This window comes from Mugil cephalus, chromosome 16 (genome assembly GCF_022458985.1).
Source record: "Mugil cephalus isolate CIBA_MC_2020 chromosome 16, CIBA_Mcephalus_1.1, whole genome shotgun sequence".
NCBI classification, from domain to species: domain Eukaryota; kingdom Metazoa; phylum Chordata; class Actinopteri; order Mugiliformes; family Mugilidae; genus Mugil; species Mugil cephalus.
The window spans coordinates 2,727,733-2,857,836 of NC_061785.1; the positions used below are offsets into that span (position 1 = coordinate 2,727,733).

The window sequence follows — 130,104 nt, forward strand, 5'->3', positions numbered from 1 at the left end:
TCTCATGACATGATTGAGACAATATGTTTTTTTTCCTGATAGACTCGTTTATCTCCTCAAAACATGACGCGCATTAATAAGAATAAAAAGAGACAGAGGTGAGCTGTCGTCAAACATTACTGCAAACGTCAGCAGGACTCTCCTCTCTAATTACTGAGCATTTTACGATGTATAAAACAGCGCCCCCTCCAAAGAGTGGCGAAATATGGTATTGCATCGCAAGGAGGCGAAGCAGGAAGAAGAAGAAGAAGAGGAAGAAGAAGAAGAAGAAGAAGAAGAAGAAGCTCACCTGTGATTGGCCTGGACTGTACCAAGGGAAGCCACACCCACTCTTTGGCCTCAGCCAATCAAAACATTGTGTCATAATCGTCATTAAGCCACTGAATGAACTAACGCCGGATATTTAAACAAGTTTGTGTTGATATTTTGTTAGTAAAATTAGCAAGTGCAGCGATGGAGGGTGGAAATTTGGAGGATTTAGTAAAAATAAATAAATAAAACAACCTCTACATGAATTCCTCTGGATCACATGACCAATTTAAGACGACGAAGCAGCAAAACTCTGCTTCAACTTTTCTAGAAAGTGCTAACATAGCAGCTAAACTAGACTATTATCAGTAACTTATGCCACACTTTTTCCTGAATATTGGCGTCAGGTTGGTGCAGAAATGTTGGGAGAAATGGTGAAAAGCAAAACGCTAGCAAGTGGAGATCGCTAGCTAGCTTCAAATGCTCAAAAACAAACAAACAAAACCATGACAGCCGCTTTGCTATTGGTGGAAAAATGAATCCCATCAACCAAGGAAAAGGGAGGAAAAGGGAAAAGTTATATAACTTTGTTGTTTGCTAAATTTGTTCATCAGCTTTGGAAATTTACACTTTAGATTTGCATTTTAAGTTATGAAAATCTAACTTTTTCCTACTCGGATTTTCTGATTTTAGTCTGGTTTTAGCTCTAGTGTGTTAATACAGTTTGTCAAAATGAAAAAATAATTGTAAAATGACAAAATGACACAGGTGAGGTTGTGCTGAAAATAGTGAAACCAAACAAGGCAAACGATGGAAACAGTTTTTAACATGAAATATAAATATCTGACGGAAGGTGGAGAATAAGTGGTTTTATTAGAGGTTATTTTTCTGACCAGTGGCTGAAGTTATATGAATAGTGACATACGAGCTGCATAGATCAGAGTTTTTGTCTCATTAGGTTTCCTTAAAATAAAATATGGTTGGTCATGAAACAACGAAGAGCATGTGATAGTAAGAGATGCACGATACATGGGAGATGACTAATGGATACGGAGGATGGGTGGAGTCGAAGCATATCTGGAAAAGCTTAACGTCCTCGTCAAGTTACAAGCAGCAGAAAAAACTGCCAGTGTTTTTGTGTAGTTACGCTACAGGTGCACGTGTCTAAAGACTGAGCAATAAATAGAAGAACTGCAGCATCACATCGATCGGCCTGTGATTTATTTTTATTTTCTGTAAAGCTTGTGAAGACCGAGGGCAGCGGGGGACATGAGGGTAGAGGAGGAGGAGGAGGAGGAAGCCAGATTTCTACGGGTGGATGAATAATGCATGAACGCAAAGAGAGAGCGAGAGATCGACGATGAGAATCCATTCCACCGTCTCTAATGTGGGGGAAAAGATAGATAAATCTCATTTTCAGCTCGTCCCCCGGCGATTCGTTAAAGACAATCATCTTATTCAACTCAGAAACCGCTAATTGAAATGAGATGGAGATGAGAGAAATCACTTCACAACACAAACACAGATTGGACGGATTATTATAATGTTCAGGAGGAGCCTGTAAATAGACAATAGAGAGTGTGTGTGTTTGTTTTGGGTTTAGTGACATAATTAATGTGAAATTTAACTTTTTGGGAGCTGATATTAAAGAACAGCTTTTACAGCAGAGGGTCTGTTTATGATACTTCTGTGTGAACTGATAAAACATTTTGTATGTTACAATACTTTTTTTTTTTCGGAGGAAAGTTTTTTTTGGAATTCACTGGAAATTTTGTGAGGAAACAAAACTGAATTTAATTTGTCACATGTGCAAAATATATCCAAACAGATGTTTGTGGTGCACACAGATGTTTTTATTTCTATCTTTACGAGGGTGTTCATAAACATGATGCATTCCCCTAACTCTGACTCTGACTCTAACTCAAACTGTAATCTAACCTTTAACCTCTAACCGCACCCTTCACCCTAAACCAGGGGCGTCAAACTAACTTTAGAAACAAACTGGTTCGGATCAGTAACATAATAGAATAATAACCTATAAATAACTCAAGATGTTTCCTTTTGTTTCAGTGCAGAAAAACAGGTTTATATTTAATTTAGAAAACATTTCATGAATATTTAGAAATAACGTTTAATTTCGCCTCGTCGCTGCCTCCTGCTGTTTGGTTCTGGGACTCAGTGTCGTGTTATAAGGATTAGAATTACAAAAACCTTTATAGATTTGAATCATAGATTTAATAGATGTTTTTTACAGATATCTGCCAAAGAAAAGAGAATTAAATGTATCACTGCATTAGAAGAAACAACTGGAATCCAGGCTCAGAAACCTGGTGTTGTGATTCACATGACGTCAAACCTTAAGTTATTTAAGTTCTGTTCTGGACGTTCAGATAAGTTTGTGGATGTTGTTGTTTTGTCGTAGTTACAGCCCGACAGTAACTATTTCAGTTCCAACAATAAATAAAAATAAAAGAATAAAGAGAATATTTGTGATCACTCCTCATCATCCTTTTAACGCTACAGTATTTTATGACTAATGTTACTTCTCAGTAAAGCTCTTAGCGTTAGCATCTTTTATTTAGCTACATTTATCAGAACTGAAAGGACTAAAACTAACTTAAACTAACTGAAACTGAGGCTAATCCACTTTTTCAAATCCACACTAGTTTGTATGGATCATTGTTGAGTCCGATCGTCCTTAATTTAATCTGATAATCAACATTTTTCCTGGTTTCTCTGTATTTACTGATGCATTTCACCATGTTTTTAACCCTCAGGGGAGAAGTGACGTCACTACATACCTTCTATTTACAGTTCTACAGTTTGCAACAGTATAAGAATAATAAAGACTGTACTATATAAACTGTTTAAAAGATAAATAATGAAATAAAATAGAATATTGTCATATATACAAAACATATTCAATTGCACAGAGTTGTACAGTAGCAATAGTGGGTGGTCAGTGTGTCCCCTAGAAGAAAAAATAGAAATACCAGTTACTTTCATTAAATCTTGTCTCAACGTTATTTTTATTTGTAAATTCATCCCATGGGCCAGATTTGACCTCTGGTGGGTGAGTTCACTTAAAACCAAGTCAAAGCCACAAATGGCCTCGTAAAGAAGTGAGGACCGGCCGACGTGTCTGAGAGGGGTCCTCAGAAAGACGGATGCACAGGAAGAGACACACACACACACACACGGTTTTTCTGCAGGACCGGCCGCCTGGAACAGAATCCTTTTCTCGGAACTTGAGATGGGACAGTGAACGTATCCTGGACCACCCATCCTCACCCTGTTTACTGGGGACAGATGGTGTGTGTGTCTGTGTGTGTGTGTGTGTGTGTGTTGGTAGAAGTCCCTCCACATCAACGTATCCACAGCTTATATACACCGATCAGGCATAACATTATGACCACCTTCCTCATATTGTGTAGCTCTGTCTTGTGGTGACTCAGAGAGTGGACATGGGCCTTTATTATTAATAATAATAATAATAATAATATAAAATGAAATAAGTCTTAGTGCAGCTAGTGGTGGCTAGTTAGCCTAGCATTAGCACCAGACTCAAGTTCCGGGTTTGACTCTACCTGGTAACTGCGAGTTTTCTAACTCCCCCGTGAGGTTAGAGGCTGACACGAAAAAAAGTTCACGACAAACTGCAAAAACAACCAGCTACTACTTACAACTAGTATTGGTGGGCGGATCGATCCAAATATCGACAATATCGATACCAACGCGGGTATTAGTATTGTTCAATACCAATGAACAATAATGAGACTGATACTTAACACAGTTTTTCGCAAAACAAAACTGATATTTCAAAAATTTTAATAAAGTTCAATTTGTCTTTGTACGTTTTTCCACTGAAACTGTAACTCTCATAAAGTCTTGCGATATCTTGTAATTCTCTTAAATTTTCATTAAATTAACTGGTCACATGACCATCAGTGCAAAAAAACTGCAGTTCATCGAGTGGCCACTAGAGGCTCCAAAAGGGACCAAATCCCCATAGACGCCCATGTTAAAAAGCACAAATTTACAGCTTTATTAAACATGTTTACAGCCTGATACAAGAAACGGGTTTGGTCTCAATAGTTTATTTCACTGTTCATGAAAACTGAATGAGGATGAAGTTTTTCGAACTCATTTTTTTTTATACAGTCAATGGTCATCTCCAGTGACGTTGGAAATACAATTAAAAAAAGTGTTTCTGTTGCACTTTTGCGCTAAACTTTTCTATCGACACGTCTGAAAAAAACACCTCCTGATGTTTTAGCTTCAGATATTTGAGAGGTTTTTAATGAGACATTTCGGTTTTGTGCATTTCTAGGTTAGATTGGAAACACAGCCACTGCGATGTTGTGCAGTCTAGGTCTAGGTGGGTGGTACAAGTCTGAGTAACATACCACACAAAGTCAAGATCCAAGCGTTTCCCATTTCACCACTGAATTGTTACAAGATGGTTTAACTGTTATTTACTTCTCCCGCCGGTGGTTTTAATGTTGTGGCTGATCGGTGTACGTGTTAAACCTGGGATGACCACCACCTGTCACCCCTACACCTCCTGCTGCTGGAGGAGGAGGAGGAGGAGGAGGACAAACTGGATCCTCTGCCTCCTTCTAATGTGCTGTAATAGCTGCAGAGGCATCATGTGACGAGACGAGGAAGCCCTTGAATTACTCTGAGAGCACTCACGCCGATAACTGGCATGAGAGCGATATCATGTTTTGTTTGGAGAAAAACCTTTCCCGTCTCGGTTACGTGGAGTCTAAAATTTGAAACAAGCTCGACAAACAAACCCCCCCCTCCACCCCTCCACCCTCCTCCCTCCATCATTACGAGCCGTAAAACGCTGGAGCTGTTGAGCCGCTGCAGATATTCTTAATTTCATTTCGTCCCCTCTGCTCGGATGGAAGGATCAAACTTGCGTAAACCTCGGAGAGGCCGGATGGAAACAAATCCAGCGTCTTCCCGTGGGACTTCCTCATCTGCATCGATCTGATCTGTCCGTCCATCCCGTCCGTCCTCCCTCCGTCTGTCCCCCTGTCCTCATTCTGCGTCCTCCCCTCCGTCTCCTGACGCTGAAAACTCAAACCCTTTGACGCTTCAGCGTTTCCTCCACCGCGTGTTTCTCTTAGAGCAGATGTGATTTAGTTACAGGAGGGAAGGCACCGGTAGTGTTGCCGGCGCATTTTGTTTGCGTGGTTCTATTTGTAGCACAGTGTCCAGCGTGTGATTAGATTTGTGTGAAACATGTTTCCTCTGAACCGGCTTCATCTGTGTCTGTGCTGATGCATCGATCAGTTTTCGGCCTCGGGGGCCGAGAACCGTCGATACAGTGATGATGATGATGATGATGATGATGATGCACTCAGAGACACAGCGGCTGAATTCAGACACTGAGGTTCTCACAGCGTTTATATGCGCATGTATACATATCAGCCACAACATTATGACCAGGACGAGTGAATGACATTTAAATCATTTTGTGACAATTTAAGGTCCTGCTGGGAAACGTTTGGACCTGGAATTCATTCAATTAGACATGTAGCCCCCACATAGACCAGACCAGCCCCCCCCCGCCCCAAACCTTGGTGGTTTACAGCAGCCTGACACACAACAACACTGCCCTGTCTGTGTGTGTTTAGCCTCTTTCTGTCCCGACACTGACCCAGTTCTGATCTGACAGTCGATTTTTGACGCCTTGGCTTCACTTGAACTCTAAAATCTATTGGCCTTTATTAGCAGGCTGAGGGTTCAAATGGCTCATTGGATAAAAGAGGTTATGCAGTCGTTGAAACTAGATAAAAAAATTTAGATATATCACTGGAGTAACTAACACAGGAAACTTTGTTAGACTTTATGGAGAAGTCAGACGCTCGGTAGCTTGTTTACAGTAGTTTATAATCTAGGTCTATAGCTCTACTTCACTCTTTCCTTCTTTTTAAACTTTATTTTATTTGTTCATTTATGTATTTATTTTTACATTTTCATTTTTAATAATTATTTTTATGTATATATATTTGTTTTATCTAATTTCTTTTCTTTTTTTTGAAGGGTCTGTGTTATTTTTAATTTATGTTTTAATTTTGGTTTAATAATTACACATATATATATATTGAGTTTTTAATTTAATTTAATTTATTTTTTTTTAACTTTGGGTTAAATAATTATTTTTATGCATATAAATATTTTTTATTTAATGTGTTTTCTTTTTTTTGAAGGGTCTGTGTAATCGATGGGTGGTCATAATGTTATGGCTGATCGGTATATTTCCTTCAGTCTTCGTCCTCAGATCTGCTGAGTGATTCATGTGTTTTCTCCTCCAGCCTCCGTCTATCATCCGTCTGCCAGAACAAACTCTGAGCGATGAAGATTGGCAGCACATTCTCTGTCTCGGTTCAGGTGAAACCAGAGTCACCTGGTTACGATCAGATAGTGTCTGCGATGTGTTTAGTTTGGGCCTGAAACAGTGAAACAAGACAAGGAGGAGTTTTTTTCATTCTTCTGCTGCAAAACTGGAATCTAATTAAGATGAAGTGACTTCTATTAAAGGAAAATACGCTGGTTTTAAACACCAGAGTTTGAGATATCTGTTCTTTCTTTGAGGCTACATTTGTTCACGTTGATGAAATCTTGGCAGTTTTTACTCTGGCAGATCGTTTTGTTTATTCTAAGTGAAATGAACCTCGTTTTCAGACGTTTTTCTTATTTTTTCTCAGTGTTTTGAAACAGTTTTCAGAGCTTTTAAAGATGAAATAATAAGTTTGACCTGGCAAAGTCAGGTCTCCTGACACGAATCCACTAGAATCCACTGGAACACCCGTGGATTATTCTGAAGTGGGGGGGGGGGACGAAGCCTCGCACATGCTCAGTGAGACGTCTTTCACTTTGAGGCCTTCGTCCTCACATCTCTCTCTATATAAACATGTAACTCATGTCTTGATTAAGAAGTTAGAATTAAGGTGTTAAATATAAACTCTGTTCATATTTAGAAGAATAAACGGTGCAACTTTTTTAGTTTCAGGATCAGTTTTTAGTTCAGGCATTAACGTGGTTTCAAGGTTCTGCAGTTAAAGATCTAAACTGTTTTATTTGTGATTAAAAACTCTCTATTTTCTGGGGCGTCAACCTCATTTTAGTTCAGGAGCCACATCTGAACAACAAACTTCAACATTATGACAGAATGATAAGTGCATTTTCAGCTCATTGGCGCCATCTGCTGTTCAGTTGTGGAGAAAAAGAGTGGAGAGATTCAGAATATTTACTTTTATTAAAACAAACAAACAAACAATAAATGCAGTTAATGTCTTTAGATTAGTTTTAATTAACTAACAATTAGTTAAAAACTAACTAACGATCGTCTTTGAACAGGAAGTCGTTTTCGGTAGAAATTATGTCCTCGTGTGTGGAAACTGGGATTATTTCACTCAGTATCATAATAAAGTCACCGAAATATAAAACTGTTAATTCTCATGTCTGAACGTTGCTGTGCAAATGTAGAATTGCAAATAATTTAGTCCCAACGTTTCTCATCCGAGTTCTTGCTAATTAGTGAAGTTACAGCTCGTTACTATTGATTGATTTTGTTTCATATTAAACTAGAAAAGTTAATGCTCATAAATAAATAAGTTTCAACTCTTAAATTTGATGAGTTTTTGAACCTTACGTGATCATGTGCAGAATGAATCCACTGAAATGATGCTGTGACGTTTTTCTCCAGCTAGTTTCTAGTTATGAGAATAAAAGTTTAACAGAATCAGAAGCTGAAACAATAAAACTTAACGTTTCCTCAGACATTTATTTTAAATGAAGCTTTAATGACCCTCACAGTGTCACTTTATTCTTTATGTTTCATCTGTGCTTCACGTTATTTATTAACATACTCAATCTGCTGTTTTATATTTTTTACATTTTGCTTTTTATTTTATTTACCACAATTCATTTCACTGCTCTGTTACTGGCGACACTAATGCCATTACACACAATACGCTGCGTTTGTCCACTCACTTTGTGATGCTGTTCTCTTGCTCTTATTGGGGATAAATAAAGTTTTTTCTGATTCTGATTGTAAAGAGTCAAACTGGTCCCTGCAGCATCTGAGACAACACTGCCCCCTGTTGGTCTGCAGATCCCTCATCCCAGATCAACCAGTGACATTTAAATATTAATCTCTTCATGGACTGGAGTCAATGAAGAGATTTAAAACTTCCTGAGGAGCCTCCAGCTGCAGAGGTTCTCAGACGACGCTGCAGTAGTGACCCCCCCACGTCTGAAATCTTAATTTCATCCTCGGTTCTATGGTTTTTGCTGCCGTCCCACACGAGATGAAAGCAGATGAAAGTAAAACTTGTTTCCATTAATTCAAGCTCGTAGTATAGTAAAGGAAACAATGCGTTTAATGTTTCAAAGGGCCTCGAAACTCAACACAAAAAAATGAGTCCAAAAAACATAAAAGAAAATTAATCAGGAAAGAAAAACACAGGAAAACGACTTGCTCAGAAAAATAAAAAAATAGCAAAAAAAAAAAAACATAACAATAAAATTACTCTGATAAAAAAAACTACAAACCATAATATATATATATATATATATATATATATATATATATTATTTAGAAAAAACAGATAATTAGCCTGAAAAATAAACTAAAAATAAATTACTTTTTGTGTGTGTGTGTGTGTGTGTTCTAGGTTCTAGGTTCTTTCCAGTTCCACCAGCGTTAATTATAAAACTGCTCCAATCAGTGACATGAATCTGAGACCGTGAACGGACCAGTTTTATCCTGAGAGCTGGAGGCGTGTTTTATATTTTTATCTGAAATAAATCACACATTTTATTCTAAATTCCTCTAAAACTTTCATTTTAATAAGTAAAATGTGTCTTTCATGTACAATTTTCAGTGTTATTTTTGTTTTTTTAACTAGAACCGTAAAAACTAGTTCTGTTTAGATGTTTTTCTTCATGTTGTTTCTCTTATAGGATCCACTGTGACGTATTTAATAAATATGTTGTGGCTGGGTGGGTGGGTGGGTGGGTGTGGTGCAGGGTTTCAGGGAGGGGGGCATCTCCAGGAGGACAAGCGCCCGTTGTCTGAGGCAGATGTTGACGTGTGATAGGATCCTCAGGCCCCTGAACGTCTTTATCTCCTTCCTGTCCGAGGGAGGACGGTTGGGCCCTTGACCTGTTTTTAAAAATAAAAATAAAACAGTCACCGCCCCGTTCAGATGAACACACTGACCGCTAATCAGAGGGGTTTGGATAAGAGCCCCCCAGGACAGACAGCTGTCTCAGTGTGGGAAAAAAGCCTCTGGACAGGTAAGACTGGATTTATTAATACCTACATCTAAACTAATGTTATTTCCTGTAATGTTATTATTTCCTCTGTTCCTTTAAGTCCTTAGTGCAACTGAAAAATTCTGCTTTTTAAATTAATGATGGGTCCGAGTCTCATAAATTATTAGACTTAAACTTATTACTTGGTCACAGCTCAGTTTAACATAAAAAAATATATAAAAAAATAAAAAACACTCAATAAAATAAAAATAGGTGAAGACAGTTAAATAATAATAATAATAATAATAATAATAAAAGATAAGAAAAATAGGTGAACATGGTTTAAAAAATAATAAAATAAAAAAATCGGTGAAGATATTTAAAAAAATAATAAAATAAAATAAAAATAGATGAAAATAGCTAAAAATTAAAAATTATTTCTTAAATAAAATAATAAAATTCAAGAATAAAATAAACATTAAATATCAGTAAACATTTAATAAAATAAAATAAAACAGTTAACTTGTTGTACAGCTGGAGAAATGTATGTTCACTTTCTACACATGTGATGCAGACATGTGTTAATTATACTTCTTCTTCTGAACATTTAACTCCAGATATTCACACTACAGTTTCCGGACAGATAACGTACATAATGTTTAACACTAGACACATACTAAATATTTACATGTGTTCAGCTGAAGATGAATATGAGACATTGTTGCAGATTAAATCAGCTGCAGTTACAGTGAATTAGTTTCACACAAATGCATCGTCTACTTATAAAATACTGTATAATAGCAGTGAGCGGGTAAATGAAACGTTTCAAATCCATATTTATTAAAACGAGTTGGAAATATTTGCAGGAGACATATTTACAGAAACAACTCGAACTCACCGACACCAGCTACTTGTTTTCGCTGTAATATGAAGTGACTCACGACTAATTCACAAACAGTCTCTGAGGTTACACTGAAACGATTAGAGGAGATTCTCCTATAATTCATTATCATCAGACGTACGAACACACGCGTGTGATCAGATCTGAGTGCGACGGCTGGAAAAAGCCGTCGTCACCTGTTGACTGTTCTCAGGGGTGAATGAGTCGCTGCTACGTGTTACAGCTAATTAGCTTTTCTGCTGATCAACAGGAGACGCAGTGAAGGTTCAGGATACGATGACCTCTGACCTTTCGCTCAGGACGGTGAGTTCAGAAAACACACAAACACACACAGACACAAACAAGGATACAACCAGGCTGAGGATACAGGACGCACAATATTTCCTCTAATGTGTCAACTCACAACCAGCTTCAGATTCAGATCAGTGAAACTGAAAAATGTGTCATTTGAGGGTGAGTTTACGGCAAAAGAAGAAGGATTAGTCCTGAATTTATTTATTTTTATTATTTTTATACTTTAGCTGTATTCATCTTCCATTTAGTCTTTTGCGTTGTTAAAAACAGTGTCAGTGTCAGTCGACTAGTTCCCCTCAGTTCTTCTCTAACACAAAGAGAAACAGTCTGAATCTGAACCGATGACCATGAAAGAGCAGGATGACGTTTTCTTGTCCTCATCTATATCAGATTATTACACAACAACAACAACACAAAAATCATATGTTACTTTCTAAAGTTAATCAAGATCATTTCTGTGTAAACGCGTCTGTTTTAAAAACGATCCGGCTCAATATAAATATTCATCAGATTAAGACGTTGTTTGTTTTTAAAATTTGTGATGTTATCGCACATTTTTATTCCTCTAAGAGTTACAACATATTTCCTTATATATTTATTGGAGTCTGGACTCTACATGTGCAATGTGTTCACATGCTCACTTGTACTTGTACATGTTTTTTTTATATATTTGTGTGTATTCTTATTCTTATCGCCTACGTTGCTCTTTCTCCTGAACACTGTGAGTACGAGCTGCTGTAATGAAAAGTAATGATCCTTTGGGATAAATAAAGTAATTCTGGTTCTGATTCTGATCATTCTGTCTGCAAAAAAACAAAACAAAAAACAAAACAATACAAAAAACTAGTCAGATAAGTGAATGAGTTACAGGAGAATAAATCAGAGCGTCAGTCAATAACTGAGTCACAATGAATAAAGTTTGAGGGGATGAAAACGTCTCTGATCTTTTGGATCTTATACTGAGACACAGACTAACAGAAGGTGGTTGCACATTTTATTTTGTCTTTTATTTTTCTTTTACATTCTGATCATCAGACGCCACTGGTGTAGATTTATACAGATTTATTTATTTCAGAGCAGATGCTCGTCTCTGCAGGATTCGAGGACTCCAGCGATGCTCATCTACCTGTTGAACTACGCTGGTCCTCTCAGATTTAACGAGCATAAATCTGTGTGAAAACCAAACTTAAATCCTCTGAGGGAAGCTCAGTTCATCGCTGCATCCTGAGCTGGAGACGAGCGTTTCACTCCCTCATGAAAGAAAGAACCTTCTGCTACACGGTTTTAAGAATTAAAAGAATCTGCAGAGACACGAGCCGGCGCAGAAATCAAAGGACTGGCGGAAACCTTTAATGCATGCATGCTATTTACACATAAATACTGTATGTCCCACATACCTGCCTAAGGTATGCTCAAGGGCGTGCGCGCCAGAAACAGAAACAGCAGATTCATTCACTCACTCGTTCATTTTCTGTAACCGCTCGTCCTCTCCGGAGGGTGGGTTACCTACGGGGGGACACCCCAGAGACGGGTCTCCGGTTTGACTCAGGGCTTCAGCGGGACATTAAAAACAAGCCAAACAGACACGTCCCACGCTTTCTACCGGCGTGGGACTCGTGGGACTCAGCTCAGGATGTGTAGGGGACCTGGAGGAGGTTTACATGTTTCCTGCATTAAGGTGGACTGACCTTTAGAGTTAGAGACTCAAAACAGGCCCCAGCTCCTCATGTGTATGTATGGATGTATGGATGGATGGGGGCTTTACTGTACATGACGCCTGATGTCTGAGACAACCACTCAATATATAAAACAGAAATCTAAATGAAAGTCTGGAATCATCCTTCAATGAACAAAAGTTTTCATCTGTTTCGAGAAGTTAAATGACCCTGAAGTATCCGTTTACGTCCCCGTCAGAGGTTGAGTCTCTGTGACTTCCAGACACCTGTCCTGTTTTAGAAATGAAATGCCTTGCTTTCTTTTGTCACGTCTCAGGCCTCGATTTGAGGCGCTGGACCGATGCGAGCCGTCCAGACAAAGTTGCACTCCCCGCGCCTCCTCCGGTGAGTTTGAAGGTGAGCGGGCGGCGTAATCCGAGCCTCTGTTGTGCGCAAAACACTCGACGTGATAAGATGCAGGTCGCATAATGACACAGTGCGACGGGGTTTTCTCGCATACCGGAGCCGCTGTGTTCACTGCAAATATTTTGGGTGAGACCAGAACATGTTTGACACGAGAGAAACGAGCGTGCGCGTCGCTCACCTACCTGTGTGTGGGTGCGCGCGCGCCGCGGCCCCGCCCACCGGCAGGTGCCGCGCACCCACACACGCACACACATAACGCAGAGGCAGATTTAAAGAGGCGCTGTTTATAAAGTCACGCTCTTCTGCCATCCTGGGGTCACTTGTCACTGCTGTCGGCTCGGCGAGCGCCTGCAGGAGGTAAGCGTCACCGTTTCTGCTACAGGTGTGAACGGTATTTGTGCCATAATAGAATTAAAGCTGTAACTTTGTGGCATGAATAATATGGGAACGGAGCTCTTCTAGGAAACTGCACACTTGCTGTTATTGTCTGGGAGCGTGCGCCGCAGTGGGACAGGCGTTTAGGAGCCTGCTGCAGGACTTTCTGGTTTGGTTTAATAATACCCAGGATGCATTTTTTTGTGTGATGTGGGACCCCAGAGGAGGAGGTTTGAACTGACAGTAGGAGATGCTTCAGGAGTACGTGGAGGAGACACATTTATTCTGCAGGTGTATGTGAGTGTGCGGCTTGAGTTTTTATTTTCCATAAAAAAAAAAAAAAATAAATAACTAAAAAAAAAAAATGCGTGCAGAAGAAGTTAAAATGCACCTTTTTAATTGTACGTTTCTGGAGTAAATTAAATTCTCCTTTGAAAAATGTGATGAAAAATATGAGGTCAGCTCCTCCTGAAACCATTTAATCAGCAGATATTTCCACTATTTCTCTACAGTTCATAGAGCAAACATTGTTCGTTTATATATTTATCTGTGACAGGTCTGTATATTTAGACTAAAAGGTTTAAAACATTGTTGCAGATCAGTTCCCAGCAAATTACAGTTATTAAATTAAAATAAAACAATCTCACCACGTGGACAAATGACAACTTTCCACCTTTTTATAATCAGAATATTATCTCATCTTATATTTCTGTGCATGCATATACGTGTTTGAGGAATAATAATAATAATAATAAATATATAGTTTTATTTTAATGCAACTTGAGATAATTCATGGAACCTGCTAATATATGTGTGCAAACACGTGCACCTGCAGTCATTTATTCTCCTGTGCATTCAAAACGTACAAATGTGCACTTTAACCTGTGCACATATTTATGCACAAATGTAAAATATGCAACATTGCATTAAATGTGCACATATCTGCTGCAGCCTGACGCTAATTCCACCAGTGACAGCAGAAAAGTTAAAGTCTCACCAAACCCGGGGCTGTATTCTGTATTTTGTCATCAAACAGGAGCAGAGTCCCCACAAAATGAACACGTCCAGAGATTTATGTCCCCCCACATGAGTAAAACATGTAAACACACACAGACTGGAGACGGCGTCTCGTCGGACTAATCTGAATCTTCCACCCCTCTGTCTCAGCTGTGTTTTGGAAATAAATCATCGTGTTGTGACAGAAAACTTGAGCGACAGAGTCAATTCCAATCTGAGATCAAACGGTTACTGTGGAGATGCTCTACCCACTGGAACCACCGCGCACCATTTACTGCCCCCCCCCCCCACCCCCCCCTAAGGCCACATTCTTAGGAAATGCAACATCATTTTATTGTAAATGAGTCCCTGAAACCACACGTAGACCGAGACAAGGACATTAAAGACTGGATGGTCTGAAATGTCTTTAATGTAAATAAAAGTTTGGCCGCGGCTTCTTCAGTGTGAGGCTTTTATCCCGAGTATTTTACGTCTCTTAAAGATTTTTAAAGTGTTTTTACATGTTTTTATCTCGTCCTGTCTTGACTGGTGTAATGTCCTCTATCCTGGGATCTGGTGCAGGACGCTGCAGCTCGTCTTTTAACTCTGTTTAACTTTTTAACCATTTGCATATATTTCACTGAACGACCTCGATTTGATCTTTTATCTAATTTGAATTCATTTTGCTCTTTTTATTGTGTTTTATTTCACAGTTCTTTTTATTGTTTTATTTTCTAAAACTGCAAATTTGTGCATAAAACAAAACCACACGTATGAACCTGAGAACAGAGAAGAACAAAAGCAAACAAAAAACACATAAAAAGAAAAATTTTACTAATTAATTCCTCCAAGAAGAACTGACTCTGACCTCAAACGCTGAGATTGTTCCATTAATAGAAGAATTCACCACTTGACATAAATAAATAAATAAATCTTATAATCTGAATGAATATTATTAACCACACAGAGGCAGCACGTAGAGGGGTTTGTCAGAACAAAGTGTGGTGAGTTTGCTTTCAGCATCCTGTAGAGAATCTAATTTTTACAAGTTTCAGGTTTTATCGACCGTTTTAATCCAGTATTTTTATTTTATTTGATCTCTTCCTCTTCTCTGTCTGTGTGTTTATATATTTCATACATCATTACATTCCTTTATCAGTCTCTTTAAAAACACATTTGTTGTTATTAATTGTGAAATAAATTGACATTAGTTTAAATGTTTAGAGCAAGCCGTGCAGAAACCTACGCATTTATTGAAATCTTTATTATTATTTGTTTTAATCGTGTTCGTTGTGTGTGTTTCAGCTGCCTGGAACATTAACACCAACGCTAACCCCACTGCAGAGTGTCAGGTAAGACACACACACACACACACGCACACACACAACTCGTCCTCATTCCACGCACACGTCAAGTATTGACAGTCCAAACATGTCCGGGATGAGCCATCCTGTCCACACCGGAAACCCAGCGGAGACACTGGACCCATCTGATCGCTGTTTACCGTGTAGACACAAAGTTTCAGCTGGACATCTCCCTCCCACATGAGGGCGACAGGGCGACGAGTCATGATCCATGTCCACTTCAGAAGATTCTTTAAAGGAAACCAGCTCAAGGTGTTTCAGTGATCCACACTTTCCATCCAGAGAAGTCACTTTTTATTTACTGTTTATTGTGTCACGGACCTGACCAAGAATGTCAGCGTGTGTACGGCAACACAATGACGGGACTGGACGGCAACACAATGACGGGACTGACTCCTGAGTGTCTGCACAGTCTGGATCTGCACATTCTCAATATGTTCTCAACTCAATGAGCATTAAAATAGTAACGACAGAATGAGAACTTGTAAAACAGACAGACAAACTACAAACTACAGACTATAAACTACAGACAGACTCTCCCTTAAACCGTTAATATCTTTCTACTTGTCCTGTGAAAACAAATCCACTTCGTCATTAACGACTGGAAACAGAATTCACAGGCAACAACTAAATGACACTTTAAATCTAGACATGAAGTTTTAAACTGAGGGACGTCCCCTCAGACTCAGAGGCAGGACAGTGACGTAGACCGGCCACTGGAACCACAGACCGGAGCTGGTGGGCGGTGCAGCTCTATCCATCCATCCATCCGTCCGTTTACAGCGCGCAGGCGTCCTCCGTCTCAGCCGGTGTCCTCCGTCTCTGTCCTCAGAGGAAGGTGGTGCTGAAGGAGCCGATGAAGGACCAGAAGCAGGAGGCCTACTGGCAGGAGACGGGCCGATGGGGGAGCTACGAGGAGAGCCTCGACCCCCAGGCCGGGGTGTGGGGAGCCTCACCGATCTCCTACCTCACCTTCAAGAGCCTCGTCCAGCTCAGACGCACCATGAACACAGGTCGGTCTCAAGGCTTATTTATTTGTTTGTTAAAAGATTTTCAGGTATAATTATAAAATAATCGTCTTTGTGGCCCGTTTCCTTCCACGTTTCCTCGGAGAAGGCGTGACCATCCTGGGCTCTGAGGAGCAGACTCTGGCCGGCGCGTTGGAGAAGATGGTCAGCGAGATGGTGAACAAGAAGGAGGTCCGGCCGGGAGACCGTGAGGAGGTGTTGAAGTCTCTGCTGCGGAGCCACAGGTCAGGGAACCTACGTTTATGCTATTACCCAAATAATCTGATGGAGAGGAGAAGATCTCAGACAACGTAGCCACTGTGTTATTATTATCCACCACGTCTCTGACCCACAAACCTCAGCTCCACCAGGCAACGGGTAGTTACCTGAGTCCTGGACAGGTCACCCCACATCACACACCTACATGTAATATGGACACATATACTAGAGCAATAATGTGGCTCATATAGTAAATATATTAGCTTAGCATAAACACAATCAATAAAAATCAATAATGATAAAAATGTTCTAGTTTGTAGTCTAACATTTTTTATTTATCATACTAACAGGGATAAGCTGAAATTCTCTTCAAATTTTTCCTTAAATACCAAACTATTCCTTAAAATAAGGTCCTGAACACATTTTTTTTTGCCTGCAGCCAATCACCTGACCCAGAGAGCCAAGCCCTGACCGACGGGACGGACCTTCAGAGGTTTTCAGTCAAGGAACGAGTGAGTTGTCCCTTAAACATTGATAACAATGACAGTGATGACAACATGACGGCGAAGGTTGCAGCTGTCGCCCTCCACAGAATTCTTCGCAGACCTTGTTCTGACCCATCACTTTAAAAATAAAAAATAAAAGTTTTATTTTTGGATTAGTTCAGAGGATCTTGTTCAGGTCGAGGGACTGGAAATCAGAACATCAAACATGATGCATTAGTAGCTGCAACACTCAGATGGAATTTCTTCTACTAATTAGTGAAAAAAATATTTGAAATAAAGATTATTAATTGCAGCCATAAACTACTGCTATATAAACAACCTGAACTTATTAACTATGCATGCACTTACAGCTTGTTGCTGCTGTTAGTGTTTCTGGTTATATGATAAACTTCATTTTGTTGCTCTGCACCTGTAACATGTATAAAGTTTAATCTAACTTTAATAAACAGAAACATGACATGTTAACATGTGTTCATTCTTTGCTCCATTAGAGAGATGAATCTGACCGTGTTGAGGCCTCCATGGTTTTAGTAGGTGAGTCCCTCTTTCAATGCGACATGTGGCGTATACGTATATGTAGGTGATTCCTGAAGACTCTGATCGTACCCAGGAGTCTTGGACTTTCTGGAGAGGCCCACGATCGCGTTCCTGCGTCTGAAGGAAGCGGCGGCCCTGGACCCGGCCGTGGAGGTCCCCGTTCGCTTCGTCTTTGTTCTGGTTGGCCCGAGCAAGACGGACATGGACTACCACGAGACTGGCCGGGCTATGGCAGCGCTGATGGCCGACAAAGTAAGCCGACTGTAAAGTCTTTGCCCTTTACTCTCTTACACGAGCCAAGATGTGCAGACGTCAATAAGCTTAAAAAAAGAAAGAGAGTCTCAAGTTTCAGTTTACAGTCAAACAATTAACATACCCTGGTACAACGATTCAAGGTGTTTATTATCAGGTGCATGGGTTATGCCATGCAATTAAATTCTTACCTTGTAACTTTCCTATAACCTGCAGATAAAAATTGGAAAAAAATGGATGTAAAAGTGTGTCTTTATATGTGCATCATGCGAAAATAAAGTGAAAGCAATACAACAATTTGAGTTTATAGTGAGTTAACTTATTTATCATTCCATTCTGTGCAGTAATGTAGTTCTCATTACTGCTCTTAAAAGGAGTACTCCTACTAGAGTCATGATATTCAACCTCTACCACTTCCACACTTTAAGTTGGTTGTACTTTTTTTTCCTGTCAAACTGTAACTAATTAATTACTTAAGCCTGGTGCAGCAACTGTAAATATTTCTGTACATTTAATATATTTATTCTTATATGTTCTGTTTTTATTATTCTACCTGCACAGTTAAGGTTCAGAAACATGGAGGCATGTGGTGAGGTGGGGTGAGGTGGGGGTGGGGGGCGAGTCTGGGAGGAGTCGCAGCATTGAAGGGAGGGGGTAGAGGACGGTGGAGGACGGTGGACGACGCCGTTGTCGAGCTCCTGCTGGAGCCTAGTGTCTGCTCCTTCCTTTCTCTTTTTAGGAGAGAGAGGATCCGACATCTGCTTCTTTATTTATGTATTTAATCAACCCCATAAACGTCGAGTGTAGCATGTTTGCTACATGAGGCTGAGTCTTCATACTTTATATTATCAAATATGATGCAGGAGTCTCAGTCAGTTACCGATAATTTAATTGAACAGAATTTTAGAATAATAAAAAGGAAATTTAAAATATAGACTGATTATTAGGTTTACTTCCTTGTTTACTTCCAGGTTTACTTCATTACTTCCTTGTTTTCTTGCCGGTTTACTTCCTTCTTTACTTCCTAACTTCCTCCTTTGCTTCCTTGTTTACTTCTGGTTTACTTCCTTGTTTACTTCCAGGTTTACCACTTTGTTTTCTTGCGGGTTTACTTCCCCCTTTACTTCAAGCTTTCTTCCTCCTTTTCTTCCTTCTTTATTTCCAGGTTTACGTCTTTACTTCCTTGTTTACTTCTTCCTTTACTTTCCTTACTTCCACGTGTACTTCCTTACTTCCGTGTTTACTTCTGGGTTTTCTTCCTTACTTATATAAGTACACAGTGCCTGAAAAGGTCAAGGCTGAAGTCTTAGCTTATTGTGCCTTCTTACTATAATACAGTTTTGTCAACTACTTTTCATAAGAAAGGAACAAAAATTGATGAAAACAACCAGAAACTTGCTCACAAAGGTTCCAAGACAGTTCATGAATACCACTTTGTTTATTATTATACACCTTTTACTGTTGTGCATCTTTGTTTTGTGTTTTTTTTTTAACATGTAAATCCTTCTTAGCTGATATTTACTTAAACTGACCTGAAACATCTTTTGGAAATTCATTAACTTAAAGAAATAGTGATGAGATTCTGAACTGATGCCCCCTCTGCCCCAGGTATTCAATCAGGCAGCGTTTCAAGCGAAGACTGCCCGGGAGCTGACGGACGCCGTGGCCGACTTCATGGACTGCAGCATCGTCATTCCTCCCACCGAGATCCAGAACGAATCGATGCTCAGCAACATCATGAGCTTCCAGAAGAAACTACTGCAGGACAGGATGCAGTCCTCTGACCCTGCCGACCGCCTGGACTCCAAACCTCGGAGGGGTGAGAATCACATGCAACAAAACAAATAAAAAAAAAAGCAATTTCAGTCAGACAAAAATACAATTATATAATCTCCATCTAGTCTCAATCTCCACCGGACCTCCTCCTGATGACCCCCTCTCACGCACCGGTCGACCTTTCGGTGGGATGATTCGAGACATAAAGAGACGCTACCAGTTCTACAAGAGCGACATCACCGACGCCCTCAACGCCCAGGTGGTCGCCGCCATCATCTTCATCTACTTTGCTGCTCTGTCTCCTGCCATCACTTTTGGAGGACTCCTAGGTCTGTGCGGCTGTGTCTGTTTTTTACATTTTGCACACATGAAAAAAACTCAACAGGTTCTCTGAATGTCTTTTAAATCTTTGCAGCTGATAAGGTGGAAAACATGATGGGCGTCCCAGAGCTCCTCATTTCCACCAGCATTCAGGGGATCATCTTCTGCTTCGTTGCTGCCCAGCCCGTCCTGGTCATCGGTTTCTCTGGACCTTTGTTGGTGTTCGAGGAGGCCTTCTTCGCTGTGAGTTAAAGAGAAACGTTTTTGTTTTCGTTTAGAGATCATCACATTCAACTCATCCCCACTTCCCTTCATCTAGTTCTGCAAGTCCCAAGACATTGAGTACATTGTAGGGAGAGTGTGGGTCGGAGTGTGGCTGGTCATCATTGTCGTGATCATTGTGGCCTGCGAGGGAAGCTTCTTGGTTCGCTTCATCTCACGCTTCACCCAGGAAATCTTCTCCATCCTCATTTCCCTCATCTTCATCTATGAAACCTTCGCCAAGCTGGGGAGGGTAAACCACCTCCGTCCATTTCCATTTGTTGAAATGAAATCTGATTCTTATCCGAGATACACGATGAGTCTTTATGTTCTCTTTAGACCTTCAAGACACATCCGCTTATTCTAAATTATGATCACCTAAATGCAACAGTGGAAAATCCCTGGAACCCACGAGTGATAGAGACCATCGACTATGACAACGCCACCGGCAACGCGACTGTTAACATCACCACTATTAAGCCGCCGTACCCCAACACAGCTCTGCTCTCCATGTGCCTCATGCTGGGCTGCTTCTTCATTGCTTTCTTTTTGCGTCAGTTTAAGAACGGGACATTTCTTCCCGGAAAGGTGAGTTTCGTGTTTCTCAGTCCATTTAACATCAATATACTCAGTTTAAATTCCTATTATTAATTGAACCGGGTTGTTTTTGTTATTATTTCTGTCTATATCTGTGCTCACTAGGTCAGACGCCTGCTTGGTGACTTCGGCGTACCTATTGCCATTTTCCTCATGGTTGTGGTGGACTACAACATCGAAGATACCTACACTCAGGTTGGCCTGTGACTCTGAGTTCACAGTTGGATTTTTTTAGTTGGACACTTTGTTCCTTATCACTTCCTTGAACGTGATTGGCCATTTTTGACTACTTTTGGGTTTACCTTTATATTTCATTTTAAAAGGTCTTCACCTTATTCCTTGATTGGTTTCTGGTCTAGGTGGGTGCTACATGTTTAAGCAACATCCATATGAATGAATGCCAGGTCCAAACGCTTCTTAGTCTGAAATCCTACATGCATTGTTGCACAATTTATCAAACGTTCTGAAGCACAATTAGATCTATTTCCACATTGTTTAAAGATACAAGAGCTTGCGTCAGCATAAGGTCGAATTGGTCTTGGTCCATTTACAAGTTCAGTAAATATCATTTTCTCAACAGAAACTGGTTGTACCCAAAGGTCTCATGGTGTCCAACCCGTCCAAAAGAGGCTGGCTCATCAACCCCTTCGGAGAGCACCAGCCTTTCCCAGTGTGGTTGATGTTTGCGTGCTGCGTCCCGGCCATGCTCGTCTTCATTCTCATCTTCCTGGAGTCTCAGATCACAACGTGAGTCACTTACCGCACTCTCATCCCAGGAAACATCACCTTCACTTCAACAGATAAAGCTGAATTTAATATCTTTGACCAGTTTGATTGTGAGCAAACCTGAGAGGAAGATGGTCAAGGGCTCCGGGTTCCACTTCGACTTGCTGGTTTTGGTCGGCATGGGAGGGCTCAGTGCGATATTTGGCGTGCCATGGCTCAGCGCTGCCACGGTGCGATCTGTCACCCACGCCAACGCACTCACCGTCATGAGCAAGGGCCCAAAACCGGTGATAGAGAAAGTGATCGAGCAGAGAATCAGTGGCATTGTGGTGGCCTTGCTTGTCGGTAGGTGCTAGATTTTGAATTTGCACGTAAAGCTGATTAATGCGGTTTTTCACCTGAATGTCTGTTTGTGCCGAAAGGTCTGTCTATTCTGATGGAGCCGATCCTGAAGATGATTCCCATGTCGGCTTTGTTCGGGATCTTCCTTTACATGGGAGTCACGTCGCTAAATGGAATCCAGCTGTGGGATCGTATTCTGCTTCTATTCATTCCCAAGAAATACCACCCTGATGAACCATATGCCACTAGAGTAAGAGTCGCATGTGATATCTTTAGAGCGTTTTCATCGTTTTCATGGCCGCCAGGTTGGAGGCACTTGGCATGCAAAGTGCACAGACTGAAGTTGATTGTGGGAAATGGTGAATTACTGCCATGTTTTTGGCTGTACCAATCAGGCAGACTGTGAAAAACATTTGGAATTTTATAGACGTAGAAGTTATCAGAGGAAAAGAGGCGTGCATGGAAAGTTTGGACAACATCCAAATTTGTTCGGCCCATTTTTTGTCAGATAATGAAATGTTGATGCAGTGGCTCTTAACTAATTTTCTAATGTAATGATAATAATGTAATTCATATCAAGCTACAGCATGTGGCATTACTTGCCCTTTGTTTGCCTTTCTTGTCCAACATGGCGACTTCTGGATTGATGACGCCTCCTGAAAACCATTTATTGTTTCACTTGATGCTAAGTTTTGACCATCAGCTCAAATGTGTTGGCGAGACCTAAAAGCCCAGAACTTGTATCAGCATTCAGACAATGTCAGGACCAACTTTAGCTTCAGTCATTAAGTCATTTCACACAAACATGCAAACTTTATGGTGGTGCAAGAGGAAGAACAGTTCTATTCAATTTGACTTATGCAGCATTAATAATAATTCAGATTGTCTCAAGACTATTTCAAGAACCCAGAGCCAGAAACCCCCTGAGAAAGCACTAAGTAAGTGATGGTTGTAAGAAAAACACCCTTTTAACAACAAGTAAAGTTGAGCAGGACCTTAAGAGAGGACACGCAGCTAATAACAAGCTAAACGATACTTGCACACGATGCATGAGTAGTAAGAGAGAAGAAATTAGAGGACGCTGCTCTTCTCTTAGCTGCCTTCAACTGGTGCAAAAAATAATAAAATAACTCGCACTAAGAAATGAGAGCGCACCATTGAACTTGACATTTAGCTGAGATGCTAACTGTTAGTGAGTGTGGCAGGGCTTTGACTAACAGGGCTAGGCTAACACAATAACAACACCAACATGCTAGCGACAGTTCTTCCTGTACAGCTGAGCTGGGATTTACATTATATAAATAGTGAGTTCTGTTTCAGCAATGCAAGAACATGCATATAAGGGCCTTTCTAATTTGTATATATCTGGAACGCAGGTGAGCACAGGACGAATGCACTTGTTCACAGCCATCCAGGTTGTGTGTCTGGCAGTTCTGTGGATCGTCAAGTCCAGTCCGGTGTCCCTCGCTCTGCCCTTCATCCTCATCCTCACCATTCCTCTACGGATGTTTATGACCGGACGTCTCTTCACCGAAATGGAGATGAAATGCGTAAGTGGCGCCAGTGAGCGTGGAAATACAATATGCATGATAACGTGTCTGCAGTAAGTAGTATTCACTGTTATTTTTCTTGTTCTGTGCTTGTTTTTTAGTTGGATGCTGATGATGCCAAGGTGACGTTTGAGGAGGAGCCTGGTCAGGACGTATACTGTGAATCTCAGATGCCGCTGTAGACGTCTCACATGACAGCTGCCGGCATTTTTAAGTTATTTATTTTATATGTGGCTCAGATTCGTGCCATTTTAAATTACCTATGAGCACAAACATGTTTAAGTGTTTTCGTTTTCATTAAAACCTCAAATGTGGATTATTTGAATACCATTAATATCTTAAATGCTCAAACATTCCTGAAGAATTTATAGTATTTAAATGTTTCTCAGGTAAGTCTGTTGCAGTGCTGAAGCAAAGAAATATTCCCAATTGTTGTTTTTGTTTTGTTTGTTTTTATTTTTTTTGTTTTTTTTTAGAAGAAAGAAAGACCCAAAAATGCAAGTGCTTTGCAAATCTTAAAGAAAAGGCACTAATATGTAAAATAAAATATATATGCAAGCTCTGAACATTGAGTGGAAAATAGTATCAATTAAAATCCTAAATTGAATAAATATGTGCAGCTGAAGTCACTGAGCCTCTTGCTGCAAGTAAAAGCCGACTCCGGATGAAGTAATATGTGATTTCTAAGGCACAGATGAAGGAAATGTGCAGGTTTTTTTTTTTTTTTTTAGCAAACGTGATCAAAGTGGTAACACTGGAGAGCCAATGGACAACGCCACTATGTAGCAATGCAAGGAGAGACAAAATGCTGTAGTCGACATTTTAGTGTGTGCTGTGTTACTGTCATCTTGTCATCTCTATGAATAATAAAACAAAACTACCTTCTAACACACTGAGTTTCCTGTCAAAAATGAATGAGGGATTCACTTCTCACTTCATATCTGTACGAATGGGCAGTTTGTAAAGGAGGGGTCAAATTAAATGACTGTTAATGCACCATATTTTCAATTTAAAATCACATTCTAATGCAGAAAGTTGGACAAAAGACTGGTTAGTCCATTGGGCTTAACGTTGTACAGGGTCAGTGAGTATTTATAGCTCTACAGGCGTTATATTCTCACTAAAGTGAACCATGTCTATTGCAGAAGTTCTCTGATTACTCTGTGATGTCAGGGTACATCAGAGATGGGCAGCAGGTGGAGCAGAGGCACCTGGTGGAGGAACCAGGCCCAGAAAGATCTTTGATTATTTATTAAATCATTTGAGATTAAGTAATTCGGTAATTCAGACTGTATTCTACTGGTAATAGTAAATGGTAAGTGTTCTTGTTTTTACAGTCGCCCCTATTGTCTCCCACAAGCACCAAATCAACATCAAAGTCAAGAAATCAACTAATATTGCAGATATGTTCGTACTTATTATAATGTATAATTAAAGAATACTTATTTTTACACTTACATATCCTAAATTAGAAGTGTAACACATAAAACTTTTCACAGACACACATGTTTAATACAGCCTCATATATATCACCAGTCTTCCATTTACACAGTTATTACTGTTGCTACTATTTATATTAATTTTACCGCATGAATAAAGTATTTTTCTATTCTATTCTATTCTATTCTATTCTATTCTATTCTATTCTATTCTATTCTATTCTATTCTATTCTATTCTACGTACATACTCCGTGTCAGCAGGGGGCGCCCGCTCCCTTATAACATAAAGGGGTTCTTAAAATAAACCACAGAAGAAGCTCATCGGCCGCCTTTTGATGACGCAAACACTTTTCTCGCTTCTGATTGGCTGCTCTCGCGCTAGAGTATTAGTTCAAGAGTCCAACCACACGTGTGTTTCTCGGTTGTTTTGCGTGTTTATTTATTTATTTTTTTTTAGTTTATTTTAGGTAAGGTTACCGGTAACCATGACAACTAGTACATTTATGGTTGGACGGCGTTTATTTAATTTTTTAGCGAAGTTCCAAAGGTCGGCTAACTAGCTAGCCGGCTAACTCTTCTGCGGCTGTTTCCTGAAATCTCCCACGTTACAGTAGATTGTTGTTGTTGTTGTTTTTACGTCCCGCTGCGGATCCAAAAACCTCCTGAGATATTCATCGGAGCGATGGGGACTGAAGAATCTGGTGGGTACACGACAATTAAGTCTCCAAAAGATAAACTTTCTGCTTTATTAATGTGAATGTTGTGAACTGAGCATGTGCTATTTGTTTTTACTCCAGTCTGGACCAAAGCGAACCTGCAGAAGCTTTTAGCTGCCATCAAAACCAACATCCCGGAGAATGAGAGGAAGAGCATTTACACCAAGTCTATGAAAACTATTGACTGGAAGAAGGTGTCTTTTCCTCCACACTCACCTGAAGCCTGCAGAGACAAGTGGATTACGATTCTACAGAAAGTGAGTAACACATACAGATAAATAACCAAATATTTATATATATGTGTGTGTGTGTGCGTAAAACAAAGTGTCCTCTAATTTCCAGATCTAATGTTTACATTTATACATCTGGTTAAATTCAAAATAGTGCAACTAATGTACAAAGTGGAGACCAATGTATTACCAGGAAATATAAAGGCAATGTTTATAGAAAGAGAGGGAGGATATAACCTAGAATAGAAAAATACTAATACAAACACACACAGACATCAACATAACACACCAACAAAATCACCAGAATCTACAGCGCAAGAACAAAATGTAGATATGTGTGGAGGTATATATATATATATATATATATATATGAGTTGTACTAGCATGTTAATATGAATTACTGTATGAAAACTATGTACAGTTGAACAGTTTACAAATCGGTATTAAAGCATTTAAAAGGTGGCGTTGGACAGTCTGATGGACTTCCTCCTGTCTCAAACTCCACCATCATCCCGATCCCCTAGAAGTCCCCCGTCTCAGGATTAAATGACTACAGACCAGTCGCCCTGCCGTCTGTGGTCATGAAGTCCTTTAAACGTCTGGTGTTAATCCCACCTGAAGGACATCACTGACCCCCTGCTAGACCTCCTGCAGTTTGCTTACGGGCCAAACAGATCCGTGGCTCTGCACTACATCCTGTACCACCTGGACTCTGCAGGGACCTACGCACGGGTTCTGTTTGTGGACTTCAGCTCCACGCTCCACGGGTGTGTTCTCTCCCCACTGCTCTTCTCCCTCTACGTTAATGACTGAACCTCTGGGGACCCGTCTGTGAAACTCGCCACCCTCATTGGACTCATCCAGGACGACGGGGACGAGTCTGCAGACAGAGGGGAAGTGGATCAGCTGGTTCTCTGGTGCAGTCAGAACCACCCGGAGCTAAACCCGCTCAAGACTGTGGAGATGAAAGTGGACTCTGCTCATAGTGTCGTGTTTTATTTTGTTGCACCATCGAGCAAAGTGACCGGAGTCAAATTCCTTGTATGTGTTCACATAATGATAAATTCATCCACTCACATATATATATATATATATATATATATAATCAAAAGTTCAGATCATGGTTGTTATGCTACTTTTTAATTATTTTTTCCTGTGGATTAATTTTTCAAACGAGTAAAGAAGCTAATTCTGTGAAAAGATTGTGTGATATCTTTGCTGGTTTTGTTTCGTCAGATGCGTAAGATTCGGACTCTGGATGAGCTCGTTGTTGAAGCTGAAGACACCATCTCAGACCCTAAGTTAAACAGTAAAGTAAGTTCACAGCAGTTTCTATGTAGCTCCTGTTTCTGGGCCCAGCTCCTCCTCTGTCCTCTAGGGGGCGCCAATGTCACGTTATTCACATTCAGAAAGCTTTATTTGCAGAAGGGAGCAGCATAACGTGCAGGTACAAGACAAATAGAACAAACCTAAAGTATAAACTGTAAATGTAAACATGAGTTCCAGGGATTATATGTTTATATATTATTACATTCACTGGAATTGAGACAGAAATCTGTTGTTCTTTCTCTGCAGATCCACCCAGAGTTACCGAAGAAGCCCTCCCCTCCTAACGCCCTTTACTATGAGGACAACTGGACTCGGCTTCACAACGAACACCCAGAGTTCAGCAACGCACAGCTGCTAAAGTTAGCAACCAGCAGGTTCAAGTCTCTCTCCAACAAACAACGGGTAAAAGTCTTCTCCCACGTCAGCGCCGCGTCTCGTCTTCATCAGAGAAGGTTTTTTAAATGTAGAATTGCTGATTTTTAGTTTTGTTTCTTTGTTTGATTGTTTTCCAGGAACGTTACATCAAGAAGTTCAAACTTGCTAATGAAGAATACAACAGAAGGCTGCTGGAGTTTGGGTACGAACACGTGACACGTGTGACTTGTGGTGTTCGTGTGATGTGAGTCGGATTAAACAAATTATTTCTCCTGCAGGAAACAATATGGAAAAAATCCCAGCGGTAAAACCAAGAAAGTCCTGAAGAGGAAGAGAAACTCTGGACGCGACGCGACGGTCGTTGAGCTCGTGAACATTAACGCAGAGATTTCAGTCTGTTCTTCTCACATGTTCATATTTATATTTATCTCCACTAATGTGTCTCATTCTGACGGTGCAGGGTGAAGACGAGGACGGTCTTCCTCCAAAGCCGCCTTTGTAAGTGAATGATTTGATACTAATCCTTTAATATTCAGAACTCACGACCTCATGTTAAACCAAGTTCGTACACAAGTATTTAGAAAGTATAGAATTTGATTTTACTGATTTTATACATTTGCAGTTCTGGAAAAGTTTGGAAAATGAAAACTAGCGTTTGGAAAAATATTCATGTTTTTCTAAAACAATAAATTATGAATATTTAAAAAAATGTGATCAAAAACATGCACTGAATTGATCTTCAGCTTATTTGTATGAGCTACGTCACCGAGCTTTAATCTTCTGGAAAATATTTGGTGACATAACAGCATATATATATTTAGATTAATGAAAACTAACAATTAATTCCATAATTTATTTACATGATGCACAACTATTTACTTAGATATTTTTTTTTACCAAGAATTCTGGAAATTAGGGTCTGGAAAAAGTATCGAATTTTAAACTTTCAAATGTGTAGGAACTAGAGATGCATCGATACCGTTTCTCTCTGCACGCACATTGTCCTTGATCAGCTGAAACAAGATGTCAGTTTTGTGGCAGAGCATATTTCTAGAGGCAACACTGTGAGAAAGGATTTAAACACATCAAACCTCGTAATCGACCTAAAACAGACGAATGAATAAAGTTCGAACCACCACCGGTGAGACTCAAGGTGCTTTTATCGTACCGAGTCATTTATTTCTTGTCCCTCTGTAATGTCACCACCCAAACACTAGTGGGCGCCTGCAGAAAAAAAAAACTGTCTGCAGACGGCGCCAAAGCAAAACAAATAACTGTAATTTTTATTTATAATCAACATATTTTATTTTCCAATTTTCCAAAAATCCTCTCATTGTTCTGTATCCTGTAAAATGATTCTTGCTGGACAATGTAAAACTATAATTAGTGATAAGTTTAAAAGTTATTTTAAAGGCAGGAACTTCATGGGAGTTAAAGGTTATATTAAATGTCAAACTAAATGTTTGCTCATTGGGAGGATGAAGAGATGAAGGATTTAAAAACAGTTCAGTTATGTGTAAATGATAAAGAAAAAGAAAAAAAATTGTCATTTTAAATATCGGTATCGGTATTGGTATCGGCACAGAGTTCCCCGGTATGAACCCTGTGAAGGTTCCTCCCCCGTCTTCTCCCAGAGCCGAGTCCAATAAATCTCTCTTTAAGTCGGAGTTAATGTGCTGTGGAGAGGAGAGCTTCTAATATCTGAGCGACGCACACTTGTTATAACACGTCTGCAACTAGACACAAAGAAGAAGCTGTGAGCACAAAGGTTACCAACCAAAAAAAAACACAAAGTTCCTGCCTTTTCACCCACATTTTCTGTTTGTCGCCGGGTGAATTGAATTAAATGCTTTAAGTTAATTCTTCTTTTCACGTGTTTGTGTGTCTGTGTGTTTGTGTGTTAACATTTTCAGCAACGGCTACAACCTGTTCTGCAAAGAGCAGGTGATATCGAAGGACGACGCCGCCAACAGCAGCAACGTGAAGATCTGGGCCCAACGCTGGAAAGCGCTGGATCTGAAGCAGAGGCACAGCTACTCTGTGCGATGTGAGGAGGTTAGGATGCACAACTACACACACAGACAACACACAACACAACACAACACAAACGGGAAATGTGTCTGAATCTGAAGCTCGGTTCGTTTCTTTCAGCTGAGGAGACAGTTTGTGAAAGACCTGCAGGCGTATCTGAAGGTGAGTTATGAGGCTGGAGGAAAACCTGACATCCTGAGACTCAGCGTGATTTATTTTATGATTTTTTTATTTCCTCAGAGGTTTGATGAGGAGGAGCAGCAGGAGATCATCACGAGATATGGAATCACACATAAGGTGACAAAAAAGGATCCAGATCCAGAAAGTTTTTATTGCTTTAGTGAACGTGGATAAAACGGTTCCTTCTTAAAACAGAGCAGAACAGAGACTTTTAGTTTGGATCTCCTTCCCTGGCGCTTTTAGAAGCAGAAACAGTTTTTGTTTTTCTTTGGGACCAATAAGTATCTACTTTGGAGCTGAAAAGGTTGAACTCCTTGTCGCCTCCAGAGTCCGAAACAGAAAGTTTTTAAAAAGTCTTTTTCTGTTCCTTTAGAAGAGAAAAAGTCTGATGATGCCAGAACAGTGTGTGGGCAGAGTCTGCAGGAGCTTTTATTGTGAAAAACGATCCTCAAAAACACCTTTTACTCCCAACTCTGTGTTAGTGATTTCCTTTCTGATCCGATTCTGAGTAAAATTCAGGCTGGTATCGGCGATACGGATCCGATATCGATACTTAAACCCTAATGTGTAAAAAGTTGAATATTTCAAATCACAGCTTCATAAAGAAGACAAGACATCAGAGTAATTTATTTATTTACTTTAAACTCTGAAGTATATTGAAGTAGTGGCCTCATTTATTATATAGTTGAGTTAATAGAACAACAGAAAAACCAAACAGAGACACAATCATACAAAATCTGATCCGTACATTAATGGTTTGGACCAGTTTGGAGATGAAACCGTTCCTGTTACAACTTTTCTCAAAGCAGCTTCCATGAAGAGTCTGGTGTGGAAGAACTGGACTGACCTCAACACCTTTCAATAGATGAAAACTGTTTGTGGGACGAGTTGAAGCTGTTAAAGCTACTTCATATTAAAGCGTATGGATTAGGAACGGGATGTCGCTTCAGTCCATATGCATGAACCTGCAGCCTCATCAGCTTTTAGTTATTTTGCAAATTGTAAATAAAAACTGTATTTTTGAGTCTGTCCTGGGGAGGGAATGAACAGCAACATGTCAGTATTTAAAGCAGCTCCATCTAATGTTTGACTTAAAGACTTCATCCCTGGTCTAAATGGGAGTGGATCTGTCTAACGTCTGTCCACACTTTGACTTATTAAACATCCTTCATCGTTATTAAGAGACGAGAGGCAGAAAAAGGTCCAAAATAAAAATAAAATAAAAAGATGCAGATTCTCACTGGATTAGTTTTATCTCATGACCAAAGTCCCCAGATGAAACTAGAAACAGGACTTCACTCTGACCAGTTCTTTATTGTCCCTTTTTCCTCTTTAGTCTAAATCTCCACATCTTCTCTGGATGGATTATTTCATTTCATGTTTGATCCACTGTCTCTGTTTTTATTCTCGTGCAGGACTTAAGAAACAGTGAGAGGCCTCGGCTACGACTCCCCAACGAGCCCAAGAAGCCGTCTCAGTGAGTTCAGAGTTTTATTTCAACTCGCCACGAGTGAAATCCTCATAATTACATTCTTTCCTTTCCTTTTTACTCCCTCAGGTCTGAGAACTCGGCTTTCTTCAAGCGTCAGATGGAGCTTTTAAAGGACAAAATCCCGAACTCAAAGGATCGGTTCACTGAAGTCAGGAGGATGTGGAAAAAGCTCTCGGCCAAAGAGAGACACTTCTACAAAGGCAAAGTGAATAAAGACATGAAGAAATACTACGAGGAGCTTCAGGAGTGGTTTGAGGTGTATATTTTAGAATTAATTAATTGTTTTTTTTAAATCTTGACCTGGAAGTTTAAATCTTTCCGTCCTTCCCTGTCAGGCGCTGCCAGAGAAAGAGCAGAACATCTATGAGGCCAGTCACCCCAGAGTGAGTCCTTCAGAGCGAAACCCTCGCACCTGATTTCACCATTAACGCACAAAAACTTATCTTTTGTTACATAAATGTTTCAATCCACTTCAGTCCGAACCGTAAATACCACAAGTTTGATTAATTTCTAACTTTTAACCCTTTATATGTCTGTGTGTGTGACGGCATTGTAAATATTTCAAAATAAAACACCCTAAAAGTGGATTTTTCTTGGGGGGATTATTAGAGTCTTGTCAATGATAAGTATTGATTTGATGGATTTTATGTATTTAGTTTTTACATAAATGAAGGTTTATGTTTTTAAAAAAAAGCGTTTTTTGGGTGTTTTATTTTGAAATATTTATGTTGCTGTCTCAAACGCTGGCATGTAAAAGTAAATCCAGAAGAGGACACGTTTGTCCCTTAATGGTGACATCGTAACTATTTCAGTGACACTGTGGACACGTGTACACATTTGAAATGTCAAAAAATAAACTGGTAAAGGAGACTTTGTCCCCGTGAGGACGTGAGGGTTGAAATAGTTTTTATTTCTGTCTGGTTTCAGTGTCTGGACCCTGACGTCTGTCGTCACTGTGAAGACGATGACAGAGGAAAGCAGAGAGTTGATCAGGCGTCTGTGAGTTTCATCGTTGGTTTCATTAAGAGGGACACGCGGAGGATGGACTCAGCTTTTTATTATTATTTTATTTCCTACTGACTCATACATTTATTATTCTCCTCCTTGATCCGATCCTATTTAACTTCAGATAAATATAATTTTATTCGTTTATTCTTTATATATATAAACCGTCCTCAAACCTCCAGACCAGCCTGAACCCATCAGGACGTCCCTGATGTTGGGAAACTGTCTGACCCTCGGTTAATGTTTGAACAGGACTCAGAGGACGAAGACATCGAGGACAGCAGCGACGATGAAGATGAAGATGATGATGTCACACTCATCCCTGACACCTCTGAGGTTCGAGCCTCTTTATTCATTTAAATATCGTCTCTTCGTGGGTTTGTTTCTGTGTCGGATGTTAACGAAGCTTCATTGTTACAGGACGACGGGGAAACGAGCGGCTCCGCGTTCGACATGGATTAGATTTAAAGAGACGGAACAATAACGGCTTTAATAGTGGCCTGTTGGTTGGATAATATATGTTATATATTTATATGAAGAATATATAACAGCAGACGGACTGTGGAGCTCAGGCTGGTTTATTCCTGCGTTTCTGACGTCAAACGGAGGATTGGGACTTAAAACAAAGAAAGATGATGTGCCTCATGGGAATGTAGCTGTTTGTGAATAAAGATTTTAAAGACGTTTCCATTAAACCTCCATCGTTCCTCTGGTGGTTTATGAGGCAGCAGCATCTTCACGGACCAATCAGAGCTCAGAGTAAACGCTGCACGATGAAATGTGTCATTTTCCTCTGGTTTCATTCATAAAAGTCATGATAGGATTAAATCAACTCTGGTTATATGTGAATCAGATGAAGTCTGTGTTCTCCTTCTATCATATGTTTTATATTAAAGGTAAATTTACTTGTCTACCGTGTTTTTCTTTTGTTGTTGTGTTGAGTTGTTGTGGAGCAGCTCTCCATGATGTGTTGCATTTATTCAAAATTGAACTGTATTCATTTTTTTAAAATTTTTTTTAAATTATTTTAGAGTCTAAAAGCCAAACTTGAAATACCACAAACACTCAGAGATGAATTCAGAAACGTTTTGTCCAGGAATCAGAATAACATCTGAATATTGATCCAAAGTCTTTGCTCAGTTTACACAATAAAATAACTTCTCCTCTGCTTCTGCATATGACTCAACTGTCCTCGTATTGTTCTTTTTTCCTTTTTCATATATTAATAGATAAACAATATATATATTTATAGTTATATTTACTAAATAATATATTTTGTTGTTGCTTTTAAAACTGAAAATCTAATAAACTCTTATGCATTTGTTTATTTCTAAAACCATCAAAAGATTAAATAAATGAAATGAATACATTTTACCGACCTCGTTGCCAAATTTGCACCTAAATGTTCATATTGTATGTTTCCTAAATGTTTCATTTATTTTATGTCTTTATTCATTCTAATCAGTTTATTCGATGTTATTTAATATTTTTATCTGAACTTATGTTGTTGTCTGCTCTGTGTGGCTTTAATCAGCTCCTCCTGGAGACAAACAAAGCTTTCTGAATCTGAATCTGCATTAAATATATATATATATAAGAACAAAAATAAAAATAAATCAATTCAATATGTAACTTAAAGAAGTTAAATAGTTTCAAGGCTTCTCCAATTACTTTAAAAAAAATAAAACAATTCTTTTATTCTTTAAAGAACAATGACTTATGATTTTAAAATGGTCTTTTATTCTTTAAATAACAAAACAAAACAAAAAAAATCTTTTATTCTTTAAATGATAAAAAATTCTTTTTTGAAAAAAATCGTTTGTAGAAGTAATTAAGTTTGGAGCAACTATTTTTAAAAACATTTATGTTTATACAATTTGCCAATTGTCACCATATTGTTACACATAAATTCCAAATCTTTATTTTGCATGAACCAAATTTAATTAAATCGTTCATGCACTCGGTCCCAAAACCTCCACACGACTTTAGAAGTGTTATCATCCAAACTGAACTTAATTCTTAAAAACTCTTTACACGGATAAAACTGTTTGGAAATGATTCGTTTTAGGATTCAGTCAGTGAAGTGTGAGTGTGGCTGGTGCAGGAGGAGCAGGAGGAGGAGGAAGAGGAAGAGAGGAGAAGGAAGAGGAGGAGGAGGAGGAAGAGGAGGAGGAGGAGGAGGAGGAAGACAGGAGGAGGAGGAGGAAGACAGGAGAAGTGCTCGGTGGTGCAGGGATCGATTGCTCGCGTCTGATCGGTGTGAGGTAAAGATGGATGCCTGCAGAAATAGGTAAATAAACACATTTAGAGGAAACGATCAGCTGCGATCAGCTTTTATTCCTTTTTTTTTTTTTGCTTCGTGTCGGGACGGGGGCGTCGTGCTCTCCTCTCTCTCTGCCTCCGCGTGTCCGTGTCGTGGGGGGGTTTGTGTGAGGAGTTGAGAGGCGGAGTGCAGCCGCAGTGCAGCAGGAGTGTAGTAGTGGAGGGTGGAGAGACAGAGGAGGGAGGAGGAGGGGGGCAACAAGCCGCGCTGTTTTCACATCAGATCAGATTTTAATCACAGTCTGGGGCAGTTAACGCGTTTCCCTCGTGTGTGCTGCGTTCGTGCGCGTGCCTGCTTGTTTTCCGTGGGGTGGTCTCGCGCGTGCAGCCTGCACGCAGCCTCCACGCTCTTTGTTTTCCTCTGCCAGGTTCGTGCTAAGCTACACTCATCAGCTGCAGCGTGTTGCTTTGATTTCAGACGCTTCCAGCTCAGCTCACTGTGCTTTCTCTGATCCGCAGGTTATAACCGTGAGGAGCAGCTCTTCCTCCTCCTCCTCCTCCTCCTCCTCCTCCTCCTGCTACTCCTCCTCCTGCCCCCCCCCCACACACACATATGCACCCTCAGTTTGTAAGAAGTCCATGCATCTGAACCACGGGCTCATTTACATCCATTGTCCTCCTCCACCGCCTCCTCCTCCTCCTCCTCCTCCTGCTTCTCCTCCTCCTCCTCCTCCTGCTGCAGCCCTGTTCCGGCCAATGCCCGCTGCGCTACAGCATGACCACAGCAGTGTCTGCTCATCTGGTAGTTCTGGCAAATGAAAATGGAGGAGGTTTCAATGTCCAGCCTGGACAACAGCAAGCTGGAGGTACATGAGGAGGGTTCATCTGCAGGAGAAGTGAGTGGAAACCCCTGGTCTGACTCCTCTCTGTCTCTGTCTCTGTCTCTGTCTGTCTTTGTCCTCTCTGCCAGGCCCTCGCCCAGGACATCCTGTCTGACCTGGTGGAGGACGCCTGCCTGGGTCTCTGCTTCGAGGTCCACCGGGCTGTTAAGCAGGGCTATTTCTTCCTGGACGACACGGACCAAGAGAGCATGAGGGACTTTGGTGAGGAGCGAGTCCAACTTTTCATCAAGATTCTGTTGCATGAGCTGTTTCGGTGTCTTCCCCCCCACGCTGTCAGAAGGTCGGGACGTTTAACCTCCTGAGACCCGAGCTTTTATTTGCTATGCATTTTTAATTTCTCCACAGTATTTGGAATCGGTAAGAAACTAAGACATATAAAAACTAAGCATCATTTTCTTCTCACTAAGCAAAGAAACAATGTCCTCATATGTCGTCACTGGGATTATATCCTTATTAATATTATAAAGAAGTCACCAATGTGTTTATTTATTTATTTTATAACTGAGCAAAGACAGAATTTTGAACAATGAAGTCCCAACGTCCTCAAACGAGTACTTGCTAATTAACGACATTCTGGCTCGTTGCTATTGATAAAATGTGTTAAATTTATGAGTCGTATCAAACTACAAAAGTTAATAACGGGTTCAAATGAAGCAGAACAAGCTGCAGTAAAAACTAAACCTTTATGTCCCCGTATAAGGACGTGGGGTCTCAGGGGGTTAACCATTGTCACATATACACCGATCAGGCGTAACATTACGACCACCTTCCTAATATTGTGCATCATCAGAGAATGGACGTGGGTCTTCTGAGGGGGTCCTGTGGTGTCTGGTAACAGGATGTTGTTAGTGGGGGTCTAGGTCGGTGCTACGTATCTAAGTAACATCCACATGCATGAATATCAGGTCCAAAAGTTTCCCAGTAGAACACTGAACTGTCACAAGATGATTTCTGTCTCCAATCGTTCACCGAATAGAATATCTTTACTGACATTGTAGGGGATGTACAACAAAATGAAGTCCATTCAGTGCTAAAGTTAAACATATTAAAAGGGAATAAAATCTAAAATATATGCCGAGTCTGCAGTTATCGTACAATCCCTTCATAAATATTAATTCATTCTGATTTAGAAGCATTTAATACATTAATAAACTATTTTTCAGTCTGTTAGTTCTGGTTTTCACCGACCTGCAGATAAAAGTTTGTGTCATGAGTCTTTTTCGTAATTTTTGGACGTTCCTGAGGCAACGGACCTACAGCTTTTGAGGGATGTTGTTCCTCCTGTGGAGTTCATTTAATCGTTACCAAGATAAGAACACATCTAGACGACAACACGTCTCCGGAAATCGTTCCACCGTTAACTCGTATCACATCTCGATTATTCTTCGTCTTCCAGAAATTGTGGACCAGCCGGGGCTGGACGTGTTCGGCCAGGTGTACAACCAGTGGAAGAACAAAGAGTGCGTTTGTCCCAGCTGCAGCCGGAGCATCGCCGCCTCGCGCTTCGCCCCCCACCTGGAGAAATGTCTGGGGATGGGACGCAACAGCAGCCGCATCGCAAACCGCAGGTGTGTTCACGTACGCCAGGAGGTGAATGGAAACACTGCGACACACGTTACTGGTGTTAAACACGAGCTGCATGGAAGTTTAGTTTAGTTCAGGGTCTTAGCCGTCCCACAGGGAAAGTATGGAAGTAGATTTTATACATTTCCAGGTCTGGAAAATTATGGAAAATTAAAACTAGTGCATGAAAAGTGAGACCAAGTCAGTAAACGAAAAAACGTGCACTGAATTTATCTTTGGCTTGTTTGTATGAGCTACATTACTTAGCTGTAATCTTCTACATATATATTCAGAATAATGAAAACAAACAATTAATTCCATAATTTATTTACATGATACACAAATATTTACTCAAATGCCATAAATTAGATTATTTTTGAATTTTGTGTAGGAACCCTGATCTCACTACGAGCTGGAAGTTTAAGTCAATTTTATTGTCAATTCCGACATGTGCAACACAATAAAGGCTTGAAATGCATGGGGCAGCAAGTAAACGACATTTATTCGACTGAAACTTCAGATTAAAGTTTAAAATAAACACAGATGCTCAGAAGGAGCTTATCCCTGAGGACAGTGCTCAAAACTATTGTTGTGGTAATTAAAGAACAAACATAACGAGGTAAAAACACTAATGTTGAACACACTTAGAACATGTTATATATTGAACAGACTTGAATGGTTTACTGTATTATTGTGTGTTTGGAATTGTACACAAGACGGATTCATTCCAGGAACTATACTTATGGGCGTCATTAGCTAAATGTTAATCCATTATCCACTCCACTGTTTAAATTTGCGTCAGAAGGTAATAACTTCATGTAACTTTTAAAGTACTTAGATGAGACTAATTTAACTTCCCGGAGGCTGTAGAAATATCAAAGTGATGATTCCTCCACATAATTAGCCGCCACGGGGCTTGTGTCAGATGCTAGTTTTGGTTGAATATCGTGTGAGATCAGATGGAAAAACAATTCTCGTCCAATCACATGACGGAGATGAATAGATCACATTAGAAATAACATAAGAAATAACTCTCTAGTCTCGTCTCGTTGACGTTTCCTCATAGTTTTTAACATCAGATTTTAGCTTTAGCTTTTTTTTAGCTTTAGCTTTTAACAGTGGCTGAAAATATCATAAATACTTAGATACATACTCAGATGGATACTTAGATAGATACTTTGATACTTGGGTATATACTTAGATAGATATTTAGATACTTGGATAGATACTTTGATACATAGATACATACTTAGATACTTAGATAGATACTTTGATACTTAGATAGATACTTAGTTAGATACTTTGATACTTAGATAGATACTTGGATAGATACTTGGATAGATACTTAGTTAGATACTTTGATACTTAGATAGATACTTGGATAGATACTTGGATAGATACTTTGATACTTGGATACATATTTTGATACTTAGATATATACTTATATAGATACTTTGATACTTAGATACTTTGATAGTTAGATACTTGGATAGATACATTGATACTTGGATACATACTTAGATACTTTGATACTTGGACAGATACTTTGATACTTAGATAGATACTTTAATATTTAGATACTTGGATACATATTTTGATACTTAGATAGATACTTGGACAGATACTTTGATAGTTAGATACATACTTTGATACTTGGATACATATTTTGATACTTAGATAGATACTTTGATACTTAGATACTTGGATATAACCAGTTGAAATATATTTCAGGTACACTAATGTAAACACTGTGTTGTTGTGTAGAGGGTGGTGGACATTGTTCATGATGGACCGGAGTGTGTTTACTCTGTTACAGAATAGTCACCGGCAACAACACCAACAACAAGTCGGAGAGCGACCAAGAAGACAACGACGACGTCAACGACAATGACTGGTCGTATGGTGCTGAAAAGAAAGGTGACGTTCTGATTCTGTTGCTTCGGGTTTCACCATCATCAAGTCACCGTCAGCATTTAACTTTACTGTCTGTCTCTTACAGCCAAGAAAAGGAAATCTGACAAGGTACGATTATTTTCAGCTAATCTTATACTGGAAATAATGCTAATGAACATAATAATGAACAGAAAGTCTTCTTTTCTTCCACCTCAGAATCCAAACTCACCAAGAAGATCCAAATCATTCAAGCATAAGAGCAGTAAGTGGAAACTTTTTTTTTTTGTCCTAGGTTCAAATTGTCCACAAATCGTGAAAAAATATTAAAATAATAACATCAGCAGATACAAGAGAGGATAATGATCAATAAACTCATAAAACCCGAGACATATCAGACACTGTTTGATATTTAGGAGTTTTAAAACCCACCAGTATCGGAAACGCAGCATCCGATGGAAGTAACAAGTTTGCAGCGAAGTTGGTTGCTCGGCAACTGTAAACACACGAAGAAGAACTTTAATTAGAGGGCGCACATTGACGTCACTTCCGCCCGGGGCCACGCCCCCCTGAGTGGCAAAAAAAAACAAAACAAAAACAACATGGCGAAATATATCAGTAAATACAGCGAGACCGGGAGAAATGCGGATTATCAAATCAAATTAGACTCGACAATGATCCATACGGACTAGTGTGGATTTGGAAAAGCAGGTTAGCCCCAGTTTCTGTTAGTTTAAGTTCATTTCAGTTGTGGTGTGTAGCTAAATAAAAGATGCTAACGCTAAGAGCTTTACCGAGAAGTAACGTTAATAATACTGTAGCGTTAAAAGGATGACGAGGAGATCACAAATATTCAGTTTATTGAGTTATTGTTTACTAATGGAACTGAATTAGTTACTGTCGGCCGAAACAAAAACAACAACATCGACAAACTTATCAGAAACGTCCAGAACGTAACGTAAGAAGTAACATAAGGTGTGACTCCATCAAAAAATACAGCATAAATTAACATTACCCGACACTAAATATGAAACACAACACCAGTCACACAACAGCTCTTCGCCATTAAAAAAAAAAATAAAATAAAAATTACAGTTGAGACGCTATTAAAGCCTATGATTCAACCTAATGCTGCTAAGCTCCATGTTCCTTGTTGTCACTCAGTGGCCGTAACTATGGAGACCTCGCTTGCTGTGACGTCACAGACATACCCTCTATTGTCATTGCGCAGAAGTTACAATGAATTTAATCAACTATCTGCTGTGAGCAGCTCTTAAGTGGGACGCTGAATAATTATTCTAATTATTAATATATTATTATTATCGTTGTGTGATTGGACGGCAGGTTGAATGAAGAATGATGACGAATCTTTATTTCCCGTAGGTATGATGGGTCCTAGACGTCGTATGGAAAACCAGGAGAGCCCGCGCATGCTGATGAAAGATGAGGCGTTTTCCCAATAACATTCTCGCCGCACAACCTCTCACCTTCACCACCACCACCTTCACCACCACCACCACCACCGCTGCTGCTGTTGTTGTTGTTGTTGTGTGTGAGCGTGAAGGCACACATGCAGGACGACTGATAACACTTCACCTTTGGTTCTTTGTGTCGTGAAAATCGATGGACGTTGGTGTTGCAGGTCAAACTCTGCAGAAATCCCACCGTATACTTGACAGATTTTTTTTTTTTTTTTTTTAATTTACAAAATCATCGTACCAACACTCACTTTTTTTATTTTATTTTTTTTTGCTTAGTTGGTTTTCAGTTGAAAATAATGAACATTTGATGTGATGCAGCGGCGGAGCAGAGGCAGCCGTGTGAAGAGTGACTGATCTTCTATTTCCTCACATTTTAGAACCTTTTGAGAATAAAAAAAAAAAAAAAGGAATAATAATGTCAAAGACAATCATCGCTAATGGTTCGTCTTTTATTTTTCACTTTCACCGTCAGGCTCATAGTTCTCCGGCTGAATCACAACACAAATAGCAGCTCTGTTTGTTGTCGTTCACCTGTGGAAACGTCTTTTTTTTTTTTAAATGTTCTGTACACGAAGCCCTCGGTTGTACAAGCAGCAGGGGTTTGAATCAGAAAGCAGGTTTCTGTTGTTTGTTTCTCGTTTGTTTTTTAATCGATCTGCTTGTTTTCTAGCATTCAGACATGTCTTGGTATCATGTGTTTACATTGTAAAGGGTTACATACAGTATGTCCTTGGTGTGATGTGGTAGTGTAAATATTCCAATAGTTGAATTGCTGCTATCATGGCTCAGTTTGTATCATCTGTTTAGCGTAATAAATAATTTGTTACCTGTCCTGTGAGTTTGTGTTAAACTCCTAATGAACTCAGGAGCCAGGAGCCAAAAATCTGTCCCTCAGAGGGTTTGATCTGGTGGGAACATTAAATACAAGACACTGACTGCAACTGCACTTATTTTTCTTAACCAGTATCTTGTATTAGGGTCAAATTTGACCCATTTGCAAATTAAAATGCATAAGAAAAAAAAAAAAAAAACATTTCCAAGGCTTCTTGATATCCTCAAGAACACCATTTTCATAAATTCTGAAAAGAAGGGGATGTTGATGGCACTCGTGGATCATAGAAAATGTTTTAGGTTTCTCTGTGGATCAAGTTTGTCTCAATTTATTAGATGAAAACGAGTGGTGTATTCAAAGATAAATGGTCTATTGGGTCAAATGTGGTCAAATGCTTGTGTGGATATGAAAGCAAGAAGTTAGACAGGAGGTGAAAAACAGTACTGACAATGATAAACGTTTTTTTTTGTTTGTTTTGCCCTGGATTAAGTCGTGGGTCAGTTTTGATCCGTGCGCAGCTTTCTAACACATTTTAATGGTTAAGAAATGGAGCCAGTTCTCACTCGACAGGAATCGGCTCTTCTGATTCACTACCAAGCATCGGTTCTTTTCCCGTATGACACATCACTAGAAAACTGTAATTTCCGACACTGTGAATGCAGCATCTCGTACGGCCAGTGGTGTGCGATAGCGCTCGATTTGGTATCGATACGATACCAACTACAAACAAGGCCAGTGTTGCCGATACCGATGTCGGTAGTTTTTAATAATTAATACATACACAATTTTCTGTTTATAAGTAAATAGAAAATATTTTATTATCAAAATAAAAAAAATGAGTGTTCAGACACTAAAATACAACTATAAAACTAAACATCTCCTTTAATTTCCGTTCTTATTTTTTTCTGAAATAAACAAAGTTTAGAACATTGTCTCTCCACAACAAATATTCTAAAACATGTTAAATAGATCATTATTATTGACCTGGATTCTCTGCCGACTGAAAGGCTTCTCCCTCTTGGTTGGGGGATTTTTCTCCTTCCGTGATTTCGTGAAGTTTGTTGTGTTACCACAGCATCTTACAGCCTTTTCACAAACAGTACAACTTGCTGTCTTCTCATTTTCCACTTTGTACAAGAGAGAAACTGAAACCTGAACCTGAACGTGTAACTCATTTGTTTTATGGTTGCTCATATAGCAAATGTGTTTGGGAAATAACTTGAAAACATTTTAAATCAACATTGAAGGAAAGAACATTATTCAAAGAAAATAAATTCAATGTACAATATTTATATTTTATTAGGAAATTTTACATCCATAAATGTAAATTTCAAAAATCATCTCCACCATAAGTTTTTTTTAGACGTATCAATATAAAAGTTTATCACAGAAGTGCAATGGAAACACTTTTTTTTTCGTGTTTCCTTGTCAACAGAGATGATTCAGGGCATCATGTGACCAGTTAATTTGAAATCCATCTTCCTGAGATGAGAATTTAATTCAAGTCAAGATTCAAGATCACTTTATTGATTCCCACAGGGAAACCTTTGTCCAAGCATCCAAAGAACATATATGAACCAGACCTATGAATAAGAGTAAAAATAAAATAAAATAAAATAATCTTAAAAGTAGAATAAGAACAGTCCAATTTACATGGGATATACAAGCAATTGTGTACAAACATGAGATATAGAGACATGTTAAGTGTCTCAGTCCCAAAGTGTCTTAGTGTGATTTTTATTATTTCCATTCTTTGTGAGGATATCTAACATCTAACATGAAATATCTAACATGAAATTGAAATATCAGTTTATTATTACAAGGTGGAGGCTTCAAATAAGCCCACTGTGTTTTTTGTGTCTTATTATTAATATGTTTGTATTATTTGTTTAAATTTTAATTGTGCAAATAAAAATAAACAAAATAAATATCGAAATTTCAAAACTATCGGTTTAATTTTGCCCAAAACTGTATTGGAGGCAGCTAAAAACTGAAATCTAAGTATCGATCACACCCTGTTGATATCGATCAGCATCGATGCCCGCGTTTGGTATCGATATTGTCGATATTTGGATCGATCCGCCCACCAATACTAGTTATAAGTAGTAGCTGGTTGTTTTTGCTTTAGACTCAGTTTGTCGCGAACTCGGGCTTTTATCGCGTCAGCCTCTAACCTCGCGGGGGGAGTTGGCGTTAGTTGGAGATGTTTAGTCGTAAAAAGCGCTGGTAGCAGACAAGAGACCGCAAAACTGTCCGGAAAACTCGCAGTTACCAGGTAGAGTCAAACCCCGGAACTTGAGTCTGCTAATGCTAGGCTAACTAGCTGCCACTAGTTGCGCTCATTTAACGACCTGTCAACAAGACTTATCTTTATTTTTTATTATTTTATTGTTGTCGTTATTATTATTAATAATAATAATCTACTATTCGCGTTTAGTTTTCGTCACTTTGAACCACTTGTGGATCTAGAAGATGGCATCGAGAGGAGGAGGCTTCACGGCTCCTCCGATGAATCCCAACATGAGCCCCATGAACGCCGGACTCCCTGCGGGCTTGAGGATGCCAGGAGTCCCGCAGCCTCCGGGCGGATACCCCCGCAGCATGAGCAGCGTCCCCCACTACCCCCAGGTTGGCTTTTCCCCCTCAGTTATTACCCATTAAAAATACAGGAACTGTTGCTCGTAACCAAACCTCGTGTTGCTGTAAATGTGCCTTATCTCATTTTTATATAGTTTCAAGTGTAAATGAAACCATAATCTGAACTTTACTCAAAAAAAATATGAAGTTTTATTGGAAGATATTAAAGCAAACATTAAGGCGCGTTTTTTTTTTTTAAATTATAAAAAGTGTGTGCGCTACTTCCGCATTTGAGAATGTTGCATTGAAATGCAAAATTCATTATATCAATATTGATCAGTCGTTTTCTACATTCAAAATGTTAATTTAAATGAGTGTTATTAGTGCGGCAGAGCATTATTTTTCTTCATATAAAAGGTGTGAGAGAGAATAATCACGTGTCAGTTGGCTGAAAACAAAAGTAAATTTATCATCTCCACCATCTGCCCCGAGGTGGTAAAGCCCGCACATGTTGCCCCACTTCTGCAACCGTCTGCAGCTTCATGCAGCGTAAAAAAAACAACTTTTTGTGCTTCTCATCGTTCCCCGAATCGTAGTTAGTTCTCTCTTTGCCTGAATATCAACTTGTCCTCAAGGAGTTAACAATATTTCACTGCATTCATGTCACTCATCTACTTTTTTTTTACAAGACATCTGGTTCCAGAAGCATCATGCTGCCACCTCCATGCTTCACAATGGAGACGGGGTGCGCTGTAAAAACTTAGCTTTAAAAAAAAAAGTATAAAAATTAGGTTTATATTACTTAAAAGAAGCAAAATGATCTACCAATAGAACATGAAACTTTGCCTTGTAAAGTTTTCTTGAAAGAAGTGACTATGTCAAGCCTCAAAGAACCCATGAACATCTCAAATCCAGCATTTTAGACTAAAAACTAGTACATTTCTATTGGTATAAGGGAACTATTTAATAATTATCATCATATAATGAAGGGAACATATCTTCAAACCACTCCGGCCGCACTTCACATGAAGTTCATTTGTCTAAGATAAGATCATTTGTACGTATATATCTCTGTTAAATATTCAATAATTTCAAAAAAGCACCTATAACATCACATTAAATCTGACCGTGCACTCACTTTCCATTTCATTAGGTGCACTAGTGACGACGAATGCATTCAGTCCTGCTCTAAATCCTCCTTCAGGCCTGTTCTCGTGTTCAGTTTTTGTTGTAATAGCTTCAGGAAGGTGGTGATTCAACCGGGCGATCATTGTGGAAGATGTTTGTGGTTTGTGGTGTTTCTGTTATTTAGCCTGGCGGGCTAACCGAAATGTCAAAATAATAGAAGGTTTCATTATAATTCAATTCACACAACAGGAAGTTGCACAACAGTTGTAATACGTTGGTCCTGATGAGCGTCGATCGAGCGAAACATTGACCCAAGACCCAATAAACAAGCTTAAATATGAACTTTCCTGGTGATCTGCTCCCAGCATCACACATTTCAAGGAGAACGTGCATGTTGATTGAGCCTAGGGCTTAAATTTAGCCCATAATGGTCTTAAGAAGTCTTAAATTTCACTTGTTCACACCTGCAGAAACCCTGTGTATTGGATTACAGGGTCTCTGCAGGTGTGCACCTGATGAACTGGCTAGACTCATGTGTTCTGATGCATTTTCACTCCTTTTTATTCCTCGTCTCTGTAGCGTTCGGGGATGCCGTCCAGCAGGGTGGGGGGCCCCATGGGGTCGATGGTGGGGCAGCTACCAGGCCCCTCGTATGGGGGTGGTAACATCGCCATGAGGCCAGGGATGGGTCCTCCGGGCATGGACGCGTCAAGGAAGCGTTTTCTTCACCAGCAGCAACAGCATCATCATCATCAACAACAGCAGCAGCAGCAGCAGCAGCAACAACAACAAGAGGCTCTGGGAAGTCTCAGACGGGGGTAAATCCATGCACTGGCTTTAACTAACTACACTAAAAATTATCGCTCTTTTTTGGTGAATTTGTGAACATTTTAACCAAAATTAAATGACCTAGTTTCAAGATTTAAGCTCTAGATATTGTCATAAACGTTTGTAATAATGCAGCATCATTACCAGTGATTCAGTTCTCGGGTTAATTAGTGCAACTTCACAAAAACGAAGTTATACAAAATACAGTAAATAACAGATTAAAAATGTATAATAATATAAAAGATACAGTTACAACAGATACAGATACAACTAATAAAGAAACAATTACCATTTTCCTCTCAACACTTTTGAACCTTCACATTTTCTAAAATGTGTTTTTGTCATAATCAAGAAAAAAAAAAAATCAAATTTTTCCTAAAACAGCCAAGATGTATAGAGATATAATGGGATTAAACCTTTATTATTATTATATAATGGGATTAAATTTATAGTGTTGTTATTTTTTTTTGATTTTTTGTGTCATTATTGCCCTTTTGCAAAAGCCCAGACGCTCAGTTACTGTTGCTAGCCCCGCCCCCCTTTAGTTACTGTTGCTAGCCCCGCCCCCTTTAGTTACTGTTGCTAGCCCCGCCCCCTTTAGTTACTGTTGCTAGCCCCGCCCCCTGTAGTTACTGTTGCTAGCCCCGCCCCCTTTAGTTACTGTTGCTAGCCCCGCCCCCCTTAGTTACTGTTGCTAGCCCATCAAGCTTCTCGACGCCGATGGAGTGTCATGGCGAGGACAAGAATACCTTTTTTTTTGTGGCAATATCTGCGCAAAAGATGTTACATTATGTAGTGGAGGGATATATCAGAAATATTAAACTATGCAACCAAGGGGAAAATACGATTATCGAGGCAAAAGCATACATGTCATTTGCAAAATCTGAGAAACCTAATGACCTCTACCTCAGATACAACGAGCAGAGCTTTGTGGACCAGAAAACAAAATAAGTTTAAATTGCCTGTTGGGACGCTAAGTTAAACTTTGATGTAAAGTGACAAATCATTACGTTAGCGAGAGCTCCCAGCACAGAGACCCAACACAACAGCTAAAGCTAGCTAGCCAACATGAACTCACTAGCTACTTAGCTAACATTAAGTTAACTAACTTTAGTTAAACTTTGATATACAGTTTTGCATATATGAGCATCTTGCTAGCTTGACGTTAGCTAGCTAGCTATAGCCGTGGCTTCTTTAGCCTGTTGTAGCCTGACATCGGAGCAGACGTGTTTGATCCACTTAAGGCTCCACTTCTGTTGTGTTTTGGACTTGAGGAAGAACACGACTCCCCCGGCCAAACTCTTGGTGTATCTGGAGTCTGTCTTACTCTTGACGGACCTTGTTTACCTAGTAACGGTTGCTAGGGGGTGGGGGTTTGCAAAGGTCCATTCTTATTGGACCCATATTTATTTATTTTTCCAGCCCTGGTTTATTTCAGTAATGATGCTGACCGTACCAGTGATGTTTTTAAAGATGGGAGGACTAGTGGTCGTCCAGCTGTGAGGAAGCAGCTCAGATCAACGCAGTGGGACGACACTATCTCATGACCGGCCTTTCGCTTTGAAAGCAGCAGACGACACGAGTCGATATTTTTGACTTCAGACCGAAGACCGACGACGCCGCGATCTGAAGCGGCGCGTCCCTTTTTTTCCTTCCACAATGAATCGCTGTGTTTTAATCTCACCACACTAGTGTTCACTCCAGTTAGGATCAGAGCGGCTCGGTGCCAGAAGCAACGTCGTAAATTTGTCATCAAAGTGCTTGTAAATTAATTTGGCCACAGAGAGAGAGAGGGGTAATTTAATTAAAGTAACACTCCTATGAAGTCAGCATAAATGATAAGTGGGGACCTGAGGCCTTCTTTCAGGGGACTTAATAAAGAGATGACATTGGCCGTGATTGTGTTATCGCACTGTGAAGTTACCCACAAATAATTGACGAAGAAATGAAGTGAATGAGAATCTTTCTTGTGTCATGCGTCAGCGTGCGGTCAACTCGTTCTCAAAAGGTCAAATGCCAAACGAAGAGACGGAACAAAGCGTCGCTGTGTGGGAGATATATTTAGTAAATGCTGTTTTAGATTCATTCTGTCTAATCTGAAGGTTTGTTTGTGTGATTTAGGGCAAAAAGACGCAAGATGGCCGACAAAGTTCTGCCGCAGAGGGTAAGAAGACACAACCACTACCCTGGATCATTAATAAATGTATTAAAGTCAGATTTATTCCTTGAATACTCGCTCATCCTGCTGCTGCTCCTCAGATCCGAGACCTGGTCCCGGAGTCCCAGGCCTACATGGACCTGCTGGCCTTCGAGAGGAAGCTGGACCAGACCATCGCACGCAAGCGCATGGAGATTCAGGAGGCCATCAAGAAGCCCATCATGGTACGTCTTCTTCAGGTCATGTTTTAAAGGTTATTTAGAGATACTTATTCCTTTTATTGCTTTCAGCATTCATGGTTTAATTTACTGTCCTCTTCTGACCTTAAAACTTTATTCTGCATATATCTCTTAAATTGCATTATTAGTTTTTTTGTGGCATCAAATTTAAAATTTAATATCCTCTTGTGACTGTAGCGGAGACACAATGTCCACAAACTGCTATAAAAACTTAACTATTTAATATTTGTTTCTACTTTTTATCTGCATAAATCTCTTAAAACAAAATCAACAATCTTTTTTTTTGTTTGTTTTTTTACCAAAAAATAACTAAAAACTGAGCGATTTTCCAAGAAAATAATGGCATTTTTTGACATTTTTTAAGTGTTGGATATGATCAAGATTATTAAAATATTGACTTGAGTGCATTGTTAGTTTTTGTGTAGCATCAGATTTAACATTTATTATCCTCTTTTGACATTGACTTTCACTATAATCACAATTTTTAGTCTCAGTCTTGATACAATATAAACCTTCATTCTGCAATGTTAGAGTTTCATTTATGAGAAAAATGGTCAAATTTGTCACTTGTGTTATTGAGCTCAGCAGGATATTTGAACAAGTGTGTGTGTCTGAGGGTTAATACAAAAAAAAAAATTTCAAGAAAATTACTCTTTGACTGTAAGAGTGAAAACAGACGTCAGAAATTAACCAAAACAATATATATATATATATAATGTAAAATAAGTTGCTCATAGTTGCTCCAGGCTCCAACACCTGGACCCTGTAATCATAGTCCAGGTCTGTCAGGTGGTTCAGGGACCGGGTGTGAGCAGAAACCCTGTCCTGGTGTGAGGTCTGGGTTCAGGTCTGGGTTCAGGTCTGGGTTCAGGTCTGGGTTCAGGTCTGGGTTCAGGTCTGCATCACCACAGCCTGATGCTGCCACCGCCCTGCTTCACCATGGAGACGCTGTGTTTGTGTTCATATGCAGAGTTTAACACAAAACATGACGTCGGGTCTGATGACATGAAAACAATCTGTGAAGACCAGAGGACCACTTAGCCCGGAAACACGTCCTTACCTCGTCTTCTCTTTGTCTCGTCTTTGGTTTTATCTCCTCTTGTCTCTATCTTGTCTTATCTTGTCTTTTTCTTGTCTTGTCTTTGTCTCCATCTTGTATTTATCTTGTCTTTGTTTAATCTTCTCTTGTCTTTTTCTTGTTTTGTGTCTAACTCGTCTTTGTCTTGTCTTTCTCTCTGTCTTGTCTCCATCTTGTCTCCATCTTGTCCTACAGCCACTCAGAGACCTCTGTCTTTTAAGTTGACGTCTTGTCTTTCTGAGTCTCAGTTTAAAGCCGCTTCGTATGTAGAAGGTAAATATGATAAGTTAGAATCCACCCATCGTGTCCTCTGTCCTCTGGTCTCTGAATGTCTCTGAAATGGACTAAATAACACAAACCAACATGTGCAGGGAGGGAAACTTCAGAGTGCAAACGCACCGACTCAAACGGTTCGTGCTTCACTCATTAAACTCTCGTTCCTCTCGTGTGACGCAGCAAAAGCGCAAACTGAGGATCTACATCTCCAACACCTACACGCCCAGTAAACCTGAGGGCGAGGAGGCCGAGAAGGTGTCGTCCTGGGAGCTGAGAGTGGAAGGCAAACTTCTGGAGGAGGTATGGGAGCTCATTTATTCATTCATTTATTTATTTATTTATTTATTTATTTATTTTTGTCGTCCATTGTCTGACTCTCTTCTGCTCTGGTTTCTGAAAACGTCTCTTGGCCCGTGTCCTTGGCTCAGACCACGCAGCCAGATGTGTGTTTACAGCTCCACTGCTAACATACCCACGCACACAATCTCTTGTTCTCTTTTGAAATACGGAATTGAAACCACTGGCCGTTGCATACCATGAGCCGACATGCCTCCCCTCCCTCCCCTCCCTCCCTCCCTTCCCTCCTTCCCTCCATCAATTCCAGCTCCACTCATTGTGTCATCTGGGGCCACATGAAGGAGGATCTTTTTATTTTTTCTGCTCCGGTTCGTTGCTTTAGGCATGTGTGGGAGTGTTGCACAGAGTAACAGAAAAAAGGGGATGTAAGGGAAGGAGTGAAAAGGGTCGAGTTGAGAAAACAGACTTTGACAGGGCTGGAGAGGGAGGGAGGGAGGAGGAGGAGGAGGAGGGAGGAGGAGGAGGAGGAGGGGGGGGGGGTCGTGCAACAGCTTTTTCTAGTCTACAGTTTTGTGTTTCACCACCACCACCCTCCCCGATGTGGTCAGAGCTAAACAATGCAGCTGCACACTGACACAGCACAATATGAAACTCAGATAACCGTCCCTGTTGCTCTGCTGGTTTCACTCTTCTTTTACACGTTTTCTGTGTGTTTTCTCCAGCCTGGCAAGCAGAAGAGGAAGTTCTCGTCTTTCTTCAAAAGCCTGGTGATTGAGCTGGACAAGGAGCTGTATGGTCCTGACAATCACTTAGTAGAGGTAGGACACCAGGACGAGGTTTTTTTAAACCCGGCTGAAATGAAATTCATGGGTAATTCTGTAGAATAAAAGTGGACAAGTCGTCTCCGCTTCCTCACATTGGTTTATACCAATGGACAAACCCATTGTGATGTCACCCATTGGATTCTGAACCTCAAAAATGAATCCCGAAGAGGGCGGAGCCTGTGGTCGCCATGTAGGATGAGCTTGACTCCGCCCACACTCAGATATAATTTGGGGTGGAGCTAAAACCTCCTGGCCGTTGAGACCCGCCCACCCAACTCTCCGCTACCTGTTAGCTCAGGCTAACACCTGTCACTCAAACACGGGAACGCCCTTAATTATTCAGAATTTTAAACCTTAATAAAGTTGTCATGAACCGTGAAATAAACTATTTATCGTCAAAATCGTTTTTTGCACCAGGCTGTAAACATGTTTAATAATCTTTTTAACCCCTTTTTAAGCCCCATAGACCCCCATGGCTATAAATACATATGCACACATATATATATAGACGCTCATTGGAGCCATGTGCCTGGAGGGCGGCCATCTTGGTCCAGACATGACACTTTATTTGTCCCAGAAGGGAGATTTGTTTCCACTTGACTGTGCACATATTCATAGACAAGAAAGAACTCAAATCAACAACAGCTTGTGACTTTAGACATTAACAGATAATATTTCTTGATACTTTTGGTGCCTGGTCATGTAGAAACCTAACGGGTGCAGGTGTGGTCTGTTGAGCTCGGCCTCAGGTTGTTGTACAGTAACGATAAATGAGAAAATGTCACGGCATGCATGAAGTGTTGTGTTGCTTTAAGGGGGTATGTGTTGTCTAATCAGGCGAAAGCGGTTGAAACTGGTTTCGACAGTCGATGAATGAAACCGTCCATGTAAACGCAGCCAATGATGTTTCTGATTTACAGCTCGACACCAATCAGAGGAGATTATGTTTTATTATGAATTCATTACACACGTCCAGACCGGCTTTGTTTTATTACTTTAATCATTTTGAATTAAGCTCATCTAGCGTCACAAAACCAACAGTGGACTAACAAATATTTACTGTAACAGAACTGGTACTTTATCCTGGATTCATTAAATCTGTTCTAGTCTAGAAGCTAGTAAATAGTGATTTTATGAATCTGTGTGTGTAGATTCATAAGAGCTTTCGTCACAAATTAACTCTTTTTGCTCACGCTCTCCCTCCAGTGGCACAGGATGCCGACCACTCAGGAGACGGACGGTTTCCAGGTCAAAAGACCCGGAGACGTGAACGTTAAATGCACCCTCCTGCTCATGCTCGACCACCAGGTACCTTCTTAGCCGTCGCTTTGAAAAGCACTCGCTGTGCTGTGGCGAATCCGTTTTAAACCCGTTTTCCTCTGCAGCCGCCCCAGTACAAGCTGGACCCTCGTCTGGCTCGTCTCCTCGGCGTCCACACGCAGACACGGGCCAGCATCATGCAGGCTCTCTGGCTCTACATCAAGAACAACAAGCTGCAGGACAGTCACGAGAAGGAGTTCATCAACTGCAACCGCTACTTCAGACAGGTGAGGGTGATGATGTGCACAGGTCAGGACATCAGATCGTTTGTAGACACGTTTACTGTTTGGATGTTTTAATCTGTCTAACTTGTTCTGCTCTCTAACCGAATTCTCCTCAGATCTTTGGTTGTCCACGCATGAGATTCTCTGACATCCCCATGAAACTGGCCGGTCTGCTGCAGCACCCAGACCCCATCATCATCAATCACATGATTAGGTAGGACCCGCACCTCGTCCTGTGTCTGTGTCTGTGCCTGAATAAAAACCTCTTTCTAAGGTTATTATGTGTAGGGGTGAGTGTGGTTCAGGTTTTACCCGACACCAAATCAAACGGTGCTTAAAGAAGGAAAAACATACAAAGTTTATCCAATAACCGTATTGTGTAATGTGCAAGTTGAACAGAATATTAATTTAAATAATATAAATACAACTAAGACTAAATAAATGAGCCAGGTTGATGCAGGGAGGGATGGTATCGATACTCAGCACCATCCTTTACCTAGTAACCAGACTGTTTGTCATCTGCATGAACCTGAACCTGCAACAAGAAACATCTGGAATTAGAGTCAACATCTGAACACGCGAAGCATTTTATTATAAGAACAGAAATGTAGCATCTTTGATCCATGACAGACCCTACGACACTGTTTTTATTAGGAGAATTATGATGGTTTTATTTTATATTGGTTCTTTTATTTCTTAGTCTCAGTTGTATTTATATTATTTAAATTAATATTCTGTTCAACTTGTACGTCACAAAATGCCTTAAAAATAAAAAGCACCGTTTCAAAAATACCGGTTTGGCTCCAGTGTCAGATAAAACCTGAGCTGTCCCCTTGTTGCAGGTTGAAGTCCAGTCAAACTTTTGACGTTTGTCCTCGGGGACTTTGAAGGTTCATTTCCATCCATGTAAATGAAAAACTGACATGAGGTCACATGTAGCGCTAAGGAGGCTAAGCTAATTAAAAGCTCAGAGTCAACACGGTGCCATTATGTTACATTACGAGTATTAAAACTCATCTCTAACTATATGATCTGTCAGTCATTTTTCATTTCTTTCTCGTGTCCCTGAGCAGCGTGGACCCCACGGACCAGAAGAAGACGGCGTGCTACGACATCGACGTGGAGGTGGACGACCCTCTGAAGGGCCAGATGAACAGCTTCCTGTCCTCCACCACCAACCAGCAGGAGATCGCTGCGCTGGAGATGAAGGTCGGACGCCGGCGCTGCACATCACAGGGATTATTCAGAGGAGAAACGGAACCAGATGAATTAAAACAAACAAAAAAAACCAACACTGATACGAAGGTTTTTTTTCCTGCAGATTCATGAAACGATCGAGTACATTAACCAGCTGAAGACTGAGAGAGACTTCATGCTGAGCTTCAGCAACAACCCACAGGACTTCATCCAGGACTGGCTGAAGTCTCAGTGCAGAGACCTGAAGGTAAATAAATACACGGCGTCTTTAAAGGATTACGTTCAGAACGGAACATTTCTCAGGCAAAACAGTAATAATGATAAATCCTGGACTAAAGCTCTATTCATGTGGGACCAGTTTAATAACAGTGGAGGACGTCTGTGATCTTAATCCCGTGCAAATCGACCATAATTCGTTTTGGCATCGAGGAGTAAAAACCCACGAACTCGTGAGTTAACGGCTGCGTTTGTGTTTCACCAGCTGATGACGGATGTGACGGGAAATCCCGAGGAGGAGCGGAGGACCGAGTTCTACCAGGAGCCCTGGGTCCCGGAGGCCGTGGGCCGATACGTTTACTCCAAGGTGAGCGAGCGCACAAACGCACAAACGCACAAACAAACGCGGCTTCGGCCTCTGGTCCTCGCTCCTCTTCACACGGACGCCTGCGTTTTGTGTTTCAGGTGCAGCAGAGGCGACAGGAGCTGGAGCAGGTGTTGGGCATCCGCCTCACCTGAACACGCGCTCTTCAGTTTACTCATCAAACCATGTTCTGCCAACACACAACTGGAACGTCGCAGCTTCAATGTTCACAAAGCCATTCTCACGATGGGACCAAAGTCATGATTTATACGTCAGTAGGAAGACGTTTGCCTCGTCTGTCGTTTTGAGCCTGTTCATATATAATCTTTGCTTGTTTTTTTGTTTTTTTTTGCAATATTTTGAAATGGTACAAAATGCTTAAAAATAAGTTTAAGCACTGGTGCTGTTTTATGTTTTATTTCTTTCAGTTTACCTTCACTTTAAAAGCCATAACCTTCGGAGGGAACGGTGCCTGATGTGTCTGTACATAGATATTCATAATTAATAGTTTTTATACCAAAATATTTTAATTATAGTCTTAAAAAGAAGGAGACGCGGGAAGAAGCGTAAATGTCTTATAATTGGATGGAAGATGATACAAAAACTTTCCATGTTCAGGTGCCTTTGTTTTTATACTGGTGGGGATATACGTTGACATATTTACTATTTGAGAAGAGAGCAGGGTTTCTGAGAAAGCTCCACTCTGGGAAATGATTAAACTCCTTTATTCATATGTTTTTTTGTGTGTGTTTGTACAGGGATGAATCCACTCTGTTTGTTTTTTTGTACTTTTTATCAATGTTTACATGTTGTTTTCACTTGTTTTAATATCAGGAAGAGGATGAGGAAGGCATTGTGGGTTGAAGGGATCAATACCCGCCGAGAAGATTAACCATTATTCATATAAAAAAATAAATAAAAATAGGAATTCATCTGTAATGTGTTGATTAAACTAAATGCCAGACTGTTGAGTGAGGTCCCTAGTTCATGGGTTAAATGTAAGTGCTATATGTAAAGACTCTGAGTCTGTTTGAAACATTCCACAGAAATTGTTTTGCCAAAATGTGTTTGATGCCACTAGGATTTAAAACAGCTGTTTTTTTTTTTACATATATATATCTTCTTTGTAAAATGTTTGCATGTTCTGTATCAGTCAAATCTTTTATACATTTGAAGTATTTTTTACAATAAATATACTTGCAAATGTTTGTTTTCGCTTTTTGTTTTTTGTAAATTTATTTTAAGGCTGTAGGCTCCTGCTGTTATAACGTCTCCTGATGTGTGAGCACAGAGTCGGAGTCATGCCCTGAGTTTGCGTGTCCAGGCAGAGCTCAGGTGCTTCCAACAGGTAAATCAGGTCTGAACCCAAACAGTTCAGACGAGTTCACCGCTCCTCAAATAACGGTCGAGCCAAATCCGTCTCTGTTTGCAGAACTGTGTCCCGACTTGTGAGCTGTCACGTAGGCCCGAAGAATAACACTGAAACTAATTTATTTTCATCACACTAATGGTTTGTCTGTAATAGCAAAAAACAAACAGAAAAAAACTTACTTCAGTTGTGTTTAGTTATGTCTCTAAGTGAAACAAAAGCTAGTAGAGCTCCCCCTCGTGGCTGGATGCAGGTGTCAAGTGTAAAAATTACTTTGAAGATATTTATTTTTCCATTTTCACAGTTTTAGTGAGAGTTGTGGACATAACACAACACAGACCTAGAACAATACAGAAATTGTGCTTCTTTTTCTTAAGACATGTCATGTTGTTTATTATATCATTCGTAAGTGCAGTTACTTAAATGTAAACACTTTCATAATGTACTTCTTCGCACTAAAACGAAGGGAAACCTTCAGAGTTGTCGTTATTTAGAGGTTATTATGCTATAATGTTACTTTTCCGACCCCTGGACTAAAAGGAGTTTGACTCTATTGGTTGAAGTTTATGAGGATAACGTTTACTTTTTTTTAACCTGGAAACTAGAAGGCGGTGTGAGTATTTCTTACATTTTAAAAGCACCCGAAGAAGAAATCCACCGGAAATACGCTAGGTCTAGAGCGGAAGTAGGAATTCCAAGATGGAGGTGGACGGGATCGATCATGTAGGTGTATTTTTCTGCCGTTTTGGATGATTTCTTTGGCATATTATCAAGGAAATGTTAAGTATGGGCGTTGAGTCGAGCGCTTTCTCTTAACCGAATATTAGATGGAGACGCGGTGCGGCTCTAGTGTAAAAATCTGAAATTTCACTTCATTCTGAACAATGAATGTGTTTGTACGCTGCCGGTTTGCTGTCTCATTGTAGCTAGCCTAGCTACCGGGCTAGCCCGAGCTAGCCACACCGAATGACTTGCAAAAGTTTGACATATTCTGACGTTAATTAAATAATACACAACGTTTGCCAGTTATTCTTAAAACTTAAACAGCTGAACGCGTCTAAAGCACCAGACTTTACTTGTGTATTGTCTATATGTTAGCTAACATCAACTAATGCTAGTTTCCGCATAAACTACGTATTCTTTTCTACAATGAGGCAAAGATACGCCTTTAGTTGATTTAAAACTAATTTATGCAAAATCTAATTTGGAAGGAGGGAGTTTTGTGCATGTAAAATGTATAAATTGTCACTCTTTATCTCTAGAAACAGAAATTAATGTACACGAAACGTATACATTTTGAATTACCAAATGTCTTCTTGAAACGTTCAAATGTGACTTAATTGTGCTATTATGGTACCGGTATTGTATATTTTTATGTATTTTATAATACAATCCATTCCACTTCACTGTGCTTTTATTTTGCTGACTGTAATTCCTCCTGTTTCTGAAAAAAATAACCTTAAACTATCTGTTTATTTAGCTTTCGTGTGTGGTTTATGTGCACTAGTAAAAAATAATTCATTTAAATAGAACAATCTAATTTCTCTTTAATGGCTGTTTTTAATGTTGACGCTTACATGGTGTCAGAAAGGTTTAGATTAGTGGTGCTGTTAAATTATAGAGAATTAAATGCAAAAATGGGTGTTTCTATTTTTTATTGTTATAATAATAGAAACATATGTCGGTACAAACAATCGGCTCTAAAACCAGCTGATTCTTTAACTTCTTCAATGCTCATGTTTTCACTGATGATGTTGTTACATCTAACACACGTTTGGAAAATACTGTTTGCTTCTAATAGTTGATGCTTTGTTAGGTTTTATGACATCTTGCATGAAAAAATAATTTAGAAACTCTTAAGTGTCACTAAATTGGATGATTTTATTATTTCCTTTTTTTTTTGCTGTAACAGATGGAGATGGGGGAAAGTAAGGGTGGAACCGGCCTGAGGCAGTACTACTTGTCTAAGATAGAAGAGTTGCAGGTGAGATGGGAGTTTTTTGACACATTTTTTTTAGCTGGTAATGTGACTTCTTGTTCGTCTTCTGTTTGCTTGTCGTTCCTGATTTGCTGTTTTCTCAACAGTTGACAGTGAACGAAAAGAGCCAGAATCTCAGACGTCTGCAGGCACAGAGGAATGAGCTCAACGCCAAAGGTAAACGGTTTTATGCAGATTTATTCTCATGTGCGTTGCAGTTCTGTCGTATAAACGTCCACAGATGAAAACCTTGAATTTCCTTCTGCCTCTCAGTGCGTCTCCTTCGTGAGGAGCTGCAGCTGCTGCAGGAACAAGGATCCTACGTAGGAGAAGTGGTCAGAGTCATGGACAAAAAGAAAGTGCTGGTCAAGGTACGACATGCGCGTACATGCACCGTGCAGAACAATCTGATCAGAGGCTGAAGTTTAACGTGTCTGCTCTTCGTTTTCAGGTTCATCCAGAAGGAAAGTTTGTTGTGGATGTAGACAAGAACATTGACATTAATGATGTAAGTATTGAAGAATATTTGTGACACTTGTCACCGCGAACATAAGGAAACACGAAACCGAACCTTTTCTGTCTCTAGGTGACTCCAAACTGCCGCGTGGCTCTACGCAACGACAGCTACACGCTGCACAAGATCCTGCCCAACAAGGTGGACCCTCTGGTGTCTCTCATGATGGTGGAGAAGGTGCCGGACTCCACCTACGAAATGATCGGTGGCCTCGACAAACAGATCAAGGAGATCAAAGAAGTTATCGAGTTGCCTGTTAAACATCCGGAGCTGTTTGAGGCTTTAGGCATCGCACAACCCAAGGTGGGTGTTACACAGGCTTCACAGATCACTTGTAAAACTCTTGTACTCCGCAACTGTGAATTGGTTCGTTAAAAACATTTTTACCATGTTTGAAAATCCAAATGAGTGCTTTCTTTTTGATTTAAGTGGCTAATTGCTGCATTGCTCATACGTTGTTGTGTAAATTCGTTGTGTAAACTCTCCTGTGTGTTGTTTTGCTCCGTGCCTCTTGCAGGGTGTGCTGCTGTACGGACCCCCGGGTACAGGGAAGACCCTGCTCGCCAGAGCCGTGGCCCATCACACCGACTGCACCTTCATCAGGGTGTCTGGATCCGAGCTGGTCCAGAAGTTCATCGGAGAGGGTGAGTTCCTCTTTCTCTTTTTTAATGAAACAAACGTAGGTTTTTGTTCTCGTATAACCGCGCTCCGTCCCCCCCCCCCCCCCCGGTTTGTCCCCAGGTGCTCGCATGGTGCGCGAGCTGTTCGTCATGGCGAGAGAACACGCTCCCTCCATCATCTTCATGGACGAGATCGACTCCATCGGCTCGTCTCGTCTGGAGGGAGGATCGGGCGGAGACAGCGAGGTGCAGAGGACGATGCTGGAGCTGCTCAACCAGCTGGACGGCTTCGAGGCGACCAAGAACATCAAGGTACCACACGCCCTAGAATCACTAGTGTTAAATCAGTCCGGCATAACATTATGACCTCCTTCCTAATGTTGTGTCAGAGAATGGACCTTTGAGGGGACACAGATATTTGATCAATTTGGAATCTAGGGGATTTGGAGGCCAGGTCAACACCTTATGCTGTTTTTGTGTGTCATTGCTATGGGGTGGGAGGAGCTGGGTGGTACCAGTTCATACTGAATACCAGTATTTTTTTTCATTATGATATGAATTTTAAATATACAGGTGTATTTGAGACACTGTTTCAGACTGGACCACTTTCAGTGTAGCGCGTCTAAACACACATGGTGCTAATGTGTCACTGTGAGACGTGATGAAGATGGAAACGTCCAAAAATTAAGTGGCAGATCGTGAAGACACAGACGAAGCCAAACAATGGTGCCGTGTCGGTTGTTTAGGTTCCTTTTGTTTTTAAAAAAAATAAAAAGTTTTAAAAAAAAAAAAAAAATTCTGCAACTGTTGCAGTGCTAACATGAGGCCCTGCAAACCTATTTTACTACTAGTGTGGATTATTCTACAATGTTTACTCATCATCACAGTGAAATAGTCCATCCTTAGTCAGTCTACTGCTTTAATTCCTCTCTGAACCTGTAGAAAATGTTGTAAACACGGGATTATACATGGAAAAAAAAAACAAAAAAAAGCCCTCGGGACTGATCTGATGTAGGTTGTAGGTGTAGTTTGGTGCTACATGTTTAAATAACAGGTCCAAAAGTTTGCCAGCAGAACATTGAATTGTCACAAGATGGTTTAAATGTTATTTACCTTTCCTGTCAGTGGTCATAATGTTGTGGCTGGTCGTGTATATGGCCGTTAAGACAGTTCTCGATTGTGGTGTAAACATTTTAATCTCTGTGTCTGCAGGTCATCATGGCCACCAACCGTATCGACATCCTGGACTCGGCTCTGCTCCGACCAGGACGAATCGACAGGAAGATCGAGTTCCCTCCTCCCAACGAAGAGGTGCCTGACGTGGTTCACGCTTCACAACTATTAAAGACTCCGTTAGCGTTTCATGTTTGACCACCGTCTTGATTCTGCGCCCACAGGCTCGTCTCGACATCCTGAAGATCCACTCCAGGAAGATGAATCTGACGCGCGGCATTAACCTGAGGAAAATCGCGGAGCTGATGCCCGGAGCTTCTGGTGCCGAGGTTAAGGTGAGAATCACTGAATCGTAGAGGTTACAGGTCATAGAGAAGTAGTAGTGATGTAGAAATGACTTGTGTGTGTTTGTAGGGAGTCTGCACGGAGGCAGGGATGTATGCTCTGAGAGAAAGGAGAGTCCACGTCACTCAGGAGGACTTTGAGATGGCGGTGGCAAAGGTTAGTACGACGTCTTTTATCGCGTCTCAACGAAGCCGACGACGACGTTTCCACCGATTTAAACCGTGTCTCGTTCTCGTCTCCAGGTGATGCAGAAAGACAGCGAGAAGAACATGTCCATCAAGAAGCTGTGGAAGTAAAAGGCCACATATGTATATTTTCCTCCTTTTGTTTATGGTTTGTAATTGTTACATAACGTCACAAGTAAATGGTTTCCTCCAGATGTTTCTGTCGCTCCTGAGTTTCATTTCATTTACACTTTACACTGAAATAATGTAAATACTGAACACACCAAGTTTCACGGAGGCATCTAGTTTTCCAGACGTCATTCCCAGCTCCGAGGTAAATGAAACGCACCAGCACAGCCTCCAGCTTTAGCAGATTTCATTTATTTAATCATTTTTTTGCTTCACAAATGATCTAAATTCAACACGTTCGATATGGCACTTCACATTATAGCTGCTGTTACATTGGGCGTCTTAACACTTTAGCCTTTAGCTGAGGCGCGTCTACTGGAGACGTGATACTGGATGTAGTAGGTAGGGATGTCCCGATCCGGTCTTTCTTTAAGTCAGAGTTAATGTGGAAGATTTGTCTCCAGGAAACTCTTCTTCTGGTTTCTAGTATAAGTATTAGTAGTAGAATAAGACATGTTTGACGCTACAGGGATTCAGATTCTAATAATAAAGATCAGGACGCCCCCACGTGGTCGTTTTTAACGTCGACCTTGTTGGATGTTCAGACTCATGAGGAAGCGAGGTCGCCGCAGACTTCGAGGACGGTGGCTCCTCCGCTCGGCCCTTGCGGTTCTAAATATGGCAGGAAAAGGCCGGACCCCTTAACGCCTCACCCAGCACACAGGCACCCACTGAGCCTCCATCTGCACCCTCTCCAGCGCCTCCTGCAGCTCCGCTAAGGCACTGACCGGGTCCTCCTTCACCAACACGTAGTCCACCCAGTGGCCGTAGCACTCGTCCATCCGCTCGGCCGACTGCTTCATCTCCTGCAGGTCGTCCTCCTGAGGACAGACGGTGCATGTGATCATTTATAACATGTTAACGCCAAAACATTATGACCACTGACGGGACTAAAAGTGGAAGCATTTAAGAGAGGTTTAAAAAATAAAATGTTTCACAGGTCTACGTCGTATGTTGGTGTAACGGAAATGTCTTGTTCAAAAGAATGTAAATAGATTTTATAGCAGCCTTTTAAATTTTCAAAAATTAGTCTGAAAATACATTGATCAGCCACAACATTATGACCACTAAGAGGAGAAGTGATTAACATTAAAGCCATCTAGTGACAATTCAGTGTTCTGCAGGGAAATATTGGACCTGGTATTCATTTCTGTGGATTAGACATGTAGCCCCCACCTAGACCAGACCAGGTCCCCCCCACCCAATAGCAATGACACTCCTTGATTGCAATAGTCATCCCAAGCAGGATGCACATGAAAAACGCTTTAGGAACAACTAAAAAAAAAAAACATTGTGCATAAGGTGTTGACCTGACCTCCAAATTCACTAGACCCCAAACTGATCAAGTATCTGTGGGATGATCCACTAACAACATTCAACACACTCAGAAAGGTGCACGCTCTGATGAGTCACCACCACAGAGATCCACATACTATCGTGAATGTTATGTGATCGGTGTATTCACCATTGGTCTGGTGTGGTTGTGTTAACTCACCGTGACCCCAACGCTGAGTGAGGAGCTGGATCCAAACTGTTTTCTTCGACCGTCGTAGATGCGAGGCCGGACAAAGATGACGTATGGTTTGAACTCTGCGTTCCGTAAAGTCTTCAGTGCCTGGACCAAGTCAAAGAAAGACATAAAGATAAAAAGAACTGAAAATGTAGTCGTGCTTATAAATGTGACAAGTAAAACCTCAGCACTCCTAATTTAACCGTCAGCTTAGTGACGATACAACTATCAAACCACTAATTAAAAGTCTCTCCGATCCCTTTTCTTTGCAGAGTAAGGGACTGAAATGAATATAAAATGAGCAGTAATCATTTTAGTGAGAGAAAATAGTTTGTGGACAGGTTCTCTTTTTCTATTTCAGGACTTTTTTTAGTAATTTTTCATGCAAGAATATAGAAAATACTTTGCAACTAACGCATCACAAGACGATGTTTGCCGACTTGTACACTGACCTCAGGTTGAACGTCCACCAGACAGAGCTTGTTCTGCTCCAAAGTTCTGTGAATAGACTCCAAACTGGTGCCGTACAGATTCTCCTTGTACTCTCCGTATTCAATAAACCTGCAAACAAAAGCAGTCTCATGTTCACAGGCTAAGTTTATATATATGTATATATATATATTTTTTTTTTTTGCAGGAAAGGAATCAATTCTGTTGCATTTTGCAGACGTCGTGTCAGATACTCACTTCCCGTTCTGGATGTCGACCTCAAACGCTGCCTTACTGATAAAGTGATACTCCACTCCTTCTCTCTCGTGACTCTTCCTGGCTCGAGTCGTGTCTTGAAGTTGCATGTTTTTTTTGTTTTTTTAAAAAAGCAGGAAGAAAATGTGGTGTAAAAATTAGTAGTTAGTGGATGTAACCCTACTTCTAAAGGCCATTGTTTTTGAACATGTATAACATTAAATATCCCAAAGCGCTGAAGAAAGGCGGCCAGACCTGTAGAGTTTCTTGAAGACGTTTGATCCAAGTTTTTAGTTATAAAGGACGCCTGGGTGTTTAAATAGGAACATGTGGAGGCATAGACAGTACATAAATATGGACAACGCAGTACTCTGTTCTACCTCCACCAGCTACAAGGAAATAATAATAATAATAATGTTTTGGAGGTGCTCTTTGGATGGGACAAAATAAGTTAATAAAATGTATCCAAGGCACAATTGGTCGGGCAAAAAGCCTTTATTGATATGACTAGATCATTAGAACTATTAAAAACTTCAGCTACATGCGTTCATCAGGGAGTCAAACAATTTTTTAAAAAACAAAAAGTTCTCATGTCACCACACAGGAGCAACTACTTGACAGAGTTGGGGCTCTAGTTGCAGTGCTAAAAATCCACCACCAGGTGGCTTTAGCCTCCTGAGCCTTCAGTTCTTCCTTTTAATCTTCTGCTCCATAACTTTCTCTGTTTTTGTTCACTGGGGAAACGGTGGAGTTTCCTCCATGTTTTCCTGATCCTGTGCTGGAGCCGTAGGCTGAGCACTGTGGCATATTTTAACTTTTAATCCAACTTTATTCTCTGTTATTGCCACTTCTCTATGGGTGAATATTGGTTAGATGTATCTAACATGGCGCCATGAAACAAGTGACCAGCTCAGAACCAGTCAGCATAGAGGGACAGATCAGACGCTACATTCCCTGGTTGGACAGACTCTCTCTAATATACAGCCCTGATGAATGGGAACATGCAGTAAAAAGGAATCTCTGACTCCCTAATGTTGGATTGTGTCACATCCTGTTTCTATGGCGTCAAACAACAAAATAAAATGAAACTTATTCAAAGAATTGACACTTGAACATGCGTCAACATTACATTAACTACCTAAAATATATGACCTATACTGCAGCCGGCCACCAGGTGGAGCTCTACTAGTTTTGCCTTCACTTCAGCTGTTCACTCCATATTTATACAGTCTATGCCAGTTCCTTTAGAACTGAAGACTGCACTTAAGAAACTAAGTCCAGTGATGTTTCTTTAGTGTTTTTGGATGAACCATCACCTGCGAATAAAAAGGCAGAAACACTTACGAGGCACAGCCAAACCGTACTGTCGAGGATTCTCCGCGATCACCTTCTGTTTGAGCTCAGTGATGCGAGCTCCCAGTGAACCTGGGATCGTGCAAAGACACAACAGACGGTTAAAAGATAAGAGCACAGTCCTGGAAAACATCATGATGTGGCGTTATCTACAGACTGACCTACCTATCAGTACGATAAGACGGGGCCTGTCACCAGGGCGCGGCAGATACTGCATGACTTCCTCATAAATCAGGAACTCCGTGTGATTGGCATCAGGAGTTTGCGGCTCTCCCGGCGAACCCTGGCGATCTTTCTTGTGGCGGAAGCTTCGGCGCAGGCTAGCTGTGGTGGAGGACACAAGGATGGGAACTTTAAGCTGGATCATGTATAAAAGATTTAAAAATTCAATGTATGTAATATTACGAATTAAAAATTAAACAAATAAACAGACAAACGCCCTGAAAGTCTTTATTTTAAACTTGTTTCTTAAGGTTTCAGAGCGTCAAAATAAATAAAACAATGCACAACACCGTTAGAAATCGATAAGAGTACCTGAGTAAAAATCCCATGAGAAAGCATGGCCACAGAAGACAGGGGCTGCCTTACTCTTGGGAGAAACTACAGCTCATATTAGACCATTTATTCAACCGGCTCCAAATCTTTTAACAGAACACAAGCTGGGAAGCCATGCATGCTGCTGCGGGCTAAACCTCTCAAGTCAAACACACGACGTCGGCGTGTAGAGTTGAGGAGAGGCCGTTTGTGAAGCGCGATGAGATGCCACAAGGACACTGAGAAGCACACGGGACGGAAAGCCTGCTGGTCCAATCATATTCTACCTCACAGTGAGAATATGTTGGATTAACCAGCGACTGTTCATCAAACTAATCAGTTATATAACAGTGTGACATGTTGGAAAAGCTACGGAATTAATTCATCCCAAGGGGACAAAAAAAAAAAAAAAAGAAGCGTGAACAAAAATATGACCAAACAAAGCTCAGCGTCTTGAGAAGGATTCAGGATTCATCCAAGTCTTTAGATTTAACTGGTTTTTACTTCACAACATCTGAACCGAAGAGAAACCAACACGTGAATGACTCAGAATCTTCTCAGGCAAATTACAAAGTTTATCTTTCCAATAGCTGAAAAGTTGAATATTTCTAACTATCAATAGGATAGTTCCACTCCTCAAGTTCCACTTTCCATTTATATCTATATCATAAAATACGTAGATGTAGAAGCATTATAATCAAATAAATATTTCTTTCCAATTTTGTCATTGCTGTCATGTGACAGTGGCTCTCAAACAGGAGGCCTTTGAGCACTGCTAGCATAGCATAGCATGGAGAGGTTTGTGAGAGGGATCCCGGCTAAAAGTAGTCTTCATCAACTCAAAGCACAACTTCCAAAGAAAGAAAAACATAATGAAGCATGTATCGTTTATAAAGCTGCCACTTTGCTCTGCAGATGCATGAAGCTACTGACGGCAACAAAACTTAGCACCAAACCACTGTCATATGAATTCAGAGCAAATATAAGTCACAGTGACCCTGAGGGCATTTGAGCCAAATTTAAAAAACATTTCATGAAGTCATCACTCAGATCATGAGATTATTTATATCTTTGACGCCAAGAAAGGTCCCACCTCGAGACCAAATAGACGTCTGGGTAAAGTTCAGAGAAATCACTTTTAAATTAGTAAAACAAATGATCTACGGAAGAGTAATAGGGCCACACGTGAGAAAAAATAAATTAGATGAGGTAGATTTTTTTCTATCCTGCACCTTGCAAAAAAAATTTTGAAAAAAAAAAAAATTGGAAATTTTGAAATAAAAGTTGTGATTTCAAGAAAAAAAGTGGATATTTTGAGAAAAAAAAGTCAAAATAAAATTCTGAGAAAAAAGTTGAAACTTTGAAAAAAAAGTCAAAATATCGAGGAAGAGTCAAAATTTCAAGAAAAAATTTGAATGCTTGAGAAAAAAAAATTTGAGAAAAAAAACGAAATTAGGAAAAACAACTTGAAATAACGAGAAAAAAATTTATTTTTACAATAAAATCAAAATATAATTTCGAGAAAAAAGGTGAATTTTGGAGGAAAAAAAGTCTAAACTTTGAAAAAACAGTCAAAATATTGACGAAGAGTCAAATTTTTGAGAAAAATTTTGAACGTTTGAGAAAAAAAAAACTCAAAATTTGGAGAAACAATTTGAAATAACAAAAAAAATGTATTTTTTACAATAAAATCAAAATATAATTTCGAGAAAAAAGGTGAATTTTGGAGAAAAAAGTCAAAAATTTGAGAAAAAAAGTCAAAATAAAATTCTGAGAAAAAAGTTGAAACTTTGAAAAAAAAGTCAAAATATCGAGGAAGAGTCAAAATTTTAAGAAAAAATTTGAACGTTTGAGAAAAAAAAAATTTGAGAAAAAAATCGAAATTTGGAGAAACAACTTGAAATAACGAGAAAAAAATATATTTTTACAATAAAATCAAAATATAATTTCGAGAAAAAAAGTGAATTTTGGAGGAAAAAAAAGTCCAAACTTTGAAAAAACTGTCAAAATATTGACAGAGTCAATTTTTTAAGAAAAAATTTGAACGTTTGAGAAAAAAAACTCAAAATTTTGAGAAACAATTTGAAATAACGAGAAAAAAATGTATTTTTCACAATAAAATCAAAATATAATTTCGAGAAAAAAGGTGAATTTTGGAGAAAAAAGTCAAAAATTTGAGAAAAAAAGTCAAAATAAAATTCTGAGAAAAAAGTTGAAATTTGGAAAAAAAATTCGTATTACAATTTTGCGGATAAAGTCGACCTTATGCGTATGGTACCGCCGTGTAATTTCGAAAAAAAATTCTCGTAGTGCATGATGAAAAGAAATCTACCTGCTCTCATTTTTTTTTCTCATGCGTGGCCTTAATACTCTTATGTAGAAGACAAATGGCCAGAACTTCTCTTCTACTCCACAGCTTTAAGAATCCTTACCATTATTCGAAAAATACAATATGTTAATCTAAACTGTAAAATCTAAAGTTGAACAAAGCAAACCACGCTAGTCTCTCTAAAAAGAAAAGCATGAATCAGCACACAGACCGAGCGTAAGAATGTGATGTTGCGGTGATGGGTATAAACTCACTGATTGTGTTTCCTCACCTACGTCCTTTCCGTTCAGAGAACCTTTACTGTCACAGTCTTCTGCGGGATGGCAAGCAGGAAGAGAAAACAGGGTGAGAGGAGGGAGGGCAGGACGACGGTGAAGTGTTCTCATAGAGGAGAACAGGACAAGTCAAACATCAGGAAAGGATCTGTGGCTTTGAAGGCAAAAAAATGAATGAATAAAACGAGCAGATGTGGTGGTCGTGTTTGTGGTGATCAGGTTGGGACGATGGGGAGAATTTCAAACAGAAATTCAGGCCAATGGATGAGATGAGGTGAGCGGACACGACGGTTCGTCCACATACCTTTGTCAGTCCGATCGTCTGCAGTTAGCAATGCAAGGAACAACACACAGCATCACTGAACGTTCTCTAATTCACCACAAGAAATCAGACTGAATTAAAATCCATCACGTCCAACCCCGAACAGACTTATTAGAGTTTAGTGGGGAAGGTTTTTACCTCATTTACAGTTGAGAAACACCTTCATGACTTTTTATAGCTTTTTATGCAAACTGGGTGGAAACTTGTGTTAATTTTATTAACAAAGACGAAAAAACAACCTGGTCTGATGATAAAAACTATGAATTAATGTTAACGAGACAAGACTAGAGTGTTATATAAGACCTGTGGGTGACTGAATGAGGTGGAGGAGATGTCACGTTTGATATTTATGCAGTCTCCGCCATGGCCAATAAGCCAACTACGAAATTAAGTTAGTTTCATGTAAGTACTTTAAAAGTTACATGAAGTCACTGCCTTCTGACACATATTTAAACAATGAACAGTAGAGTGGATAACAGATTAGCATTTAACTAAAATTAAAGTAATACAGTAAACCATTCAAGCTGCAAGCCTGAAACCTATTGTTTAAGATTTAAAATGTTTTATTGCTACTAAATGTGTTCAGCCTTAGTGGTTTCACCTCATTATGTCGGTTATTTAATTACCCAGGGCTCTCAGGTCTCACGCATTTCAATAAATTCACTTTAAATGATAAAATAACGCTCTGCTTAATCAGCGACCAATCTGCCAATCAGAAAATATCAGCGACCAATCAGCCAATCAGAATATTTGTTGTTGCCAGGTGAAATAGGAGCGCCCTAACCACGCCTTCCACAAATGTGCATAAATGTGCACTCCTCAAAGAAGGAGAAGTGGAAGTCAGTGATCTGGTTATTACTTCATCACTTCATTTATTATTAGAATTATCACAATTTTTTTTTTTTTTTTTACACTAGTTGCTTATTACAGTCGGGAACTATGCAGGATGTTTGAGAGCCCTGAACTACCATAAATTATGAAAATTGTCCTCAGGAACATGTGAATATGTTTTCCACATTTGTGTTTATTGCACTTTAAAACTGGAAGTTTCAGAAAGTAAATCCTCTATTTCGTCTAAAGCCGACACATAAAATGAATGTTTGCAGTTTGACTAAACGCAGTGATTAAAAGCTGACAGTGACTTTTCCGCTAATAAGTATTTTAATCTGAAGACTAAATCAGAAACATCTGCCAATATGAGCGCTGGTAGAAACCACTTTTAAATTGTATTAGGATATGAGCTGATGTATTTTTATTTATTTATTTATTTTTTTGGGGAGAGAGATTAACCTCAGATTACCACTTCTTTCGTAATCTCTCTCACTGTCTCCGTGGGTAAATTAGATTTGACCCACAACAGAAGCAGATCTAAGCCTCTGGCACATTAGCGAACGCAGACGTAACGGACGCTTACACGGAGGAGCCTTTGGTGACGTGGGAGCAGGGAAGGAACCCACTTTCATTCTGTATCTCAGGCGCCTGAGAAGGAAACAAAAACAACGTGTGGCGCGTTAGAAGGACAGTTTACACGTTTACAAACCCAACATCGTTTGAGACTGGTTTACCTCTCCTGAAACTGCGTGGAGGGGATGAGGGCGGCTCGGAGGTTAGGGTCGCCCACCTTCTTGGCCTGCCACCAGGTGGCGTCCTCCTGGCTGACGACCTGAAGGATGTCCCCTCTCTTGAAGGGAAGTCCTGCCTCTTGACATGGCGTGGCCTTGTCCTCGAAAGGCGTGTAGTCAAACAAAGCCCTGAGGTACACCTTAGTTAAGACGAGGAGGAGGAGGATTAGCTTAGCATCTAAGGCTGTCAGTCATTTTAAATCATGTGTTTAATGGCTTTTAATTGAATCTCATTTACTATTTAAAATTCTTTATCTCTTTTACCGTCTCTGTAGTTAAAGTCCTTTTATTTTATTATAGCTTTTATCCATTCATAGCATATTCTAAAATCATTTCTGCTCTTATTGTATAACTTTATTTGTACTTTTGTATTGAAAAGTGGTTACCAATCTCTGTTGATTATTGTATCTAATTTGTGACTGGTGAAGTGTGTTCCTCTTAGGGTTGAGGTTCATGGGGTGCCAGTTCTTTATTTTTCTTTGCACTTGCTTCCTCTTGGATAATTTGCAGACATGGAAACTTCCTGCAGCTGAACTCAGGACAAAATGGAAATTGTTCCTATTGGACCTTAAAACATATATTTATCTGAGAGCTTTTCTTGGTTTTTACTTTAATTCTAAGTGAGTTTTAATTGAGTTCTTGTAATTGTTCTGTTTGAATTAACTCTGTTTTATGCGCTGATTTGAATGTTGCTGCACAAGATTATTCTTCTTATGATAATTATCCTTATATTTTCTAATCAGTCTCCAGGAATGTGTTGACTTAATGCAGCAGAGGATTAGTTTGATAAGAAACTTTGAAGAGAAGACCAACACTAGGTAAATAATAAGCTAGTAAACGTGGCCATGCTAACCCTCTAGCAACTGCTAGTTTTATCCATATTTGTTCCTTGTTGTGTTTGTTGTACACTTATTAAACAGAAATATGTGAACATCTTACGGAGGAATTTACAACACTTTTTTTTTTTTTTTTTTGGTGCAAACTGTTTTACACTTTTAAATGACAGTGGTGCATTCAGGTGCTGGATCATCTTGTTGTGCGTCCTCACCCTGCTCTCCTTCAGTTTGTCTTCTTCTGCGACAGCCGGGATGATTTTCAGCGTGATGGAGCCTTGTGACTGGGACTAGTAATAAAAAAAACAACAACAACAACAACAACAGCAGCCGCATCATCCACTGTCAAAGAAATTAGTTTTTACCCGTCAAAACAAAAAAAAAAAAAAAAAAAAAAAGCCTTTACCAGAATCTGACTAATTTCATCCGGCCTTTTGTGTGTGATCAGGTTTCCGTTGACCTCTCGCAGCTCATCCCCTACATGCACCAGACCTGGAACACAAACCCCACAAAAAAAACACTAATTCCCATTACGTGTGGAGTAGCATTAAGAGAAGCACTACTACTAAAACATAAATAAATAAAATTCCTCCAGCATAAAGTCCCTAACGTCTCCATGGAAACGGCAAGGAGAAACCCTTGTTTGTAATCTCAAAATATGCAATCTCGTGGCACTAATCCCAAGGATTTGATCTCTGTTGACAGTTCAAGGGGTTGTGCAGCGTAATCTCCTCATTTCTCTGTCAGTGGATCAGTGGCGGTGATGACGCGAGTCCTGGGCGGCAGGAAGTTAAACATCGAGCACGTTATTCTTCTGCCTTTATGCACTTTAAACATTTTAAACGGTGATGTATGCGCCAGGTGAACACCGGGCTGTAAACACTGAGATATCTGAGACTGAAAGCACTAGTTCGGATGTATCTGTTCTTTAAGGCTAGAAGTGATGGCAGGTCAAGTTGTTCTATTTGCAGATCATCATTTTAAGTAATACATCCATTTATTTTAATTATTATTCTTATTTTTTGCAGCGTGTGGTCTCACCGCTGCGGTCGGCCGCCCCTCCCCTCATGATTCTGGCCACGATTACAGCCCCCGTGGCCTCGTCTCTCCGGATGGTCGCTCCCTGTCAGGAAATAAATAAATAAATGAAACAGGACAATAACACATAAATCAGGTCAAATACAATATCTGAACTTGAGGTGCTGGTTCTTTATGTAAAGATCAACAACTGGATGAGTTGCAGTTTTTAGTTTTCATGAATTTGTCTAATCAGGCGTAACATTATGACCACCTTCCTAATATTGTGTAGGTCTCCCTTGTAGTGACACTTCAGAGAATGGACATGGACCTTCTGAGGGTGGTGAATGTTGTTAGTGGGGGGGTATTTGAGGGGAGGGGCATCTGCGGATCATCCCACAGATACTTGATTAGTTTGGGATCCAGTGAATTTGGAGGTCAGGTCAACACCTTGTTCTGTCCTTCATGTTTTCTTTTTTACTTGTTCCTAAAGTGTTTTTGTGTGTGTGTCTGGCTGCTGTCATCAGGGAGTGTCATTGCTATGGGGTGGGGGGGGTCTGGTCTGGTCTAGGTGGAGGCTACATGTCTAAGTAACATCCACATGAATGAATGTCAGGTCCAAAAGTTTCCCACCAGAACAGTGAAATGTCACAAGACGATCGATGTTATTCACGTCTCCTGTCACTGGTCATAATGTTGTGGCTGATCGGTGTTGGTCTCATTTAGATCTGACTGGACTCGCTTTAAACCTGCTCATAATCGGCTGCTTCCTGCTGTGAAGCTGGTGTCACTTGAGCAGATGTTTCTAACAACAAATCTTTTTTCTGTCACATTCACACCTCCCTCAAAAAAAAAAAAAAAAGCTGCTCCGTTAAAGTAAATGAACTTTCATTCACCAGCGGCTCCTTGTTCTTCACCAGACGGACGATCTTCACCGACTCTTCCTCCAGGTCGTCGTCCAGATCATCCGGCAGTGGCGGCAGCACCGGGTCAAACTTCTTCTGTGCAACTGTGTCGTGCGCTGACAGCACGGCCTGCAGGGGGACAGGTGAAGGCGGGTGAAGACAAAGCTGTGGAACCAGGACTAACAGGACACACTGGATGAGCAGATGTACCTTAAGGTGAGGAGTGCTCAGCAGGAGCAGCAGTTCTCTCTCGTCCTCCTCCAGGGCTCCACTCTGAAGCTCCTCGGCCAGCTGGAGGTTCAAATCAGACAAATTCTCACAGCGAAACTCCTCAGAAAGCGTGTTTACTTTGCTCGGAAACTGCCAGGTCACAACTGAAACTGAAAACGGATTGCACCTACGTCCTCTGCCAGGTAGGAGGCGCTGTGCAGGACCGGCGTCGGGCTCTGCTGCTCGTACTGCTTCAGCTTCTCATGGATCTGGGATGTGAAGCAAATCAGGAGCAAACGCACAGAAGTCAGCGTATTTATTTATAAGAAATATTTAGGAAGAAGCAAGTTAATGTCATGTTTTAGTTCTAACAGCAGCTTTAATTCATTTATTTAATTTTTTGATTGAAGTACAACTTTTAAAACCAACTAAATAACTAAGTACAAAAGAGGGTTTCAGATTAAAGTCTAAGTTGCATTTTGCAGGTTGTTTAGTGTTGGTTGATGTTTTTTAACTCTCTCCTAAAGAAAATAAATAAAAGATAAGATATATAAAAAAAAATAGGTCAACACCTTGTTCTGTTCTTCATGTTTTCTTTTTTACTTGTTCCTAAAGGTTTTTTGTGTGTGTGTCTGGCTGCTGTCATCAGGGAGTGTCATTGCTATGGGGTGGGGGGGGTCTGGTCTGGTCTAGGTTGATGTTTTTTAACTCTCTCCTAAAGAAAATAAATAAAAGATAAGATATATAAAAAAAAAAATAAAGAAAAAGACAGAAAAAGAATTCAAATAAAAGATAATAAATTGTAAAAAATAATACAAATAAAATAAATTAATTAAAAAAGAAAAAATAAATAAATACAAATAAATTAAAAAGAATTTCAGATTAAATTCTTAGTAGCATTTTGCAGGTTGTTTAGTGTTGGTGCAGAAAATAAATAAAAAAAGAAAATATATTTATAAAGTGAAGCAAAAGACCAAAAAAAATTCAAATAAAAGATAATAAACAATAATATTCATACAAATAAAATAAGTAAAATAAATAAATTAATTAAAAAGATAAATAAATACAAATAAAATAAAAAATAAAAATAAAATTAATGAAAAATTAATTTTAAAAAATTAAATAATAAAACAAGAAAAACTAAAATTAATTAAAAAAAAATAATAAATAAAATATATATAAATAAATTAAAATAAATTAAAAATGGTAAAGTGGGACTTCCAGTATGTGTCGTTGTCTGTCCTCAGCGTATGGATTCAGGTCAAGAACATTTTTACTTTACTTTATTACTTTTCCCTGTGATTTTATTAGTGAGACTCATTGGTCCATGCTGTACCTTCATGAGGTAACCGATGCTCTTCTCGCTGAAGACGTCCTTGAGGAAGACCAGGTCCTCTTTGTGGTTGGCGTCGGGGTGGAGCTGAGAGGTGAGCAAGGCCAGAGTCTCATGCAGCCCTGTGAATCATAAAAAAAAAAAAAAAATGTCTAAGCCGCCTTATTACGTGCATGAGTAGCTTCTGCACCGAGCTCCCAAGAGACGAGCGGAAACATGGTTCTTATTCCTTTTCATGAATAACAACACGTATTTACAGCGAGAGCTCATCTCCCTCCACATTAATGAGAGATCAGAGCACGTGAATTGTTCATAAGCACATCTGTACCCGTGCTTGCAGACGCGATGGGCATGGCTTCAATCATTCAGGGCGGAGGCAGGAGGACGGAGGACGGAGGACGAGGGGGCGGAGGGGGGGTGGAGGTGGTGGTGGTGGTGGTGGTGGTGGTGGAGGGGGGTCGGGGGGGGGAAGAAACCGTTTCCCCGTTTTCTTCTGCTCCTCTTCACGTGTGGCCGAGCGGTGAAACCAGACACATGCCTAGAAAAGGAAAAGTAAAGCAAAGGACACATCAGAGAAGACGTGGGTTTATTTGGTAGAAGTGAGATATTTAAATATCTTTAAAACTCAGGATAAACAGCTTCCTAGCTGCAGCGAGATGAAGTTTGATCAGAATAAAACAGTTGCTCTGACAAAGCGAGGCCACTTCTGCCCAATAGGATGCGATGCCCCGTCACCGTGGCAACGCTATAGCATCAATGACTGCGATGCTGCATGATTCTTTTCAGTAGGCGTAACATTATGACCACCTTCATGATGTCGTGTGGGTCTCAATGTGGTGACTCATCAGAGGATGAACATGAGCCTCCTGAGGGATTTGTTGGTTTGTTGTTGTCTAGGTGTCATAGGTGGTTTTGACTTGTGCGTTAAGCTGACGTGCTGCAGCAACACAAGAGCTGTGATTGGTCCGTTTGCCAGTAGCATGTTTCCTCTTTAGTATTTCTAGGTAACTGAGGACGGAGGTTTGGAGATATAAACATCTGCATGGCTGGCCCTGCCTCCACAGTTTAACTCAGGAAAATAAATAATAAATAAATTAAAATTAAAAAAAAATATTTTAAATATCGAAATAATAAAAACAATAAAAAAATAAATGTAAAATAAATTTTAAAAAAATCAAAGTAAGAGAAATATATTAAAAACTAAAAAGTAAAATACATTTAAATAATAATAATAAAAATAAAATAAATTAAAAAAACATTTATATGGTTATTTTTTATTATTATTATTTTTGTTTGTTTTGTCTGTTTTGAACCTTTGGTAGTGACTAATGGGAATCCAAATAAATAAAGGAAGCATTATTTTATTTTCTATCTCTTATAATCTATCTATCCCCCTCCATCATCTTGTGAGGGTCTCTGGTCTGGAGGCTGAATATCTGACCTGTGGAGTTCTAAGCTACATCTGCTGCCGTGGCCTCATCAACCAGCCCAGTCTTCATGGTCTGGAGTCTGTGTATCAGACCTGTGGAGCTCCATAAACTACATCTGTCCCAGTCATCATGGCCTCCTCCAGTTGTCCACTCCTACCTAGATGAACAATTCACCAACCTGCCCAAGATTCCTGTTATACTCACAAACTGTCACAGATCATCAGCTATGTGTTATATTACTAGATCCTACATGTTTCCTTCCGCTTGATGTATGTATCTATGACAGAAGTTTGTTTATCTTGTTTCTCCTGCTCTTCTTTTCTCTCTATCTTCTCTGTTTCTACCCGGCTGGCCTTCGGCAGATGGGTTCCCCCATATGAGCTGGTTCTGCTCAAGGTTTCTTCCTGTTAAAAGGAGTTTTTCCTTGCCACCGTCGCCCTCAGACTGATCTGGAGGTTGCAGGCTGGTTTTTGTGAAGCGTCTTGAGACGATTTGTATTGTTATTGGCGCTGTATAAATAAAACTGAATTGAATTGAATTGAATTGAATTGTGTGAAGGACCTGGTACATTCCTACATCCCTCCGACCATGTACCTGCTCTAACCTGACAACTGTTGGTGATGTAGGAGGGAGATCTGAGAGAAGCATCATCTAAGATTCCAGGTGAGCACACAACATGTACGTTTACCTACACTTCAACCTACACACTGTGTGTCTGCAGTGCTGAGAGGCCAAGGAGCTGGGAGTGGTGTTGCACTATATTAATAAATACCTGAGACACAGCAGCTCGATTTAGATGAGAAACATGGACGTTAGTAAAACCACAACTGTTTCACTGCATGACGCATTTAATGCCTGTTAGAAATCTGATAATCAAAAGAGGCAAAGAAGATGGAGACTGAAATTTATTACAAGAGCAATCTATAGGGAGCAGACTTTTTTTTTCCATTCTTAATAAATCATTTCCTCTGTGCTCAAAAATCACATAAGAACCCGACAGGTTACAAATCAACCTGACTCACTGTGGGACGTCCACAAACACTCGCCATAAACCAAACTCGACCCGATCAGCACGTCAGCGAGTCAAACCCGATTACAGCTGAGAAAGATGAATGGAGGCCCGCCTCCATGTCGCTGATTATTAGACTCTCAGGATTCACTTTGTGAGAAAGCGGTGCAGGATTTTGTGTCTTTTTGTAATTATCCGTCGTGTTCTGGTTGTTTGCTTTTGGTGACGTGGAGAAAATGTCGACTGACGACAGGACGGCGCTGAGCCAAGGTGGTGATCACAGTAAACAGCCACAGAATAAACAAACCATTTACATGAACTGGTGACAGGTTTTCAGGGTTTGGGCCACAACATTTTCAAGATTAAGTGCATTTTTATTGAGTATTATACTCCTGAATGGCTGCTTTAATTAGAGCTAATGCACATTATGACCGACTGTTGTATCGCTGCTAAGACATGAGAGTTAATGCTGCAGGATCATCTCATTTAGACAGAACATATGGGGGAACAACCCCTTATTTTTAGCCTTTATGCTAAGCTAAGATAAGCTAACCATGCCCTGACTCTGGCTTTGTATTTTGCACAGTAGTTTTCAGATCATTTACAAGGTTTCAAACAGATACTGTGCAGACTGAGTGATAATAAATCCCGCAACTTGTCCACCGAACGCACATTTCTGTGTTTTATGTCGTCGTGTTGAACCTTTGGCCTCTACCCGTGAAGAACCCTCAATCAGGCATCGATAATAATCCTCCCACGCTGATTCGGCCTAACGCTGAGCCAACATCAGCCTATCTGCCCATTAATTCATTCAATCACTCAGCGGAGCTTTGACAAAGCCACAAAAATCCATTCGGCACATTATCAGGAGAGACAGACTCACACATTTTCACATCGAGCAAGAGTTACACAGCTTCAAATGAATAAACGAGGCGTAGATACACACACACATACACACACACATATATATATACACACACACACACGCACACACACACACACACACACACATATATATATATACACACACAGACAGATAGATAAATATCACTGTAAACACACTGGTTTACAGAAATAAATAAAAAAACTAGAACAAATTCGGTTCTGATTAGATCATCAGACCAAATTCACTCAATTTCACACAATAAATTATTTTAAAAGCACATTGTTGGTTTCCTTCATTTTTAGAGGATTAAAAAACTAAGCAAGAGGCAGACAGTCGTTTGGTTAGCATTAGCATTAGCTAATGCTATGAGATTTAGTTTATCACCATATTTTAAATAAATCTCAAATTTTATTAACTTTTTTATTAATTTTATTAACCAAAAATGATGGCAGTTATTTCATATATTCATATACAATTTATTTTATTTGATAAACTCCCACTTATGCTAGTTAGCTTAGCAGAGACATGAGCAGAGATTAGAAATGAGATCAAGAATCACTTATTGTCATTACACATAACAAAATTTTGGGTGGTAGCTCCTGGCTTAAGTAGCGCAAATGTAAAAATAATTAAAGCACTATTAAAAAAATAAAATAAATTATATATATATATATATATATATACATATATATATATATATATATATATTATTTATACACATACACATATATACATATATACATATAGATAGATAGATAGATAGATAGATAGATAGATAGATAGATAGATAGATAGATAGATAAAATAAAATATAAAAATAATTGAAACACTGCTAAAATAAAAAATGAAATAAATAAAAATTGAGCTGTACAGATAAATATTTGCTAACTAAACTTGAAAAATACGAATAAAGAAGTTTCTTTGTGCAAATATCTAATGTTAGCAAATACTACAACACTTCTTACGTCAGCAGTTAAGGAAACAGGAAGTGTGTGGCTTGTAATCTTTGATGAAACAACTTTTAACAACACGTTTTATATTTGAAAAGTCATCATCGCTTGACAAAGATGATATATTATATTTCATAGTATGTCTACATATAGTGTACAAAGCCTCTCGCCCAATGACATCTGGGATAACGACTGAATGAATGAAACCTGTAGATCATTTGTTAGGAAACATAACCAATAATTACCATTTACATAGACTGATTTTATGTACTGCTTTTTTCACTTTACCTGGTGTAAGTATGAGGTAAATTGTGATGCAAATGTTTGATTAAAAACCTAAAAAGCAGAATTCACTTGTCAAATAAAATACTGATTTGTTTCGTCTGCACTCCACAGAGAAAACTGGGTTCAAACAACAAACGAGTCAACAAGTCTTTGCTAAAACACCGTGTCTAGCCTCCATCCATCCCTCCTCCCTGCAGACTTGGCCCATGTTCCTCCTCCTCCTCCTCCTTCTTCTTCCCTCCACCCGACTCCCTCTCTAATTACAAGAGGCTGACGAGAGCTTAACACTCATATCTCCCCCTTTCTCTCTCTTTCACGCCGAGTCCACACTAAATGCTTAAGGTCCTTGCCGGCCATATGGTGAGTATTATCGAGCCATTCATTTATGACGGAAAGGCCCCGAGCATCACTGAGGATTCCAACGAATACAATGAAACAGATTAGAAACAACTGGCAGATTAAAAGAAGAGACGCAGCAGGAGCGAGCCTGGAAAACACTAGGTTAGTTGTGGCTTCTAGTCAACTAGTCAGCTCTGATCGAGTTTATAGAATTTAATACTGATAATAATAATAGTCAACCGGAGGACATGTCCTTGGTTTCTAGAAACGTCCAATGGGCTTTTGTTGTCAGTCTTGTTTCCTTTTACAAAAAGAAATCTTAAATTTCTTTCTTTAGAAAAAGCCATTGTTACAATAGGAAAATGAAATTTTTGGAAATACCATCTAAATAAAGTACATAAAAGTATTTTACATACAAAGTCCATCATCCGTCATCTCATTTATGTCTTGGTTAGTTCAGTCTGGGCTGATTGTTTTCATACAGTTGTGTAGCGCATATTTCCTGGCTGAGGGCTGTTGCCGGGCAACCGTTTTTTAAAAAGCTATTTTAAATCTTCTTTGAAAGATTTATTTATGTGTTATATTCTGTATGCGCTAGAAATATAGAGCACTGACTCTCAAAAAAACTTATATGTCACTTGTGGAGTTCCTCAAGGTTCTGTTTTGGGGCCTATTTCATTTGATTAGTTGTTTGCTAACTTAATTAAAACGTTCTATCTGAATCCTGGTTTAATTTCTCCGGCCCTATGTTGCGTTCAGGCTCCTTAGATCCACCTAAAGACCAATTCTTTCCAACGGATCCTCCACCTGAGGTGTTAAAAATAAAAAAAGGACGATGCATCTCTACTTCAAAAACTCAGCAGCACTTCAGCACTACATTGATTAACTAAAATGACATAAACCATCCTTGATAAAAACAAAATATTTGACATTTAGTGTTTTAGTTTGGCTCAAGTTATATCCACTGACCTGTACTGCAGCCAACCACCAGGGGGAGCTCTACTTATTTTGGCTTCACTTTAGAGGATCTGTCACAGCGTCCACTTTTTATACAGTCAGTGGGAATAACAACCTAAGCCTTGCAGGAATTCAATTTGATGTTAAACTCAAACTGACACATATATCCTTTTAATAGCCTCTGGCTGAGAGGTCCCATCTTTAGCCTAATAGCAACTCATTTTCTGACTGACTGCTACAATAGAAGTATCAATAAAAATACCAATGTACTTGCTAAAAAATTGTGTTTTTTTCTTGTTTTCTGAAAACGTTCAAATGTGACCGAAGCTAGAAACAACTGGCTAAGCTAATGTTTGATTTAATGTCTTCAGTGTTACAACACAAACCTTTGGATGTGACTTGATTTGCAGCTCTCAGGATATAATCCATAAACATAAAATCAAGTCATATGAGTTGAGCCAGGCTAGCTGTTCATTTTTTAGCTAACTGTCCACTCCCTATCATGTGGTTTAAAGAGAAAAGAAATTGCATTTAAATGAGAAGATGACGTAGGAACAATAAAGAGACAGCATCAGTGTTTTCCTTTGTCTCTCCTTTTGGACTGAACAGACCCTGCAGACTCTTAGAAGTTAGACGCACCTATGCCCCGAACCCAAACAAGTATTTCCCATGATGACAACGCATGCTACTAGCTTTGTTCTGCATGATGAGTTTGGTCATTCGACTTTCTTTAACCACAAACTGCAGTCGAAGCAGAGGAGTACGTATTATTACACTGCGCCGCAGCAAGAGCTTAACCTTATTTCTGCGTGGCCGCTGCTCTAACACTCAGCAGCATGTGTGCATCATGCCACCTGCTTTGCCAGACTCTTTAGCTGTTGGACGTGTCTCCAGAGGGAGACGTGCAGAGGGCGAGGCCGCCGGCGCACTGCCCGATGCCATCTGCCCCGTTACTCCGTGTCTGAGCGTGTGCACGTTTCATCAGCGCCGCCCCGACATATGGACTGGACAGATTTCATCCTAGTGTCCGTTCGGATAAACAAGTTTAGGCTGCTGCACATTTTTTGGCAAAAAAAAGAAAGAAAGGAAAAAAAAAGTATGAAATCAAAAAGGGTTGATGCAGCGTTTGACAGAATGAAAGGATTTGTGTTGTGTAGAAGTCTGCCTGTGCATCCAATACAACAGAATATCGACTTTGAATGTTTTAATATCGATTTTAAAAGGAAAAGAAAAAGTCCTGTTTTTGGGCCAATTAGGAACGACTGGGAACAAAGTGCAATAAATTGCATCATTAGGATCAATATTGTCTTTTTACTCAATTAATTATCACTGTCATCTGATGTACACATACAGTTTTATGGTGCACGTTAAATTCTCAGTTGAACTACGTAGAATTCAATGTAATGTCAGATTTCAACAAATGGCATCAATGTATCATATCGTGACTCAAGTATCGCGATCTGTATCGTATCATGATACGATCTACTGCTGCTACTTATGCTGCTATAAATAAATAAATAAATAAATAAATAAATCCATCAACAAAAGCTTAAAAACTCGCTTATCGCTTTAAAATACTTCTTAATGATTCAAAGCTCAGCCTCCAAACTGTTTGGTTACTAGATTCACGTTACACTTTTGACCGAGACTGGATAAAAAAATAAATAAATAAAAAAACAAATGCTGCAGGTTGCAGGTCAGGAGTCAGACAGCTCTTAGACGCTTAGAAGAAGAAGAAGATGAAGCACCTTGAAGACGCCCACGGTGAGACCCAGCAGCAGGAAGGATCAGACCGTCCTGCACAACCACTGTTTGTGTCTGAAAACTGACTTTTTTTTTTTTTTTTCTCCTCCTCTCACTTCGACAGCCAGAAACAGCTCTGGGTTCAGAGGAGGACGGTGACGTGACGGCGGCCGGAGAGCCGAGCGCTCTGGTACGAAGCCAAACCTGAGAGGTTTCTGACCGGTGGCTGGCGATAAACTCCCGCTAAGCTCATAATGATGAGTGTAAATGCACGGAAAAGGCTGCGAGGCCTGGGTGTGAAGTGGGACATGCATGGCTGGATCAGGAGACAATAGGCCGACATGCAGACATGTTGGGGCATTTTGTGTCAATTTCTGTCTTAATGAGGCAATTTTTGCATAGCTTTCCATATCTTACGTGTACCTTTGTGGTTGTTCTGCCTCCTTTTGTGGCCATGTTTCATATCCATGTCTTTGTCGTCACTTTGTGTCTCTTGGTGGTTGTTTTTCATTTGTAGTGTGCATTGAAATTCGTTTGTGTTCGTTTATTGGGCTTTTTGTGTCGTTTTTCGTCTTAACGAGGCAGTTCTGCAAACCTTATCTATATGTTTGTGGTTGATTTGCCTCATTTGGTGGTATTTTTTCCATCTTTTTAGCTGCTGTTTTGTGACTTGTTGCATCTCATTGTGGTTATTTTCCGTCTCTTGGTGTCTTTTGCATCTTGTTGCATTTCCGCGTGGCCATTTTGCATATCTTTAGTATCTCTTTTTGTCGTCATTGTGCATATTTATTGGGCATTATCCATCCTATTTTTGTCGCTGTTTTGCATCTCATTGTTGTAATGTTTTGTATCCATGTCGTTTCGCTTCCTTTTGCACGTCTTTGTGGTCATTTTAGATTTGTTAATGATTGTTTTGTGTCTCTTTTTGGTAAGTTTTCATTTTTCATGTCTTGGTTGTTGTTTTGTGCCTTTTTTTTTTATTGCATCTCTCCTTTTTTGGCATATTTGTGTCATCACTTTGTGTTTCTTTGTGGTCATATTGCTTCTCTTGATGGTTGCTGTTCCTGTTTGTGAGTCTTTTTGTGGCTGTTTTGTGTATCAGTGTAGTAGTCGAGCATCTGTTATTGATTGTTTTGTGTCTTTTTGCACATCTTTGTGGTTGTTTTGTTTTGCCATTTTGTGCCTTTCTGGTTGTTTTCTGTCTTAATTAGCTGATGTTTGTGTATGTTTTGAGTATTTGTGTGTTTGTTTTGCCTCTTTATGTTTTTGTGTTTGTCATTTGTGTTGTTGTTTGGTGCCTTTGTGTTTTTTTTTTGCATATCTTTGTGGTAGTTTTGCATCCGTTAGTGGTCATTTTGTATCTTTTTGCGTCAGTGTGTAGTTTTGTGCATCTCTTTTTGCCTTTGCCGTCATTGTGCATATTTATTTTGCATTTTGTGTCTTTTCTTATCACATCTGTTTCTGGTTGTTTTGCATATCTTTGTCATCACTTTGTGTTTCTTTGTGCACATATTACTTCTCTTGGTCATGTTGCATGTTTGTTTTTTTACCTTTTTTTGCTGTTTTGTGTATCACTGTAGTTGTGAATGTGTTGTCTTGTGTCTTTTTGTTTGTTGTTTTGTGCCGTTTTATCATCTGTGGTTGTTTTGCATTGAACTTTTTTTTCATTGTTGTGCCTCTATGGATGTTTTTTTTTTCTCTTTGTGGTCGTTTTTTGCATCTTTGTGGACGTTCTGCATCATTTTGCATTTATTTTTGTGCGTTTTTTTCAGTTCAGTGTTCTTCCCTCCTGTGGGAAACTAATAGAAAACATGTTCTTATCTTCAAATTGTTGTCTTGCACTTTAATCATTACAATTAAAACAGCAAATTAAAAATATTTTAATTAAAAAGCATTTGTCTCCTGCTCCGATTTAAATGCACGGGTGCACATTATCTTTTATTACTTCATTAAAACCACTGAGCCTGACCCCGACCTTCACTGACCCCCCCACCCTCATCTGTCTCCTCTCCTCCTCCTCCTGGAAGCCAGTGAAGCCATAAAACCCCGTCCTGTCCTGCAGCAAAGCCAAAGCGTGACCAAGCCACAGCCAAACCTCCGTCACATCAGCATCACCCCTCACATTTTTCATTTTCCCTTATTTAAGAGGGCGCACCGCCACACCGCTCCACCCCACGACGAGCTAATATTAGAGCTGGCAATCAAACACAGGTGATGGGCGACCCTCATTAACATGCACACACAGGTTTGGTCCAGACACAAAACCTCAAACTCATCAGAAAAGGCTTCAATAAATGTGACTTGTGCACAAAAATATCTTGACGTTAATTAAAATATTTGTATGTCTGTGCACACAGACTGAAGTCCATGCATTCTTACCTTGTTGAGGCTCCTCTCAGCCTCCTTCTCTCTCTTGTGTGTTTTCCTGTCGACTCGCCTCAGCCTCGGCTCCGGCTCCGGGTCCGGATCCGGCTCCAGTCTGACCCCCTTTGTGTTTTCTTTCTTCCTTCTCTCTCCGTTCACTCTGTCTCCAGCTGAGCGCCACACATTAGATTTTATTTCTCGGCTCCATCCAATCTGACGCTCACTGAGCCGCCCCTTCCCCCTCTGTCGCTCTCCCTCCCTCCCTCCCTGCTGCCTTCAGGTGCTCCTCGTAAACTCCGCCTTCGTGATTTCATGTCTCAGACGCGTTGTTCGGCAGGAAGCTTGTGCATTCACTTGGTCATTTTTGTCGCTTGTCTTTGTGGTTGTTGCGTCTTTGCAGATATTTTGCAACAATTTGTAGTTATTTTGTTTGTTTGTGGTTGTTCTGGCATCTATTGGGCATGACTTCGTATCTCTTTGTGTTGTTTTTATGTTTGTTATGTCATGTTGGTCGTTTTGCATCTTTCTGACTTTTTTTTGTCATCATTTACTTATTTTTTCAGTTAATTAATTATATGTTCCTGGTTTATCTCTTGTGACAAAACAACCTCTATATAGAGATATACGGCCTCTATTCATGGCTTTCATTATTTATTGTTGTCATGATCTCATGTGTGTCAGAAGAAATAAATCAGGAATAAGGAGGAGGGATTGAGCATGATGAGACCATAGCACCAGAGAATGTTATAGAATGATCCCACAAAATAATAAATAATAAATAAAAAGGATTTAACCATAAACACATACGTTGACTGGTCAAACAGCAGGTTTGTAGTTTTGCATCTATAGTGGATGACTTTGTCTCTTTTTATGTTGGTTTAAGCTTCTTTCTTTTTCTTTCTCTTCTTTCTTTTTTGTCATTTTTGCATTTCATGTTGGACATTGTGCATTTTTTGTCATCGTCTTGGTGTCTCTTTTGTAACATAACACAAAAAATAAGACTAGAGGGAGTATGACAAGACTCACTGTAATGGAACCAAAACTCTTTTTACAATGTAACGTACTGTATTTATTTATCATAGCACTGTTACTTAACAAGTCAAACAACAAGTTTGTGGCAGTTCTGCATCTATCAGGAATGACTTTGTGTGTTTTAGTATTTTTTATATATTATAGTTTTCTTTGTGTATCTTTAATAACAAAACCACCTCTTATTATTTATTGTAGTGTCGTCGATGCAGAATCGTAATCAGTCATGATCTTATAACAAAAAGCTCAAAAAGTTTCCCTAAATCCCTTTAAAGGCTTAATCTGAATCATTAATCGAAATATTCATTTTAAGCTGCAAAAATAATGTATCTGAGCATGAATTCAGTTTAAATAATGGAGGGTTATATTATTTCATTTCATTCTGCCACAAACAAATGAAAACAGTGACAATGACTCTGATAGTAAGTGAAGCTTTCAACATAATAACACAAAGACTCTAAAGGTTTATTTATTTCATTATTATGAATCTAGTGCCTAAAAAAAGCTTAGTTTCTTAATGTCCGGCTTGCTGTTTGTTTAACAGCCATAGCTACTGCATATATTCAGTAACATTCATTGTAACTTGTTTACCTTTATATTGTGTATGTGTACATGTAGACTGTGTGTATGACTTTACTTTTTGACTGTACTGTACCGGTATGATGATCAAAATGATCGTTTCAAATTATTACTATTTTTTTTATTGTCATTAAAACCGTGATTACTTACTGCACTAATTCACGATGCTACGGCTCAGAGGCAGCAGCACTCACGGCTTCAGACGCCGGAGCGCATGCGCAGTTTGCTGAAAGCATGGCGGAAGGCACATGCACTGCGCAGGTAACACACAGGTAACACACAGGTAACATGAGCGCCAGCATCAGGCTGAATGCATCATGTGGGCACTAAAAGGGATAAATTAATTAACTGATTTCAGTGTGTGTAGAAGTACTTTCTGAATAATTTGAGCACATTTCAACAATACCGTGATTTTGGTCACGATAGTTTCCCATCGTTGCATCTCTATTGCTGCGCTATATAATACATTTTAATCTAATCTAATATAGTGTTTGTAACTCGTCAAAATTTCAAAACAAATAATAAAATTTCAGATTTGCATTTTTTCCACTTTATCTTTGGTTAAATAAAAAGAGAGAAAAAAGTGTACCGTGTCCGACAGCCCCTGAACGCAACACTGTGTGCACATGCTATGAGCTGCCTCCTCTCTGCTGTGGCCCTGTCACATCCATCCACTGCTATCCACCTTACCATCCATCCATCCATCCATCCATCCATCAGTTTCTTCTTCTCTCCTTTTTGTCCCTTCGCACTTTGTTATTTAATTTGAGTTATTTTGTATTTTTCTTTTCTTCTGTTCGGTCACTTTAGTGTTTTTATAGTATTATAGTCAAATCTTTAATAATAAAACCACTTCTTCACATCCATCCATCCATCCATCCATCCATCCATCCATCCATCCATCCATCCATCCATTCATCCATCCATCCATCCATCCATCCATCCATTTATGTTCTTCAGCCTTTTCTTCTTCTCTCCTATTTGTCTTTTTCACTTTCCCTTTTGTCCCGTCTTGCCCCAGAGACCTTGATGCGTTCAGACGGAGCAGAATCATTTCTCTGTAGCCTGATCGCTCTGTGATCGCTCTCCAGTCGTCTCTGATTAAAACAAATGACGGCGACGCTCTTCATCTCAGTGTCGTGTCCGAGTTCTGAGCGCGGATCTTTTAGAACAGATTCTTCACTTTTAAACACTCAAAATTTACAAATCTTTATTATCACACACACATAAGTTAACAAGTCTTGATTCGCTTCATTCTGTTTTCGAACACTTATTATATTAAATCACAGCTTTTTCTTTTTAAACACAAACAGAGAAAGACCAACCAAACATTTCCTTCTTTTTAGACATTGTCTTGGTTGATTTGTTCCAGCAGATATTTCTCATTAAAGAATAAATTTTGAATGAGGTCTCAGTCTAATTGTTGATGTCGAAGTCGTGTTCCTGAAAAAAGAAATGAATTAAATTAAAAAGAGATGCAACGTTGTTTCCGAGCTTTGGTTAAATTAACAAACAATATTTAAATAATAATGAATTGTAAAGCTGCTGTCCTGCAGAAACACACACCAATCAGGCATAACATTATGACCACCTTCCTTATATATATATATATATACATTAGGATATATATAAACTTCTGTAATGTATGGTAACACAATGTTTTTCATGTTTTTGTTTAGTTGTTTCTAAAGCGTTTTTGTGGTTGCTGTCATCGAGGAGAGTCATGAATATGGGGGGCGTGGGGGGTCTGGTCTGGTCTAGGTGGGGGCTAAATGTCTAAGTAACATCCACATGAATGAATTCCAGGTCTGAAAGTCTCCCAGCAGAACACTGAATTATCTCAAGATGGTTTAAATGTTATTTAATCCTCCTGTCGGTGGTCATAATGTTGTGGCTGATCGGTGTATCTACCCTCAGAATAATACTTCACATTCACACCAACAATCATTATTTACCTTTTCGCCATCTGAGTCGTACGCCGGGTTCTCAAAGGCCTCCTGAAAAAACAAAAAAACAAAAACAGAAAAAAAACACAGTTACTTTTAGAGAATATTAAATAAAACTGAGTCGATGAGACTTTAAACTTGAACGTGTGACTTCACCTTTTTACTGGTGGCAGGTTTGGGTTCAGTCCTCGTGGGTTCGTTCATAACGTGAATCTCTTGCGCATACAAGGGATTAGTGATGTTCTCCTGAGGACGAAAGAAAGAGAGCAACAAGGAAAAATTTAAAAAATAAAAATAAAAAACTACAAGAAAAATAAACCCATGATTAAATGTAGCGTATGCAGCCGCACACGCAAACATTCTTTAAGAAATAGTAAAATAAAGATATATATTTCTTATAATAAGACTAGACTAAAAACAAGTGAACTCGTGTTGGAAGAAGTGAAATATTTAAAAATGATTATATTATAATGTAGGAAAATGTGTTTAGTCCTCAGGGAACATTTTGGACATTTTGTACATTTGAGTCATGAAGGACAAAAAGGTCCAAAAAATTGCTTTAAATATTTAACTGATTAATTTTTTATACTTTTTTTCTGCTTAAATCTCTTAAACCACTTCATCACTTTACAAAACTACCAAAAAACAAAAAAAAAAAAAAACAATTTTGACGATTAAAAACCCTTGAAATGCCAGTTTGAATATTATTTATTTATTTTTATTTATTTATTTATTTTCAAATTAGTCTTGGGTAAAATTAATATGGACTTGAATGCATTATTAGTTTTTCTGTACCATCAGATTATTTTCAATTTACTATCCTCTTGAGTCATTAGCAAATAAAAATGTCCCATTGACTTCCATTATAACCGTTTCTTTTTTTTTTAAAATCTTTCAGCCAGGACACAATAAAGTCATTCATTCTGCAAAAACTACTTTTAAGAAAAAAATATCTCTTTAACATTCAACTCAATGCTGATGTGGTCTACGAGATTTATGCAGAAAAAAGGAGAAAAAAATATGAATCAGTTAAGTTTTTACAGCAAATTATTATTTAAATCAATTAAGCTATTTATATAATTTTGATATAATTTAGTTGAAACTGCAGAATTAGTATCTATGAAGTAATTACTTGACGTAGTACTTAGTGATAAATTCATACTACTCAAAAATTAGTAGTTATAGTCTAATTAAGATAAAATATTTGTAAGCTAGTAGGATTTCTAAACCAGTTTTAACTTTACGTCGCTCATCATCATTTATTTCCCAGCAAGAAGAACGATCTTGGTAAATAATAAAACATGATTTTCAGAGTGCAGAGGAACAGGAGGTGTGAGGGCTGATAGATGTTTCCTGACCTTGTTTACTCCAGGGAGGGGGAGGGGGGTGGTCGGTGGGCTGGTGGAGCCCAGCTGATCTCCAGAGGTGTATGTCGGGTTCTCAAAGCTCTTCTCCTCCGTCACCTCCATGGACACTGACGCACAGGGAACCTGACAAGAGGATAAATCTTAGCATCATGAATGTTTAATGATCAGTTTACATGGATTTATCTATGCTTGTATGTATGATGTGTATGCATGTGTGTGGGTACACTAACCGTCCACACTGCGTATACCAACCTATATTACTATATATAAACTATTATTGTAAAATACTTAGTTAATTAATACCATAGTCGCAGCTTGTTCCCTATTATTTGGTTAATTTTCCACTTTGTTTCCTATTTGCACTTCGTTGTGCAATTTGTTGTGTACTTGTGTACCTCCTCCACTAATCCTTTAGAACTGAACACTTGGATGAAACGTCTTCAAGAAACTCTATAAGTCCACTTGACTTTTTGGATAAACGATGACGTCTGAGAAGCTTCACTGATATAAACTGTCGACAACTCAGATATTTGAAGCAAAGGCCGAATACTTCGACCTTCATGAGATTTTGTGCAGGACAGAATGTATCAGTTTTCATTAGTGTATCTAATAAAGTAACTATGAGTGTTCAATATGAATCCAAGGCGACTGATAAACTACTAACCGCTTCTGAGAACTGCCTCGTTTCACCAATTTCTGTGGTGGGTCCATTTTGGGTCGAACCACTCCTGGAAAAAATAAAAACCCCACCAGTGTGTTATCCTGCTGTGAATAGCAGCTCATACTCACATACATACCTATATAAATAATAATATAAAGTACGGCAAACTCTGCCCTGGCTCCAGCTCACCTGAAGCTTGGCATGCTGGGTAATTTGCTACATAGTGTCCCCAGCCCGTTGGACTTCTTCCTGACGACATAGACCAGAACCAGCAGCAGGACGATGACCGCTATCGTCACCCCGATGGCTATTCCGACTGGTACAAAGGAAGGAGCAAACAAGCAGGAGGAGGAGGCTCATTAATTATTAGAAAAATCACTTTAAACGGTTCATTCTGGAAAATAAGAGCAAAAAAATTGTACTTGAGGACGCGACCACGTTGTACACGTTGGTCTGGCAGTTCTCTCCCGTCCAGTCTGGAGGACACCTGGGTATTAAAAAAATATATTATAATGAGACTATACATGCTGACATGGCAAAAGCATCGGTTTCACAACAAACACAAAGTGGACTGAATTTGTTCAACAGAATAAATAAATAAATTCAAGACAAGATGAATAAAATCTAATTTTAATGTCAGAGTTAATATTATTATACTCTGCTCTTTTTAAAAGGTTTAGTAACTTGCGAACACTGATTCCATCTTTGTTCATCTTTGGGCTAACACCTTGTCACTGTCCCTCTGAGAATCTGATCTGATCAAATGTTTGCATGGTTATTGGGTGGATTACAAAAGATTTAGCTCACACGTGGTTACACGACACAATGGAGCTGTTATTCTGATTATAAGCCTTCATTAATAGCCTTCATTCAACCGCTTACACTTTTAACCTGTCCATCAGATGGCAGTAATACTGCTGCTTATTTACCAAACCAACGCTGGGTGAAAGGATTGAGAATAAACTCTTACTTGCACAGAGCCTGGTTGTCGTCAAAGTAGCAGGTGCCTCCGTTTTGACACTGACACGGTGGCGGCATGGTTGGTGGCGGATCAAATCCTGATCGAGCACAAGATTAAAAGTCACTAAAATCATTGTCACTCTGCCATCATCTGCTCTATCGACTACCACACGGAGATAAAGTTGGGTTTCAGTGATTCCCAACCTGTGGGCTGCGACCCAAGATATTGGAAGTGAGGCCGCCAGATAATCTCCAGGATAGTGATTTGTGTTTATTTATACAAAAATAAAAATATGCACAATAATTGACTCATTTACGTTTGATGCTGATGGCTGAAACTAGAGTATAAAGATGGATAGTTGGCTAGCAACAGGGATAATTAAAAGGAAAGATAGACAACAGACTGATGGTAGGGTTAGGGTTAGGGTTAGGGTTAGGGAATCAACCAGTGATCTCCCCACCTTCAAACTTAAAAGAAGAGGTTGGAGAAAGTACAGCACTGAGTACTTCCAACATGTATTCAGTTCACCCCTTTATGTTCAATCTTCAATAAAAAATTTAAAAAAGGAAGGCATTACATGGCCTCCGTATTCATGGGGTCGGAGGTGGGAGTTTTTGGGACTTTAAATTGGATCCTGATTTGGAAAAGGTTGGGAACCACTGGCCTAAACATTTCCTGAAGGCAGTCTCACTGTTCTTACTGCGCATTCTCTCACCTGCATCACACTCAGTGTTGCTGCCCGAGACGAAGCTGGTTCCCTCGGGGCAGGCGCAGCTGTATCCGCCCGGCCGGATCAAACACAGGTGGCTGCAGGTTCCCTTGCAAGGATTCTTCACTGCGCAAACAAAGACAAAAAGTTTTATGCATTCAACAAGTTAAAGAAGATAACTGATGTGAATCATTTCTGCACAATCAAATTGAGTGCTGAAGCACAGAAAATGATCTTTATTATGTACAGACTTGGCATTAAAATCCAATCTGGGCAATCTGTCAATCTGTGAGCAGTCCCAGTACACATTTGAGAGACACATTCTCTGGCCACATTTGGAGGTGGTCTACGTTCAGCTGGTAGTGTAAACACAATGCCGTGTGTGGTTAAGTTCAGTTTGCCAGAGATTAAATTACATATGGAAGCTTCCAGAGTTGAAGTGTCAGTTTTGTGCAGGTCTATCTAATGTCAGTAGCTGTTTAAATATTCTACCAGGCCCCAGATGATGTCAGGGTTTATTTGCATGCAGGGAAACTGAGATCAGATCTGGAGACACATGGAGCATCTGCCTGGATAAATTAGGTGGGTGTTTGAAGTTGTGCACTGGTTCAGACCATGTAATATCCGTCCTGTATGAGGTCTTTGTCACCCCTAAGATTAAATCTGAAGGGAGAGGGACATCTGAGGACACTCCCACACCTGCTCTTTAAATGCTAGACATCGCTTAAAGTCCTGCACAGAATCCATTACTCAAAAGTGAAGTTACACCACATTTTTTCCTGAAATTGTGCCCTTGAGTCTTCTGAGGTGGACCTGCTGCACGTATTATGTGCTAAATTGGAAGGCTTCTGGGTTGACATTTTCTGTTTATTCTCAAAAGTACTTAAAGTACAGGTACGACATGAACCAGTCCTAATAATCTAATAATAATATTTCAGATGTGTTGAGATCTTTAAAAGTGACGCAACAACTTGTGTCATATGGACTGATCACAGCTACTAAGTGGTTCTAATATTTTATTTACTTATTTATTTATTTATTTGTATATTTGCCAGGTCTGAACTCTGGTACTAAAAGCTGGTCGCTTGTGATTGTGTTGCCCAGACCGGATCTTAAGGCCCATATACACTACACATACACACACCTACTGCATGCTAGTTTAGAATAGCACTTACTAGCTATGGAGTTGTATCTCTGTTGCTGGAACACAGAGACCTGGGTGAGCCAGGGCCCGCCGGTCAGAAGCTTGGTCTTCTCTCCACGTCCGAACTTGTCCTGTCGAAACAGCTCGCCCTTATCCTGAGTGCTCCAGTAGACATGGTCCTCGAACACGCTCACACTGAAGGGGTTTCTCACGTCTAGACAAGGTGCAACAAACATGCAAACAATTTAACTGAGAGTAGCGGAAATCTCCGGCCTCTTGGATCACTGCCTCTCCTACCCCTCACCTATGTAGACCGACGTCCTACGCTGCTCTCCCGAGGGAAGGATAGACTCTATGTGGCTTTCCTTGGAGTCCGACCAGTAGATCCTGTCTTCGTTGGTGAAGTCGATTGACAGGCCGGTGGGCCAACCCAGGCCGTCGGCCACGAGGACCTTCCTCTCCTGACCGTCCAGCCAGGAACACTCGATCTTTGCTACGTCCCCGCGGTCGGCCCAGTAGAGCATCCTGCAGAAACACAGCAGATAGTAACAGCAGGTTCTTTCCATGAGTTGAATATGTTTGTCAGACTCAGATGAGCTCTGTCCGTCTTACCCGAGTCTTGGGTTGACGGCCACAGCAGACGGGTGACCCAGCTCGGTCTTGACCAGATGCTTCCTGTAGCGTCCGTCCAACAGGGCCACCTCTAACCTCTTCAGGCCGGAGTCTGCCCAGTAAAGGTTTCTAAAAATGGATAGAAATGCCTGACTGTTCACAAAATACCACAGTGGGGAAAAACACCGGCTGCCTGGTCTGGTCTAAGTAGCATCGACACAAATGAATAACAGGTCCAAAAGTTTCCCAGTAGAACACTGAATTGTCACAAGATGGTCGACGTTATATTATGTTGTGTTATGCCTGATTAATGTTCTCATACATTACTGTATAGGAGATTCAAACCAGATAGTACTTATAGTACCAATTCCCTTTAAAAATAATACGATTAAACTCAACGAAATGGAATTTGGTGAAGTTTAAAGCACAGTCTCACCTGCCCACCCAGTCCACAGCGATACCGTCTGGACTGGTGATGTACTTGATGCCGAGGTCGACGGCGGCACCGATATTATTACTGCCGTCATCCACTGAAGGTATGAACGCTCTCTTAATGGCGCCGTGTTCAGAGTCTTTACCAGCGACAGTGAAGTACACCATGCCTGGCAATCGTGATCAAACTACATGTTAGACACCCGTCGTTGCTGACTCAGCAGTGTTGTGTCTTTCGAATCTGAGCGACTCTTACTGTAGCCAGTGTTGTTGTGGTCCCAGTCGTAGTCCAGAGCCATGATGTGCTCCTCTTCTTGGATGAAGTCGTGGTAGGTCTCTGTCTGCAGGTTGAACCTCCTGATGCGGATGTTCTCCGGTAGTAGTAGAATTGGAGATGGTCCTGGGGGACAAACAGACGTTTAGACCATTTTATTTTGCCATAATTAACTTTCTGTTCAAAATGTTCCCAAACTGTAAAGATTGGCAACTGGTTCTGTGGAGTTTATTTCAAGACATTTCATCCATTTCACGTGACTCAACGACCAGATTCTTATCTCTAGTTGGAGAAGACTTCTGTAACCCTATTCAAACCTCACATTAAGACCAGATCTGGGAAATCCGATTGCAGGTGCTTTAGGTACATGTGTTCAAACCTGGCATTAACATGTGAATCCAGATCTGATCGCAGTTTCTCTGTTTGCAAATAAACATAATTTGGGGCCCAGTAGAAACAGATGTCTGTAATTTATCTTTGCTGCACAAATGCTCACTTGCAATCTTGCCTAGATTGAATTTGAGTCAAATTACCGTGTGTTGCCCTTTCCGAAAAGATTGCTCTTACCCTCGGCCTCGCACATGGTCCCGTCGCCCACCTTCCTGTAGCCGGGGGCGCAATCACAGTCATAGCTGCCTTTGGTGTTCTTACAGATCTGAGGACAGGTACCGTACTCCTCGCACTCGTTGACATCTACAAGAGCGAGAAAAAATGAGGCGTAGATCTAAAAGGGGGCAGTTCTGCCACCAGATAATCAACTATGCTGTTTAACAAATGCATGTGTGTCTACCCAGGCAGGAGTAGGTGCTGTCTGGGTCCACTGTGTATCCGGGCCTGCAGGAACAGATGAAGCCGGTACCGTTCAGGTTGGTGCACTCGTGCTGGCACAGCTTCTCCTCACAGTTGCGATCGTTACCAAAATCTGGGGCCAAACAACACAAAGGTTACCTCCGGTTCTGGACATTTTTGCTGTTCAAATAGTTTGCGCGTGAAGGTTGTGAGTCACTACTACAGTTTATAAGTGCATCTGGTGTTTCCTTGTTGGTACTCACTGCAGCCCATTTCATCTGTGCGGTCTCCACAGTTGTCATTGTGGTCACACACGTAAGGCAGAGCCACACAGTGTCCGTTGATGCATTTAAACTCTTCCAGGGTGCAGGGGGGCAGGGTGGGCTCCTGGCCTGCAGAGACACAGACAGAATGAATCACGTTTTACAGGAGGTTGAGTTTATACATCACACATCTGTGGAGACGTCACTTTCACAGGGACAGAAAGAAAAAAAAAATCTAATAATAGATAATATGAGATGATAGTTTAAAACAAACAGACGGGGGGGGGGGGGGAGTCAGACAGATGAAGATACTTTAGAGAAAAGAAAGAGGAAAAAGAGAGAGAATTAAAAGAAATGTAAAGGAGAAAGGGAGAAAATAAAAAGAGAGAAAGGTATAAAAAGTAATAAAGAGAAAAAGAGAGAAGAAAAAAGAGAAATGACAAAATTCAAAAAAATTGAAAAAGATGAAAACAATAAGACAGAAAAATAAAATAACTGAAGGTAAAAAGAAAGAAAAGGAAAAAAGAAATTACAAGAAAAGTGAAATGTAAAAAATGAATAGAGATTTAAAAAAGGATAGTAAATTTTAGAAAGAAAAAATAGAAAAAAATAACTAGAAAAATAAAAATAGGAGAAAAAAGAAGAAAAGCAATAGAGAGAGAAATACAAAAATAGAAAGTAGAAAGAGATGGCAAAAAAAGAAAAGGAACTGAAAGAAATGATAGAGAAAGAGAAGAAAAAAGAAAATAATTGAAAGAAAGAAAGAAAGAAAGAAAAAAGATTTAAAAAAAGAACAGAAGATTCCGGAACGGTAAAAAACTTAATAGTAGAAGAAGAAAGAAAGAAGCAACACCCACCAGCATAAACATAGATACTCACATTAATATTAATATATTAATGTGAGTATTGACATAAATACTCACATTAATATATTTGTATACTGTAGAAACGGGGTCTGTCAGTCAAATGGATTTAGAGGAGCTAGTGAGTGTCCACCTCAGCTCTGAACTATTAATCCCCTCTCAAAACAATTTGCTCTGATTGAAGTTTAAGCCGATTGTGTAACGATTCCATCGAACAGACTATTTTCTTGTCCCTTGTACGTTTTGGGCTTTGCTCAGACATTGGTGTCGTTTTGGGATTTTCCCGTTTCACTGGCCACAGAGCGGGGGGGTTAAAGAGCATTAGTGTTGTTTGGGACTAGTGCTCAGCGGTTCCCAGAAACTGATGGTAAATGGTGCTTTTGTTGAGTCCAAACTTATTAAAAACAATGGAAAAACTAATGTATTGCACAGTTTAACAACCTAATTATTTATTCTAGGGGCAAAGTGCGTCCGGATACAATATCTATGTTCATCTGCTGTGTTTTATTGTAGTTTCTAGGTCCAGACTGTGTCGTGCATGTGTTGGAGACCTACACAGCTCTTCCGCCTCATCGCTGCCGTCTCCACAGTCGTCCTTCTTATTGCACAGCAGGCCGGAGTAGACGCAGTATCCATTGGCACAGCGGAACCTGGACGGCATCTCACAGGTGATGTTTACTGGTCAAACACAAACAAATGTTCATTAAGACGAACGCAAACAGCACAAAATGTGAATTCTCTGTCTTTTGTGTAATGGGACGAGGTTAAAAAGGTTAATTCCTGCTGTGATTACACATGACTATAATATACTATTAATACACATCTATAACAATAAAACATCTTGGTTCTCACGGCATAAGCTGAGCTGTTCGTCAGATCGATCCCCGCAGTCGTCTGTGCCGTCACACACCCAACCCTGGTTCACGCAGAGATGGTTGTCACACTCGAACTGTTCTGGAGGACACCAGCGGCCTCCTGGGTAACGAGTTGCTGGAAAGGGTCGAGACAATGAACTCATTATTCACTGTACTATAAAAAATAGACAAGATCTGAAAGATCACATTATCCTCGATGCCTTTGTTTCGCAATGGGTTGTAAATAAATTACATTAATAAAGATGCACCTGCCTGCCCAAAAATATCAATTTCTTTCTTTCTTTTTAAAAAAAAAAACTTTATTGAAACACTGAATTGGTGCGAATTCATTTAGTAAAAGATACGACCACGACAGAAGCACATTTCTTTCTGCTTTGTTCATCTTTACCTGATGTTGTTGTGCTATTTAATAACTCCTTACCCTAATCTGATGATTTTTTTTTTTCAGTAATCTGACACATTACTATTTCTAAACCAGTAATCAGATTAAAGTTACTTATCCAAGTTACAGCTGGTTACTAATTTTCCCATTTTCCTGAGTAAAAAGCCATAATGCAATTCCAGAAATACCACAATCAATACTGTCACAACAAATACACAGTAGCAAGTGAGAGAGGAGACCACAGCTCCTGACAACAAACAGGTGCCACAAACAATGCCAGTCTGACGACATATATTATCATATCAGTAGTGACACCAAACAGCAGCGTTCAAGATCTCACTGAATCAAATATTTAAGATGGACTAACAGTGCGACAATAAAAAACACAATGGAGCATGGCGCACACCCAATACACAGCAATCAATATACAAAGTCACCACACACAATTAATCACAGCCAAACAGCCATTTCAGCACCACAGACAGGCGGACAGCTCCCGATACATCCCGATACCAAACTCAAGTGTACACACAGCTGTTCACCAGTCCACAACCGGCAGGCCAGGGCCATCTCAGCTGTGCCCCGCCGAGCGGAAACAGAGACAGAGCATCAGGACATTTCACTGGGAACAGTGTTTATTATTTATTAACTTGTGCGCAACAACAACATTTTTAACACAGCAAAAAGCTTATAAAAGCTTATAATCCTTCCTTACGCAGCAGCACCCTCTGGTGGATCGTGCTGCACCGGTCCCAAATGCAAAGACGCCACTGGTAAAAATTTATATTTTACTTTCTTCTTGTCTTGAAGAGTGATATCACATATGCAGCAACTCATGTTTTTAGCTGTAATGCAACGCAGCGACACAAACGTAAACAACAATGCTGGGAAGAGAGAGACATTGTGGTTTATAGTCACAGTCACATGTTGTTCAGTCCCTCTATAAAGAAATGACTGTAAACATTTATTTTACAACTATTTTCATGGACATTTTGGATTTTTAAGCTGACGAGTAATTTACTCTCAAGCGAAACTGGAGGGCAGCGTGCCCTTACATCTCATCTCGTTTACTTACGACAGCTGGTCTCATCCGACAGGTCGTGACAGTCGGGCCGGCCGTCACACTCCAGGATGGCGGGGATACAGTGACCCGAGTCACACTGGAACGAACCCGGGTGACACGTCATCAGCTCTGTAGGACGAGCGACACGTCAACAGGCAGCACAAAACACAGCATTTAAATGAAGGTGGTGGTGTGTAGCATCCTGCTCACCGCAGTCTCGCTCGTCTGAGTTGTCCCCGCAGTCGTTGTCGTGGTCACACACCCACCTTCCGGGGATGCACTGAGCATTGTCACATCGAAACTCGCTTTCAGAGCAAGGCCTTGGCTCTGGGGGACACAGACATGCACACATGTATCAATGTGGGGTCAGTGGGAGGTTCTGCTGCAGGCGACATAAACCAGCTGCATCTCTGAGGGGGATGCACGTCTCATTTTGATGCTTTTTATATAGAGTGTCACGCTTACGGCAGTTCCTCTCGTCTGAGCCGTCGCCACAGTCGTTGGAGCCGTCACACTGCCAGCGGATGGGAATGCAGCGGTGGTTGTCACAGCGGAAATCTCCCAGAGGGTCACAGGTCACCTCCTCTGTTTGTCAGGGAAGAAGTCCGTGTTTGAACGTGTTATTTAATTCAGTTCAATCCAGCATTCAACAATAATAACAGAAGATGAACAACAATGTAAAAAATAAAGTAAGTATATGGAAATCATAGGTTTATTCCCACGTGGCCTGATTTAGATGTAAAAGTCTAGTATGTTATGCTTACGGTAACATAACATATCGCTCAATTTAAGAGGCAGATTAAAATGTATACACCAGCGAAGTATAGAAATTAAGAGATTGAGATGTATTATACTGTTAGAACATTTCATTTTCCCAGTTACTTATTTTGTGCCATAATTCAAATTATATTTGCAGAACTACATTTCCAGGAAAACTAAGTGTTCGTTGTGGAGAAATGACTGAACATTAGAGTAGAGTAGCACATCGACCGTGCTAAAACACTGATGTATAAAAGGGGGAGGGAACCACAGGCTTTAGCTTCTTCCTACTCCTTCTCTGGACTCAAAGAAAAGGTTCTATGTATTTTTTACTCATTTCTGTTTGTTATTTTCATTCATTCATTCAAGTGTAGTTATTTTGTCTTGCAAGAGCTCAGCCTTCACAAAATAAGATGCGTGAGCACTGACCACAGCCTTCCTCGTCGCTGTTGTCCAGGCAGTCGTTGGCGCCGTCGCAGCGAGCCCACTGAGGGACACAGCGGTAGTTTGTCTTGCAGGAGAACTCGGTGTCCTCGTCACACTTGTAATCTGGGCCCACTGGAGAGAGAGAGAGGTGAAAGACGAGAAAGGAAGGTGAGAAATAATGAGTACCGAAGCGTTAAGATCCGATCTGGCCGGTCAGACTGCAAGCGTAGAAGACACCCACAGTGTAAACTCCACAGACAGATCTGATCTCAGACCACATTTGGAGGTGGTCTGGGTTACATGTGTCCTCATTCCTTTGGTAGCGTGAAGGCAACGTGTCCTGGGTCACATTAAAGACCACCTAAACGCAACACCTAAATGTTCGGAAAAGAACATGCGCCGATTATAAATGAACACCTAAAAGTGACGTGTGTTCATTAGTGATAAGAGTCTTGTATGTACGTTTAATGACTTTGTGGTTTCTGTAAAGGGCTGTACCAATAAAATTTCAAATGAAAATATTTAATATGAGTGTGTTTCTGTGTGAGGGTGTTGTTGTTGATGCTGACGTATGAGGAAGTGAGATTAAGATAAACAATTCAGCAACAGTCACTCCTTAATAACTTACTTTTATGAGTATTATCATTCTTGTGCATATGTAAACCTCCAGGGCAGTTCTTATCAGTTTTATACAGACTGAACTTATGTCAAGGCTGAGATTAATAAAAAACAACTGAACGTGTGAATCCAAAGTCATGACGCAGAAAACAGCTTTTTTATCAGATATGGAGACACGTGTTAACCAGATCTGAACACGCTATCGGACAAGGGTCAAGTCTGAGCAGTGATAAGGATCAGACGGAAATAAGATATTCACAGATATACACATTAGTCACTGTTGTGACACGGTCAAGTCAGCACTGATTGCACATCACTGAAAAACAAGTTCAATCTATCCTTGATTAAAGTGTCTAGTGGTTCTTTTACAGCGGATTCTTTCCATCCTCATCCAGACAAATCAGCAGGATCATCAGGAGGAGTCACATATGTAATTCCTGTCGAAGCCAGTGCACATAACATTAAACCTCCACCGGCAAGAGTGGACAAGATCCCCGGATAGATCCACTTACTGCAGGTCTCAAACGGCTCATCAGATCCGTCTCCACAGTCGTCCTGGGCGTCACACACGTAGCTGGATGGTAGACAGCGGCCGTTGGCGCACTGGAACTGCCCCGGCCGGCAGGTCTTCTGGGAACAGGTCTCCGCATCCTCGTCGCTGCCGTCCGAGCAGTCGTTGACTCCATCGCAGTGCCAGGACACGGGGATGCACCTCTTGTTTTTGCACTGGAACTGGTTCTCCTGGCATCGGTGATCGCCTACGGGGACAAATTGAAAAGTTGAAGCAGTGAAGTGGACCGAATCTAATATTTACAAAGCAAAATAAAAGTCAAACAAGTTCTAATAAAAGTCCAGGGAATCCATGCGTCCGATGTCCCAGGGTGAATAATTAACCCCGACTAATTAACTGACTTAGTGATGATGGAGAGTCCTTCACCTGATCTGACTTTTACAGTGATTATGTATAAATGCATGTTTTAATCATGTCCTACTGCAGAGGGCAGCGTCCTCGTCCGAGCCGTCGGGGCAGTCTGAGTGGCCGTCACAGATGAAGCCTGGGTAGGTGCAGTTGCTGTCCTGACACTGGAACTGGCCGGTGGCGCAAACGCGAGGGGGGCAGGTCTGAGGCTCATCTGAGCCGTCGCTGCAGTCTGACTGGCCGTCACACTTCCACCAAATAGGAACGCACCTGCAAAGGAAAAACAAATCAACTTGATGTTCTGATTCTTTTTACATTTGCATCTTAAAGTTGTTCCTCCTACAATTGCAATTCATGTCTTTATTTATTGTTTTTTAATTTCCTTTCATACAATTTACTTGTCATCTTTTATCAACTTATTACTACGATTCAATTGTCCAAACGTCCAAACGTTTCCCAGCAGAATTGTCACAAGATGGCCAAGTTCTCCTGTTAGTGGTCATAATGTTGTGGCTGATTGGTGTACATTTTGCATTGCATTATAGGGACAGAGACACATTTTTGTCTTGCTAAAACTTGGTTAAATTGTTGAGAAGAATGAAAAATGAAACTTTATATTCAACGAACAGGTCACACCACTGCATGATGGGATTTGTGAAGACTGAAACGGACACTAGGTGTTTTTTACTCCACTAACTTCTCATTGTCCCCACAGCGGAACTGTGTGCTGGAGCAGTCGGCGACACACTGGATCTTGAAGCCTACAGCCAGGCCAATGAAATGATCCGGACACTGGCAGGTGGCTTGCGTCCCACCAGGCGCAATCAGACACAAATGACTGCAGGTCAAGATGTGGGAGGAGCAAGGGTTTTCACCTGGGAAATAAGAAGAGACAATGTGTGTGTTTGTGGATTGCGAGCCACAGCCATTCAGGATATTGACGTGCACAGACAGTGGTCATTCACGTACTTCGAGGCTGCCTGTAGGGGTGATAGACGTGGATGTCGTAGGGCCGGTGTGTGTTATTGCCCATGATGGTGCGTTGCTCTCCGGTGTATTTATGAGCTTTCTCCACAGTGTGCGTGTTCCAATCTGTCCAGTAGACCCAGTCCTCGAACAAGGACACAGCAAACACATGGGGAAGTTTACCAGCGATGGCCCGGTGCCGGTTCTGACCGTCCATGTCTGCGAAGCTACAACAACATTCAAGACGATTAACGCACGTTCTCGGGGCTTTACTCAACGCTGACTTGCCAATCTCCAAACTCACTCCAAGAAGTTAAGGTGGGAATCAGCGAAGAAGATCTTATTGGTGGTGTAGTCTATGGTGAGAGCATTGGGCCACTCCAGCTTGGTTGTGATAATGGCACTGACATTTGTTCCGTCCATGCCTGCTCGGCCAATATATGCATCATCAGCCCAGTCGGTCCAGTAGAGCCACCTGGCAAAAGGAAAACAAGACATCAGGAGTAAGCCAACAGCTACTAATGTCTCTATGTCAGTGGTTCCCAACCTCTTCCAACTCAGGGCCCATTTTAAGTCTCAAAAATTTTCGCAGCCCACCTCCGACTCTGTAAATACGGAGGCCATATAATCTGTTCTAAGAGCACTTTTTTTTTTTCATTGAAGGACTGAACTGAATACAGGAGAAACATGTTGGAAGCTCCACAGTTGCAACACCTTCAGTATTACAGTTTTCAAGGAGCTGTCCATCAGCACCACACAGATATCAGAAATCATATGGTAGATAGGTAGATGCTTCTATCTATCTATCTATCTATCTTGTGATTTCTGATATCTCTGATATAAAGCGAGGGGCTGTCTGGAGAAATGCATTCTCATTTACAACAATTTGACATCCAATATCAGATCCAAATAATAATAATAATTAAATCAATTACAAATAAACACAAACCCGATATAAAGATGCCAATTCTGCTCTGGTTTATCCAGATGAAAGTTCATATGAAGTAAAAGCAACAACATCAAAGAAACTAAATCAAACTTACTTCAGGCTTTTCCCCTTTAAAATAAAAACTGCAGTGGATCATATTAAGATGTCATGGTGTTGGTGTTTGACATACAATGACAAGAACACAACCAAAACCCAAATATCAAATAAAATACGCGATACCTTCGCGGCTCATCCCACATTTTGTGAGTCACTGCTCTGTGTGATGTTATATTTCTGGTTTCATGTTATTCATGTTCTTATTAATGGGCTGCTACTGGAAAAACAGAATACATCTGATTTTGGTGTCAGCACACATTGAAGGTGTGTGTTTGTTCGTGTGTAAGTACCCGTATTTAGGGTTGACAACCACAGCACGAGGTCGGGTGATGGTGTAAGTGTCATTTCCATCTGTGAACGCCCCCGTCAGCAGCTTCTTCTGGTAGCGCCCGTCCAGCTCCATCACATGCACTGAGCCGTAATAGGCGTCCACCCAGTACAGCTTCCTGCACAAGAAACACAAAAACACTCACTGACATCCGTGCAGGCATGTTTTTAAATTTAAAATTGCTTTGCACACAAATGTATAAAGTACAGAAGCCCTAAGGAGGAAATTAACTTGTTGTCACAGGGAAACGGAGGAAATACAGCACGATATAGCAAAAGCATTTTCCAAATTTTCTGCATGTTTGCATAAAAATGTTTATAAACATCAGCAGATTTTCACACAAGACCTAAAAGTAGATAAAGAGAACCCAGTCAACGCATTAACAGAACAACTATACTCTGGTTACTTCAGGAAAATGAGCCAATATTACATATCTTTGAGGTGCAAGGCCAAATTAGAGTCCAATCGATATAATGAGACTCGGGTGTCGTTCAGTTCCTCGTTCAGTTTAATCTTTAACACATGTTCACGGTGGATGTCACAGACAAAGGAGCTTTGTGAGGAGCTCAGAAAGAGGGTTGTTGTTGCTCATCAGGCTGGAAAAGGTTTCAAAACCATCACTAAAGAGTTTGGAATCTACAATCAATCCGCTGAAGAAAAACTGGGTCATGGCGGAAGACAACGAACCCAAGAACACAAGTGGTTCTCCAGACGAACGGTTCAAGAAGATCAAGATGGAAACCCACCAACATCTCAGAAGTGAAGGGGTTCTGTTCTGAGGACTGGGATACAATTCCTCCGACTGATCAGCTGTTACCACAAACATTTACTCACTGGCGGCTCACAGCACAGACTGGAGACAAGGCTTCACAGATATGAACGAATGATTCATTTTCTCGAATAAACAAATACAAAACTATAATATTTCTGTTTCATTTCAGCACTTGTGTGAAAATCCGCTGACGTTTTGAGAAATTTTTATATGGAAATGTACAAAACAGTGATTGGTGCAAATACTATTAAGCAAAACTGTAGATGTGTCCGGCTGCTCATTGTTAAACTAGATAATAATATTCATAGAGTTCCTCTCATCTTACACACCTGCCCACCCAGTCCACTGCCAGGCCTTCAGCTCCTGCTATGTTGTTGTCCACCAGCGTCTCTCTCCCGGTCCCATCCAAGCCCATCCTCTCTATCTTCCCTACCCCAGCATCCAGCCAGTACAGCTTCTTCTCATAGTAATCGAAATCCAGCGCCACCACGTTGTACAGCCCCTGCAGCACTACACTCAATTGCGACCCGTCAGCGGTTAAATTGCGGATGTAGTAGCGATTGCTGTACAACAGGGAGGGGGCGATGCCGCTGTTCTGACGGCAGGTGCGTCCGTCCGGTTCACGGATGTACCCCGCGGCACACTTGCAGTGGTACGAGCCAACGGTGTTCTCACAGATCTGGCTGCAGACGTCGGGCGTGCTGAGACACTCGTTGAGGTCCTCGCAGGCTTTGCCATCTGGCATGAGCTTGTAGCCTGGGTTGCAGGAGCAGTAATAACTGGTGAGGGTGTCAGTGCAGATTTGGGCGCACTGGTGGACCGATGGGTTGCGGCACTCGTTGATACCTAAACAGAAAAGGTAAAAAATTAAAAAAGACGAGATTTGCAGAAAAGGTAGGGTAGCATGTATTATTTCTGAACACTCGCATCTCACCACAGCCTTTTTCGTCGGTGTTGTCCTGGCAGTCCTTCTGTCCGTTGCACACTTTGTTCTCGTCGATGCACTCCCCTGACTTGCACATGAAGTGCTGAGGGGAGCAGGTGGGCTGAGTCGTGACGCACAAGCTGTCGGCCTCATCTGAGCCGTCCATGCAGTCGCTGTCCCCGTCGCAGGTGAAGGAGGCGGAGATGCAGGCCCCGTTAGCGCAGGTGAACTGGTCGCTTTTGCATGTGTCGTAGGTGCAGCCCAGCTCGTCGCTGCCGTCGCCGCAGTCGTTCACGCGGTCACAGCTGGGGAGGAAGGAGGGATTCATTAGCAGTAATAGTTTCCAAAGAATCTCCACATCTGTTCCGCACTTACTGGAAGGGGACGAGGATGCAGCGTCCGTTGGCGCAGGCAAACTCGCTCATGTGACACGTCCGGTTGGGACAGTTGTGGAGCTCGTCGGCCGCGTTGGCGCAGTCTTTTTCGCCATCGCAAACGAAGGTCAGGGGCACACACCGTGGGTGGCCGGGATACCAGGTTGGACAGGTGAACTGGTCGGAACTGCAGGTACGCTGGCCTGCAGGAGACAGAGGCAGGGCGAGAAGAAGCAGCATGGTTGCATGAGAATGTGACAGAGTGCACGTGATGAAACTATATGAGGAGGCAAAGCTGAGTCTTGTTCTCTAAGGATTATATAGTTCTGTGTCCTGTTAGTGTTTCCTTCTTTCAGGTCATGGTCTTTTAAATGACATTTGTCTCCACCAGGACATTCTCTACCTTTGTTTTATCAGTTATTTGCACAGGATTATTTTTACCTGGGGATGTCATGTGATTTTGAAATTACATACATCTGTGTTTCATGTGGTGCATGTCTCACTACACATCATAGGTACTATTAACCATTATTCCTCTACACTTTCTGAAAGCATTACTTATTTTGCAAATTTGGATTAATAATAAAAAATATATATTTAAAAAATAATAAAACATGATTTGATCATTCTGGAATCAATTCTGGGTGTATTGATCCCAGAAGAGCATTTCTGAACTTCCTGTAAGTATTTAAATCAGCTTTCCACCTTTACTGACGTGAAACAAATGAATGCATGATTAAATATCTCATCATCCTCCATGTTTTAGTTTGTCTAAAGGTTTTGAACTTTTAGCAGTGAATGGGTCAGCAACATTTTGACTTTGCATCTGTCCAAACACTGATTTTCAGCACATCCTTCACTATAATTTTTTTTTTTTTACCCCATTATGAAACACAATAGTACACTACAAAGCAGCTGTAAGAAAGAAGAAGAAGAATTTGCATTTTGAGCACAGAACAGAAACAGTGTAGATAAAAAAATAAAACATTTGATCGGTGTATTTTTAACCAATAACACTGTAAGGATTAAATGTCTCACCACACTGCAGCTCTGGAGCTTCATCACTGTTGTCCCAGCAGTCATTGTTGCCATCACAGATCAGTGACTCAGGGATGCAGTTCCCATTGGTGCAGGTGAACTGGTTTGTGTCGCATGTTCGGATTATATCTTCTGCAGGGTCAAAAAAAAAAAAAAAAATTTAACAGAACAGTTCAAAGATTATTTAAAAAGGTGAGGGCTAAGTCCAGTAATTAAAGGTTGTGTAAATGCTGAAAAAACTCACCGCAAGACGGAGGTTCATCTGTCCCATCATTGCAGTCCCTGAAGTCGTCACATACCCAAGACTCAGGGATACACTTCCCTTCATCACAGCGGAACTGATTTGGAGAGCATGTGCGACCCGCTGCAGTACAGAAACACACAAAGACAATTGCACGGATGTAGACCTACTGTATGTGCAGGCAAACTAACCCTAACCCTAACTCCAAACTCTAACTATTCAGTTTCTGCAGAGAACATATTCTCTCACTGAGCTTTGACCCTTTTTTCCACACTGCTTCCCAACTCTGGACCCTGGCCCTCGCTCATTTTAGGTAGTTAATATAACGCTGATAATTGTTCAAGTGTCAATTTTTTTGGATAAGTTTTGTTTTAGTTCATTATTTGATACTATAGAAACAGGATGTGACTTAAAGACAGCTCCGTAAGGTGGGACCGTGAGAGTTATGAAAACAACTACTGATCAGACTTGCTCCAAACTCACAAGATGGCGCCGCCCATATTAATCTGTTATGTGCCTTAGGTTTTTTTTTGTTATATTTACTAACAGATGTTTATAGTTTTAGTGTTTAATCTCTTGCACTGTAACATAATTTCAAACCTGTGGACATGCTGAACATACGGCAGAATTGACAATAAAGCTGTCTTTGACTTTGACTCACCGCAGAAGAGAGGATTTTCATCGCTGTTGTCTCCGCAGTTGTTGTAGCCGTCACATAGATTTTCGGGGTAGATGCAGATGTTGGTGTTGTCACACTTGACCTGGCCGGTAGGACACGTGCGGTCAGCTGGAAAAAGGGCGAGGAAGACACAAGATCACATGATCAGATTAAGACCAGACTGTACGTGCAGATTTGTAGCCATGATAATCATTTTATCATTATCACTCACGGCAGTTGATTTCATCAGATGTAGCGTTGTCTCTGCAATCATTGCGACCATCACAGACAAAGTCTGCACTGATGCAACGGCCGTTATTGCAGGTGAACTCGGTTGCCGGGTTACACGTGGGGAAGGGGCAGTCCCGCTCATCACTGTTGTCCCCACAGTCATCCACATAGTCACAGGCGTAGCTCAGTGGGACGCAGCGACCGTTGTCACAGGTGAAGTCCGTGGGTAGGCAGGTGTGGAAGGCTGGATATGGTAAGAGGAAGGAACATGATTTCAGGCTTGAAGGTTGTCAGAGAGTCTATTTGTGTTCCAAATGCATCGAAATGGGTGACTAAATGGTCTGAAACCTAGCATTTGCAGAACATATGACCAAGAAGAAAAAGTTAAATGGTGAATAGTAGGGGACCCCGAAGCTATGCGGGACTCCTGTGGTAATGGTAAACTAACCAAACTCTTGCGGTCGAAAAGATATGATTTGAACTGGTTATGATGGGTGTTTGTGGTATTAACAGAGATGGGTCCAACGTCATTAAAGTTATCGGGCACCAGGTTATGGCCAGATGCCAAGCACCACCTGTAATCTAACAGCAGCACAACCTTGAACTCACGTTAGCTGACAGTGTTGGCTGGGTTTGTCTATGTAATGATAAAAGTAATTAAATCCTCATTGCTCACCACACACTCTCTCAAGCTCATCTGACTGATCTTGGCAGTCACTGTGGCCGTCACACTTCCAGCGAAGTATGATGCAGTCACCACTTAGACAAGTGAACTGGTCTGGCTCACAACGTTTCCCTGTGTCTCTGATGCAGTCTTTCCCATTGTTGGCCAGGTACCATGATCCGTCATGAGGACACTGACACTCTGGACCTGCTGGACCTGCAGGAGTGATTATGTAAGAGAAGGAGTTTAAGAACAAGGACAATAAAATATTGATAGCCTAATTTAAGCTGCAACTGAACAGTAATGGCTGACACCAATCTAGACATATCTTATTTATGATGCCAAATAACTTTAGTGACACATTTGGGCGAGTTATTCAGTTGTAATGCAAGGATGAGTTTACTTTTACCTGAAACACAGATATGGCTGCAGCCTCCATTGAACTGCTGACAAGCACTGGAGCAACTGTCCTGCTTTGATCCAGCATAAATGTGGATGTCATTTGGTCGGTATTGCAGATCTTGGGCAAGCACTGTAACACCAGAGCCATCATCCTTCCCAGCCCTAAAGACAGCTCTCTCAGTCCAGTCAGTCCAGAAGATGTCCTGCTCGAAGACGGTCATGGCAAATGGGTACTGCACCCCCTGCAAAATCACTTGTCGGTTCTCGCCAGTCAGAGTGGCCCGTTCAATCTTGTCCCTGCAGGAAGCAATGGAAAAAAAAAAGACAACTTACTGCAAGAATTGCCCCCCCTCATTTTTCTTTTAAAAACACAGGAAAACTGGACATACAGGGAGGCATCAGCCCAGTAGAGCATCCTCTCCTCGTAGTCCAGAGACAGGCCGTTGGGAGTCGTCAGGCTGCTGTTGATGATGACTGTCCGGAAGTTTCCACCCAGCGTGGCTCTCTCAATCTTAGCTGGGAAGCCCCAGTCAGTCCAGTAGAGGTAACTGAAGAGAACCACAATGAAAAGGGAAGTTTATTGCTTGTTGCTAATGCTTGAAACCATCTCCTATCTATGGTATGCTTGCTTATGAAAAATGAACCACTACTTTACCCATAGCAAGGGTCCACGATGATGCCTCTGGGACGGTTTCCACGTGCAACGACTGAGCGGTTCTGACCTTCGATCCCGATTGACTGGACATTACGTTTATAGTAGTCAGTGAAGTAGAGACGCTTGTGGACCCAATCATATGCCACTCCCTCTGGATCATCCAAATCTGAGCAGTATGCAAAGAGGACAATGTTGAACAAAGCGACAAGAACAATGATAAGATTATAAAGGAAATCAATTAATGCTAAACTCACCTGAGGCAAGAATGACAGGAGGGCTGGTGATGGACGTGGTGGATAGGTAGCCAATTACGCTCCGACCTATGCCCTTATACTGGGTGAAGAATATTCTCTTCCTCGCAAAGTCATAATCCAGGGCCATTAAATTGTAGCCCAGGTTTACTGTTGGATAGGGAGTGCTGTGATCCGTGGGGTCCAACCTCAGGCTATTCAGTGTGTAGTCTGTGGTGAAAATCAGAAACTCATCCAGTCCATAACCACATGATACTCCATTACTAAGGAGTGTCCCATGTGCACAGCCACATTTAGGGTGCTCCTGGCCTGGGATGGCAAAGCAGAGCTGCTGGCAGCGTCCATTGTCTTCATGGCATGGGTTGAAGCCTACCAGGTTGGCTGATGTAGGCTGAACATGAGAATCAAAGATGGAGACATCCATCAACCCATCAAGACTGTCTCGGATTACCTGGAATTATAATAAAATAGAGGTGGTTTGTTAGTGTCATGGCCATAGTACATTCGTAGTAATCTCAAAAGGAAACATTTTTGCATTTCCCCATTTTAATCCTTCTGATGAAAAAAAGATATTTCCCACTTTTATTTTTACTACTGCCACAAAAATAATATTTTTTTATTCTGATGTTTGTTTCAATTCCATTTAAATGTTTTTAGGGGTCCGAGAATGTTTTGACTCTCACCTCAGGCTGGTCGGTATTTGTTGGATTCTTATTGGCCTGGAAGAGCTTTCCAAGTTTTTTATCCACCCACAGCATGTAGTTTCCAAATATGGCCATTCCCGTCGGAGACGGATACCGACTCCCATAACGGATAATCTCCCTCTGCGTGCCGTCTGCGGCCATGCGTGAGATCATATCTAGAACGTCATCTGTCCAGTATAGGAAGTCATTGGTGTAGTCGACTGTCAGGCCACGAGGTGATGCCAGGCTCTCCGATGCCAACACTGTGCGATTTGTGCCATCCAGCAGGGCTCGCTCAATCTTCGGTGTCTGGCCGCCATCACTCCAGAAGAGATAGCGAAGCTTGGGGTTGACTGCCAGGTCCCGGGGCTGGTCCTCAGATGTCTTCAAGAGAATCATTCTGAATGTGGTGTTGATGACCAGCACCTCCAGAAAGGTCTCACTTTCGAAGGCGTTGGAGAAGTACAAGTTACCTAAGAAAGTAATTTTTGTTATTTTCATAGGACCCTCTTGGAAAAATAATGACTTAAGGGGTGGTTGTGTGGGAGGTTATCTTCGTACCTACAACCCAGTCTACAGCCAGGCCTTGGATGCCTCTTCTTCCAACTCCTGAAGAGATGATCCTGCTGTAACTCCCTCCGTCTGTTTTGGCCCTGGAGATGCCCCGGTATAGGCTGGAGGTGCTATTGTCAGTCCAGTATACAAAGCCAGATTCAATGTGAAGGTCCAGCTTGTTTTTAACAGAGTAGGACGCTGAAAAAAAGAAAAGGAAAGCTTATAGCATATACTGCCATATGTTAGCAAAACAGGCTTGTAACACAATGCAAAACAAAATAAAGCCAACATACGTCCACCAACAGGCACCATAGCTTCAGAGTGGTCAGAGCTATTGATGTGGAAGCCACGGATGTATTTGGTGGTAGAGACAACGGCAAAAGATTGGTACTCTTCACAGGTGGAGCCGTCGTGAGAGGGGTGAAACCCTGTGGTGCAGGCACAAGTCTTTTGATTGTCTGGCTTGGGCAGACACAAGTGTGGGCACCCCCCGTTGTTGGTGCTGCAAGCATTGGTGGTCCCTGCTGAGTCTGACAGAATATACAACAGAAAAGAATTATTCATTTATTCATGGGGAGAGTGTGTCAGTTCTTTCTGTCACTTGGGTGAAAAGCAAGGCACCTCAGCCATAGACCGCAATGAATGTGATACAATTCTGCCGAAACCCACGGCCTTTACACCTTCAGTCTAATGCTGTTACAACTGACTCATTTCAGATTTATTTTTTGGCAAAGTGGTGGAACTGTGGTTTCCGTAAGAAAATAACTTTTAATTTCTAAAATATGTCAATTTTGATTTCATATTGGCTCAGTCTATCTGCCTGATTGAACTACGAACAACATATAATATACAAGAATTGTAATCTAAAATAGGAGCTGAACTAGTGTCAAACTCAACACTGGTAGAAGGACTTTTTTGCATAAGCTAAATCAGTTGTTTTCTGGGGGAAACTCCAGTTTATATGCAGTTTATTTGTGATACTGAATAAACCCAATTATTTAGGTCCGTGCTTGACTGTTGCATCGTCTTTTCTACAAAAGAAACTTATAGCTTCTGGACTGTTCTCAAAAGATCTATCTACTCAACAATACACGTACTATCTCTGGCGTGGACTTTGAGAGCACGCAGGCCGGACATGCCACTCCTCATCACCACCATGTTGGCCCCAGAGTCCTTGTCCACCCTCTCAATGACCTCATAGTCCAGGTCGGTGTAGTAGAGGTAGTTCTGGTGGATCGTCAGCCCCCATGGATGGGACAGGCCACTGACCACCGTAACTCGGCTTACTCCATCCATGGTGCCGCACTCGATCTGGATAAATGGAGGAGATAGAAGCGACCGTGAAGACTGAGTAAAGATAAAACTGCAACAGGTGACGACAACAGACAAAGAAGAAAAACATCCATTTGGAGTTATTTAGATTACTGGGGTTAGTTGCTGAAAGTGTGACAATAGGTACAAAAATTATTCTAAGAAAACATTTACATAAAAGCTTAGTTGAATATAAATGAGATGCAACCTTTGATCACAAACAAAACAACAAATGAGGGGATCTCAATATCCTAAAAGGATACTGTAATTGCATTTTTGGTCACAGTCTTTATGCTGGTCAGGTGTTCTATACATACCACCCCTGAGCCGGCCACACCCCAGTACAGTTTGCTGGCAGAGATGTCAGCGGCGATAAAGCCGATGTTCGCCATGTTGCCTGTGTAGAGGTTTGCTGGGTTGCTTCCATCCATGTTAGCGCTGCCAACCTTTGGAGGAACTCCATTGTCCGACCCCTTGTCTGTCCAAAACAATTTCCTGTGGAGAGTTGTACAAGTAAAAAATGTGAGAGGTTTCATATATCCAACAGTTTGATTGCACAAAGAAATCACGTTGTCATTTAGTGGTTTGACCACGTTTACCATTATTGTAATCTGAAATACTCTGATTAGAGGTGTTGTCTTACTTTAGAAAACCCTCCAGTTATTTCTTTGTCCATGTTACTAAATTCAAATTCATTATTATTATTATTATTATTATTATTATTATTATTATTATTATTATTATTATAGTGTAGAATGAACGGGTGCTTTACCCTCTGGCTGGATCCAGGACAATTCCAAGGGGTTCTCCTGTTCCCTCTGGTTTGCCAGTTGAGGTGATGAGGGTCTTCCTATATTTCTCATTTCCATCTACACGGATAACCTAGGTGAAAAATAAAAAGTTTCGTTTATTTACTTGTACACAAAGCGTGTCTTAGGTCAGCATTGAACAGCAACAAAAAATAAACAAACAAATAAATAAAGCCAAATAAATATATTTTTAAGGATATTGTAATTATTCGTGTCTTGGACAAATTGCAGCTGTTATTCTCCGTATTTCAATGCTTCTGTCTCTTTGTGTAATTCCACACTCACTGCAAGATGCATGAAGTTTTCAATAGCAATATACGTGGGTGAATGAATTTAGGACAGACCTGATGCTTCCTTAGTGTTATGCCCTGATATGAATATAAATCTAAAGTGTTTGCGTAAAATGTTTGCACAGGAATGTTTAAAATACACATAAATGCGATTAATGTAATGTTTGTTCAAACCAAGGCATCTACAATCAATATAATTAAGACTGAATGTGCTACAGCTATTTTTTGGAAGTAGTGAGCAGTATCACCTCCAGTTATTGTTATTATTATCATTTCCTTAAATTAACTTTCACAAGATTCATGTAACTACTTATATTGGGCTAATTTGGGCACCATGCACTTTGCCTCGGCAGGTTCTTACCTCGATGGATTTAGCGCTGGGATTGGTGTAATACATTATTCGACTTATCCAGTCGAAAGCCAGACCAGATGGAGAGCCCATGAAAGCAGTCGGAGCAAATTCGGATCTGTTGGTCCCGGTTGTTTTCACTCGCCAAATTGAGCCCTTATGTAACAAGAAAAAAGAACTTTAAAAGTGGCGATTACGTAAGTAATGCAAAAGAAAAGAAACAGCAATGAAAGGAGATTTGAAAGCTGACATCAGCAATCTATTATCATAAACTGATAATATCCTGCAAAGCCTAATCTTCTCTTCTACGTGGATTATATTCAGGTTCATTACATGTTTCTGTTTCTTCAGTTTAATATAGTCACTTACAATACTCTGCACCCAGTAGACAAACTGCTCCTGGTCATCAAAGTCAATGTCCCGCCCCAGGCTGATGCCAGACACCGGAATCATTGCATTGTTACTAGGGTCGGTAGGGTCCAGGGGAATGCCAAAAATCACAGAATCCCTCACCACCATCAAGAAGGGGTTCTCATCTAGGGTATAACAGAAATGCACATGACGATAAGAACACAATGCTAAACAAAACTCATCTCTAAACAATTAAATCTCATTCACATTGATTTACATGACATTTCAATATGATTAGATTCCATGGACGGTGGCACACAGAGATCTGTTACACAGAAAACGTACCTTTAACACAAGTGCGTTGGTCACTATCTAGTTTCCAACCAGACTGACAGTGGCAGGTGTGATACCTCGGTCTCAAGACTGACAGCAGGCACAGCTGAGTGCACAGATGCTCACTGCACGGGTTGATGGCTAAAAACAAAACCACAATGTCACCTTCACACTTAAATCCACTTTTAAATGACTCGCACAACATGATTTGGAGAGCCCACTGTGGTTGACTGTTCACATGCTAATTTGTGGAGTGTGTTTTGTTTGTTTGTTTTATTTTATCACTATATACACTGATCAGGCATAACATTATGACCATCTTCCTAATATTTTGCAGACTCGTCAGAGAATGGATGTGGTGTTTGGTAACACAATGTTAGTGTTAGGTAGTATTTCTATTTCGGGTGTGGCTGCCACCAATGTATATTGTTGTTCTCTCTGCTAAAGTTAAAAGGATATTTGCCAAAGCTTGTGGCTAGTGTAACTTCAAAAAGAATATATGCAGTCGAAGGCACCTTTATATGCTTCCGAAAAACAACAATAATGGAGGTATGAATTGGAGCTGACCTGAGGGTTGTTTGATAGGATGGTCCATGACCATGCCCATTGGCTGGTAGACATTCTTCATCAGAATGGTGACATTACCACCGTGGAACTTGTTTGTCCTCATCACCTTGCTGGTGTAGCGCTCCGACCAGTAGATGTTGTCCTCAAAAATGGTCATACCGTGTGGGTGCTGGAGAACCTGGTGTGACCCGGGGAATACATGGTTTTCAAACTAGATCTAAATGAGTATTTGCTCCAAGTGCTCCTTTTCATCTACAGGTTAATTAATATTCGTCAGATCATTGATTCTGCTATGTTTTATGTTTCATCAAGTGTCAAGAAGTAAACCCACCATGTCACTTGCCATGACCTGATAGCGGTTGTTGCCATCATAGTCACAGTAGTCAATATATTTGAGGTAGGCGTCAGCAAAGTAGACCCTGTGTGTGGTATAGTCCAACGCCAGGCCATTGGGCCAGAAGACCTTAGTGCTGACAATCACTTGTCTTGCGACTCCATCCATGCTTGCTCTCTCGATCCTGGGGTTCTGACCCCAGTCTGACCAGAACATCAGGTTTGTACTGGAAGAAATAACATTGTTTTAGAGTGCAAAGTATTTATAGAGGCAGAGCAATCAAGAATTGCTTGAGATGACCATAAATTTAATAATTACAGCAGTGTAATACCAAATTTAAAAAACAAACAAACAACAAAAGAGAAAACATCTGAAGACTCTCTACTCACTGGTTGCGGGGGTCTAACACCAGCCCACGAGGGCTTGTAACATTTTTGGTCAACAGGACTTTCCGAAAGCGACCGTCTAGGGTGGACACCTCGATGTTCTCCATGACAGAATCGGTCCAGTAAAGGTTGCGACCCACCCAGTCCACGGCAATACTCTCTGGTACCATTAGTCCAGTGGAGAACACCTAGAACAGCGGGATGAATTTGAAAAGAAAGAGGAGAAGAAGAAAGGAGACAGTAAGAAAAGACGATGAGAAGCAATTGGAAAATAATTAGTGGGTGGAAGAAATAAGAGAGGGAAAAGGAAAGATGGAAGGGAAGGAGGAAGTGAGAAAAGACGATGAGGTGACGCCATTGGCGAAAGAGATGTGGAAGGAAGAAGGTAGAGGAGAAGGAGATGAAGGAGGAAGACCAGTGGAGAAGGAGAAATAACACAAACCTGGGAAACCAGAACTAAACAGCCAATGGCAACAATGAACTTATTTTCATTTAAAATGTTCAGGTTGTTCCTAGAATGTTTTATAAAAGGGTAATTAAATACACTAAAACAAAGGTTGTCTTTATTTATGACTTATTCTGCTATTATGTCACTGATCTGGCCCCGTTGAGACCAAACTGAGTTGTCATGTGATTTCCTGAACTAAAATTAGATGGACACCCCCTGATTTAAATTCTACCATTTCACTTACTTCCTGTTTGTCGGTGCCGTTCTGGTAGGCACTCCATATCTTCTTCTGGGTGGCATCAGCCCAGTAGATTCTGGACGTCACACGGTCAAAGTCGACAGTCACAATGCTTGAACCGGTGACGACTGGACGAATCTCTGGTGGATTCATGTTGATTCGGTTGGCGATGATCTGGCTACGCTTGGCAACCAAAAGTACTGCCGCTAGTGGGTCTAAAGTCGGAAAATTTTTGAGTTTGTCTTTGTGTATACTTTCACATATTCTGTTTGCTTTCAAAAGCAACTTACTTTATATGACATTGATTTAGCATCATATCAAGCTGCATCAGTGCTCACCTTTAGCTTTGCAGGTGCGCCCATCGGGCTCCAGGAGATAACCGTCTGAGCAGTAGCATCTGAAGCTTCCTCTCTCGTTGTAGCACTCCTGGCTGCAGAAACCAGGGATCATGCACTCGTTGATGTCATCGCAGGTCTTGGAGTCATTGAGGAGCTGAAATCCTGGTGGACATGTGCACTGAGCTCCAAATGGACCTTGCACACAGTCATCGCTGCAGCCCCCATTGTTCAGTGCACAGTCATCTTGGTCTTCGTGAAAGTACACAACAGTGTATTAATATTGAGCTTCTATTAGTCAAATGAATGGCCTATTTTTATTATGTATATCCCATGCACCAATCAGGCATAACGTTATGACCACCTTCCTAATATTGTGTAGGTACTACCTTGTGCCTCTAAAACGGTTGTAACTCATCAAAGAATGGACATGGGCCTTCTGAGGGTGTCCTGTGGTATCTGACAACAGGATGTTGTTAGTGGGTCCTATTGGTTGAGGGGAGGGGGCTCTGTGGATCATCCCACAGATACTTGAACAGCTTAGGATCTAGTGAATTTGGAGGCCAGGTCAACACCTTGTGCTGTTCTTCACGTATTTTTGAAGTATCCTTAAGGATACTGTCAGGCTGCATCCTGTTAGGGACGGCTGCCGCCATCGAGGAGTGCCATTTTCTACAGTGTGGGGGTGTCTGGTCTGGTCTAGGTGGGTGCTACATGTCACAAGTAACAGCCGCATGAATGAATGCCAGGTCCAAAAGTTCCCCAGCAGAACATTTAATTGTCACAAGATGGTTATTGGAAGGTTATTCACTGTCAGTGTTCGTAATGTTGTGGCTGATTGGTGTACATACAGTATTTATTTTTTAAAATACTTTTCACAAAGGCTTCAATGTGATATACAAAGAATAAATCTCACTGCAGATAGGTGACTCATCCGCTCCATTTGGACAGTCCCTCTGACCATCGCACACCTTGTCCAGGTCAATGCACACCTGGTCGGTGGGACACAGCCACTGTCCAGAAGGACAAGTAAATGGCGGGGTGGGGCAATTTTGTTCGTCGCTCATGTCACGACAGTCATTGTCACCGTCACACAACCAGCTCATTGGGATGCACATCTTGTTGGTACACTGGAATTGGCTGGAACTGCAAGTGACAGGTGGGCAGGTATTGTGCTCGTCCGATCCATCCTCACAGTCTGGATGTCCGTCGCACTCCCAGTCATCCGGAATGCAGAAACCATCGGCCTGGCACTGGAACTCGTCGTCGTGGCAGAGGCCTGGGCCGCGAGTGGCTGGAGGTGGCAGAGAAAATGTGAAAAATGTGACTACAACGGCTTTTTTTCTGAGCGACACACTTGTCATAATTGGTGTAATTAAGTTTGTCATGTATATTGTCAGTTTATGTGGTTGACATACGACAGTCTCTTTCATCGGAATGGTCTCTGCAATCAAACACTCCATCGCAGCGATAACCGTTACTGACACACTGGTCCCCACTGGCACAGGCAAACTGATAGGAGGTGCAGGAAAACTCTACCAAGGGAAGGAGGGCACAACAGTTTTAGATAAGTACACAAATCAATTTTTTTTTCTGCTCTCTTTCTACTTCCTACCGCAATTTTTCTCATCAGAGCCATCCAAACAGTCCTGGTCTCCATCGCACACGTAAGAGGTGTGAATACAGCGGTGGTCAGGGCACAAGAAGTAGGAGGGAGGGCATGTCGTGATGGTTGAATCTGACAATCACAGGCACAGTTTGTTTACTCATATTTTGCTGTGCATTTATGAGATAATATATACACGTGCAGCATTTCATTGATGACATGAGTAGGAGTGAATACGGTGTGAATAATCCACGCTTACTGCAGTTGTGTTCGTCAGAGCCATCCCCGCAGTCATTGTCACCGTCGCATACCCATGTTTTAGCGATACACCTGTTGTTCTCGCACGTAAAGTAGTCTGCCGCACATGTGGTAGGGACTCTAGTGGGACAGTTAATTTCATCCGAACCGTCTCCACAGTCATCCATGCCGTCACAGTGCCAGCTGGAATGGATGCAGTGCCTGTTGTCGCAGGTAAAGGCTTGAGGAGAGCAGGTCGCTCCTGGTAAAAGATAAATGCAACTGGATTATCAAATAGTTTACTCTAGAATTTCCTATAACAATTTTTCTATGCTTTCACCTGTATCAGTGCAGTTGGCCTCGTCGGTCTTGTCTACGCAATCAACAATCCCATCGCATCGGTAGGAGTTGGGCCTACAACGTCCCTCGTCACACTCAAAGGCATACTCGCCACAGTTGGTGTCTGGTGGTGGAACAGAATCATCCTTGATGCAATCCCTCTGATTGGTTTGAAGTTTCATCCCATATGGACAGCCACAGACTCGACTGAAGGACGGAGTTGGGAAACAGAAGTGGCTGCAGTAGCCGTTGAGCACCATACTGCAACGGCTGGTCACCACTGATAGAAGAAAAACAAGGGATCAGTCGTTTGGTAGGTTTCTGGTAACAACTTTCAACTGAGTTTTGCTCATATACTGTCAATAACCACTCAAATTGCCTCAGGATGCTTCACACCCTTTTAACAGGAAGAAACCTTTGAGCCAGCTCATATGGAGGGATGCATCTGGTTGAGCTTTGAGGGTAGAGCCTTGATAAAGCTTATAGTTAGCGCTTGCTCAGGTGCCATAGGCCTAGGCTGCTGGGTGACGATGCACTGAGACCCTACTTCTCTCTTGCACAAGCCATTGTCCTCTACTTTCGTCTTCCTTGCACCAAGCCCCCGTTCTGAACTTTCTTCTGTCTCTCACTGAACCACCTGTCCATTACTTTCTTCTTTCTTGCACCAAGCCACTGTCTTCTACTTTCTTCTCTTCTATCTAGTCTGGACAAACAGAACCTTTACAAATTTTGCCAACTCTGTTTGTGTACTTACGGTTCTGGAGATCTGCTGTGTAGGACTTGATATTCAAAATACCAGTGATTCCTTGTCTGATCATAATGTTTCCACCACCGTCCCTCTTCCTCATCTCGTATATCCCTCTGGTTCTCGTATCGGACACATACAGATAGTCTACAAGACAGAAATGACTGATTTGTCTGATAGTCTGAAGACTAGACTGGGTACAAACACAAATTAACATCAGAGAAATATTACATATGTGTGACAAGAACATTTATTAGCAATTTTAGTTTTTCACCTGAATAAATAGTCAAAGAGTAGGGCTGAGTGATTTGGCCAATATTGGTGAACGTCTGCCTGTCATGTCCTTGAGTGTCAACATGACCAATTTGATCCAGCAGGGAGTCAACCCAGTAGATCCGATCCATTCTGAAAAAGAGCAATCATGAGTAATCAGGCCAAAAAAGAAAGACGCAAGATATTGTTCATGTAAACCACATAGGTCATCAATGCACGTACAAGTAGTCAACAGCAAGTCCAAACGGCCACCCCAACGTTGTGTTGACCAGAGGAACAGCATTGCTGCCATCGGTGAAGCTTCTCATTATAACTGCTGGACGATACCAGTCAGACCAGAACAAGTAGCTGTGGACATTTGATTGGACAAACAACCGCACAGATTGTTTAGTATCATTCCCAAATAATAATAATATAAAATCTTAATTTTATGAATTATGGTCTAACCAGGACTGAATATAATCGACCATGGCAGCAAATGAAAGACACTAAGTAGAGGATATGCAGTAGATTGCATGAAAAGTGAAATAGTAATAATACAAACACAGTGTGTTCTTATTAAAAAAAAATAAATAAATAAATCTTCTTAAATTTTTTAAAAAAATCTGCATTAATTCTGAGAAATCAAGAGTACTCACCCAGCTCCGGGATGCACTGCAATGCCCTTTGGGTACCTCAGTCCTGTGACAATGTCTCGTCTGGACTTGTCTGTGACCTTGAAGGCCACTACTGCCCTGTAGGTGCTTGTGGTCCAAAACAAAACATTGGAGGTCCAGTCGTAAGCCATGGCATCAACTGTTCCCACTCTGTAGCCTGTCAAGATCTGTTGGACTGGGAGTGAATACAAACAAGTCACTGAGATGTGACACTTCTTTTAAAGAAAAAAAAAAAACTAACTTGTCAATTATTCAGTTCCCTCCTGATGGTCCCTTGTTGCACGAGCATAATAAATACTTACCAGTGCCATTGAGGTTTGACTTATAGATGAGGCCTTTTGACCTGTCATTGTAGAAAATGGCTGCCTCCTTGCCGTCATAGTCCACTGCAGAGCCAGAAAAGGTTGATCCAAGTCCTGTGAGAGGCAAGGTGATGTCCTCCTGGAGGGAAAAGTTCAGCGGGATTCCCCGGATGGCTAGAGAGCTGGCTACCAGCAAGAAGTCCTTCACCTCTGTTCACAGAGTGAGCGGCAGTTTCATTCATCACTCATGAGCAATTGTGTTGTTTTCATTTTCTTTTTTTCTACAGGTTTCCTACAATTTTCTACATTTAATAACATGAAATATGACAAATTTCATTATTTCTCTCTAGCAAAACATAGACAATATTGTAAACTCAGCAATAGAAACATTGCGCCATTTTATCTTAATTGCGGTAAACTTACTGAAACAAGTCCGTTGGTCAGAGTGCAGGTCGTAACCGTGTTGACATTTGCAGCGGAAGCCCAAGCCGTCATTGTCGGAGCGGTGACTCAACAAACAAATGTGCTGACAGCCTCCATTGTGCCTGCCACAAGGGTTCATCACTGCAGAGCAAAACAGAAGCGACCAGTTTAGTAGTAGTAGTAGTAGTAGTAGTAGTAGTTGGGTTTGTGCAGGGTCAAAATTGTGTACAGCTGTGGTTTTATGTTACAGTCGTGTGCCTGTAATGTGGTTTTAGCTGGTTTGGCGGAAGGAAGCCAATGAGTAAGGACAGATTTGTCCTGTTGTGGGAGTAAGTGGGTTTCAAGTTTTTAGCGTTAGCCACATATATGGCAGAACGTTGTGAGATGAGGAGACGCTCTTCCAGGACCATGGAGCTACATAAAGACACAGAACTAAGAACAATACAGGTGACTGACCATAAAGTGCATGTACAAGCTTCTGCAGACAGTACAAATAGTGCAAATGGTACAAAACACTTGGGAGACAATGCACTTACAAGAAAAGATACTACACAACAACAGAGTGCAGCATCAACTAATAAGCAGTCTAACAGAGCGAGAGTTAAGGTGGTTGTAAACATCTGACTGATTAGCAACATGTGTGCAATTGGTTGAGTATTGAGTAGGGTTATGATATGATTGTGGTTGTGAGTGTTTGAGGGGCGTGTGGGGTCATGCATGATGCTGGTGGCTTTGTGTCAAGATTTGGTTTAGAGAAAGGGTGAAAAGGGTGCATCCCCACCAACAGGTTGCAGGACGGCGTGAGAGACAGCAACGTGTCCTGGTTGACTCGTGGTGCGATAGATGAGTGCTGGCCCGCTGCCGTTGAAACGATTGGTCCTGATCACGCCCATCTTAGCCCAGTCAGTGAAGAACACGTGGTTTTCAAACACAGCAAGTCCAAAAGGGTGCGGGGACTGGGTTGCGCCGTTGAGGACTATTTTCCTGAGAAAACATCACAGCGTTTTATTTCCTGGTTTTAATGTATGAAAATACTGACCGACGGCCTTTTCGGCGCAACTGGTACCTGTCTAAGCCAGTGTATGTGACAGTCTCTACGGTGTCAAAGTGGCTGTCAGACCAGTAGACCCTCTGGGTGATGATATCCAGGCTGATTCCTGTTGGCGTGCCGAGCCTACTTTTTACCAGCTCCACGCGATTACTGCCATCCATGAAGGCGCGTTCAAGCTTTGACTGCTGATTGGAAATGCCCATGTCTGTGAAGAACATGTACCTGCAAACAAACAAAAAGTAAATACTTCCAGGGATGCTATATGAACTATATGAGAACTTTAACAGACATAATTTGTTTTAAACAAGTACAAAATGTTGTTTAGCAGCCACAAGCTCATATAAACACTAATATACTGCTCAAAACTTAAAGGGACACTTTGAAAACACATCAGATCTCAATGGCAAAAGAAATCCTGTTGGATACCGTATCTCTACTGATATAGATTGGGTAATGTTTTAGGAATGAAAATGACCAACCTACAGTGGATTGAATTCAAAGACACCCCAAAAATGTGAAAAAGTGAAAACTGTGCATCAGGTTTAGAGCCTGCATTTTGCAGGAATTTAATAGCAGCAACTCTAAATGGTACTCAGTGGTCTGTGTGGCACCCATGTGCTTGTATGCATGGAGTATCTCCTCCCCGATCTGAACCAGGGGATTACTAAGCTCCTGGACTGAAGTGCAACCTGGCAGCGTCATTATGTATGTACCATAAAGTCCCAGAGGCTTTGTATTGGACTTCAGGTCAGGGGAGCATGGGGGCCAGGACCCTACCAGGACCCCAGCCAAATGCAAAACTAGTGGAAAACTGTCCAAAAAGATGATGACAAAATGTCACTGGTCCCCCACCTAGATTATCCTAGATGTTTAAATGCTATACTCTGATAGTCCCTTTCATTTTTTTGAGCAGTAGTGTTCCACGTTATTAAAAGAAGATGTTCGTTCTACAGGCTTTGATAGAGTAAAGTATTTAAACCCACCCGACTGTAGGGTCCAGTGCGAGGCCATGAGGAGTCTTCAGGTTTTCAGCTACCAGTGTCACGCGATTGGCTCCGTCGAAGTTGCATGCGTCGATGCGTTCCACCCGAGCTTCGAGCACGTACAGTTTGAAGTTGATCCAGTCCACTGCGAGGTTTTGAACATTATGGACCGCAGCAGTGAGAACCTCCTTCACGTCAGTCCCATCATAATTGGCAGAATAAACCTGACGAAAGAATTAAGTGGATTGGCATGAACTCCAGTTAAATTTGTGTTGATAACAATTCACATTTACACTGATCAGGCATAACATAATTTTGTGTGTGTGTCATGCTGCATCCTGCTGGGGTCTGGTCTAGGTGGGGGCTACATGTCTAAGTCACATCCACGTGAATGAATGCCAGGTCTAAAAGTTTCCCAGCAGAACACTGATTAGTCCCAAGATGGTCAGTGTTATTTACTTCTCCTGGCGGTGGTTTTAATGTTGTGGCTGATCGGTGTATCTACAGGATCCAGAACTTGAAAGTCAAAACTACAGCACACACACTTGTTGCCAGACTGACCTTTTTGGTATAGGTATCACTCCAGAAGACCGTGCTGCTGTGCCAGTGGTAGGCCACTCCTACAGCGTCACCTTTGCCCTGTGAGGCCACCAGAGTCCTGACAAAGCGGCCGTGTATATCTGCCATCATCACGTCTCCTCCGTTGGTGAAAATGAGCTGTGGTAGTCCAGCTGAGAAACACAAAACCAGAGCTTTTGAACTGAATGCATACAAAAAAAGAATTAATGATTATCTTAGAAGAAGCAGACAACAGTAGACTTTTACTCAGTTGATCTGTCAAAATAATTTTTGGGGGGAATACATTAAGTTATTTGGGGATGTGTTACCTGACACGTTAGCTTTGCAGACATGACCCTGCTCCAAGAAGTACCCGTTAGCACAGCTGCAGTGGTGCGTCCCGGGGCGATCCTCACACAGCTGGTCACAGATCCCCCAGATCTGACAGTCGTTATAGTCTAGGTAATGGAATAGTTGTGGTTTTATTTTTCAGGCATTAGGTCGAAGATCACAAGTGATGAGCAACCAGACTGTAGATTTTAGATTTCAATGCTTGTGCACAGTGGGGAGCTTAAACTCAAAGTCTGGATACAGCACGGGAACGTTTCTCTAAATCTGTGTGTGCTCCTTAAACCCTACTACTATTAAACTACTATCTACTATATATTTTTTTATATTGTGTGCTGTATCACTGTTTGTATTGTAGTACTATTTTTCTATTTTAACAACTATATTTCACTACTGTGTATAACCATGCATGTGACTTGTCTTATCTTATCTTACAAAACCAGAGAACTCACCTACGCAGGAGCGGCTGTCGTTGGCCACAATAAACCCATCAGGGCAGTAGCATGTGCCACCCTGGGGAGACGGGTGGCACAGGAACTCGCAGCTCAAAGCGGAGCACTGCTCAAGGCCTGTGTGTACAATTATTAGGAAAAACATTAACATCTAGATTTCAAACTCATTGTCATTTCTGGTTGCATGCTTGAAAGATTTCCCTGGATGGCATAACTGCCATTATCAACCGAAACTTATCTTTAAAACGTGTTAATCTTAAACCAAGACTATGTGACGGAAGCAATAACGAAGGCTTCTGAGAAAGGTTTATGAGTGCGTTACACGTTGTTTAAAACTCCTGTACCTAACTTTACAGCCTTGTGAAGGATGAGACATCAGACTGCACTATGGGTATAAAAGCACGCATGAGTAGGCAGAAATAAAAGCATTCGTAGTGTGAGAACTTGGCGAATCATGTGAGAAAAAAAAAATAAAAAAATAAGACAATATAAAATGGGGCTTACCACAGGTTTGCTGTGCTGTGGTGTTGGTCTCATCGGTCCCTCCAGGACAGTCAGCTTTGCCATCGCACACTTTGCCCACTGGAATACACATCGGGGAGCCTGGGCATCCCCACTCGCCGGGGTAACAGTCTCGAGAGTTGCTATCTGAAAACCAGAAATACTTCCATGTACTATCTTTTGATATGTTTTCTATGCTAATGATGGATTTAAACTCAATGACTGGTTTCAGAAGCATGATCACATTATATGATATACACCAAACAGGTACAACATTATGACCATCTTCCTAATATGGTGTAGGTCTTGTCCTTGTGGTTATTTATGGACATGGGCCTTCTAGGGGTGTGTGTGTGTGTGTGTGTGTGTGTGTGTGTGTGTGTGTATGTGTGGGGTGGGTGGGGTGGGGGGGGGGGACTAGGGGAAACTCACCACATCCCTTCTCGTCACTGTAGTCTCCACAGTCGTTGAAGTTGTCACACACCCAGTCCTGAGAAATGCAGCGGCCACTGGTGCATGTAAACTGACTGCCACTGCAGCTTTGGTACTCTAAAAAATAAACAAGTAGGGTGAAATAACAGCAGGTATACTAATAAAACCAAAAGAACGGTGCAAGAGCCTGATTCGTCCTTACCACAGTCTTGCTCATCACTATTATCCCCACAGTCATCCCAATGGTCACACACAAAGGAGTTAGAAATACAGTAGCCATTCGTGCACTGGAACTGGTGGATTGCACAGTGCTGAGTTGCTGAAAAGATAAACGCAGTGACTGGTTTTACAGCTTTTCTGTTAATTATTGAAAACGACTTATAAAATATAAGTGGCAGATTAATAGGTGTCAATGCCTCGCTATATCACGAGGAGTAAGAACTTTATAAAGATGCAGAGGTGCAAAGGTGGTGGTGCCCGGGTTGAAATCGCATGCGAATGCAAACACATTGATGCTGCGTCTGCAACATTTTGTTTTTCAGCATGTCAGACCATGGCTAGGCTAACGACAGCAGATTAACTTTGAGCACATCAGGACACAATTGTATGTCCAGGCACATCTCCACTACACCTCTGCACACAAAGCATATCCAGACAGTGAATTTACAGTCGTCACACACAGATTTACATAGATTTTGATGGTATTGAGGTCGATATGGATACTTCATTTTAACACCAAACTAATCCAATAAAAGAAATCCCAAAAGGTTGTATCCAAAAAACAAAAAAAAAGTAATATCAAGAACTATTTTTATTTTTTTAGATGGTGCTGATTGTTTGGCAACTAATTATTTTCAAAAGTTTATCCGCTTGCCACAAAATAAATAAATTGCAGAACCACGTCTTTGCCCTAGGGGGCGACGGTCAGCGAAAGCTAAATCAAGTTGGCAGCCTGAAGTGACATTCTCCCTGAGACATGTTAAACGACATGTGAGCTACTTATACTATAAAATATATATTTAAAATTTTTTTTTTTTTGCACCTACAGGATACATTAGTGAAGCATTTAGAGATGCTTTCATCAGGTTTTACATTCAGATATTTAGACATGTATGACTCCCACATTCATTTCCTCGATGCACTAGAGACTCTACGGTTGCTGTCGTCTACTCACTGCAGTTGAATTCATCAGAACCGTCTCTGCAGTCTTGCAGCCCATTGCAGCGCTGCGAGTTGTTGTAACAGGCTCCGTTAGCGCACGTCTTCTCGGTGCACTGTGGATAGTCTGCAAACACAAACGTACTTTAACTTATACACAGAATGCTTCTATTACTTCATAAAAAAGCACTTGACTTAAGTTATAAAATAAGGGACATATTACTGCAGATATTTGATCAAACTATAGTGTATGTGGACTAAAAACAAGCAGATTCATGTTAGGAGACCAAAAGGAGAAGATGCTTGAAGTAAGAAATTCTAACTTTGAATAAGTTGTCGTTGCACTTGTCTTTATTCATCTAAAGCCTTTGGAACATTTTAACATACTTCAATAACGAGACGATTTAAGAACAAAACACTTAAAGTGATTTTAAAAAGAGTGACCTTGGTAGACACTAAAAAAACCCATATGATCTTAGTTAGATCTCAGTTCAGTATTAGACAAGAATATCTGACAATGTTCATGAGTGTGAGGATTGTGGACCGGAGAGTACAACCATATTCTGGAAGTAAAGGCCTTACTGCAGTTGTTCTCGTCTGAGTTATCAACGCAGTCCTTCACACGGTCACATCTGTATTTCCCGGGGATGCACTGACCCTCCTGGCAGGTGAACTGGTCTGGGGCGCAGGTCCGTCCATCTGAATGAAAAAAAAAAAAAGTCAAATTCTCACACTCTTCATTATTTACTGTAGAAGAGCAACTTACAACCTTTAGTAACATTTAGTCATGTACGTATATTTTCTTATCTTGGGTAAAATAATGTCCCTGTGGGGATCAATACAGTGAAATCTTGAATTTTGAGACACAAGCAATGAGGCTATGAATTTTGGATTTCCTTAGGAATCCTGTTACATCTGATTGTTTTAAATGTCAACGCAGTCAAAACAGCTAAATTCCTCAATAATCTTTTGATTAAGTGTCTGTCAAACGATTTCTACAAGATCTGAGCTACAATAACGGAAATCTGTCCCTAATGAAATAAAACTCGTTTTACATTGAACATGAAACTAAAATGTGATGAAAACCGTGTGTTCCACTCAGTAGCTAATTAATTGACAAAGCTATGAATTTCAGTATGATGCTCAGACTGTGCTTATCTAGATGAAACAATGCAATCTTCCACCACACAGTCCTTTCTGCTGATCATTACCTACAGCTTTAATTCACAATATTTCATTCTTATTTGCTTTGGTTACGAGATCATGGTAAAGAAATATATATTTATATAAAAAAAAAAGCAGTAAATTGAAATGAAACCGTGATCTGGAGATATTTTCAAGTTCCTGTATGAACTCTATTGGAAGTTCTTTAAATTAAAGTCCTGAAGCAGTATACTGAGAGGGCGTGGCCATCTTAGTTCAGCAAATCCCTGGTGCTCAAGAGCAGCTATCTTATTTATTCTCTGTGATGTCCTTAAAGCTTCTGGCTGATGTAATAAATGTTTACATGGTGTCATTTCAAGAGGTTTTCAAGACATTCAAGATTTCTAACATTTCCATGTCTGACCACATAAACCTTCATTCTGCGTACCACAAGTCCTTTGTTCATCGGAGCCATCGACGCAGTCTTCGTCCCCGTCGCAGACAAATGCCAGTGAGATGCATTCGCCGCTCGTCACACATTTAAACTCCTGCGAGGTGCACGATGGCGGCGCTGACACAAGACAACGAGGAAACAGGTAAATAGGCAAAATAAACAACATCCCTGGCCTTGCTTCTCTACTTATACTTCATTACTATTTGTCATGTTTTTTTCTTGCAGGATTGAATCTTCCCACTTCCAAAAAACTATTGAACAGTTCATAAAAAAAAAAACTGGTTTCTTTGTGACTGTTTTCCTTTCTACTTTATCTCCTTCCAGTGATCAGTTGAAAAACTTACGACAGTTCAGCTCATCAGAGTCATCTGTGCAGTCTTTTGTTCCGTCACATCTCCAGTCTATGTCAATGCATTGTCCATTGGTGCACTGGAATTCATTACTGTCACAATTTCCTGCAGAAAACACACATTTTGTTAAATATCGTGCATCTGTTATGGTTATAGCGGTGATTTACATTATTCACACTGGTATAATTCAGTGAGTTATGTGTAAATGTATGTTTTCAAAATTGCTTAAACAGATGGTGCAAAAAAAGTTTCACATTTACATGCACTTTACAGTTTCCTTGACAAATGAGTTACCATGTTTATGAGTGTTATAGTTAATCCTTCTATCCTTTCCTTTCCTTTCCTGTGCATCTGGACCTCAGAGCATGTGATTTGGCCCCTAAATGGTAGTTAATTCTTCACAGTAAAAACTGACCTTTGAGTGTATTTGGAATGGTCATTTAAAACCAATTACTGATATCAGAGGCAAAGTAATTGCTACTGGTTTGTAAACTTGGATACTTGTTTTTTATTTTAGTTTTTGTGCATTCCTAGTTGTTGTTTTTTTTTTAGTTATTTAGAAAGAAATGTACAAATCAAAGAAACACAAGCAACAAAATGAAACAATTTGAGAATATAACTATATAAAAACACTCAACTTAGTGGAAACAGCTCAATTTGTCAATAATCATTTTATTCATTCAATTGTCATTCAAACTATATTATACATTTTTAAAATTCTACGTGTTGAAGAACTTTGTGATGATGGGACCTGGGTGATGACACATAAATGCCCCAAAATCCCCTGATCATTACCTAGAGCTTTGATTTCTGTTATTTTATCCCTATTTGCTTGTGATTTGAGAACATTGTGAAAACTGTTAAAATGAAGAGTATACACCTACCTTGACCGAGCTGAATCCCTTGGCACAGCAGCAGTAGAACAGACAGAAGGTGAAGACCTCCACAGCCCATAATTTAACGCTCACTTTTACCCCCTGCTGCTCTTGTCTTTCTCAGCTCAGGTGTTAGTTTGATAAACTGCATATGCTCATGCTAAAATCTGCGTCCTGGCTCTCTCAACCCAAATGAAAACTGATGGAGTCAGTGCCTTTGGGATTGGGAGGCACTTCAGTAATGTGACATGGAGTAGTAATACAGCTTTTTATGGCTTGCTCCTTTACATAAACTTCATCTAAGATTAACTTTTACGTCGTGATTTGTTTGCTACATCAGCAAGAAAAACTCACATTTGTGTAACAGCGTGACAGGAAGTCACTGCTGCTCAGAGCCGCAGACAAGCTCAACATAGACTTTTAAAGGTTTTAAATATCAGTCTCTGTACCGTGTCTCTTGCCCAATGACAGCTGGGACGGATGAGAAATATCAGCCACCACATACAAAATATCAAAAAAATCTTGGTGTTTAGCATCAGGTCCTCTTAACACCTACGATCCTGATCTGGTCCATTCAGGAGCAGAGGGGGTTGTTCAGTCAGTTTCAGCTGCTTTGGTTTTGATGAAATTAACATCAGGATAACATCACTAGAGGGGTAACAATGAGATGATACCCAAAGCAGGAATGGTTTTATAGGTGAGGAACCGTTGACATCTTTTCTGACTGTTTTTCACTAGCAAATTAACCCAACCAGGTGTTCAGCTATAAATGAACCTCTTTCAACCAAGAAACATGACCCAGCATGAACAACCCACCAATGAGTTTGCAGAAACAACCCAGCAGTTTTAAGAGTGCACATATCAGATTAATATTTAATGTCTATCAGTCATTTTCTACTGTAGCAGGAAACAATAACCAAAAAAGTTAAAGATTGCACAGTTTAACATGTCCATGCCAGGAAATATTGTCTCGAAGACATGCAGTGCACCTTATCACAGCAGCACGCTAAAGTGCTTTATAGTGCAATGGAACATTGTTTTGTATATTGTGTGTATTGCTTTCAGCAGAAAGGAAACTCGAGCTTTGTGATCGTGTGATGGTGAGAGTAGATTTGTTTTTCTTCATAAACATATTCTGTCCATGATACATGACATCCAGCCAAGTGAGAAACACTCTCTTTGTGGCAACCATTTCAGCATCCAGTCTCAAACACACCAACGTACACCTGAAGACAGCTGTAGCAAAGGCCTGCAACAGCTCATTCCCAGCCTACAGCATGTGCATTATATATCTGAAACTTCATGCTTTGGAGACAAGCTCCAAAAATACAAATTGTGCCAGTGGATCAAAAACACTTGGATCAAACTGCTCAGACTGAATTTGTTTATTTTTAGACAGGGAATCTGTTGTAATATGAAAATATAGCATTCCATAAAAGGAGAAAACAATAAACACAAAATATTATAGTCTGAATGAATAACAGAATTACACTCTGTGGAGTCTTTGTTAAAGTGTCACACTGATCTGTTTCTAATTCACCAGCTCTGGTGAATAAATGTCCAGTTACTGCACAGATTAATATAGAAGTATTCATTAACAGCAACAGAAATTCATACAAATTGATACAAATGTATTTATTAATACAGGTAAAAAAATAAAAAACAAAATATCCGTGAGGAAG

The 130,104-nt window shown here is 40.6% G+C and overlaps 7 protein-coding genes across 12 annotated transcripts; 5 read left to right on the top strand and 2 right to left on the bottom strand.

Moving 5' to 3' along the window:
• The first annotated feature begins 13,041 nt into the window (after positions 1–13,041).
• slc4a1b (solute carrier family 4 member 1b (Diego blood group)) lies at positions 13,042–24,522 on the top strand. The gene is made up of 18 exons (XM_047610137.1): positions 13,042–13,158; positions 15,478–15,524; positions 16,369–16,549; positions 16,653–16,788; positions 17,202–17,274; positions 17,760–17,802; positions 17,879–18,057; positions 19,666–19,876; positions 19,959–20,162; positions 20,249–20,397; positions 20,474–20,668; positions 20,755–21,003; positions 21,118–21,207; positions 21,593–21,759; positions 21,842–22,083; positions 22,161–22,330; positions 23,457–23,630; positions 23,732–24,522. Exons 3-18 carry the CDS (start codon positions 16,393–16,395, stop codon positions 23,810–23,812), a joined length of 2,520 nt encoding a protein of 839 aa, XP_047466093.1. The 5' UTR covers positions 13,042–13,158; positions 15,478–15,524; positions 16,369–16,392; the 3' UTR covers positions 23,813–24,522.
• Positions 24,523–25,448: 926 nt separating this feature from the next.
• Positions 25,449–33,339, top strand: LOC125022005 (upstream-binding factor 1-like protein 1). Its single transcript, XM_047608246.1, has 16 exons — positions 25,449–25,771; positions 25,868–26,043; positions 27,253–27,330; positions 27,592–27,747; positions 27,858–27,922; positions 27,999–28,077; positions 28,181–28,218; positions 29,634–29,775; positions 29,872–29,913; positions 29,992–30,048; positions 31,347–31,408; positions 31,490–31,679; positions 31,759–31,806; positions 32,351–32,422; positions 32,681–32,764; positions 32,849–33,339. The coding sequence occupies exons 1-16, from the start codon at positions 25,753–25,755 to the stop codon at positions 32,888–32,890; spliced, it is 1,350 nt and encodes a 449-aa protein (XP_047464202.1). The 5' UTR covers positions 25,449–25,752; the 3' UTR covers positions 32,891–33,339.
• A 1,253-nt stretch (positions 33,340–34,592) lies between these two features.
• Positions 34,593–41,357, top strand: atxn7l3b (ataxin 7 like 3b). Of its 2 annotated transcripts, none has more exons than XM_047608225.1 (8): positions 34,593–34,718; positions 35,210–35,556; positions 35,661–35,793; positions 36,989–37,160; positions 38,972–39,072; positions 39,155–39,177; positions 39,265–39,310; positions 40,429–41,357. In XM_047608225.1, exons 2-8 carry the CDS (start codon positions 35,506–35,508, stop codon positions 40,506–40,508), a joined length of 606 nt encoding a protein of 201 aa, XP_047464181.1. In that variant the 5' UTR covers positions 34,593–34,718; positions 35,210–35,505; the 3' UTR covers positions 40,509–41,357. The 2 variants fall into 2 exon arrangements, with proteins under 2 accessions (XP_047464181.1, XP_047464180.1); XM_047608224.1 differs by lacking the exon at positions 34,593–34,718 and adding an exon at positions 34,789–35,118.
• A 2,075-nt stretch (positions 41,358–43,432) lies between these two features.
• smarcd2 (SWI/SNF related, matrix associated, actin dependent regulator of chromatin, subfamily d, member 2) lies at positions 43,433–55,292 on the top strand. Its single transcript, XM_047609922.1, has 14 exons — positions 43,433–43,633; positions 43,796–43,986; positions 45,643–45,881; positions 48,013–48,055; positions 48,151–48,273; positions 49,823–49,942; positions 50,662–50,757; positions 51,970–52,071; positions 52,149–52,310; positions 52,424–52,521; positions 53,381–53,516; positions 53,629–53,751; positions 53,986–54,087; positions 54,186–55,292. The coding sequence occupies exons 2-14, from the start codon at positions 43,831–43,833 to the stop codon at positions 54,237–54,239; spliced, it is 1,554 nt and encodes a 517-aa protein (XP_047465878.1). The 5' UTR covers positions 43,433–43,633; positions 43,796–43,830; the 3' UTR covers positions 54,240–55,292.
• A 793-nt stretch (positions 55,293–56,085) lies between these two features.
• On the top strand, positions 56,086–60,462 carry psmc5 (proteasome 26S subunit, ATPase 5). 2 transcript variants are annotated; one of them, XM_047609250.1, is made up of 12 exons: positions 56,086–56,176; positions 57,366–57,437; positions 57,539–57,608; positions 57,705–57,802; positions 57,883–57,939; positions 58,018–58,248; positions 58,463–58,589; positions 58,687–58,877; positions 59,778–59,876; positions 59,963–60,073; positions 60,153–60,239; positions 60,326–60,462. In XM_047609250.1, exons 1-12 carry the CDS (start codon positions 56,153–56,155, stop codon positions 60,377–60,379), a joined length of 1,221 nt encoding a protein of 406 aa, XP_047465206.1. In that variant the 5' UTR covers positions 56,086–56,152; the 3' UTR covers positions 60,380–60,462. The 2 variants fall into 2 exon arrangements, with proteins under 2 accessions (XP_047465206.1, XP_047465207.1); XM_047609251.1 differs by lacking the exon at positions 56,086–56,176 and adding an exon at positions 56,209–56,233.
• A 146-nt stretch (positions 60,463–60,608) lies between these two features.
• On the bottom strand, positions 60,609–83,579 carry LOC125022535 (MAGUK p55 subfamily member 3-like). Of its 4 annotated transcripts, none has more exons than XM_047609247.1 (20): positions 83,342–83,579; positions 73,692–73,901; positions 73,367–73,485; positions 72,222–72,299; positions 72,031–72,111; positions 71,812–71,949; positions 70,940–71,021; positions 70,305–70,390; positions 70,114–70,188; positions 69,009–69,205; positions 68,858–68,922; positions 67,426–67,443; positions 67,118–67,159; positions 64,518–64,583; positions 64,149–64,307; positions 63,975–64,055; positions 62,634–62,727; positions 62,399–62,507; positions 61,932–62,051; positions 60,609–61,257 (listed from the first exon to the last, which is right to left on the bottom strand). In XM_047609247.1, the coding sequence occupies exons 2-20, from the start codon at positions 73,726–73,728 to the stop codon at positions 61,078–61,080; spliced, it is 1,827 nt and encodes a 608-aa protein (XP_047465203.1). In that variant the 5' UTR covers positions 73,729–73,901; positions 83,342–83,579; the 3' UTR covers positions 60,609–61,077. The 4 variants fall into 4 exon arrangements, with proteins under 4 accessions (XP_047465203.1, XP_047465202.1, XP_047465204.1 ...); XM_047609246.1 differs by having other exon boundaries at positions 64,518–64,572; positions 67,101–67,159; XM_047609248.1 differs by lacking the exon at positions 64,518–64,583 and having other exon boundaries at positions 83,342–83,578.
• Positions 83,580–86,127: 2,548 nt separating this feature from the next.
• lrp2b (low density lipoprotein receptor-related protein 2b) lies at positions 86,128–128,655 on the bottom strand. Its single transcript, XM_047609755.1, has 80 exons — positions 128,432–128,655; positions 127,542–127,652; positions 127,192–127,314; positions 126,183–126,299; positions 125,617–125,727; positions 124,645–124,761; positions 124,443–124,559; positions 124,014–124,157; positions 123,510–123,626; positions 123,039–123,167; positions 122,713–122,882; positions 122,152–122,375; positions 121,184–121,390; positions 120,899–121,101; positions 120,118–120,258; positions 119,695–119,904; positions 119,375–119,567; positions 118,959–119,084; positions 118,738–118,868; positions 118,473–118,610; positions 117,720–117,998; positions 117,402–117,641; positions 117,152–117,274; positions 116,955–117,071; positions 116,453–116,830; positions 115,540–115,788; positions 115,208–115,416; positions 114,519–114,703; positions 114,127–114,355; positions 113,796–113,973; positions 113,241–113,369; positions 112,914–113,080; positions 112,557–112,700; positions 111,869–111,978; positions 111,414–111,591; positions 110,883–111,096; positions 110,079–110,315; positions 109,792–109,983; positions 109,231–109,703; positions 108,551–108,998; positions 108,297–108,462; positions 108,031–108,189; positions 107,649–107,938; positions 107,252–107,455; positions 106,577–106,819; positions 106,348–106,473; positions 105,690–105,809; positions 105,446–105,577; positions 104,409–104,610; positions 104,043–104,338; positions 103,438–103,954; positions 102,299–102,454; positions 101,268–101,438; positions 100,967–101,190; positions 100,695–100,872; positions 100,071–100,267; positions 99,591–99,836; positions 98,464–98,592; positions 97,741–97,860; positions 97,486–97,602; positions 97,288–97,404; positions 95,808–95,945; positions 95,511–95,633; positions 94,093–94,221; positions 93,831–93,962; positions 93,608–93,733; positions 93,023–93,166; positions 92,771–92,936; positions 92,335–92,463; positions 92,027–92,247; positions 91,754–91,936; positions 90,585–90,704; positions 89,879–89,966; positions 89,331–89,395; positions 89,098–89,224; positions 88,912–88,975; positions 88,239–88,370; positions 87,037–87,126; positions 86,890–86,931; positions 86,128–86,377 (listed from the first exon to the last, which is right to left on the bottom strand). The coding sequence occupies exons 1-80, from the start codon at positions 128,499–128,501 to the stop codon at positions 86,351–86,353; spliced, it is 13,734 nt and encodes a 4,577-aa protein (XP_047465711.1). The 5' UTR covers positions 128,502–128,655; the 3' UTR covers positions 86,128–86,350.
• Between the last annotated feature and the right edge of the window lie 1,449 nt (positions 128,656–130,104).

What these genes read in the sequence shown, in the direction of transcription:
- LOC125022535 (XM_047609246.1), bottom strand. Translation starts at nt 73,728, where the DNA reads ATGATTGAAGCCATGCCCATCGCGTCTGCAAGCACGG. An exon ending in TAGGTGAGGAAACACAATCA is followed by an intron (nt 64,573 to 67,100) that starts GTGAGTTTATAC and finishes GTTTCTCCCAAG; the next exon opens with AGTAAGGCAGCCCCTGTCTT. An exon ending in CACTCAGCGTTGGGGTCACG is followed by an intron (nt 61,258 to 61,931) that starts GTGAGTTAACAC and finishes GTCTGTCCTCAG; the next exon opens with GAGGACGACCTGCAGGAGAT.
- atxn7l3b (XM_047608225.1), top strand. Translation starts at nt 35,506, where the DNA reads ATGAAAATGGAGGAGGTTTCAATGTCCAGCCTGGACAACAGCAAGCTG. An exon ending in TGGACAACAGCAAGCTGGAG is followed by an intron (nt 35,557 to 35,660) that starts GTACATGAGGAG and finishes CCTCTCTGCCAG; the next exon opens with GCCCTCGCCCAGGACATCCT. An exon ending in AGCCGCATCGCAAACCGCAG is followed by an intron (nt 37,161 to 38,971) that starts GTGTGTTCACGT and finishes ACTCTGTTACAG; the next exon opens with AATAGTCACCGGCAACAACA.
- psmc5 (XM_047609250.1), top strand. Translation starts at nt 56,153, where the DNA reads ATGGAGGTGGACGGGATCGATCAT. An exon ending in AGGTGGACGGGATCGATCAT is followed by an intron (nt 56,177 to 57,365) that starts GTAGGTGTATTT and finishes TTGCTGTAACAG; the next exon opens with ATGGAGATGGGGGAAAGTAA. An exon ending in CTTCTGGTGCCGAGGTTAAG is followed by an intron (nt 60,074 to 60,152) that starts GTGAGAATCACT and finishes GTGTGTTTGTAG; the next exon opens with GGAGTCTGCACGGAGGCAGG.
- slc4a1b (XM_047610137.1), top strand. Translation starts at nt 16,393, where the DNA reads ATGAAGGACCAGAAGCAGGAGGCCTACTGGCAGGAGACGGGCCGATGG. An exon ending in CAGACGCACCATGAACACAG is followed by an intron (nt 16,550 to 16,652) that starts GTCGGTCTCAAG and finishes TCCTCGGAGAAG; the next exon opens with GCGTGACCATCCTGGGCTCT. An exon ending in GGCCTCCATGGTTTTAGTAG is followed by an intron (nt 17,803 to 17,878) that starts GTGAGTCCCTCT and finishes GATCGTACCCAG; the next exon opens with GAGTCTTGGACTTTCTGGAG.
- smarcd2 (XM_047609922.1), top strand. Translation starts at nt 43,831, where the DNA reads ATGGCATCGAGAGGAGGAGGCTTCACGGCTCCTCCGATGAATCCCAAC. An exon ending in GCGTCCCCCACTACCCCCAG is followed by an intron (nt 43,987 to 45,642) that starts GTTGGCTTTTCC and finishes TCGTCTCTGTAG; the next exon opens with CGTTCGGGGATGCCGTCCAG. An exon ending in CTCAGTGCAGAGACCTGAAG is followed by an intron (nt 53,752 to 53,985) that starts GTAAATAAATAC and finishes GTGTTTCACCAG; the next exon opens with CTGATGACGGATGTGACGGG.
- lrp2b (XM_047609755.1), bottom strand. Translation starts at nt 128,501, where the DNA reads ATGGGCTGTGGAGGTCTTCACCTTCTGTCTGTTCTACTGCTGCTGTGC. An exon ending in CAAATACCGACCAGCCTGAG is followed by an intron (nt 108,999 to 109,230) that starts GTGAGAGTCAAA and finishes TTATAATTCCAG; the next exon opens with GTAATCCGAGACAGTCTTGA. An exon ending in AGCTCCAGAGCTGCAGTGTG is followed by an intron (nt 104,611 to 105,445) that starts GTGAGACATTTA and finishes TGTCTCCTGCAG; the next exon opens with GCCAGCGTACCTGCAGTTCC.
- LOC125022005 (XM_047608246.1), top strand. An exon ending in ACCCTAAGTTAAACAGTAAA is followed by an intron (nt 27,331 to 27,591) that starts GTAAGTTCACAG and finishes CTTTCTCTGCAG; the next exon opens with ATCCACCCAGAGTTACCGAA. An exon ending in AGAGAGTTGATCAGGCGTCT is followed by an intron (nt 32,423 to 32,680) that starts GTGAGTTTCATC and finishes ATGTTTGAACAG; the next exon opens with GACTCAGAGGACGAAGACAT.